Source organism: Martes martes (genome assembly GCF_963455335.1).
Source record: "Martes martes genome assembly, chromosome: 14".
NCBI lineage: Eukaryota > Metazoa > Chordata > Mammalia > Carnivora > Mustelidae > Martes > Martes martes.
Window position 1 is genome coordinate 37,464,859 of NC_137902.1, and position 144,179 is coordinate 37,609,037.

The following is a 144,179-nucleotide window of genomic DNA, read 5'->3' on the forward strand; positions in this document are numbered from 1 at the left end:
GTAACATGTCAATAATAGGAATTCCAGAAGGAGAAAAAGACACAAATGGAGGCAGGAGAACAGATAAAGAATGAAAGGGAGATTTTCCTGGCTTAAGATAAACGTGATCGTGTAGTTCCCAACAGATATTTTTGAAAGACACAACCTAGGCATATGTTGCTAAAACTCCTAAATTTAAAGTATAGAAAAAACAGCTTTGGAGAAAGAACTGGGTACAAAGGATAAAAATACGATAGTTAACCACACGTGCCTACTGAACACTTGAAAGTGGCAAGTACAAATTGAGATGTGCTCTAAGTATAAAATGCACACCAAACTGCAAAGATTAAAACAAGAACATAACATCTCAATGTTAAAATACTGATATGTTGAAATATTATTTTGGATAACAGTCAATCAAAATACATTAAAATATACTAAATTAAAATATTAAAACACATCCCAACTCATTTTCCTAAGGCCACTATTACCCTATTTTATGGGCTGTAGTGCGCGTCCAAAATTTTGATGAAGTCCTAATGCCAGCACCTCAGTATGTGAGATTTGGAGACAGTCTTTTTTACAAAATGAGGTCATTAGAGTGGGTCATATTCCATTATGACTGATGCCCCTCTAAGAAGGGGAAATTTGGAGACAGACAAGATGACACAAACACAGAAGACAGCCATCTAACAAACCAAGGAGAGAGGGCTGGAATGTATAATTTCGTCATGGCTCTTAGAGGAACCAACCCTGCTGATGCCTTGATCTAGGACTTCTGGCCTCCATAACTACAAGGCAATAAATTTCTGTTGGAACCCAGTCTGCAGTATTTTGTTATGGCAGTCCTAGTAAACTAAACAATCTGATACCAAAACCAGACAGACATCACAGGAAGAGATAACTACATACTAATATCCCTTATGAGTACAGGTGCAAAATTCCTCAACAAAATACTACAAACTGAATCCCACAACTTGTAAGAAAGGTTATACACCATGACCAAATGAATTCATCCCAGGAATGCTTAAGGGTATTTCAATCTAAGAAAATGTTCTTGAACTAGGTAGTAGTAGTTAGTGATGGTCTTCACAATGTTGTGAATATACTAAAAACCTCTGATTTGTACCCTTTAAACTGGGTAGTATGTGAATTATATCTCTCAAATACGAAACAAAATAAATCTGTCATTCATTCTATTGGACAGCATATTCTATTGGACTGAACAAATTTTGTGTAAAACAGAACAAAAACCTATAGAGATGCCAATAACGGATCATCTCTGCAATGTAGATACTTATAAGAGAGCAAGGAATTTTTAGTATTCACACTAGGTCAGAATATTTGTAAAAGCAGCATACTGTCAGGAAAACCTAACTGGAATTCAGAATTTTTCATTCCAGTCTTTTCCCCCCTTAATATTATCGCTTTTTGTGCTGTTTAAGAAATCTTTTTCTTAGGCCAAGGCCATATGGGTTGTTGTTGTTGTTGTTTTTTTTAACTTCAAAAGCTCTGTTGTTTTCATCTACATTTTTATGTTTTGATCTATAATCAACCTGGAATTGATTTTCCATTTCCAAGAGTGTTAGAATTAGTTTATTGAGTTTCACAGGCTAATTTTGCTCATGAACTCAGATGAAAAGATCCTAAAGAAATTATCAGCCCACAAAATCCAGCAAAACACAAAGCAATAATCATGACCAAGTTGAATTTGTTCCAGGAATACAACTGCAGCTCACCATTTCAAAGTCAATTCCTGCAATCTGTCACACTGACATATTAATGAAGAATAAATGAGTTAACTAAGATTTTTTCATGTTTTATGAGAAATGCAAAGAAGTATCTTACACAACAGAAGAAAATAAGAGGAAATTGATGAATTCCTCTATAAACTGGGAGTGGGGAAAACTTTCCTGACCAAGACCCAAAACCCAGAACATGGGAAAATACTGAAAAATTTCATTACATAAATACAAACAAACAAACACCCCAAAACAGAAACCTCCAAACCTCTTATGCATAGCTAAGAGGTTAAACTAAGCAAACATATCAATGATAAAATGGGAAAGATATTGCCAATTTTCCCCAAAGCATTAGTATCTTTAATAGAGTATCTAAAAAGAGAAAGTCCATCCACCCAAAAGGAAAATGAGTTAGAAGTATAGTCAACAGAAAAAGAAATGACCTTAAACATGAAAAGATCCTCCACCTTACCCATTTAAGATAAATTAAAATTTAAAATGAAGTAACATTTAAAATACCTACCATATTCGCAAGAAATACATAAATTTGAAAACATCCCCTTGGCAAATAGGCCCTTTCAAATACCATTTGTGGAAATATTAAATGGCCCCCCCAAAAAAGCAAAGACACATACAAAGGATATTCATCTCAGCTCTATTTCTAATAGGAAAAGGCTAGAAACAACCCAATTGCCCACCACTAGAAGTCCAGTTGAATAAACTTTGTTGGACCCACTTAATGAAGGATTACACCTTAAACTAAGGAAGGCATCAAAGATCACGGTGGTTGTATCAAGTCAGGAACCAAACTGAAGGGCTCCCGCTGGCCACAAACTGGATAATTTCTGCACCAAAGAGAATAAAAGCCACAGTGAATTAAATTACATGTTAAAACTCACGACTTCAAAATGATACCAGAAAAAAGTGTCTTTGGCACATGCTAGAGATCACTAATTATGTTGGATATTGATATACAACAGGAACAGATCAAAATTTAAACTACCATTTATAAAGTACAACTTAGAAAAATCAAATGATTAACAAAGAAAGTTTCCTCTCTCTAGAAATATTCCTACTACTAAACAAGAAGGAATATTTAAAGTGTCACTAATTTGGAGATATTAACAAAACAATGGGTTTAGGGAAAGACCATCGATAGCTGCTAACATCACAAAGGGGGAACACAAGTGCCTGCAGCAGGAGTAGGCAAGAGTGCACAGCACCTCCAATGAAGTATTCTCTCCAAAAAGAAAATCTCAGCGGAACCAGAACAGCCCTTACAGGTAATTATCATTTTGCAGGAAAGGCAGAGAGGTCAGAGATTCAAACACCACCACTGAATGTAATCAGAAAAACCCAAAGCCTGAGGAAGGAACTGTGTATGTGACACTCAACCCAATTCATTCAAAAAAAAAAAAGAAGAGAGAACCTCTAGACTGCACTAGTAAGGTAATTACTTGTCCACACTGAAAATGTGGCTAGTAAAAAGTGAGATGTGCTGGGCGCCTGGGTGGCTCAGTTGGTTAAGCTACTGCCTTTGGCTCAGGTCATGGCCACTGGGCTCCCAGCTTTGTGGGGAGTCTGCCTCTCCCTCTGACGTTCTCCCCTCTCATGCTCTCTCTCAAATACGTAAATAAAATCTTAAAAAAAAAAAAAGTGAGATGTGCTGTATATATATAGTACATACTGGATTTTGAAAGCTTAAGTGGAAAAAAATGTAATTTAAAAATCACATGAGAAAATATTCTGAACATTCACTAGGTTAAACTAAATAATTATTAGAATGAACATGTTTCTTTTTACTATTAAAAAAGTGAAATTATGTAAGTGGCTTGCATTTTATTTCCACTGGAAAATGCTGCTCTGATTAACAGAATTTAAAAGAGATGGCCACCAAATTAAGGTGTGACCTTGTTTAGATTACAATTCAAGCCGGCCATAAAAAAAAATTATTCAAGAAATATACAGTCAAGTGCATTTGAACACAGGGTATTTAATGATCTCAAGGAATTACTATTTCTTCAGCTGTGATAATGGTATTGTACTTGTATTTTTTTTTTAATCTATAGAATAGAAGCTAAAATATTTATGGATAAAATCCTCGTTATGTCTGGGATTTGCTGTCAAACAAGCCAGATTGGCCTTAGATGAGCTAGATTCTCCCTCTGATCTGCCTCGTTATCCACAGTAACTCCCAATTCCGGGCGGTAAGATGGGAGCAGGGTCCCTGGCAGAGGAGGGCTGTCCCTGTCAGACAGACCTGAGTCCTATTCCCTCCCTGGGCTAGTGACTTCATTTCCCCCTGGGCCTCCATTTTCTCATCTGTACAACACGGATAACAGCAATTACCACCGCCCCCCTCCCCCCACCTACAGACCGGTCATGAGCATGTGACTTAAAAATACGGTCAAACTCCTAGCTCTGTGGACCCAGTTAAGGGTCAATTCACGTGCTTCTACAAAGAGTCTGCGAGCCAGAGCTCAGATTCAAGAGTCCCCCTTCCCATTTCTGCAGCGCTGCAGGCACTTATCCGGGATGGGCCCCCTATGTCTCCACACTCTCCTTCACAGTTTTGGCCGTATCTGAGGACGTATTTAATCAATCTTTTCACTTAAATCAATTCACATTTTTACTTGAATATTTTGTGTTTACAGAAAGCCTTGTAGCAATATTTTTAAAAGAAAACCAGTCACTCGCCTATTAAAAAAAGATTAAAAGAAAAAAAGCAAATACCACAAAAAGAATGTTAAAATAGAAAAATTAAAAATAGAAAGGAGACCGTAATACAGAACAAGCCTAATAAATTTCCAAAATGCATACGGGCACAAGAGCAATCTCTCCTAAAATTTATTAAAAGTAGAAATTTACTCACTTATTTTAAAATGAAGACTCGTGTCTAGAAATTAACACTAAAAACATCACTTTTCACTGACATATCCTAACGTATTTTTTGTCTAACCGGAGAACCCGAGGTATTTTCATTCTTACTAGAAATTCAGAAACAAATAGTTAACCTTTAAAAACGTAACTATAAGTAATAGAACTACATTAAGATAGGTAATTTCGACAATATTTTTAAATGAAATGGTTATTTAAAGTGTTCACAACTCTTCCAGCTCCACTAGGTTCCAGATACCGGAGGCGCGGCCCTAACCTCCGGCACCTCCGCGCTCCCTCCCCCACCCCCCACCGAGCGGTTCCCCCTTAGCGCGCCGCCGCTCGCGGACCCCTCTCCCGCCACGCATGCGGCCCGCAGTGGCAGAGAGGAGCCCGAAGTACCCCCAATAGTAGAGAGAACTACAGAAGGAAGCGCGTTTGTCCTAGGGCCTCGGGGAAATAAGCTACTGCGAAGAGCTTCCAGCGGGCAGGCGGGCCGGGACCCAAGGGGCGCCTGGCGGGGGCGGGGGTGGAGGTCGTGCAGGAGCTGGGGAGGGGGGCTCTCCCGGGTCTGGGGATTTGTCTGGCAAGAATCTGAGAGCTCCTTAAAGGTACAAATCAACGGGGAGGGGCCTGTGGCCTCCCAACCAGGTCTATAAAAGACCAGGGTCGGTCGAGTCCCCGAGACTCGCTCGGCGTCACCAGGCCGGCCAGCGCCACTTTCAGTGAACCACGCGGGAACGCTGAAGGTAGAGGGCGCAGCGCGAGCACCGGCAGACTCCAGAAGTTTCTCAGGCGCAGTCAAGAATCAGCAAAAAATACATTCAAGGATACAAAGAAAAGATTAAGCTCGCTCGGCAGAAGTGCCGTCACCAGGCAAAGATAACGTGAGCGAGAGTTTCTACCCAAAATGCAGACACTATACCTCTAAAAGCAGGAGACAAAACGCAGACTGGGGCTCAGGAACACACGCCGCACGGAGAGGAAGAAAAGGCCGCAAAGACCGAAAGTGGAGGCTCAGCGAGCGGGAACGTGGGAGGGGGGAGGAGCCAGTTCCCAACCAGTGTGGTGCAATTCAACCACGTGAAAGTACTGCTTTCATTTTTAAATGAAGCCCCCCTCCCACGGTCGCCAGGTGCCTCACGCTATTCCTGGCAGGGGTACTCAAGCTCTGCGACCTCTGGAGTCCGCACCAGGCCTTTCCTCCGTTCCTCGCCGCGGGCCCGGCCTCCCCCCGGTCCTAAATCTCAGCCCAGCGGTCCAGTACCCGAGTGTAAGGCCGTTGACCTCTGATCCCACCTCCTCCCACCCCAATTCTCAGCTCCGCCACCCCTACCCCCAGTGAGCCGAGTCCCTGGTCTGTACCCGAGTAACCGGCTTTTGACCTCATATTCTACCTCTCCCGACCCCAACTCTCAACCTCGTCGTCCCCAGTCCCCATTCGGTTCCCATGTGTGAGGCCCTTGATTTCAGACCTAGCCTCCCCCGACTCCAAATCTCAGTCCCAGTGTCCCCATACTCAAGGGCCCAATTCTCGGTCGGTCCCAGTTGTGCAGCCCTCAGCCTCGGACCCGCCGCCCGTCCCGCCCCTCACCTCGGGATCCGAGTCTCCACGCTCCCGCTCTTCACATCCGGCACCTCGATCGTCCCTCTGAGCACCTAGAGGAGGGTGGAACGCGGGGAGCTTGGCAGTTGTAGCTGAGGCAGTTGAGGCTTGTTTACCATCACCATGGAAACCCCTGGTAGCGCGCCCTGGGCGGGGCCTCCGAGGGGCGGGATCTGGCGCGCGGCAGGCCCGAGTGCACAACTCCCGCCCGATGGGCGCACGCGGCGTTTACCCCGCTGTTCTGGGTTTGCCCGATCCCCGCTTGGCCCTGTACCCCAGCACCTAGGAGCAACAGCCCGGGAGCCCGCGCCCCCACCCCACTTCCGGCTGCCGGCGTAATCGCCGGCCGGTTTCCCCGCGGAACCCCACCTTCTTCTCCAGGAAGACGCGGCGAAGGGCGACTTCCACCACGGAGCCGGAAGGACGCAATGAGCGCGGGGGGGGCGGGGCCTCCGCGGCCGGCGTCCAAGGGCGGGGCTGCGAGGGCGCTATTGTGACGCGCATGGAGCGGAGCCACGGATTGGTCGGCAGGGCGCGAGGCAGGCCGGGGGCTGTGGAAGCGGGCGGTGTTGGGACGGGAGCTGCAAGACCTGTGGGAGCCCTGTGGGGCGGGGGGGGGGAGGGGAGTGTCGATAAGCAGTATAATTGCGCTCCGAAATGTACTGACTGGGAGAGTCCTTCCCAAAACAGAGCTCTAAGGATTCCTGGATTGAAGACCATCGTGAGAAGAAAATGAGTTATTTCCTGCCGAGGAAGAAATAGGGAACCGAAAACACCGAAACAGATAAAGGCGGCTTCGATTGCAGGATTTAGAGAAGGATTAACGGGTTTACTGAGGTGGCTCACATGATTATCACTTGGGCTGAAAATCTCCCAGTCCCTGAAGGTGACCCAGAAGACCCAGGGAGAATGCAAAGTTTTCAGTCACAGAACACCTTAGGCTACAGGGTGGGTGGAAATGGCTACCAGGTGGAGATTTTCTTGATATGTTATGGGGTTAGTAATTATTACCATTTTAATTTTTGGAGACTCTTCATAAATAGGAAAAGATCAAGGCATTCATCACAGGTTTAGCAGACCAAATTATTTTACAATCACTCGTTATATTAGGGGAATGCTTGGAATAGTGGCAGATTATGAGTGGATGACAATAGTAGAGGAAAGAGCGGTTTGTCAAAAGAAGCTGACTCCAGGAAAGAAAAATGGGTAAAGTAAAAGCAAGAGCTGTCAGAGGAGGTGAAAATGTACAAGGAGAAAATTAAGACAAAATTACAGAAAATGGGTCCTACAAAAATCAGGTGTTCTTAAGAAACCCATGATGACTCCATCACAGCTCACACTGTATAAAGTCTGGTTCTGGAGAGAAAATGCAAGCAGCCAATCTGAGGCAAATATTAAAATTATATCAAAAAAATAGTGCTTCAGAATGAAGAGACTGTGAAGCCAGGTCCAAGAAGATATCATCATGTAGTCCGTTAAGAGATACTCAGCCAAACGGGCTCTTAAATCCCTTCAAGTCTGACAGTTCTCCATTATTCATCAACGATGCAATAATCTTTGATGGCTTCCCTGAATGAAAGACTAGGACCTTGGCCTGATTATGAGCCTCCCTCTGGTTTTAGGAGTCATCACAGGTGCCCACTATGCTTTTTTCCAGAGATGGGAACCAGCATGGTCACATGTAGACCCTCTTTCACAGTGAGGGCTGGAATTGCTCATACTGGTACCACAGATCCAGGCCTTTTCCACAAATGTCCATCTCACCAACTGGAAAATGTTTGCCTACACCCGGTCTACTTGGACCACCTCAGCTGTAGGGTCTTAGGGCCTCCATTCTTTTCACCTCTGTGTCCACAAAAGGTGTCTCACCTAAGCTCTGAAATCTAAAGAGACATGTTTTGTTTTTTTTTTAATTGTTGGGAGTACCTACAGAGAGATGCACCTTTAATGTTTGTGGTTTAAAAACAATTGAATTCACCACAAGTGAAGATCGCCCCAAGATGTACCCTCTCACAGAGACTGACCTGCTTTTATATTCCCTGTTATTTATGTGAATAGATTATCACAAATTTAATTCCTTTCAATAAATATTTTTAAGTTTCAGATATAGGCTCCTCTGTGGAAGCCACTCATCCATAACAAACAGTGCCGAAGTTTGTATTGTCTGGAGTCTATTAAAATTATCCAGTTAATACCCCCTTGAAAGAACACTTTACCCATTAAGCTTTGCCCCCCACAGCCCCCGCACCTTCCTCAGGAGAGTGCTGATGGATAGGCAGGATTCCTGAGGCTCAGAGAAGGCTTTTATTCAAAGCCATAGTACCTGTCAGATAGCAATGAGGATTACAGTAGTTTACACGTATTGCACCTTCACTGTGGTTTGCACTGCTTCTGAATACTCAATTTCATTTAACATCATAGCAATCCAGCAGTAGATGTTACTACCATCACCATTTCGTGGAAAGGAACTGAAGTGCAGAGTCACAGACACCTACAGATGGCACACTGAAGCACTCTGGTTCTGTGGTACACACTCTTAACTCTTAGCTGCACTCTTGAACCCAAAAGAGAGAGATCTTCTAGGCTGGTTCACGAGCCCCTTTTCTGGCTTCCTTTCCCATTGAGAGAAGGAAAGAATGAAGTAAAAAAGCAAATTGAACTGTCCAGCAGCAGCATAGAGCCTGTCCAAGTGTAATGTTTCTCCTTGAGGTCAGGTGCTCTAGTAGGCAGAGATTGAGGGATGAGATAACCCAAGTGGAATGAAGGCTGGTTCAGCAGTCACAACCTCATCTGAAGAATTTTCCTGACCAATATAGAAAAATACACCTTTGTGAAAGAGGTCAGTTGTATGGTAGTTAGAAATGTGGTCACTTTGTAGTATATGCAGATATTGAATTATGTCTACACCTGACATGAATACAATGTTATATGCCAATTTTATGTTAATAAAAAAAAGAAAAATGTACTTTGAAGCAGCACCAGTGCTTCAAGAAGTAAGTCATCACCCCAGAAGGCGGGTCCCTTGGGTTATTTGCCCTCATTTCAAGGATTACTTTACAGTTATTTCAAACAGCACTTCATATTAAGAAGTGAAAGAGGAATTATGACATCTCTCTGAGCTTAATAGTTACTTGCTTGAATTGGGTTTGTTTTGTTTTTGTGGGTTTTTTTTTTTTTTTTTGGCCTAGCAAAAGACTGCTGGTGGACTGGGTGATACTGGGCAGTCCCTTTGACTATCTCCTAATCAGGGTGAGCAAGAAAAAGCCCTGGCTTGGACATTAGTGAACTAGGTCTCTCTGTTTTCATTCGGAGTTGTAAGCTTTTAGCTTGATTAGAAACTATGTACAGAAGATGCCTATATACAAAACTATGTACAGTTAGATGCCTTCATTTCTGTGGGGCTCAGGAGAGTCAGAAAACTTCATTTGGACTGCATGTGGTGCTTTTCAACTCTTTAAAAAGCAATTACTATAATACAGTTTTTGAATTATAAAATATTTCATCCCAGGAGAGTCAATGGGAAGCATTAAAGTTTGGGGATCAGAGAAGTAACAAAATGTATGATAATTTACATATATTTTTTGAAAGAATATTGCTTGCTGTGATACAGAATGGGTAGATGTATCTTGATCCAGTTTTGAGGCCCTGGCTAGAAGGTGGTCAGTTCTTCTTGAATGACCCATTAAGTCCACAACACCAAACATCTCCCTTATCTGAATTATATACTCTGGACCACCATACACCACTCTGATTATGCCAGGGTCAAGGATCAGGTATCCTGGGATAGCCCTGGGAACCTAGAGCCTGGTGAAATCATTCCAATTAGCCAATCCTAAACCTGTTTGCCTCGTCTAACCCTTTCCTTCCCGCAAAGACCAGAATAAAGGTGCTTGCCCACAGTTACCCCTCGTTCTGCCTTTTGACCAAACTGGTGCTTCCTCTGAGTGGTGTTGGGTGGCCTGGTGTGTTCTCCTCTGAGAGCTGTTGAGTACAGAAAACTCAAACTATTTTCTTTCTCTTTTTTTTTTTTTTAAGATTTTTATTTATTTGACAGAGATCACAAGTAGGCAGAGAGGCAGGCAGAGAGAGAGGAGGAAGCAGGCTCTCCGCGGAGTGAGAGCCCGATAAGGGGCTCGATCCCAGGACCCCGGGATCATGACCTGAGCCGAAGGCAGAGGCTTTAACCCACTGAGCCACCCAGGCGCCCCTATTTTCTTTCTCTTGATCAGTGCCTGACCTCACCACACCTCAGCCAAGGTGCTATGGTGAAAACGATTCCTTCCCACTTCAACTTCTCTTTCAAAACCATCATGGTTGGGTGTGTGGGAGGGAGCTTGCACTGAGGTCCCTGTGTCAGCCCCACAACTCCCCTGAATACTAACCCCTTATTAGGGAGCAGCCTCTCCTGCCTCCAATTCTTCACAGCAGACTTTGTGCTCCCCAAAGGCAAATGAGAAAGGAGTGAGTGTTGCCAAGTGATTCCTGAGCCGCACTGCATGTGGGGAAGAAGTGATAGGACAGAAGTGTGAGCAGAGGCCATGTGGATTCCAGTCCTCCCTCTGAGAGCTGAATATATGCTAAGCATTTTCATTATCTATGCTTTTCTCAGAAGTTCTTTTTTTTTTTTTCACTTGAGAGTTATTAAGCTGCAATGGTGTCCTGCTAACATGTACATTTTGACTACTTTATTTATAAAAACAAACAAACCCAGATGTTATCCTGCAAAACTGGAAAAACTTTGAGATTTTTATCTTCATAATAGGAGTTAATAATGTTGAATTTCAATATTTTTGACCTATAACAGAAAAAAAAATGGGGGACAGTTAAAGAAGATCAGTTGAGCAAAGTGGTTTGGTATGTGGGTGGCAATGAGAGAGAGAGAGAAAAAAAAAACAGTGGATAAGTCTCACTCTTTGTACAAGAAAGTAAAAAACAAAAATTACCTGTATCACAGTATCAAATCAAGAATCACTAAAATGTGCTAAATAAACTCTTGCTCTTGTCAGGGCATACCAAGAGGGGGGGGCACATGGAGTACTATAAAGAAACCAGGGTCAGTGGCTTCATGCTGTGGCAGCCTGGATAAGCTGAAGGATATTGCCCAGAATTCCCTTCCCTGTGTGTTTACATTTGGGGAGGGGACTCCCAAGAGAGATCCTTGTGTGAGGTTTCAGGGAGCAGAATGGGCTGTTCCTTATCATCATTGGTGGGTGGCAGAAGCCAGCCTTATAGCTGCTATATATACCTTCCTATATTCTCCTTTAACTTCCCCAACTCCTGGGCCAGGTGTGTGTTTAGCTCAGGAAGGTCTTCTGCTAGATGCCCACATTACCAAGGTAGAGGCAAGAACAGGGAGAGCTAAGGCGAATTTTAGCTTCATCTCTGACTTGAGTTCCAGATGTTCTGGCTGTCCCTGGCTTTATATCCATCTTCCCTTCTATTTTTTTTTAAAGATTTTATTTATTCGAATAAATAAACAAAGAGCAGAGAGCCCGTTGCGGGGCTCGATCCCAGGACCCCAAGATCATGACCCAAGCCCAGGGCAGAGGCTTAAACCACTGAGCCACCCAGGTGCCCCTCCATCTTCCCTTTTAGACAGAGACTGCTTAACCAGCTCCCACAGTGGCATAAAGCTCAAATCCCTGTAACAAATTACACATACACATTACCTGGTGGTACTTTTCCTCTCTTTGAACCTTGATAAATACGGAAGGCCACTTAAAATTTTTAGTTGTGCTTATACAATAAATGCTTACTTAATGACATGGCTGAGTTCTCAGCGCCCTCCTGCTTCATATACTGAGAGAAATAAATCACCTGATCAGACAAGCAGTTCACTCTGCTACTTTCCTGACATGCTTTCCCGGCATGCCCAGCACAGTACCTGACACAGAGCTCAGTCTCATGACCCTGCGATCATGACCTGAGCCAAAATCGAGAGTTAGACATTTAACTAACTGAACCACCCAGGAGCCCCTAGCAGAAATCCCCCCCCCCACTTTTTTTTTAAAGAGTGGTCTTGGGGCACTCTTGGTGGCTCAGTGGGTTAAAGCTTCTGCCTTCAGCTCAGGTCAGGATCCCAAGGTCTTAGGATCGAGCCCCACATCGGGCTCTCTGCTCAGCAGGAAGCCTGCTTCCTCCTCTCTCTCTGCCTGCCTCTTTGCCTACTTGTGATCTCTGTCTGTCAAATAAATAAATAAAATCTTAAAAAAAAAAGAGTGGTTTTTGTGTACATTTTCCTAAAATGATGTATTTTGGTATTTACATCAAATGTGTAATATATATCGACATACATGAAGAATTTCTGTAAGAACGTACCTGAAAGTGTTAACAAGGTTTTCTTCATGCTCCCACTCTTCTGAATATTGGGATAAACACCTGTTGCAGTTATTCCTGCCCTTTGTCCTTTCTTCATGGTTTCTCCTGTTAAAAAAACAAAATGCTACTGAGTAAATCTGAAGATTAAATTGGCTTTAAGTGATTCATGAATCAAGCAGTATCTCATCAAGCAAAGAGTTACTCCAAGGAGTTTTACAAAACAGAAGGCTGTTATAAAAAGGAGGGTGAGGGGGGCACCTGGGTGGCTCAGTGGGTTAGAGCCTCTGCCTTCGGCTCAGGTCATGATCCCAGGGTCCTGGGATTGAGCCCCGCGTCGGGCTCTCTGCTTAGCGGGGAGTCTGTTTCCTCCTCTCTCTCTCTCTCTGCCTCCTCTCTGCCTACTTGTGATCTCTGTCTGTCAAATAAATAAATAAAATCTTAAAAAAAAAAAAAGGAGGGTGAGGCAAGGAAGTCATTGGCAAAGGAAAATTGAAGGTTCATTGGAAGAAAATAAGAGTTCAGGGTGACAGTGGCTTTTCATTGGCTGAGCTGCAGCATTTTCCATTGTTTGGCCTTGTTGCTGGGCAGAGGAACATTTTCCTTCTTCTTGGGAGGGTAGTAAAGTAGTGACATCTTCCAGTCGGGATAGGAAGGGATAACTATTTGGGATAACTGTTTGAGATAACTGACTAGTGGTGGTAGGGGATGAGAGCTTTCTCTAGAAGTCTTCCCAACTCCAATTTTAGTTCAGGTTTCCTCTATTAATTTTCACATTTCTCCCTTTTGGGCAAGATTTGTCTCTAAAAGCATCACTGATCAAGAGTTACATTTCCCAAATTCATTAGCCTTTGTTCCTTGGTGCCAGGAAGGTCCTTTCCTGTGGATTGTTTCCTACGTCAGAGGGAAAATTCATGAACCAAAAAAAACCCTCGAGGCCACCTTTCAGTTACCAAAAAAAGTAGTAGGGAGAACTCTAGGGCATTTTTTAATCAAAGTCTATATTTTATCAAGGTCACAAGCACTGGAAATCATCTCAAAATGCTGAGCAAGGATCACACTCCAAACTTAGGAGCTTCATTGTAGTGACTTCACTTGTAGGTCATCTGGGTACCCTTCTGAATCAAGTTGTCTCTTCCTGCTTTTACAGGTCTTAACTGCCCAATATCAGTGTTAATTTCATCGACTACCACCAGAATCTGAGGAACAATCCCTCGTCAGAGAGAAAGTTCTTATGCTTCCTTAATGACCACTTGATAACAACTAGGAATAAAATATTAAAGACTATGAGTCATTTGCCTTTTTATTCTTAATGCCTATGACTAGTCAACCTATATATATATCTGTATATATATATATATATACACACACACACTTGCATATATACGCTCTTAGAAAAGAACAGTAAGTAGTGTCTGGGTGGCTTGGTCATTGAGTATCTGCCTTAGGCTTGGGTCACGGACCCAGGGTCCTGAGCTAGAGTATCGCATCGGGCTCCCTGCTCAGCGGGGAGCCTGTTTCTCCCTCTCCCACTCTCGCTGCTTGTGTTCCCTTTCTCAAAGTCTCTCTCTGTCAAGTAAATAAATAAATCTCTTTTTTTAAAAAAGATTTTATTTATTTATTTGACAGAGAGGGACACAGCGAGAGAGGGAACACAAACAGGGGGAGTGGGAGAGGGAGAAGCAGGCTTCCCCCCTGAGCAGGGAGCCTGATGCGGGGCTCGATCCCATGACCCAGGGATCATGACCTGAGCCAAAGGCAGACGCTTAATGAGCCACCCAGGCACCCCAATAAATAAAATCTTAAAAAAAAAAAAAAAGAACAGTGATAAAGAAAACTAAAATTACAGATGGGGCACCTGTGTGGCTCAGTTGTTAAGCATCTGCCTTTGGCTCAGGTCATGATCCCAGGCTCCCGGGATTGAGGCACACATCAGGCTCCCTGCTCGGCAGGGATCCTGCTTCTCCCACTCCTACTCCCCCTGCTTGTGCTCCCTCTCTTGCTGTGCTCCTCTCTGTCAAATAAATAAATAAAATCTTAAAAAAAAACCTAAAATTACAGATATCAAAAAGATAATATGTTAGTTGTTACTGGAATGTATTTATTCTCTCTCTCCCTTTCTCTTTCTCTAAGTAATCTTTAGACCTAACATGGGGTTAGAACTCACTACTCTGAGATTAAGGGTCCCATGCTCTACTGACTGAGCCAGCCAAGGGCCCTTGGAATGTATTTATTTTTGCATTTGTTTTTTAAAGATATATTTATTTATTTTAGAGAGGGAACACAAGCAGGAGCAGCAGCAGAGGGAGAGGGAGAGAATTCTCAAGCAGATGCTACGCTGAGCATGCAGTCTGATGAGGCCTCAATCCCAGGACGCTGAGATCAGGACCTGAGCTAAAATCAAGAGTCAGATGTTCAACTGACTGAACCACCCAGCTGCCCCTATTCTTGCACTTGTTAACAGACTAGATAATGGGGTGCCTGGGTGGCTTAGTGGGTTAAGCCTCTGCCTTCAGCTCAGGTCATGATCTCAGGGTCCTGGGATTGAGCCCCGCATCAGGCTCCCTGCTCGGCTGGGAACCTGCTCCCCGCCCCCCCCCCCCCCGCCACCGCCTGCCTCTCTGTCTACTTGTGATCTCTCTGTCAAAATTTTAAAAAAAGATTAAAAAAAACAGACTAGATAATGTTCTGGACATTGTTCCAATCCAAATTATAAAGATACCATGTAGATGTGACTCAGAGAAACACAGATCATTGCACAAAACGCCATCCTTTTCCTCACCTAACACCCCAGTTCCACCTTCTCCCTGGTACCTTCCTCTAGATATTAACTTCCTTCCCCACCCCCTCAAAACTGGACATCTTAAGTAGTTCTAGGAGGTTTCAGACTGCAGGAAGGTGAAGAGATATGCTTCCACAAAGTATTTTATCTTCCTACTTAATAACAATAAGAATGTAAAAGTAATTTTGGAATTGCCTATAGAAAATTTTGATTCTATTTCTGCTGCTACTACTACTACTCACAAGCCTGGCAGTTATTTGCCCAGTGCTGTGAAACAAGAACTTGATGTGATCACTACTTCTCATAGTAACCTGAGAGATGGGATAGTTTTATCTTTACAAGTGAGGGACGTGTCTAAGATGTGAAAATGTGTTAAGGAAACCTAACTCAGAATTAGGAAGTCATGAAGGGAGGACTCACACCCACCACTCCTTACAGCTTGCAAAATCCAGCAGGAGGAAAATTTCCTTTCAGCTCAGTAACCAATGAAAGGTCACCACTGCTTTGCAGGCAGCCAATGAACTCCCATTTTCCTCCAATGGACTTTTGTTTAATAAACCTCCTCCCAACTTCCTTCTTTCCTCTACAAAGTATGCTCTTCTCCATTCTTCTCTGTACTTGCCTATGGTTTGCCATAGTGTGCTTGTCCCACATTGCCATTCTTCTTCCATTCCCAAATAAACTTGATTTTACTGGCAAATTGCTTACCTTTCTCTTTTAAAAGATTGACAGTGGTTATCCTGAATTTATTTATTTACTTTTTAAAAAAAAGATTTTATTTACTTATATTACAGTGAGAGACAGAGACAGAGCATGAGCAGGGAGGAGGCGGCAGAGGGAGAAGGAGAAGCAGACTCTGTGCTAAGCAGGGAGCCCAATGCTGGACTCAATCCAGAACCCTGGGATTGTGACCTGAGCCAAAGGCAGAGGCTTGAGTGATTGAGCCACCCACGCACCCATGGTTATCCTGAATTTAAACCATTCTAACAAAACCCAAGTCTATGTTCTTCTTAAACTCTCTAGTAAATCATACCTGGACATAGCCAGATCTCACTTTGAAGGGTTCTCTTATGCACAAATTACACTCACCATAGTTTAGTTGCATAACAGTTCCTCAAAAACATGGTGCAAATTTTAGTTACAACATTGTATCAACTGTAATTGCATAAAATATAAACTCTGCTCCTAGTTCTTCAGGTCACAGATCACTATATAAATAAAGGATGTGTATCGTGGTAAGTGACAAGGCATGTAAACTCTCTGATAGTCTGCCAGTGGTCACTTTGAGTCTGTTGCTTAGCTCACATATGGACAGAAAAGCATGTGATTGGGTCACTTCTTGTCTTCCAAAATAAACCTATGAGACGTTTCAAAAAAAAAAAATGGATGATCAAAAGAGGGAATTGATCAACAAAGACAAAAGTGCAGCAAATAAATAAAAAGTGTTAATGCTGGGAGTGAAATTGGAACTGAGCCTAAGTGGAGTTATATCCAAAAGAGCTGACAGGGAATGTTGATCATTGCTGTTGTCCAAGAGACTGCAGATCTGCAGCCAGAGGAACTTGTCCAAGGAGAATTTAACATAGGGAAAGTGTTTATGATGAAAAGGTTAAAGATGTCTTAAAAGAGATGATGCTGGCAAAACAACTTTATGCTGGGGATTCTTGAAGATATTTCTTAACATTAAAAGTGTGAATGATAAAATGTTGGAAGGGGATCCAAATTTATAAAGGAGTATGACAATTGAGAGAAAAATGGAAAAGATGCTCTTTCTGTCATACGCTATACAATGAAAATAAGAGGCAAGCATTGTTCAGGCTATTCTTGGTAAGGTTATACAAATAAAACACTGTAATTCTCGACGTTTCTAATAAGTTACAGAGTACAAAAATAAATATTAGTTTTAATGTTGCTTTCATTTCCCAATACACTTAGAGCATTTTTAATGTTTTGGCAAAAATTTTAAAGATCACAGAAATAATATAATTTTTCCCCATAGATCCATAAGATCGCTTTGCACAGTTTCAGCTTGCATGGTCACTTTGACCGTTTCACGCTACTGTATGGAGTGAGGGACGCACAAGCACACACACACACACACACACAGAGCAAAGAATCAGTCTGGCTTAAGAGGATCACTAGAATGGGTCCTAAACATTCTGGGTTTCTGTGCAACAATTTACTGTTTGGGTGACTTTGGAAAAGTCATTTAACTTCCTGGGCTGAATCTCCTCGACCCTGAAATAAGGGGTCTTAACAATGACTCTTCTGTCCTGGCCAGTCCGAGTCCTGCTAATTGACAACCAACAAGTTAATATTGCTAAGGACCTTCCTATTATCTTCTAAGTGAGAGGGTAGCCTGAGTCAGTCTACAACGCAATCATGAATGATCAATCTACAAATAAATCTACTGAAATCTGTAAATGCAATGAAAAGCATTTTGGCATTTCCTGAAAATGTGAACTATAAAGTCTTCATTTCCTATTAGGATGTTGGCTGACTTAGAAGTCACAAAGTTGGTTTTCATTCGTCTTCACCATAACTGACAGAGGCCTCCATTTCTGTGGCTGAGCTCCTGTGAGCATGACTCTTCTGGTGCTGAATGTATTCAGGCAACCGTGCCCTTTAAATGTGGCTTTATGTTTATAAAATCTGAGAGGATGTCAACAATCTAACTTTTATATGGAAGTTCTTCTTAAGGATTAAGAAATGCAATTATCTACTCATTTTGTTTTATTTTTATTTTTTTAAAGATTTTATTTTTAAATAATCTCCACACCCAGCGTGGGGCTTGAATTTACAACCCAAGGCCTGGGTTAAGCCTCTGCCTTCGGCTCAGGTCATAGTCTCAAGGTCCTAGGATCTAGCCCCACATTGGGCTCTCTGCTCAGCAGGGAGTCTGCTTCCGCTCCCCCCCCACCCCCTGCCTCTCTGCTTACTTGTGATCTGTCAAATAAATAAGTTCAATCTTTAAAAAAAAAAAGAATTTACAACCCCCAGAGATCGAGAGTCACATGTTCTACCTACTGAGTAAACCAGGCGCCCCATAAAGTACATCTTTATTTTTTGTTTTCTTTTTTTGTTGGTGTGTGTTTGTCTTTTTTTTTTTTTAAGTCATCTCTCTGCCCAATGTGAGATTTGAACTCCTGACCTCAAGATCAAGAGTCACATGCTCTACTGACTTGAGCCAGCCAGGCGCCACCTCTACTCATTTTAAAGCAGTTCACTTAAAAAAAAATAGTTAGCTTTCATTTACTTATCTATTCAATACTACTTGAGTCCGTCCTTCAGGCAGGAGACCATCCCAGCTGTTCTGGATACTCAGAGACTAAGCTAAACTTGGTGCCCGCCCTTGATTACTGGTGAGCAAAAAGACATTTAACCCTTGTTAAATAAAACTGGATAATGTCATTTAAAAACACATTAACACCTATAGAAAAAGCATTTCTGGCCATCAGCAAAAATTTACTGAGAACTTATTTGAGCCCTGTGCTTAATGGTATGGAAGACAAAGAGAATTAAATTGTTACGTCTTTGCATTTAGAGAGCTTACCACCAAGCCAAGGGATTTTCGATCTTTTCTGAAAAGGCAAAATGTGTTTCTTATCAGGCTTATTATATATTATGCCTTTTCAGAAAAGGATAAAAATTCTCAGGAGCCACGTTAACTAAAAAGACTTTGAGAATAGAAAAACTGAATCACATAGTAATAAAATACGATTACTATAAAAACAACTCTAGGGGTGCCTGGGTGGCTCAGTCAGTTAAGTGCCCATTGAGCTCAGCTCATGATCTCAGGGTCATGAGATCGAGCCCCATGTCTAGCTCCACGCTGGGCACAGAGCCTGCTTAAGATTTTTTCCCTCCCTCTCTACATCCCCCACCCCCACCCCAGCTCTGTTCACACTCTCTCTCTCAAAAAACAAATTTAAAATAAAAATGAAAAAACTCTAATCTTTATCTAAAATATATATTGAGCACCTGATAGGAAATGTAAAGTATACTAGGAACTGTGAATAAAAGCAAATCACAGTTAAGCCCTAAAGGCAAAGTCAAGGGCAAACCTTGATGATGCCTCATTTAGCTCCTTCACCTTTCTTTCTGCACCTGAGATGTCAAATCTCTGTGCTATTCACAAATGAGACTTTATAAAAATTGCTTTCAAATCCTATTCATTGGATCACAGTGATTTCAGTGTTAAACAATCCATTTTGGAATAAACTTTCACGGGGTGACAACTGGAGTTAGAGGAAGTCTCTTGGGCCTCCCTTTGAGAAATATTACACCCACAGAGTCAAAGTAGATAGCTAACAATTAGCCTGCCTGCCCTCTGTATTCAAGTGAAACTCCCTAAAGGAAGCCAAAGCTTATTCTGGGTATTTCTTTTTTTTTTTTTTTTTTTTTTTTTTTAAAGATTTTATTTATTTATTTGACAGACAGAGATCACAAGTAGACAGAGAGAGAGAGAGGAGGAAGCAGGCTCCCCGCCAAGCAGAGAGCCCGATGCGGGGCTTGATCCCAGGACCCTGAGATCATGACCTGAGCCGAAGGCAGAGGCTTTAACCCACTGAGCCACCCAGGCGCCCCTATTCTGGGTATTTCTAACTGGCAAGACTTAGGTAACGGGTTCTAGCCCTCCAGGCAGAGTGAAGAAAGCCAGTGACTTAGAGCAGAGACAGAGCCACAACAGATGGCCCTTTCAAAGTGACAGTTGAAGATAGTAGCATTTCAGTTCCTCCTTTCTTAGCCTAAAGCTGCACTGTGTGATAAGGGGGCCATTTACTCACACAGGGCTGTTGAGCACTTGAAATGTGGCTAGTGGGACGGAGGACCTGACTTTTTAATATTCTTTTATTATTTTTTAAAATTTTATTTATTTGACAGACAGAGATCCCAAGTAGGCAGAGAAGCAGGCAGAGAGAGAAGAGGAAGCAGGACTCCCGCTGAGCAGAGAGCCAGATGGGAGGCTCCATCCCAGGACCCCGGGATCATGACCTGAGCTGAAGGCAGAGGCCTTAACCCACTGAGCCACCCAGACGCCCCTGGGTTTTATTTTTTAAAAGTAATCTCTACACCCAATGTGAGGCTCAAACTTATGACCCAAGATCAAGAGTTATATGCTCTACTGACTGAGCCAGCCAGGTGCCCCTGACTTTAAAAAAAATTTAATTTGTTTACTTATGGGGGTTAGGGCAAGGAGCAGAGGGAGAGAGAATCCCAAGCTGACTCCGCACTCAGTGCAGTGCTCAGCACAGAGCCCAATGTGTGGCTCAATCTCAAAACCTTTAATCTCGTGACCCTGAGATCATGATCTAGGCTGAAATTAAGAGTTGGACACTTAACTGAATGAGACATCACCCCGGCACCCCTGACTTTTCATTTTAATTATAAAATACACACCATAAAGTTGACCGTCTTAACCATTCTCTAAAATCAGTAGTATTGGGGCGCCTGGGTGGCTCAGTTGGTTGGCGTTTGCCTTCGGCTCAGGTCATGGTCCCAGGGTCCTGGGATAGAGCCCTGTGTCAGGCTCTCTGCTCAGCAGGAGCCTGCTTCTTCCTCTCCTTGCTGCTCCCCCTGCTTGTACTCTCTCTCAAATAAATAAAATCTTTTTAAAAGTCTTTAAAAGGGGCACCTGGGTGGCTCAGTGGGTTAAAGCCTCTGCCTTCAGCTCAGGTCATGGTCTCGGGGTCCTGGGATTGAGTCCTGCATCAAGCCCTGCATCGGGCTCTCTGCTCAGCGGTGAGCCTGCTTCCCTTCTCTCTCTGCCTGCCTCTCTGCCTACTTGTGATCTCTGTCTGTCAAATAAATAAACAAAATCTTTTAAAAATAAATAAATAAAAAGCCTTAAAAAAATCAGTAGTTGTTAAGTACATTCAGTGTTGTGCAAGCAAGTTCCGTAGTCTTTTTGTCTTGAAAGCCTGAAACTCTATACATAGTAAATAATTCCCCATTTCCTGCCTCCCCACAGTCCCTGGCAACATCACCATCCTTCTTTCTGGTGGTATGAATCTGAGTACTTTTGATACCTCATCTATGTGGAATCATGCTATATTTGTCTTTTTGTGAGTGGCTTATTTCATGCAGCGTGATGTCCTTGTTTCCTCCATGTAGTAGCATGTCTTAAATTTCCTTCTTCTGCTGCTGCTGCTTTTTTTTTTTTTAGAGAGAGCATAGCAGGGAGGGGGCAAAGGGAGGAAGAGAGAGGGAATCTGCTGAGCTCCAGATGTAGGACTCAGTCTCAGGACCGAGATCATGACCTGAGCCAAGTATCAAGAGTTGGACGCTTAACTGACTGAGCCACCCAGGTGCCCCAGAATGTCCTCCCCTTTTAGGGCTGTCATTCATCTATCAATAAATTGGGTTGCTTCCACCTTTTGACTATTGTCAAAAATGCTGCTATGAACATTGGTGTACAAATAGCTTTCAGATCTTATTTTGAGTATATCCAGAAATGTAATTGCTGGATTACATGGTAATTCTTTTTTAATTTTTTTAGTATTTGCCATACTGTTTTCCACACTGGCTGTACCATTTTGCATTCCTGTTGGCAACACACAAGAATTCCAATTTCTTCACACGCTTGCCTTAATTTAAATTTAAATACTGATAATTCAGTTACTGGAAAACTTTTAACTATGTTTGGAACAACATGGATATGTGAATCTACTTTTTTAACTGTAAGTTTTACAAAATATAAATAATATTCCCAATAAAAATTTAACATCTGTATTCAGATGTGTTGTTCAGTAGAAAATACACACCAGGTTTCAAAGATTTAATCCAGTAAAAAATAATAAAAAGTGTCTCATTGATAATTTTATATACTGATTACATGTGAAATAATATTTTGGGTGTGTTGAAACAAATAAAAACATAAAATTAATTTAACCTATTTCTTCCTACTTTTGTAAATGTGGCTCCTAGAAAAATTTTAAATTACGTATAGGGCTTACATTCTATTTCTATAGGATAGCACTACTGTAGAGGTAGCCTCCACTCTAACATAGTGAAAATCACCAGATTCCGGAAGATAAACTCTTCCCGGGGTCCCAATTGTTTAAAAAAAATTTTTTTTAAGATTTTATTTATTTATTTGACAGACAGAGATCACAAGTAGGCAGAGAGGCAGGCAGAGAGAGAAGAAGGGAAGCAGGCTCCCCGTTAAGCAGAGAGCCAGACTTGGGGCTTGATCCCAGCATCCTGGGATCATGACCTGAGCCCAAGGAAGAGGCTTTAACCCACTGAGCCACCCAGGTGCCCTTAAAAAAATTTTTTTTAAAGATTTTATTTGAGAGAGAGAGAGATGGAGAGCACAGAGGGACCGGGAGAGGGAGAAGCAGACTCCCTAATGAGCAGGGAGCCTGACACGGAGGGAGATCATCCCAAGAACTGGGAATCATGATCTGAGCTGAAGACAGACACTTAACCACAACTCCGCCAACCAGGAAGCCCCCCCACCCCCCTCACCCTCGCCAGTTGCTTTATTATTTATATCTTCTGCCCTCAATATCTTAATACATCTATCTTTCTTTTACTGCAGGAGGATTCCCTGAATGAAAGCTCCCCCTCCCTTTTTTAAAAGATTTACTTATGAGAGAGAGAGAGAGAGAGCAATCGAGCATGAGATGGGGAGGGGGTAAAGGGATAGGGGGAGAGGAACTTTAGCAGACTCCGTGCTGAGCAAGGGGCTCAATATCAGGAGCCTGAGATCCAGACATAAGCCAAAACCAAGAGTCTCTTGCTTAACCAACTGTGCTACCCAGGCACACCCTGAATGACACTGTCTATTCACTGTTACCACAAAAAGCCAGGCGTTATACCCATTTCCCTAGCGAGTATCTGGTGTTCAGTTTTGGTATCCTATTTTCTATGTTTTGTTGGTCTATCAGAACCTGTGCCTTCCATTGCAGAGTCAGTAAACTCCTGTGCGTGGTGGGGGGGGAGGTGGGGGGTGAGTGGAGGGGGGGTGGGAGGAGGGGTTTGGGGGGTGGGGGGAGGAGGGGGGTGGGAAGGTGGGCGGTGGTCCTGGCAGATGCATAACACCTCAGCAAGGAGAGCTCAGGGAATATGTTAATGTGTTTACAGAAGAAAAGAGGCAGTTTCTTCCTTTAATTTGACAATGCTGCCTTGACAAAACTTCTGTACGTTTTGCGGTTTTTACCACTTACAGCTTATTTCCAGTCTGAAAGCAGTCATAAATCCTGGACTGACTGACTTCCATGTGACAATAAAGTAGTGGGGCAGTACCTGGATGAGGTGTGGGTCACTTTCAGTGACTGGGGGCTACATGACAGAGGGGTGTGTGGGGAGCCAGGAAGAAACCCTGTCATGCCGGGGTGTGAAGAACCAAAAGCTAGATTTGAGACAGAAGAGCTGTGGTTATGAATGTATTTGCCTCTCATACCAGAGTCACTCAGGATATAATAGCCATCACCACCACTCCAGTGCAAAAAAACCCCCAAAACTCTTCCGTGGAGGATAATTGTTCATAATTTTTTAAAAAGATTTATTTATTTATGTGAGAGAGAGCACGGGCACAGGGGTAGAACAGAGAGGGAAGGAGAGAAAGAATCCCCAAGCCAACTCCAGGCTTGCTCCCAGGACCCTGAAATCATGACCTGAGCTGAAACCAAGAGTTGGACGCTCAACCAGATGCTTAACTGCATGAGCCACCCAGGTGCCCCAATTCATTTTTTTTTTTGAATAAAATTTTTATTTTGGGATCATTTTAAATATACAGAAAAGTTGCAAAGATAGTACGGGGAATACCTGCATACCTTTTACTGTTTTTCCTATATTCAATGTGTGATATAAACATGACACATTTGTCAAAACTAAGAAATTCACACTGGAAGTGTCTGGGTGGCTCAGTCAGTTAAGTGTCTGCCTTGGGCTCAGATTATGATCCCAGGGTCCTGGGAGAAAGTCTTGCACTGGGCTGTTGAGTGGGGAGTCTATTTCTCTCTCTCCCTTTACCCCACCCCTATGCTCATGTGCTCTCTCTTTCTCAAATAAATAAAATGTAAAAAAAAAAAAAAAAAAAAAAGGAGAGAGATTCATATTGGTAGAATACTCTTAAACTATAGACTTCAATTTGATTTTACCACTAATGTCCTTCTACTTTTCTGGAACCCAACCCACAAGCCAAATTGCATTTATAATGCAAGCTTTTTATATACCAAGATCTTGCCCCATTTTACCATTCACATTAATGTTTTTATTTCTTGGTACAGACTGTAAGGTTTTATTTTTGTGTGTATGCTTACTTATAATTCTGAAATTCGTGTTTATTCATACTGGTGGTGCCCACCAAAGACTACCGGACATAGTTGTGGTCAAACAATGAAGGGTTATTAGCCGCTGTAGTGAGGGAAGACCTCACCCCATGGGGAGTCTCAAGATGGGGGTGTTAAAGAGGGTTCATTATAGTATATGGGCTTCTGTTAGGTGATTTGGGGGAAGGTCCAAGGAAACAGGTTTTGTTCTGGTGCAATCAGAAAGCAAGGGCAATTCAGGGACTAGCTTAATTTCTATTAGAAAGCAGGAGGAATGGAGCAGGGCTAGAGTTGTCATTAAAGCAGTAGTCACTCACGTTAGCTGGGGATAGGATGTTTGGTCATCTCTGTGCTTGCACAGTGTCTGTTTTTATCTGTTCAGGCACAATTAAAGTGGTCTTATTTTCTTCTACTCTGTCAGAGAGAGAACTCATTCTAACGTTAATATTCCACGACATTGCTTACGTTCATCAGGGCATTCAGGCCAGCTCCCAGACGTGGCTCTCAGAGCTGCTTTTCTTAGCGCGGCACCTGATCATAATTAAGACAGAAAGCAACAGAAGACTGCTTAGCAGCTTTTGCTACAGAAATGGCAACTCTGGTCCGGGATACTGCTAATTCCAGCTGTGTACATGTGCTTAACGAGCAACTCCCCATCAAGGGCTGACAAGTTCAGTCTGTCTCGTTTAGAGCAAAAACACGGGTGGCCTGGATGAAGTAAGAACTCAAATGACATCGAACTGGAGCGTTTCTCCAGCAACGAACATTCCCGCCCGCACCCCCCCCCCCCCCGCCCTCTTGTCTCTGAGAACCAGGCCAGAGGGCCAAGCCCTGCCCTCCAGGGGAACCGGGTGCCAGGAGAAGCGAACCGATAGTGCGGAGTAGCGACCCAAGAGCCGGGAGCACAGCCCGCGCCCGCTCCTCAAACTCCGCCCTTGGAGCCGCCTTTATGTTTCCGCTCTTCTCGGTTCCTTCTTTCTCCCCCGGCAGGAAATGGCTCCCATTTTCTCCTCTCACGGTGGTCTTCGACCCAGGCGTGTTTGGGGCTCACTGTTTGGGGTGTTTTTCAGTCTGTACTTTCGGGGGCTCAGGAGCGCTCTGCCGGCCGCTGCCCTCCGGCCCCCCTCCGCAGGCCCCGGCTCCCGCACACGCTTGGCAGGCCGATCTCCGCTCCGGGCCGGGCGCGTCACAATGGCGCCCTTGCGGCCTAGCCACCCGAGCCAGCCCCCGCGGTCCCGCCCCGCCGCGCTCCACTTCCAGCCCCATCTTCCCGGAGAGGTGGGGTTCTGCGGGGAAACAGGCCGGCGGCGGCGCGGACTCCCAATCTGGGGCTCCTGGGTGCTGGGTACAGGGCCGAGCGGGGACCCAGCAAGCCCAACACCGCGTGCGCCCGTGGGGCGGGAGTTGTGCACACTGGCCTGCGGTGCGCTACACCCAGCCCCGCGGAGGCCCCGCCCAGGGCGCGCAGCCAGGGGTTTCCATGGTGATGGCAAACAAGCCTCAACTGCCTCAGCTACAACTGCCAAGTTCCCCGCGTTCCACCCTCCTTTAGGTGCTCAGAGGGACGATCGAGGTGCCGGATGTGAAGAGCGGGAGCGTGGAGACTCGGATCTCGAGGTGAGGGGCGGGACCGGCAGCGGGTCCGAGGCTGAGGGCCGCACTACTGGGACCGACCGAGAACTGGGCCCTTGGGTGTGGGGACAGTGGGACTGAGATTTGGACTGTTATGGGGGCGGGGGGAGGATTCATTATAGAGGGAGCCAAGATTCTTGGCTCCAGTGGGGGAATCGCTAGTGCATCTGGGGAGATGGAGATAAGGGGATCTAGGCTTTCTTAGGCCAGGGATGGCGGGGGAGTCCTAGACCCGCAGGTCTGAGACGTCTGCACCAGCCTGCAGGGACACCTTTAAGGGTAGTGAGACGTGGAGGGGTGGGGTGGGGTGGGGAAGCTTTTAATTAAAGGCAGTACATTCACATATTTCAAGAGTGACAAACTTGCACAAGGCTTTATTACTCAAAAACTTTCTTCTCTCTATTGCCCCATTTCCTGCCTCCCTGAGGAAATAATTTCAAACCTTTAAACGTGTCTTTTCCAGAAATTTTACTTCTTCCTTTTATCTGCATCTCTTCTCTGTGCTCTTCTTTTATTTGGTTCACTAAATTTGAACACTTCAGTCTGAAATATTTCCTCATTGATTTCCTTTGTCTCTTGGTCACACTTTGCTGCTGCCTGTGTGTAGTCAGCCGTTTGTTTTTCTTTACCTTTTCCTAGTCATACCCTTGACCACTTTTTGCACTGGTTCCTTTTTGACAGCTCATCTTGGAATGAGCCTAAATTCAGAGGGGTGGGAATGGGTCCAGAGCTTTGTCTCAGGCTCTCAGATACTTTCTGTATGATCAAGATTTTCATGTGTCGTGGTTTTTTCATTTTAAAAATAAGAAATATGACATATAAGGGATATATTGTAAAACATGTCTTGAAGGTGATAAGAATACTACTTAACCTAAAATCTGTGTATGTACCACTAATCTTAATAGAACTCTACCCTGATTTATAACCTTTGGTATAGTATCAATTATTAACCACCCCCCATTACTGTTTTGAATTTTATACTTTTAAATTACTTGTTTTTCATTAGAGTTTAACTAAAATTGTTTTTATTCCTCCCCCCCAAAATGTATTGAATAGTTTTGATGTAGGAAAGATGTTAGGGTTCAAAGCCGAGAGCCAAGAAAGAATTCTTGAGATGTCTTTGGTGCAAAAAGATGATTTTTTTAAAGCAGGGGGACAGGACCTGTGGGCAGAAAGAGCTACCATGGGGTCATGAGGAGTGGCCCATTGTATACTTTCAAGTTGGAAGGGGTTAGGAATAGTGTAAGTCTCTAAGGAATTTTGGAAGCAAGGTTTCCAGAACCTTAAGGGGGGCTGCTATTGTTAGGAAAAAGTCATTTATTACCATCTAATAAAACCTTAGTCATGAGACCCTTCACATGTATGTTGGTGAGCCATATGCTTGGGGGATGATTACCAACACGTATACTGGGGGATTGAGGGGGTTAGAGATAAGGGAAGTTTCTGAAGGAATTTTTATGTGTTAAAGTAGACTTATAGGATTTTGGGGGGAAGGAGTGTCAGGCCAGGATTGACTTTTGACCTTAGCAAAATATTAACATCAAGGCAGTTGAGTCCCTAGAGGACTGTCACTCTGCCTGTTTCAAGGACTTGTCAAGGGTCTGTAGGCAGTAAGAAAATTTAATAATTTTTCTTCTGCCTTTGTTTACCACATCAGTTTTGCATGTCTTTGGATTCTATATACTAATTATTTTCATACTGTTTTCCTCAGTGCCTTTCTTTTGTTAATTATCCTTGTCTGTTGTCTTAACAGGATTATTCTAAGACCAAGTATATAGCTGTAATATTTTTTGCTGCTTTATAATATTCCATTTAATAAGCAGGCAACAACTTATTTCTCCACTATTCTGTTAAAGGACATATAGGTTGTTTCCAGTTTGGGATATTATAAACAGTGGTGTTTTGAACCAGCACATGTCTTCTGGGGGCACCCGTGATGTGGGAAACAAAGGCAGAAGGAAATGTAGATAAAATTAAATGTCCATATAACCTGCAGCCCATTGACAAATACTTGAGGCAAGCAGAATATAATCATCCTCCCAGAAGCTCCTGTCTCCTAACTATCTTAATGTTAATGACTTGCTAAACGGAAATATAATCTCCGTTTGACAATAGCGAGGTCTCTGATATCCTGTGTCTTCTTTAGCTTATGAAGATCTTTTTGAAACTTCTCTTATCTCATGAATTCTTTCTTGGTTGTCAGCTCCCAACCTCACCCCACCAAACCTCACCTATATTCCAAAACTATGCCACATGTGCCAGACTTACTTTAGACTATCCCTACTGCAGAATTCCTGGATTCTAGGATTTGCCCACATTTAACTTCCTCACATAAAGATTCTTTGTAAAACAGTTTTACCAGTTTACCTCCTTTAAGCCAGTGGGACTGCTAGATTATAGAGTGAGTAAATATTTAACTTTGTAAACAATTACCAAACTTTTCCAGAGTTTTTGTACTGTTTTCCCATTAGCAATGCACAAGAGTTGCAGTTCGACATGTTTGCTAGTACTTGATATTGTCAGTTTTAAAAACTTAAAATATTTATTTTAGCCATTCTAATGGAGCATATGGCCATATTTTATTATGGCTTTATTTATTTTTTTAAAAGATTTTTAAAATTTATTTATTTATTTATTTGACAGAGAGAGAGAGAGAGATCACAAGTAGGCAGAGAGGCAGGCAGAGAGAGAGGGGGAAGCAGGCTCCCCGCTGAGCAGAGAGCCCGATGAGGTGCTCGATGTGGGGCTCGATCCCAGGACCCTGAGATCATCCCAAGCCAAGGCAGAGGCTTAACCCACTGAACCACCCAGGTGCCCCTGAATGTTAGATCTTCTGTTATAGTCCCAGAGGTTCCTGAGGTTTGGTTCTGTTTTTCTGCTGCTCTATTTTGTCTGTCATTCAGATTGAGTACTTTCCATTATTTGTATTCAAGTTCACTGATACCCTGCTACTCCCCCTCACCCTTCTTCATTCTGCTTTTGGGCCCATCTAATGAGTTTTTTAGTTTGTAATTATATTTCTCAGTTCTAGAACTTCTGTTCGGTTCTTTAAATCTTCTGTTTCTTTGCTGAATTGTACTTTTTCAGTTGTTTCAAACATGTTCGTAATTGCTCACTGAAACATTTTTGTGATAGTTGCTTTAAAAAATCCTTGTTAGATATTGCAGATATTAGTGTTGATAATGGTTTTCTTTTCTCATTCAAGTGGCATTTTCATGGCTCTTGGTATGACATTTCTTTAAAATTGGATCCTGGACATTGTGAGCAATTTTTTGAGGCTCTGACTCTTATTAAATCTTCTGTGTTGTTGTTGTTTTTAAGATTTATTTATTTTTATTTTTTGTTTTATTATTTTAATTATTTATTATTTATTATTATTTTATTATTTTATTTTTATTTTATTTTACTTGAGAGAGAAAGAGTGAGAGTGAGCGTATGAGCAGGGTAATGGGGTAGAGGGAGAAGCAGGCTCCCCACTGAGCAGGGAGCCCAATGTGGGATTCCATCCCAGGACTCTAAGATCATGACCTGAGCTGAAGGCAGATGCTTAATGACTGAGCCACCCAGGTGTCCAGATTTACTTATTTTAGAGAATGATAGCGAGCAGGGACGAGGGGTAGAGAGAGAGGGAGGGAGAATCTTCAAGTAGATTCCCCGCTGAGCAGAAAGCATGTTGCCTGGCTTGATGCCAGGACCCTGAGATCATGGCTGATCCAAAATCAAGAGCCCTACTACGCTCAACTGAATGAGCCACCCAGGCATCCCCTAAATCTTCTGTTTTTAGGAGTTCTTCTCTGACACCACACTGGCAAGAGAAAGAAAGGTGCTATCTCATTGCTGCCCAATAAGGTAGAAATCCAAGTTCTCTACTTGGCCTCTGTTGACAGTCTGGAGATTGGGAATGGAAGGGATGTTTTATTCTACTGGACTGTAGTGGCTGTCAGGTTCCCCACTGAACCTTCAACGATAGTACCTTCATAGGAGGGTGCACTGTGCTATGTTAAAGCCTAGAAGAGGATGTAAGTCTAGGCTTCCTATTAAGACTTTGCTGATACGGGTAGGGGTGGTGTCACACTTTTTGTTTATGGAGTTTGGCTGGAGCAAGGTGTTTATTATCTCAAAATTTTCTGTCTTGTAAGGCTGCCCCTTTCCTGTCCTTTTGCTGGAAAAAGCACGCTATTCTTAGGCTTTTAAAAATCTGCATCCAGGGGTGCCTGGGTGACTCAGACGGTAAGCGTCTGCTTTCAGCTTGGGTCATGATGCCAGAGTCCTGGGATCAAGCCCCACATTGAGCTCCCTGCTCGGTGGGGATCCTGCTTCTCCCTCTCCCACTCCCCCTGCTTGTGTTCCCTCCCTCACTGTCTCTTTCCATGAATCAATAAATAAAATCTTTGGAAAAAAAATCTGCATTCATTGACATTTTCAGATTGCTGGCTTTTTTTTTTTTCAAGGTTTTTTTTTTTTTTTAAGATTTTATTTATTTATTTGAGAGAGTAAGAATGAGAGAGAAAGAAGCAGCAGGAGGGAGGGAGAAGCAGGCTCCTCGCTGAGCAGGGAGCCTGATGTGGGGCTCTATCCCAGGACTCCAGGATCGTGACCTGAGCCAAAGGGAGACGCTTAACCAACTAAGCCACCCAGGTACCCCATATTGCTGGCTTTTCTAACACATAGTTGATATATACGAGGGAAAAAGAAAACCCAGGGACCCCAACATCATGTCATTTCTTGGGTCCCAAAATCCCTTCTTGATCTGCCATTTTCTCTCTACCTTTTAGTCTTATTTATTTATATAATGTTCAGGATGTTTAGTTGTACTTAGTGGGGGAATATGAAGTGTAGCTACTCTATCTTGTCCTGCACTGAATGTTTTGCCTTTATTTTTGAAAGATATTTTTAGTATCTCTGCATATAAAGTTTTATCTTTTAATACTTTAAAGCCATCATTCTACTGTCCTGTTTTTTACATTGTTTCCATTTTTTAATGTAAGAATTAACAAAACTGTTTTGCACAAAAGATATTCTTTTACAGGTGACTTAGTCTCTCATATTTCTTTGAATATATTAGACACACATCTTTCAGAATCTCATGTTTGGTGTATTGGCTTATTTTCCTTCAGTATTAGTTTTTGTCCTTCCGGTTGCATAATACTCTTTGGGGTGTTGGTGTTTCTCAGATGTCATGTGAGAGTCCTGCTGGTGTGACTCCAAATACTATTGACTTCTACCCTTTACTGGCAACAGGATGGAGCGTTGTGTGGTCTGGGTGCGGGAGACAGTAGTGAGGTGGCATTCCTAAGGTATCTTAGTTGCTGCTAGACACCAAGGGCACTTCTCTGAGTCTCTGGTCGTATTAACTGTGTCCGCCTGGGAGTGGACCCACAGCTGCTTTCCAGCCGTCTGGGCTGGAGGAGGAGGGAGCCCTAGCCCTCAGACTGTCTCTGGTGCTTCTTGCCTCTTTCCATGCTGTCATCTTCTGCTATTCTTAGGCTTTTAAAAATCTGCATCCAGGGACGCAAGGGTCCTGAACTGTGGATCCAACTCTGTGGTCATCCCATCTTTAAATCCCTTAAAATTTCATGTCCACTGAGGGTGGACGCTTCTCATTTTCCAGCAATAATAGCCACTTATGTTTTTAAAATACCTTTTGTCATTTTTATAGTTTTTAGTCCAAAGGCCTACTGAAGTATGTGCTCTGAGTGTCATTTTGATTCCATTCAATTATAGACTCTCTGTAATATCAGATAGTGCTTGTAGGTGGGGTGGGCGTATCTGTACAAGCTTTGGAATCAAGAGTCTTGGGATTAAATCTCAGCACTGAAACCTATTTGATATTCTTAAGGCCGTTTATATTTCACTTTACCTTCCTCATCTATAAAATGGGGAAAATAATGTTTATTATGTATTCTTGTTACATATATTAAATGAAAAATTATTCATTTTTACTTTGTTTTCAGCCACAAAAGATTGCACCCAAACTAGTTTGATGCTCTCCTGTCCAGTGTCCCTTCACTGATGCTTGGTCCTGAAGGCATTGGAGGCCCAGCTCACCTTGGTGCTGTCTGCTGAATTTGTGCAGAATTTCCAACATTGAAGATGGGGTATCAAGTGTTCATTTCCTTTTTTGTTTAACTCTAAACAGAAGATATATCAAATGACCTTAAAAAAAGTGGGGGGAGAGAAACTGTGGAACACAGATATATTAAATTATTCAAGTCCCACAGAATCGAAGCAGCTCAGGGTTGAAGGGCAGTGGCATATATAATATTAGTCAAACAGCTCAAGCTGATATAGCTTGTTTTATAGGAAAACTCCACTGGCTACAATCTAATCTTATACAGGGAGCCCAGGAAAAATGTGCAGCTTGTTATTACAGAAGTGGAAGCTGTGTAACCGATTTGTACCATGAAATTGTGAAATCGGTATTTTTAAAAAATTTCCTTTTCAGTATTTTGTAATGCCTCAAAATGTCTCTTGCATTTTGAGCTTGATTCAGTTTATATTGTAGTAGTGTACCTCAGCAATTAAATGTGCATATTGAAATGATTTCAGTTATGTGAAATAAAAAAATAAATTAAATAAAAAATAAATCAAATAAATAATATAAATAAAATAATATAAATAAATAATAAAAAATAAAAATAAAATATCTAAAAATACCATGTTGCTTAAACACATTTGAAAAATTCAATTAAAGATATTAGATTCATCATTTTTAAAAATTTTGATTTCTCGGGGCACCAGGGTGGCTCAGTGGGTTAAAGCGTCTGCCTTTGGCTCAGGTCATGATCCTAGGATCATCAGATCGAGTCCCACATCGGGTTCTCTGCTTTAGCGGGGAGCCCCGCCCCCCCGCCAGCCGCCTGCCTCTCTGCCTGCTTGTGCTCTCTGTCAAATAAATAAATAAAATCTTAAAAAAAATTTTTTAAATAGTTTCTTTTATCCTAATCTTTTTTTTTTAAGATTTTATTTATTTTAGAGAGAGAGAGCACACATGAACAGGGGGAGGAGCAGAGGCAGATGGAGAGGGAGAGAATCTTCACACTGAGTGCAGAGCCTGATGCAGGGCTCCATTCCATGACCCTGACATCATAACCCAAATGGAAACCAAGAGTCCAACGCTCAACCAACTGAGCCACCCAGGAGCCCCTTTGCATCCTAATCTTTTTGGTTTTTCTTTTTTAAGTTTTATTTTTATTTAAGTAATCTCTGCACCCAATGTGGGGCTCAAACTCACAACCCCAAAATCAAGAATTACATTTTGTTTTTCAAAGATTTTATTTATTTATTTGACAGATAGAGATCACAAGTAGGCAGAGAGGCAGGCAGAGAGAGAGGAGGAAGCAGGCTCCCTATGGAGCAGAGAACCCGATTTGGGGCTCTATCCCAGGACCCTGGAATCATGACCCGAGCCGAAGGCAGAGGCTTTAACCCACTGAGCCACCCAGGTGCCCCACTTTTTTTTTTTTTTTAAAGATTTTATTTATTTATTTGGCAGAGAGAGGTCACAAGTAGGCAGAGGCAGGCAGAGAGAGAGAGAGAGGAGGAAGCAGGCGCCCCACCGAGCAGAGAGCCCGATGCGGGGCTCAATCCCAGGACCCCAGGATCACAACCTGAGCCAAAGGCAGAGACCCCAACTCACTGAGCCACCCAGGCGCCCCCATTTTTTTTTTTTTTTTTAAAGAATCACATGCTTTTATGACTGAGCCAGCCAGGTGCTCCTCTAATCTGTTTTTCTTTATTTATAATCCTTAAGGTAAGTTAAGATTTTACGACATTCAGTTTATAAATTGAAACATGATACTGTAGGTTTTTGGTCTTTGTGATTATATGAAATTGTGAAGCCTCAATTTAAAGCTTTCTTTTTAACGTTAGTTCATTTTATTTTATTTTATCTCATTTATTATAAAGATTTTATTTATTTATGAGAGAGAGATTGAGAACGAGCTGGGTGGGTGGGCAGAGGGAGAGGAAGAAGTAGGCTTCCCACCAAGCAGGGAACCCCAAGCGGAGCTCTTTCCCAGGACCCCCCAGCATCATGACCTGAGCCAGAGGCAAACACTTAACCCACTAAGCCATGCAGGTGCCCCCTGTTCGTTCATTTTAAGTGTTTTGTTAAAGTGAAACATTTAACTAAAATTGCTATTACCAAGTTAAAGTATATTTCAAAGAAAGATTCATAGGACTCAGGCTATAGTTATCCTTGTGGCTAAGATTTATTACATTATAAGGACCCAAAGCAGACTCAACCAGAGGGAAAAAGGCTCATGGGGTAATATCTAAAAGAAACCAGACCTGAGCTTCGCAGACTCCCCTTACAGGAGTCACACTGGATGCCCTGAATTCCCCCAGTAACAAGTCGCAACAACTTTTGTGAAGCGCTGTCTATGAGGGAAGCTCAAATTTGCTGAAATTCTAGATGCTCCAAAGGAAAGCGGGTGTCCGGCATACATTTTGTTTGTCAGTTTAAGTGCCGTGGGCCACTCTTACCATTTAGGGAAAGTTTTATATGAGTGTAGGCAACTGTTTACCAGGCCAGTTCTCAGATGCCAGCCAGGGACCAGCCTTGCAAGCAGGCCTTGATAAGGTTAGCAGGTTCAGGCCTGCTGTGTTAAATTATTTTTGACATGAAATAGAAATAGTATAAACAAACCAATTAAACAACTGAAATTATCAGAATGGATTTAAAAAAGACTCATTGTGTATAAAAAAGTCTAGGTAGTTTTTTTTTTTAAAGATTTTATTCATTTGGTTACCAGATTTAATTTGATGGAGTTCTCTTCATGTTAAATCATTAGTAAAATGTTGCATTGGGCTATCAAAAATCTTTAGTTCTGTTACAAGAGTGTATTATCTCCCTGCTCCTGTTCTAAAATCATGTTCAGAGTCTTATGGTGTATTTTCTATATTCCAGTCACAAGAACCCTCTTTGGTTATTAATAAAATCCAGGGAGGTGCTTTAGCAGCTCAGGTGCTCCTGTGAGAGGTCTGCCTCCCGCCATGATTGTGATCTGTGGCCGTGATACTACTTTTTTCTTAAGGCTGCTATACAAATTGCCACAAATGTGGTAGCTTTAAACAGAAATTCTCTCACAGGTCTAGAGGCCGGAAGGTGTTGGTAAAATTGGCTCTATCTGGCATTTCTGAGAGGGGCTCCATTCCAGTCCCCTCTCCTAGCTTTTCATGGCTTCAGGCAGTCCTTGGTGTTCCTCGGTTGGGGGCTGCCCTACCATTTTTGCTACCATCTTCGCATGGCTTTTTCTTCTATGTTATCTCAGTACAGCTCCTTTTCTGTGTCTTATAAGGACACCTGTCATTGGATTTAGGGCCCATCCTAATCCAGGATGATCTCATCTTGAGATTCTTTAATTATACCTGCAAAGAACCTTATTCCAAATAAGGTCACCTTCACAGGTTCCAGGGATTAGGACTTGGACATAATCCTCTTGGGAGGCCGCAGTTAAACTCACTACAGTACTAGTTTGTTTACTAAATGTAACAACTTGCCGGAGCCCCTGTTTTGGTCAGGAATGGTGCCAGGCCCTGGAAATATAAAGATGCCTAAGAGTGATATCCTTTTTAACATCACAGAGCCTAATTCCAAAAAAAAAGATATAAAACCCATCACACACATAATGAAATCTAAGTATAATGAAGAGATAAATACAAATCTTGTGGAAACACGAATTGGGATACTCACAAAGGAATTCCTTTAAAAGAATGTTTGCCTAAAACTGCCCTGTCTGATACGAAGCCACATGTGGCTGTTGAGCACTTGAAATGTGGCTATTGTGACTAAAGAACTGAATTTTTCCCAATGCCTGGGAGGCTCAGTCGTTAAGTATCTGCCTTTGTCTCAGATCAGGATCCCAAGGTCCTGGATCAGGGCCCTCTTCTGCCTCCCTACTCGGGAGGCCGGCTTCTCCCTTTCCCACTTCCCCTGCTCAGTGTTTCTCTCTGTCAATAAATAAATAAAATCTTAAAAAAAACAAACAAACTGAATTTTTCCTTTTAATTTTCTAAAGATTTATTTTTTTTATTTTTATTTTGAAAGAGAGAGTGAGCATGCTCGGGGGAGGGGCAGAGGGAGAGAATCTTTCAAGCAGACTTTGCAGAGCGTGGAGCCCAAGGATATGGGGCTTGATCCCACCACCCATGAGATCATGACCTGAGCCGAAACCAAGAGTCGAGGGCTTAACCAACTGAGCCACCAGGTATCCCTCCTTTTAATTTTAATGTAAGTTTGTATTAAATATAGATATTTGGGGCAAAAATACAGATATTTAATTTAGTTACTGGTATTACTGGAAAACTTTTAAGTGTGCCTGGAATGATTTGGCATATAAATATTTTTTCAGTAGTAAATTTTAGGGGCTTCTGTGTGGCTCAGTTGGTTGGGCATCTGCCTTCGGCTCAGGTTGTGATCCCAGGGTTCTGGGATTGGATCCCGCATCAGTCTCCATGCTCAGCAGGGAGCCTGCTCCTCCCTCACACTCTGCCTGCTTGTGCTCTCATTCTGTCAAATAAATAAAATCTTTTTAAAAAATAGTAAATTTTATAAAATCTAAATATAGATAAAATATTTCTTTTTATTTTGTTTTATTTATTTGCCAGAGAGAGACAGGGAGAGATCGAATACAAGCTGGGTAATGGGAGAGAGAAGCAGGCTTCTCGCTGAGGAGGCAGCCTGATGCGGGCTTTGATCCCAGAACCCTGGGATCATGACCTGAGCCAAAGGCAGAGGCTCAACGACTGAGCCACCCAGGCACCCCAGATAAAATATTTCTGATGAAAATTTAGCAATTGAATTGAGATGCTCTTAAGTGTGAAACACACAGCAGATATTGAAGACTTAGTACAAAAAAAAAAAGCTTCATTGTATTGTCTCCATTTCCTAATCTGGAAATTGATTGACAACACCTTCACTGTGCTGATCATATTAGCAATCTATTCAGAAGAGCACTGTCAATTTCAAATTTTACATCGTTTTATTATTGGAGAGTTTACAATGCCTACTAATTAGTGGTAGGGTGAAAGAGGAGTGGAGTATTAGAAAAGTGTTCCTGCATCTCAAGTAAAAACTGTACTGGTTCTCAGAGGAGAAGGACAGTAGCATGCTAAGAATAAGGGACTTGTAAAATCCAAAGTGATGAAAGTGTGTGAAATAAATATCAGAGGCATAAAACTCTTTGTAATAAAAAATGTAAAGTACCTTGATAATTTTTGTATTAATTACATGTGGAAATAATATTTTGAATATTTAAAAAAATAAAATGTTACTGAAGTTAATTTCACCTGTTTCTTGTTTTAAATAAAATTTAAAATTACATATATGATTCTCATTATATATTTTTTGTATTTCTTTTTTTTTAATTAAAAACATTTGTAAATTTTATTTTTTTTTATTTTTTTATTTATTTATTTTTTTAAAGATTTTATTTATTTATTTGACAGAGATCACAAGTAGGCAGAGAGGCAGGCAGAGAGAGAGAGAGGGGAGCAGGTTCCCCGCTGAGCAGAGAGCCCGATGCGGGACTCGATCCCAGGATCCTGGGATCATGACCTGAGCCGAAGGCAGCGGCTTAACCCACTGAGCCACCCAGGCGCCCACATTTGTAAATTTTAGACAAAAAGAGAGTATGTGACCAGCAGGGAGGAGCAGAGGGGAAGGGAGAAGAAGGGGGAAAGAACCTCAAGCAGACTCTGAGCTAAGGGCAGACCCCAGTGCTCGACTCCATCCCGCAGCCCTGTGAGCGTGACCTGACTCTGAGATCATGACCTGAGCCAAAACCGAGTCAGATATGAAACCAAGAGTCAGATGCTCAACCAACTGAGCCACCTGGGCACCCCATCTCATTATATTTCTATTGAACTACAGCACTGCCAGGTCTAAAATGGTGAAAGGGAATGAGATTAGGGAAGAAAGAGTATTTCACAGAAGAGAAAGAGGTATTCTGGGTCATGATAATTAGTTACTGAATGAATGTATGGATTTAGTTTTATCCCAATGCCCTATTCTTGCTAGATCCCCCTCCTTCACTTTTTAAAAAAATAACCAGGAATGTGAAAGGGTAAGAAGAAAGAGCATTTGCACACAGTCTCAATGTTAATCTCCACCTTTGCGCATGGGGAGCAGTCAGAACAATAGTAGTCCACCTTTATCTCCAAAGGAATTTACTGAATCTGGGACATTCTTAATGCACTCTGAGTGAAGTATCTGGAAAAGAAAAATCTTGATAATATCTCTGGAAATTTTTGAAACCAGAGATCCCTGTCAGATTAAAAAATCTTTAAATATTATAGTCTCTTAAATTTTTTTGCCTTTTTTTTTTAAAGATTTTATTTATTTATTTGACAGAGATCACAAGAAGGCAGAGAGGCAGGCAGAGAGTGAGGGGGAAGCAGGCTTCCTGCTGAACAGAGAGCCCGATGCAGGGCTCAATTCCAGGACCCTGAGATCACACCTGAGCCAAAGGCAGAGGCTTAACCTACTGAGTCACCCAGGCACCCCCCCTTTTTTACCTTTTTTAAAAGGGATTTTACTTTATTATTATTATTATTATTTTAAAGATTTTACTTATTTATTTGACAGACAGAGATCACAAGTAGGCAGAGAGGCAGGCAGAGAGAGAGGAGGAAGCAGGCTCCCTGCCAAGCAGAGAGCCCGATGTGGGACTCGATCCCAGGACCCTGGTACCATGAACTGAGCCGAAGGCAGAGGCTTTAACCCACTGAGCCACCCAGGCGCCCCTTTATTATTTTTTAAGTAGGTCTCACACCCAGTGTGGGGCTTGAACTCTGGACCATGAGATCAGGAGCCTCACACTCTACCAACTGAGCCAGCCAGGTGCTGATATACACAGCAAAATTTATCTTTTTTATTTTTGTTTTTAAAGATTTTATTTATTTGACAGAGAGAGCACAAGTAGGCAGAGTGGCAGGCAGAGGGAGAGGGAGAAGCAGGCTCTTGACCGAGCAGGGAGCCCGATGCGGGGTTCCATCGTAGGACCTGGGGATCATGACCTGAGCTGAAGGCAGCCTCTTAACCGACTGAGCCACCCAGGTGCCCCACAAAATTTATCATCTTAACCATTTCTTTAAAATATATTTAGAGAGTGCGAGCAGGGAGAGAGAGAATCTCAAGCTGACTCTGAGGTAGGGCCCTATCTCAAAACCCTGAGATCAGGACCCAAGCTGGAATCAAGAGTTGAACACTTACCCAATGGAGTCCCCCAGGCACCCCTGAACCATTTTTTAAGCTACAAAGAGAAAACCAGAATACAAGGGAAGAGTTGAAAAATGAAAGAAAAATGCAGAAGAACATCCAGAAGAGAAATAAGAGAAATACGGTTGGGTGTGAAGAACTTCACGCACACACACACACACACACACACACACACACAGAGCCCTGTTTGCATTCTACGGAGGACATCACACTGTCCTACCTTCTGGGAATCTGTCACTCTCAGTGATCCTGCCCCCAGATTCACCTCTTTGTATAGTCCCCTCCCACATTGTGTGAGGGTTGCCTGTGCCATCAATAGAATGCAGCAGAAGTGGCATGTCACTTCTGGGGCAAGGTTCTAAAGGACACTGTGTCTTCTGTCTTTCGTTCTCTCCCCGCCCCCCTCAGATTGGTTGTCCTGAGGGAAGCCAGTTGCCATGTTGAGACGCTCCCAAGGCCAGGAAGTGAGGCGCCTGCCAATAGCCATGTGGTGTGTCATCCTGGAAGCAGATCCTTCAGCTCTGGCCAAGCCTTTAGGTGGCTGCAGCCTGGCTGAGAGCTGTGGTGCCACCTCGAGAGAAAGCCTGAGACAGAACTATACAGATGAGCTACTCCTGACTCTCAGAAGTGGTGTGAGATAATAAACATTTGTTAATTTAAGCCACCAGATTACGGGTTTTTGTTATGTAACAAATAACTAATAACAAATAACTAGTAAAACAAATAACAAACGCCTGCAAATCTGACTCTAGCAATTTCCCCCTTTTTTTAAAAGCTGTCCCTTTTTTTTTTTAAAGGATTATTTATTTGGTGTGTGAGAGAGAGCACAAGTAGGGACAGCGGCAGGCAGATGGAGAAGCAGGCTCTCCACTGAGCAAGGAGCCTGATGCGGGACTTAATCCCGGGACGCTGGGACCATGATCGAAGGCAGATGTTTAACCGACTGAGCCACCCAGGCGTCCCTATAGCAATTTCCTAAGAACTAAATTGCAAAGGGACACTTGACTCACTATTTTCGTATATGCACAAGCAGTTTGCTGGACATCCCCTGAAATTCTGGACATCAATATATCGAGTTGATAGAAGACTAACACAGTGACTTAGGGAAACAAAACAAAACAAAACAAAACAGAAAAACAGCATCACTTCCTTAGGACTTCATCCCTTTTGTCATTTCCTTCAGTTATGTCGAGTTCCCTTTCTGCAGGTTCCTTGGGCTGTAAACCTAGAGCCTCTTCAATTGGTGACAGTGTTGATACTCCCCTGGCCAGCTATTGCTTCTGGAGCTCTATATTCAACTTGAGTTTCACTTCCAGCATTGTAACTTTCGCTTTCTTTGTTGTAATCTTGTCTTCATTGGCTGATTCCCCCTTAGTTATCTAATTTTTTAAAAATGCCATTTGAGTTTGTATAATAGTCTGACTCCGTATTTAACCTTGGATTGATGACAGCTTCGAGCTCTACCCCTTTCTTCTCCCTCTGCCCTGTGTCACATCAAGCAGATGAGAAAGCCCATGTGCTCCCCTCTGACTCTGGAGGGAAGTTCAGGTCACACAAGCCCCAGCTCCAGCCACCCCTTAATCACAATAAAACCCTTAAGCCAGTCTTTTCCAAGCTCTCACAAGCCATTTTTGGATTGAATGGTAACTATCCTTATTCAATCCAGAAAGCCCCATTATATGAGTAATAAACCTTTTCATACCCTCTTTGTACATGTAGGGTGCCATCAGTTTTAACATCCAAACCTAACTTGGGATGGGGAATCCATCTCATTTCTTCAGGGTATCAAAGATAAACACAGCTGGACATTACTTAAGGTGGTGAAAATAGATTCTATCCAGTAACTACTGACAGTCGGGGGAAGAGTTGAGCTCCATTCCAATTTTGCAGAGGTGATAGGATGTTTTAAAAGGAGAATGTGGTGGGGAGCAAGGAGAGACTCAAATAGAGTCAGAAAAGTGAAATATTAAAAAGTAAAAATGCAGGGCGCCTGGGTGGCTCAGCCAGTCAAACATCCAACTCTTGGTTTTGGCTCAGGTCATGATTTCAGGATCCTGAGATCGAGCCCTGCCTGGGGCTCCACCTTGTGCCCGGAGCCTGCTTAAGATTCTCTCTCCCTCTGCTGCTCCCCCACTTGAGCCTGCTGTCTCTAAAAAAAAATAAAAAGGACAAATGCAATTAGGTCAGCTGCATCTGTAATTATTGAAATTAGAATTCTTTCCTCCCACAGAGACTGAAAGACAGAGGCCCTATCCTTCCTGAGGAATGCATTTCATTTCAAGGATCTGGCTTTCAGGTCCTTGACAGAGCTATGTCTGAGTTGTAGGAGATAGATATACATCTCAAAGGGACAGAGGAAGAAAACACAGTGAACACTCTAAGGGAAGTCAGCAGCCTCACCTCCCTGTTGGCTGGCACAAACAGTAAACTCTGGCAGAGCTGAGTTTTTTGGGATGACATTTTAATGGTGTGTGTGTGCGTCTATTTGTGTCTGTGTTTGTCTGACAGGCAAGGTGTGTGTGTTGGGGGGGGTAGGGTGGGCATGGGAGTGGTTGGGGTAATCGTAAGGACGCAGCCTTATGTTGGTAGAAGCCATGCTAGAATTTTTCTCTCAGCAGAGGTTTAGACAGAATCCTTATGTGCTCACAGTTCTGCAATTCTCAGGAACTAAAACAGTTTACCAATGGGAGACAAAGAGCCCACACAACTACAACTGTTGCTGTCCCTGTGTGAATTGAGGAACAGATTTGCAGTGACTGGTGACCAACAGACTTTGAAAGAAGAGATGGGACCTGTCACTGATCATGATGTGTAGCCATTATTAGTGTAGTGATTTGTAGACCAAAGAGCTAGCAGCTGTTTGTACTTTATGTGATTACTGACAGTTAATATAAAGTGGTAACTGAAGTTTGAATCATGTTGTTGAGGTCCTGGTTTTTTAAAACTAAACCATGGTGACAGAAATTCAGGCATATGTGAACCGTGCAGAGAGAACTGCCTGTTGAATACAGTGCTGTCACGTTTTATGGGAATTTAAATTGTGCAAATTTAAAATAATGTGAATAAATACTTGAAAAGTTGTATGTTATATGCAAAGTTTGAAATAATGCAATTCTCAATATTTTAAAAAATTGTTGGGAGTCATAGAATTTTAAAACTCTCTTAAACAGTAACTTGCGGTCAGTATTTGTTATTACTATACATAAATCCCCTTCACCTTAATCACACAAAATTCGACTATCATGTGTCAGTCTCCTATAAGTGCTGTTTGTGTGCTTTGAAACATTCCTTTTGTGAATGATCTGCAGACTTGTGCTGCCACTCTAATATTCAGTGTTGCTAAAATAAAAATCTTTTTTTTAAACCAACTAACCCAAATATTCACCTTGGAGTGGTATTCATACTTGTGCTGTAAAACATGCCTGAAAATTGATAACTTTGGAATGGAACTTTTATTTTTATTATTTTTAAAAGATTTTATTTATTTATTTGTCAGAGAGAAAGCTATAGCTAACACAAGCAGGGGAAGCAGCAGGCAGAGGGAGAACCAGGCTCTCGACTGAGCAAGGAGCCAGATGTGGGACTTGATCCCAGAAAATAGGAAGCAGAATTAAAACAAAATTTCTCTATCCTATTGGTAGATTTATGCTCTTTGAGAATGCACTTACTACACTTATTCCAGTGCGAAAATTAGTACTCCATTATCTAGAGAGTAAATCTTGCCTTGTTTTCACTTACACATTCCTTACATCACTACTATGTACTATCGTGTGGGTTTTATTGTTTTGGGGTTTGTTGAATCCTGGTTTTTATTTTACTTATTTATTTACTTATTTTTAAAGATTTTATTTATTTTTTGGACAGAGAGAGAAAGGCACACAAGCAGAGGGAGCAGCAGGCAGAAGGAGAGAGAGAAGCAGACTCCCACTGAGCAGGGAGCTCACCACGTGGGACCGGATCCCAGGACCTCAGGATCCCAGGACCCCAGGATCCCAGGATCATGACCTGAGCCAAAGGCAGCTGCTCAACTGACCGAGCCACTCAGGCCTCCCAGAATCCTGGTTTTTAAAAAAAAACTTCAAAAAACTTAACAAAATCTTTGTAATAGACATTTTGGAACAATTGGGGAAATGTGAATATGGAGTTGATACTAGAAGGTTTTTATGGAATTACTGTTCAATTTTATAGGTGTGATAATGTTATTGTGATCACGTAGGACTATGTCCTTAATCTCAGAAGATCAACGATGACATATTCAGAGCTGAAGTGTCATCATAAATGACTACACGTTTAGATAGATAAAATAAACCTGGCAAAATGTAACAGCTGTTGAGTCTAGGTGAGGTGTTTATGCCTGCTCATTGAATTCTTTCAAATTTTCTATTTGAAATTATCAGTAAGAGCTGGGACATATATTGACCGAGAAAATGTTTATATTCGTCACTGAAAACATTCTATAATAGTTATGCCCTTAAAATGCACTTGTATAATGTCAGAAGATTGTGCACAGTCATCCACGGGAGATCGGGCTGCGTGTGGTAGTCGTTTTCTTTTAGTTTGTGTGTATTTTTATTCATCTATAATTTTTATGCATTACAAGCAATTTTGAGAAGCTGGCACTATCATATTTTATCATCATTACGACTACTGCCAGCACCACCAGTTCTGTGGTAGGACAAGCTCTGCCGTCACGGGCTTGTTTTCTTTTTTAATGTTCGCACAGCCTGTATTTTCTCGAGTCTTCCGTCCGGGGCAGTCTGCGAAGCTGAAAGTCGTCCTCACGCCCCCTGGCGGTTCTCCCCGACGCAGCCCCGGCCCCATCGCCCTCTCCGGGGCGAGGCTCCTGCCGCGGGGCCTGACGGGAAACGCCCCTCCTGGTCCCCGGCCTGCGTTGCGCGGGAGCCCGGGGGCGAGCGTTTCGGCGCATGCGCCGCCCACGCAAGGCCCTGCCCTGGGCGAGGCGGGTGCTGTAGCCCCGTTGGGGCGCCGCCCGCGTTGAGAACGAGCTGCCCCTGCGGGAGGGCGGGCCCTAGGCCTCAGGTCCCAACGCGCAAGAGCTGCCCCGGCTGGCCGATCGCGGCGCGACCTTTGTTCGCCTATCCGGGCTTGGGGGTTCTCAGGCTTGACAGTGTAGGCGGCTCCTGTTCGGAGGCCGCCGCGCGCTCAGTGATTATTGCAAGGAGTCTCCATCGTTCTGCTCTAACACATTAGGAAACGGAGAGTCAAGACAGGCCAGCGAGCGCCTCCGACCGCGCAGGCGGCGGAGGCGGCGCTAGGAGGCGCATCCACAGCTGTCGCCTCTCTCAAAAACGGTTGTGCCTAAATCCGGCGTCGTAGCCCACCCAGCACTGAGCCAGGGGGCATCGTCGTTGAGTATAATGTGGAATCCGCTTTGTCGTGGGACACTTGTATTTCTGGGATTCTTGGTGTCTCGGTGGGCTTCTTGGGTCACACTTCATAATGGTGGTTACGGGCCTGGTCTGAACTGTCCAGCCTGTGTGTCCTCAGTGGCCCTGGTTTGGGTTTTTTGAAGGCCCAGCCCAAGATTCCGGGGCACAGGGAGTTCCAAGATTTAAGACCCTTATGGTAGGTTACAACTAAAATGGTTTTGGCCCTTCCTGTCCTGGTTCCTAGGAACAAAGCACCTCCTAAAGTAAAGCGGAATCCCACCTGGCAGATGGCCAGTCTGAATGGTGACCTCCCACCAGGGCTGCAGAGCAGAGGAGGAGGAGGCTGAGAATGAGCAGACGCTAGATTCGCGCGGCTAGTTGTAATAGGGGATCCTTGTGTTCTGCAAGCCACTCTTCAAACTGCTGACAGCCTGAGGTCGGAACCAGGTTTTGGGAGAGGCGAGCTGGGTGAGCTGGGGCTAAGGCAGGCCTGCCAAGGACAAGTCACTTCATTTGAGGGTCTGGGAGAGAATGGTCTGGGGGAAAGAAAGAACCATCTACCACCAGGAAAATTCTCTCTCAGACCTCCCTAACAGCCTTTGGCTTCTTTCAAAGCCTCCGCTGTTTTCAGATCCTGAGGGGGCGCTCATACAACGTGCAGCACTGAGACATGTGGTTGCTTCCGCCTTTCTGACTTTACAGACGCAGAAATTAGTGCCGGAAAGAACTTCTTGAATTACCTGTTTCTGCTTACAATGAAAGATGACAAACACGGAGCTATAGAGGGTAAAGGTCTGGGTTATCCTGTTCATTTGTGGCCTAACCAATAGTCCGATTTTCAGGTACAGTTAAGTCAAAACGGGTTTCTGTCAAAAGACTGAGAAACTACTGCCAAGGTAGTTCACGACCAAAGGATGTTCTCTAACAGGAGGGCGTTTTTTCCAGCTAGTGAGGTGGAGTTTTATAGGCGGGAGAATCCAGGAGGTACAAGGCAGGTCAGATCTCTTGTGATTATTCTTTCTTTCTTCTCCCGCAGCTCCACCTTTGTAGTTCCCTGCATGTATCCTAGTTCCACAGAAAATGAATAGATCTCAGGTGAGTTGTTTATTTTTCTTCTCCCTGTTTTGTTTACTGTGACTGTCTGAGGCTTTCAAGGGTCAATAGGTTAGAATGGAAATACAGAAATAGATGAAAATCAGCTTCAGAGAAAATATCCAGGAGTGCATCAGTATCAGGACAAAGTGGTATGCAGAAATATGCAGGTTTTATGATATTACAGCCAAGTTTGATTTTTCTTTTGTATGGTACCTCCCACCCCCAAGATTTTGTTTATTTACTTTAGAGAAAGAGAGTGCATGTGGTGAGGGGAGGAGCGGGGGTGGGGGTGGGGGGGGGATAAGTGGGGGGAGAATCTCAAGCAGACTCTGTGAGGAGCCTGACTCAGGGCTTACTCCCACCACTGAGGTCATGACTCCAACGGAAATAAGAGACGCTCAACCTACTGAGGCACCCAGGCCCTGCTTTATTCTTATTTTTATTTTTTTGAAAGTAGGCTCCACACCCAGCGTGGGACTTGAACTCACAACCCTGAGATCAAGAATCACATGCTCCAGTGACTGAGCCAACCAGGTGCCCCTAAATTTGTCTGACTTTTCTGAAAGACATTCTTTGTTGCATGATTTGAACTGGCTCTTAAATTGTCATAGTAATTCCTCATGCGAAGTAAGGGTTCTAAAAAATGTTCCTGTTCTGATTTTCCTGTAGGTAACAGTAAATAATCTCTCAGGGACTAGGGGAAATCAATATAGCCTGCTGCCTGTAATTGCTCCTCCAGGGAAGCAGGGCACACTGTGTTGAAGGAGAATTCAGTCGATCCAGGTTTCTACAGGCCCAAGTGCCACCATGGTCCCATAGACTTCTTTCTGACGATCCCACTTGATCCAGGCATAGAACCATGTCTCCAAGGAAGAATGAATAATATATAGATAGATAGATAGATAGATATAATCTCCTTTAATATTATAAATAGATTGTGCAGCAGATGGATTAAAGTTGTGTTTTCTAGCAAATATGTCCCCATTTCCCTTAAATATTTCAAACCAAATCACTTGTTCGATCTGTCTGGTAAGGGGCAATGGAGATCTTATTATGGCAAATGTCATGGATACTTTAGTACTTAAATTACCTTGAGTTCAGTGAATTGAGCATTCTGTCCAGTTCTGGTGCCCATGTCCAGTCTCTCCTAGAAAGTCTTCTTTTTTTTTTTTTTTCTTTTTTTTTTTAAAGATTTTCTTTATTTGACAGACAGCGATCACAAGGAGGCAGGGAGAGAGGAAGGGAAGGAGGCTTCCTGCTGAGCAGAGAGCCCAATGCAGGGCTGGATCCTAGGACCCTGGGATCATGACCTGAGCTGAAGGCAGAAGCTTTAACCCACTGCGCCACTGAGGTGCCCCTCCTAGAAAGTCTTCTTGGTTGGTTTCTAGTCTATTCCTCCTTCTGTGATTATTTCTTTTCTGTCTTTTTCACAGTGTCTTCTTCCTCTTCTTGCCTCTTATTATTGTTTCTTCCACAGTGTCCATTACTGATCTCCTATTGTGCTCACTCTCCTGGTCTTGTTGGCGAATCTCTTTGTTCTGGGGATGTGCTGTTTGCTGGGATGCTTGAATCTGGTCTCTAGACCAGACCTCTCCCTTACCCTGGACCCTAATGGCCAACTCTACTGGACATTTCTTTATAGCTCATCTACAGATCCAAGCTCTACAGATCCAAAAGGAAAGTTGTTATTAACAGCCAGCCCCCCTGTTGCCCTTCTTTATCTCTTACCAGATGTTATCACCAGCCAGCCCATTGTCCGGGTAACAAACACAACATTTTTTTTTTTAAGATTTTATTTATTTATTTGACAGACAGAGATCACAAGTAGGCAGAGCAGCAGGCAGAGAGAGAGAGGAGGAAGCAGGCTCCCTGCTGAGCGGAGACCCCGATGTGGGGCTCGATTCCAGGACCCTGGGATCATGACCTGAGCTGAAGGCAGAGGCTTTAACCCACTGAGCCACCCAGGCACCCCCAACACAGCATGTTTTAAGTGCCATCCTTTACCTGCTACCTAAACATCCAGTTGGTGATTAAATCTTGTTATTTTCAAGTTGTTAATATCTCTTCCTTTTTTTAATAAAGATTTTTTATTTATTCATTTGAGAGAGGAAGTGAGTACATGTGTGAAAGCATGAGCATCGGGGAGGGTCAGAGATAGAGAAGCAGACTCCCCGATGAGCAGGGAGCCCCAAGGAGGGGCGATCCCAGGACCCTGGGATCATGACATGAGCTGAAGGCAGCTGCTTAACTAACTGAGCCACCCAGGTGTCTGTGGTCTGACTTCTTTTATTCAGTGTTATGTCTGTGAGAGCATCCCTGGGTAGCATTAGTTTGTTTTTTCTCCCCTTTGTGACTATACCACAGTTTATCCATCCTGCTCTGGATGGATTTGTGGGCTGTTTCTTTTTCTTTTTTTAAAAGATTTTATTTATTTATTCATGAGAGACAGAGAGAGAGGCCGAGGGAGAAGCAGGCTCAGTGGGGAGCCTGATGCTCTGATCCCAGGACCCTGGGATCATGACCTGAGCAGAAGGCAGACCCTTAACCCTTTCAGCCACCCAGGCACTTGAACTGTTTCTAATTCTGGCTTTTGTACATGTCTTTTGGTGTATATATGCACTTGATTCTGAAGGATGTAAACCTAGAAGTGGAATCGGTGGGTCATAGAAGATGTATATATGTTTGGCTTTGACAGATTCTGCCAAATGGTTTGACAAAGTAGTTACACTACTTGACACTCCCAGCGGCCATACACCAGTCCTGTTGCACCATAGCCTTAATTAACACTTGACACTTGATGGCATTTGGTATTGTTTGTGAGGTTTTCTTTTAGTTTTTTTTTTTTTCCTCTTTCTTTCTTTTTTTTTTTTTTTTTGGTATTTGGTGAGTGTAGTGGTATCTCATTGTGGTTTTATTTTGTACTTCTCTGAAGACCGATGATGTGGAGCATCTTTTCCATGTTAACTGACCATTTTGATATCTTTTTTTAAGTGTGTTTCAGTCATGTCCATTAAAAATTTTGACAGTTTGTCTTTGCTGTATTAACTTATAGAAGTTCTTTGTATGTTCTAGATATGAGTCCTTTGTCAGATATGTGCACTGCAGATATCTTTGAGACTTGTTCTGAATTTAATTAAGTCAGTTCATTAATCTTTTCTTTATGGTTAGTGCTCTGTGTGTCCTGTTTGAAAAAAAAAAATCTTTGCCTATCCAGAAGTCATAAGGGAATTTTCCTGAGTTTTCTTTTAAAAGCTCAAATTGATTTACTTTCACGTTAGGTGTATGATCATTTTGAATTTTTATATATATATCTTTTTTTCTTCTCTTTCTTTTTTGTTTTTGGCATGAGCTATGGCTAACCAGTTCCTCCAGTACCATTTATTTAAGACCTTTCTTTCCCAACAGAATATTGTTGAAAATCAGGTGACCACATATATGAGCAATTATTTTGGAATTTTTTAAAAAATTTATTTACTTATTTATTTTAGAGAAACAGAGACAGGGAGAAGAGAGAGCAGGGGGAGGGGCAAGGGGAGAGAGAATCCTGAAGCAGACCCCCTGCTGAGTACAGAGGCCTGTGCATGTCCCACCACCCTGAGATGGTGACCTGAGTTGAAATCAAGAATTGGTCTTAACTGACTGATCCAGCCAGACACTCCCTTTTTGGATTCTTATTTCTATTGCAGTTGTCTCTTTGTCTAGCCTCCTGCCAGTAGTACCCTGTCCTTATTATTGTAGCTTTATAAGAAGTATTCATTGTCTGTGGGTATAAGTTTTCTACTTTCATTCTTGGAGAATTGCCTTGGCTTAACCCACTGAGCCACCCAGGTACCTGGGTCTGGATTTTCTTTATGGAAGTTTTAAATTATAGGTTTAATTTCTTTACATTAGGAAAATTGTCCTTTAGGACACGATAAAAGTTGCAGTTGTTTCTTCCCAGTTTGTCATTTATCATCCCAGGTAAGGAATAGGTGCTTTTTTCTCCAGGGCAAAGTATGGTTCACCCAGACCAGTTCAGATAACAAGAGTCACACAAAGGGTTTCTCACAGTTGGCTTTGCTTTCTGGCTCTATTTCCCCCTGGGCTGATCTTCTAGGAAGAGAGCCAACAGTGGTGTTAATTTAGCATCCTGATATGAGCTGAAAGCCTTACTCTTATTCCTGTCCCTTAATATTTTTAGTCAAGGTCAGCAGTGACCTCCATTGCTGAATCCAATGGTGAAAGTCTCAGTCTTCTTACTTGCATTTTTTTTTGTTCTTATTTTTTAAAGGATTTATTTATTGGGGCACCTGGGTGGCTCAGTTAAGCATCTGCCTTCCACTCCAGTCATGATCTCAGGGTCCTGGAACCGAGTCCCACATTGGGTTCCTTGCTCAGTGGGGAGCCTGCTTCTCCCTCTCACATTCCCCCTGTTTGTGTTTCCTCTTGCTGTCTCTTAGTCAAATAAATAAATAAAATCTTCAAAAAAAAAAAAAGAAGATTTATTTATTTATTTAAGAGCAGGTGGGAACATGTGAGCAGGGGGAGGGGCAGAGGAAGTGGGAGACAAGTGGGCTCAGGGAGTGTGCTGAGCGGGGAGCCTGAGGATGTGGGATTCAGGGCTCAATCCCAGGACCCTGGGATCATGACCTGAGCTGAAATCCAGAGTCTGATGTGTAGTCAACTGTACCACCCCGGTGCTCCCTGACTTGCTCTTTTAGCACCACTGGTTACTTTTTCCTTCTGATTCACTTCACTCACTTGGCTTTCACAGTCTGTTAATCTTCCTTCCCTCTCTCTTACTTGGTGGTTCCTCCTTTTCCTCCTATCTCTGAATCTTGGCATGCCCTAGAGCACGGTCCTTGGTCCTGTCCTTCCTTTGTCAGAGGCCCCTCCCTTGATGATCTAGTCTGTTCTTATCTGCTGATAATCTGTGATCAGCCTTCTCTTCCGCACTTGAGATGGGTTTATCTTACTGTCCAATCTGTATCCATTTGAATGTTTATAGACTCAAGCTCAGCTTGACTAAAACTGACCTCCTGAGCTTTGCCTCCCAAACCTGCTTCCTCTGGTGCCTTCTCCTTCTTAATAGCGGACACTTTGGGATCATCCTTGACCTGTTTTTTCTTGTGCTCTGTATCTTGTTTGTCAGGAAAACTGTGGGGCCCTATATCTAAAATATATCTAGGGTCTGACCTCTTCTGATCTTCTCTCCTACAATTACCCTCACCAGGCCAGAATAATGGGTCTGGTCTTGTCTGGATTACAGAAATAGTCACAGAGCAGGTCTTGCTGCTTCTCAACCCTGGCCCCTCAACACAGCATCCAGAATGCTCCTTGTAGAATGTGAGTCAGGTTATTTTATGTCACTCCTGTGTTCAACGTCTCCCATTTTTCTTTGAGTAAAAGCCAAAGTTCTTACAGTGGTTTATGTGGCCCATTTTTGATCCGATCTTGCTTCCTTAGCCCCTTGATCCCTCTGTTCCAGCCCTGCTTGCTTTCTTGCTGTTCTAGAAACATACCAGGCCCAGTGCCACCTTTATCCTTACACCAAATGCGTAAATAAATAAAATGTTAAAAAAAATCCTTGGGGGCGCTTGGGTGGCTCAGTGGGTTAAGGCCTCTGCCTTCGGCTCAGGTCATGATCTCAGGGTCCTGGGATCGAGCCCTGCATCCGGCTCTCTGCTCAGCGGGGAGCCTGCTTCCCTTCCTCTCTCTCTGCCTGCCTCTCTGCCTACTTGTGATCTCTGTCTGTCAAATAGATAAATAAAATCTTTTAAAAAATCCTTGATTAATTTTTACCATTTATTATTACATGATATTTGCCTTTGCCCAATTGAAAGTTAAGACTGTAAATTCTATTTTATCTGAGGTAACTAAGGCCATGCTTGCTTCCCTTTTGTTTGCATTTTCTTATAAAATTTTAACTCCTTCATTTTTCACCATTTTTATCACTTTGAGATTTATTTTTATAATAACAAATGTCAGCATTTTGGTTTTTTAGACCATTATGTCAGTCTGTCTTAGATAAGAAATATATCCCTCACATTTTCTGCAATAATCCATGTATTTGGTTTTATATAACCATCTTAGTTTGCTAAATATTATATTTGAGTATAACATAAATATATACCCTAGTTTTAGCTATTAATTATACATTTTTCAGAATCTGAATCCTCCAGCCCCTCTTAGATGACCTTAGAAAGCTTTAGTCCACCCTGCCCTTCACCCAGACTCCTGCATTTTGCTAATTTATCAGTGTATTATTGGTTCTTCCCTGTGGAGAGTCTTTTCCGTTTCAAGAGGCCTTTTTAAACATTATGTTGTACATTTCAAGTAGGCTCCACACCCAACTTGGGGCCCAAAGGGTGGCTTGAACTCACAACCCTGAAATTAAGACCTGAGCTGAGGTCGAGAGTTGGAGGCTTAACTGACAGCCACCAGGAGCCCCTATGTTGTACATTTCAAATTATGTTAATATTATCCATCTGGTTGAAGCTGTATATCCCTAACAAGATCTGTTGTTTCCCACTCCTTCCCTTCCTCTTCAACTTTCCCTTGCTTGAGACTGTTGAGCAGTTTATTTGTACCTACTCGGTGTTTTCTCCGTGGAGGTAACATAGGTGATTTAGCCCTTGAGGCACTGCCCATTTGAACACATCTGGTTTGGGGCCTGTCATATGAAAGGCAGTTTATTTGTGCATATGATTTCTAGATTGAAATTATTTTCTCATAATCACATTGTCTTTTTGTTTTCACCACTGCAGAGGAGAAATCTGAAGTTGGGATACATCTCTTTGTGAGTCAGTTGTTCTTTCATCTGGAAGCTTGTAAGAGTTTATCCTTGTTATTCAGTATTATATAAATGTATGCCTCAGTGCATCTTTTTTCATTAATTCTAGATTGGTGGCTTTCTTCTTTCAACGTTTTAGGTATTTAATTCCCCTCTTGCTTGCATGGATTCTGAGAAGTCTGTTGTAATTCTTATCATTGTTCCTTTGTAGGTAAGAAGCACACCCCTCTAGGCTCCCCCCCCCCTCCCCTTTTCTTTGCTTCTCTCAGGATTTTCCCCGTTGTCTTTGGTTTTCTGGAATTTAAATATGATATGACTAGATGTGGTTTTGTTGGTATTTATCCCACTTGGTATTATCTGAGCTTCCTGGATCTGTCATTAATTTTGGAATTTTTTGGTCATTGTTACTTCAGATATTCCCTCTGCTCTGTTCTTCTGGTATTCTACTTGTGCATATATTATAGCTTTTGATGTCCCACAGCTCTTGGATGGATGTTCTATTTTTTCATTCTTTTTCTCTTCACATTTCAGTTAGTGAAGTTTTGTTGACCTCTCTTCAAGTTCACCGGTTCTTTCCTTGGCTTGTGTAATGTGCCTTTCAAAGGCATTCCTCATTTCTATTACTGTGGTTTTGAATTCTAGCATTTCCTTTTGATTTTTTTCTTGGAATTTCTCTTTCCTTGCTTATGTAACTCATTTATTCTTGAATGTTGTCTATTTTTTTTCATTCAACTGTTTAGCATATTAATCATAGTTATTTAAAAGTCCCTCTCATAATTCCAGCATCTGTATTATATCTGAGTCTTGTCCTGATGATTACTTTGTCTCTTCCAAGCATCTTTTTTTCTTGCTTTTTGATATGCTTTGCAATTTTTTTTTCTTCCAAAGCTGGAAACGTATCTTGTAAAAGAACTGAGATAAATGGGTTTTATGTGATTCTGGCTAGGAGATGGGCTGTGTTTAATGTTGTAGCTGGAGGTCTCAGAGTCTCCAAATTCCTTAAGTGTCCTTGTTTTTGACTCCCATCTTGACTTTGGGCTTCCCTGTGTACTCCTGTGTCTTGAAACTGTTCAGGTTTTTCATCTGTGATCTGCTGTTTGTTATTGCCCTGGATCCTGTTGATGTGGTGGGAAGTTGTCGAGAGGGAAGCATTTCCTAATCTCATGATTAAATTTCAGTCTTTTAATGGTCCTATATCCCAGAATTTTTAATAAGCTGGAAAACTGTTACTATTTCATTTCATTTATTTTATTTTTAAATTTGTTCAGTTTTATTGAGATATAATTGACAAATAAAATTGTAAGATTTAAAGTGTAGGGGATCCTGGCTGGGTTGTGGAATAGCATGTAACTCTTGATCTCAGGGTCATGAGTTTGAGCCCCATGTTGGGTGTAGAAATTACCGGGGGGAAAAAAAACTTTAACAACAATAAAAAGTATACATTGTGGTGATTTGATATACATACACATTATGAAAAGATTCCCCCATCTAGTTAATTATTTATTACATCTGTTACCTCATAAATTTATTTATTTATTTTTTTACTATTTTGTGAGAATGTTTAATTTCTCTTCTCTTAGCAAATTTCAGTATACAGTATAGTGTTATCAACTGTAGTCACCACGTTATACATGAGATCCTCAGACTTCATTTATCTTATAGCTGGAAATTTGTAACTTTTTACCAAACTCTCCCTATTTCCACTACTTGTCAGCCCCTGGCAGTCACCTTTTTACCTTCTGTTTCTGTGAGTTTGCCTTTTTTTTTTTTTTTTTTTTAAGATTCCATATATAAATGATACTGTTAAGTAGTTGTCTTTCTCTGTCTGGCTTATTTCATCCAACATAATAGTGATTTCAGAGTCCATCCATCTTGTCCCATATAGGAGGATTTCCTTCTTTCTCATGGCTGAATCATAGTCTGCAGTGATATATATATGTAACCTTTCAGAATTGGCTTTTTTCACTCAGCATAACTGCCTGAAGATTCATTTAACCCTGTTTCTCTGCATATCAGTAATTTATTCTTTTTTATTGCTCAGTATTACTTTGTGGTCTGGATGTACCACAGTTTGTCTACCTATTAAGCTAGGCTGTTTCCAATATTTTATTTTGAATAAAAGTGTTATGAACTTTCCCCCCATCTTGTTTACTGTAGTGACTAGAACTTCTAGGACTATGCTAAATAAGAGCAGTGAGAGTAGATATCTCCACTTGTTCCTGATCTTAGGGGAAAAGGACTGTCTTTCAACATTAAGTATGATGTTAGCTTTAGATTTCTTAGTAGATTCTCTTTACTAGGCTGAGGTAATTTCCTTCTATACTGGGTGTCCCAGGACCCCTGGGTTTGGTGATTTATTTGGAGAACTCAGCATGTAGTCCTTTTCATGGCTAAGATGTATTACAGTGAAAAGAGACAAGGCAAAATCAGCAAAACGTATAGGCACGGGGGGCAAAGTCCCCCCTTGGAAAGCAGACACAAGCTTCCGCAAGTCCTTTCCCAGTGGAGTCACACAGGATGCATGTGATTCCTCCGACACCAAATTGTGACAGTACATGTGAAGATTGCCTACCAGTGAAACTCGTCAAAGACTCAGTGCCCAGGGTGTTCTCCCTAGCACATATCCAAATTCCAGCTTCCCAGAAGGAAAGCATGTTTTCAGAATAAGGCGTATTGTTTGAAAAGTTTAGGCACAGTAAGACATTCTTATCACGGAAAGATGGGAACACTCCCGAAAATTGAAGTTCCCAGGTGCCAGCAATAGGCCTTGAGAGCAGGCCTTCCTAAGGATATTAATCTCGGGCTTGCTATGTTAACCCTTTTCTGCACACTTTCTATTTTTGACTTTTTCAGCGTTTGTCCAGGTGTTGGATTTTGTGAAATGGTTTTTCTACATTTAGTATGATCACATGAGTCTTCTTCATTAGCCTGTTTATATGGTGGATTACATTATGATTGACTGACTGATTTTTAAGGAAGCTCTAGGCCCAATGTGGGGCTTGAACACAGGACCCCAAGATCAAGAGTGGCATGCTCTACTGACTGAGCCAGCCAGAGCCCCTACATTATGAATTTTTAAATGTTTAACCAGCCTCACTACTTGGAATAAATCCCTCTTGGTCGAGGTGTGTGGTACTTTTTATACATGATTGGATTTGGTTTGTTAGTATTTTGTTGCAGATTTTTGTGTGTAAATTGATGAGAGGTATTGGTCTATTTTTTTTTTTTGCACTGTATGTATGGTTTTGATATCAGACTAATATTAACCTTATTAAATGAGCTGGGAAGTGCCCTTCTTCTGTTTTTTTTTTGGTAAAAGAATGTCTAATTGATGTTAATTATTCTTTTAATGTCTGGTAGATTCTCCAAATCTGGCTTTGGAGGTGTCTTTTTTGAGAGCTTTATAATTATGAATTTTGTCTGAATTTTCTTTGTTCTGAAGTTTACTTTATTGGATATTACACTTTTGTAATTGTCTTACAGTTTTTGGATATTGTTTTGTTTTGTTCTCTTTGCATTTCAGTTTTGCATTTCTTCAAGCTTGCTGATCCTTTCCTCAACCATCTCATCTCTTGATGAACCCATAAAAGACATTCTTCATTCCTTTCACAGTCTTATTGATTTCTAGCATTTGTTTTTGATTCTTAGCGTTTCCATTCTCTGCTTGCATTACTTATCTGTTCTTGCATGTTGTCCATTTTTTCCATTGGTGCTCTTAACACAGTAATCATAATTTATTTTATTTTAAAAATGTATTTATTTAAGAGAGAGCAGTGGGGAGGGACAGAGAGAGAGGGAGAAAGAGTCTCAGCTAGACTCCACACTGAGTGCAGAGTGAGATCAGACCAGAGCTGAAACCAGAAGTTTGATGCCTAACCGACCGCGCCATCCAGGTGCCTCAGTAATCATAATTTCAAATTCTCAAGTCTCATAACACCGACACTTCTGCTATACCTGAATCTGCCTCTGCTGCTTTCTCTTTCTTTTCAAACTGTCTTTTTTTTTTTCTTTTAGTATGACTTCAGTTTTTATTGAAATATGGACAGCAGCGCCTGGGTGGCTCAGTCATTAAGCATCTGCCTTCGGCTCAGGTCACGATCCCAGGGTCCTGGGATCGAGCCCCAAATCAGTCTCCCTGCTCAGCAGGAAGCCTGCTTCTCCCTCTCGCACTCCCCCTGCTTGTGTTCCCTGTCTCGCTGTCTCTCTCTGTGTCAAATAAATAAATAAAATCTTAAAAAAATATATGAACATGATGTACTGGTGTATTAGAATTCTCCCGAGAAAGAGAACCAATAGGATAAATAGGAGATCTATTATAGGAGTTGACTCCCACAATTGTAGAGGTCACAAAGTTCAAGGATCTGCTGTCAGTAAGCTGGAAATCAGAACAGGCAGTGGTGTCATTCGGCCTGAGTCTGAAGGCCTGAGAGCCAGGAGTGCTGATGTCCAAAGGCAGGAAGAAGATGGATGTCCCAGCTCAAGCAAAAAGAGCGTTCTTCCTCCACCTTTTTGTTCTATTCAGGCCTTTAGTGCATTGGGTAATGCCTACCTGCACTGGTGAGGGGGATTTTTACTTAGTCTGCCTATTCAAATGACAATCTCTTCTGAGAACACCGTCACAGAGACACCCAGAAATGTTTTACTAGCTTTGTGGGCATCCTTTAGCACAGTGAAGTTGACACCAGATCATCGCAATTGGGTAAAGGGAACTGAGATAAATAGTCCTTTGGTGTGTGGCCTTAGACTGATCTGTCTGGGGGTTAGGCTGCAGTTACTGTTTGCTGTTGCTGTGTTACCGGGTGAACTGGGGAGATGGCGGGCCTTGGGTCTTTGACCCAGACAATCTAAAAGATGTCCCCAAAGGCTCTTGGTCTCATCATGAGAAAGAATTCAAGGACAAATACAACACAGCAGCTGAGGGTCACAAGTGGGAAAGTTTGTTAAAGTGAAAGTACATTCTCAAGATGTGAGAGCTGGTGAGTTCAAGAGAGAGAGTGCGCCGCGTGCTCTTTTTTTTTTTTTTTTTAAGATTTTATTTATTTATTTGACAGAGATCACAAGTAGGCAGAGAGACAGGCAGGGTGGGGAGGAAGCAGGCTCCCTGCTGAGCAGAGAGCCCGACGTGGGATTGATCCCAGGACCCTGAGATCAGGGCCTGAGCTGAAGGCAGAGGCTTTAACCCACTGAGCCACCCAGGCACCCCGGGTTTCTAACTTTTATTGACAGTCGTTAACAAGGGGAAGAATATTCATTACTTGAGGAGGGGATTTTTCCAAAGTAGGTTTTTGGACTTTTTCTTGCTTATTTGGTCAGGCACCTGTCATCTTGGGCCTGGCTGGTTTGATCCAGCTTTTTACACTTTGTTTTGGAGTGCTGCTAAGACAGGCTTCTGACTTTCCAGATAGGTGGCCACGATTTCCTCTTTACTGGACTCCAGGCCTCCCTTTAGAACTTAACCAACTGCCTCTAACAGCTGTAGGTATCAATATTTGTAGCAGTTGCTCCAGGTATCATAATGTATATGTAACTGAATGTTTATCACAGTTGACTTAACGTCAATATTTTACCACTCAGTGTGAAGCATGGAAACCTTACTTCCATTTAGTTGTTTTTCCTTTCCCTACTTTTAAATATTATTCTGTTGAGTATCACATTGATACAGGCAGGCTGGGTCTGAGGACCTAGATGGGGGGCCTGCAGGAGCAGCCAAGAGAGTCCTTGACTTTGCATAGGACAGAAATCAAACTCAGGTGGAGGGGAAGTGAGAACAGTTTGTTGAAGGTATAGAGAGCAGATAAGAGACTGTTAGGTGTCCTTCGAAGTCATTTATGCTCTGGTGCCAGGGATCTTGCTATGTCATTGGTCTGGAACACTGTATGTGACACTGCCTGGTCACTCTTTAGATGTTATCTATAGTGCTAGAAGACTTCAAAGAATTGTTAACTCCTTGACCTTTATAAGGAGGACATAGTGTGTGTAGGGCAGGGGTGTAGGTCCTAGCAAGAACAGAAGCAGGAAAAGGAGCAAGCAGCAGCCCTTTGTGGGATCTCTTCAGTGTCACTGACTCAACATGGTATTTTAATTTTTGCTTCAACCTTGAAATATGATTTATAAAACTCATTAGGAAAGGATAGTTTCTTCTTTAGCCATTCTTTAATGGTAGATCTCCTTACAACAAATTCTGTTAGTTTTCTTTCATGTGAGAATATCTTAATTTCTTCTTCATTCCTGATGGAGAGTTTCAAACCAGATGAAGAATTTACAATTTAGAGTATTTTCCTATGAGCTTTCAAAAAAATGTGACAATTCCTGGGGTGCCTGGGATCAGGCACCCCAGTTAGGCGTCTGCCTTCAGCTTGGGTCATGATCCTGAGGTCCTGGGATCAAGTCCCACATAGGGCTCCCTGCTTAATGGAGAGCCTGCTTTTTCCTCTCCCACTCCCCCTGCTGTGTTCCCTCTCTTACTGTCTCTCTCTCTCTCTCTGTCAAATAAATAAATAAAATCTTAAAAAGAGGAAAGGAAAAGAAAAATGTGAGAATTCCTTCCAGCCTCCACGATTCCAGATGAGAAATCCACTGTCATTCAAATTGGTGTTCTATGGGTGATGTGTTGTTTCTTTAACGCTGTTTTCAGGGTTTTTTTTCTTTAGCTTTCAGAAGTTTAATTGTGATATGTCTAGGCATAGATTTTTGGGAGGTTTGACTAGTGTCTTCTATTTAGATTTGTCTTTTGTCAGTTTGGGGACATTTCCAGCCATTATTTTTTTAAACATAGAGCTGGCGGCCATGAGGCTTCCCCTCACCCCCAGCCTATTTTCTCTTTGGTTCAGATGGGCCAATCTGTTGTTCTATCCTCAAGTTCAAGGATTCTTGTCATCTGCAATTGTTATGGGCTGAATGAAGTCCTCTTGAAAGATAGGATGAAGTCCGAACCTCTGGTGCCTATTTGCGACCTTGTTCAATTATTCAGTTTTACTCTTAAGAAATTTAAAGTTTTGGGTGCCTGGGTGGCTCAGTCAGTTAAGTGTCCTACTCTTGATTTTGGCTCAGGTCATGAACTCAGGGTTGTGAGGTTGAGCCCCAAATGGGGGTCTGTGCTGGGTGTGGAGCCTGGTTAAGATTCTCTCTCCCTCTCCCTCTGCCTGCCCCTCCTTGCTTTCTCCCTCTCTCTTAAAAAAACCTAAAATTTTTTTAAAAAGCAATTTTAGGGACTCCTGGGTGGCTCAGTTGGTTAAGCAACTGTCTTTAGCTCAGGTCATGATCCTGGAGTCCAGGGATTGAGTCCCATGTCCGGTTCCCTGCTCAGTGGGGAGTCTGCTTCTCCCTCTGACCCTTCCCCCTCTCATGCTCTCTCTCATTCTCTCTCAAATAAATAAATAGAATCTTAAAAAAAAAAGAGAAATTTTAGGTCTTCTCATAGAATTTCAAACCTGGTACTTATCTCGAGACACTTTACATATTCAAAAATTTGCTTTTAACTTCTGCCCTTTTTTAAACAATCTTATTTATTTATTTGTCACAGAGGGAGAGGTAGCCAGCGTGTGTGCACAGGCAGGGAGAGCGGCAGGCAGAGGGAGTAGCATGCTCCCTCCTGAGCAAGGAGCCTGATGTGGGACTGATCCCAGGCCCCAGGATCATGAGAGGAGCTGTAGGTAGACGTTTGACTGAGTGAGCCACCCAGGAGTCCTTCCAGCCTTCTTGAATACTAGACTCTGTCCTCCATACCTGCTCTCTGCAGGGGCTCAAGCCTTATTCTCAGCCCTCATTTGTGCCAGAATTTGTAAGTGGTCCTGGGTTAGAAGTGGGTTTAGATACTGAAGAGCAATTCACTACAATTTCTATGTTTTCATATCTTGCCTGTTTTGTTTTCAGAAGGTCTTTATATTCTAAGTGCTATAAGACTGAGACAGACTTCATTCTGCCTTTTTGGTCTCATCTCATTAGTCTCTTAGGAGACTCTTGAATTTGTCATTCCTGTCATAGCATACCACTGCTCAAAGTGTGCTTGCTTTGTTTTTTCCTCAGCAGAGACATAGTACCTGGGGCAAGACAAGCCCAGAGGCTCTGCTTGCATCCAAAATTGGAAAATGCTATCAGGAGAAGCACACACACATACAAACAAACAGCAGGAATTTGGGAGTTCACCTCCTTGCGATTCTTTCTGTTCTGAAGTTTGGTCTCCTTTATCCTTGTTGCTCCCACAACAGTTGGATGCCTTTAAGTATATTTTTATTATTTATATGGGTTGTACTAGATGTTTTTAGAAGGAATATTGGCCTAAAGCAATGTGATATATCTTACATGAAGGAGGTGTGTGTGTGTGTGTTTATTTTAAAAGAAATATATAGCTGGTCAGGCATATAGGGAGTGCTGAACTTAAAGCAGGTCTCTACTTCTCAGTTGCATGGGTTGGTGTTTTCACTGTGAAGTCTGGGGCATCGTGTGTTTTATTTTTGAGCTTCCCCAGAAAAGGCTGGCTTGGAATCCAGGTTAATGCAGATTCCCTCCTGGTTGCAGAGTTGTCTGGCTGACCCAACTCCAAGATGCAAGCAGCCTTTCTCTTGCTGAAAAGATGACTTTCCCAGATGATATTCCTTTTCTGGTGAAAGTGAATGGGTGACCTAGTTGGCAGATAATTTACAGGAGACATCCTTTTGCATCCATGGGATTTGAGCAATTCTCCATTTTTTAAAAAAATATTTACTGGGGTACCTGGGGGCTCAGTTAGTTGAGCGTCCAAAAGTGTTGATTCCTTTTTTTTTTTAAGATTTTATTTATTTATTTGACAGACAGAGATCACAAGTAGGCAGAGAGGCAGGCAGAAAGAGAGGGAAGCAGGCTCCCCGCAGAGCAGAGAGCCCGATGTGGGGCTTGATCCCAGGACCCCGAGACCATGACCCGAGCCAAAGGCAGAGGTTTTAACCCACTGAGCCACCTAGGTGCCCTAAAACTGTTGATTTCTTTTTTTCCTTTCTTTCTTTCTTTCTTTCTTTTTTTTTTTTTTTTTAAAGATTCTATTTATTTATTTGACAGAGAGAGAGAGATCACAAATAGGCAGAGAGGCAGGCAGAGAGAGAGTGGGAAGCAGAGAGCAGGGAGCCTGATGCGGGGCTCAATCCCAGGACCCTGAGATCATGACCGGAGCCAAAGGCAGAGGCTTAACCGACTGAGCCACCCAGGCGCCCCTGGAATATTGTTGAAGACTGAGTCTTCTTTTTGTGAAAATCATAGGGCTATCTACCTTTTCAAGTCTTTTAATGTTACACACCAAAAAATGTCTTTTTTTCCCCCACAAATTTACTTCTTTTATTAACTCGAATAATTATTTTGCACAATTTTTTTAAAAAAACTTTATTTGGGAAAAAAAAAGATTATTTATTTGAGAGAGAGAGAAAACAAGAGGGGGGTTAGGGCAGAGGGAGAAGCTGACTCCCTACTGAGCAGGAAGCCCTGTGTGCTGCCACATCCCACGACCCCAGATCATGACCTGAACTGAAGGCAGTTGCTTAACTGACTGAACCACCCAGGTGTCCCTATTTTGTACCACTTTTGATGTTATTGTGAATGGATTATTTCTGTTATCATAGGAAAAAAATAGTTTCTTATTTTACAAAAAATTGTTTTCTGCAAGGATAGTGATAAAAATGATGCATATAATCTCATTCCTGCAAACTACAAGAAGGTTGTGTATCTAACGGTTAAGCACATAAATCTCAGGGAGCAGGAGGTGAAGCTCTGTCCATTGTTTTTGTTGTGCGTATTTTCTGATTTTCCTAAAATTTTCGTGTTTCACTGTGTAATCTTTGCAGACTAGCATTGTCAGAAGAATGATGATGAAACATCCTCACTATTGTCCTATCCTGGGAGAAGCCCTGCTGTTCGGATGCAGGTCCCTCCTAGGCTGGCGGGTCTCGGGTCTCCGCTTCCCGTGTTGGGGCCCCGCGTCTCCCAGAGCCTCCGCGGTACACGCTCTCCGCCGGGGCTGCTGGGAAATTGCGCGCGCGGCCCCGCTACGCACGTACGCTCGGCGGCGGGGCCTATAGCTCTGCTGCGTTGGGTAGATGGCCTGTGTCCGTCTGCGTAACGCAGCTGTGAGGACCCCGTAGGGGTGCTTCCCGACCTTGGGGTGGGAAAGGCGGGCCTCCCGCAGGAAAAGCGGGGCCTGGCTCCGGGTGCCTGGGAGGGTTGCAGCCCTGGGCCGGTGCGCCCGGCCTGCGAAGGCGGCTCTGGTCCACTCCCAGCAGCGCCCCCTGGAGGAGGCCCGGCTGTTCAGCTCGCTTCTCTGCGCAGAGAACCAAGGCATGTTTGAGCCCAGTAGTGCGTGGTGGTTAATGATAAAGCCGCTGGCATTTCGTTGAATTTTCACAACCATTTGTTGTAGCAGATAAGAACTAGTCTTGGAGAGATGATGATTCACCCGAGTTCACATAGCCCACAGATGAGGGGGTTGGGTTAAAGGCCAGATCTGTTTTCCAAATCTCTTGTTGCTGCTAAAAGGGCACTCTACCTGGAAAGTACCTTGGGTTCCTTCACAGCCGCCAAGTGGCAAGGTGCCTTGCTGGCTCTCAGGAGCCCTGGGGTCAGAGTCCATAATCGGGACTGTGGGCCCCTTCTGACTCTCCCAGCTTGTGTGTCCAGCAGCTCTGATTTGAGCCTACAGAAGGTCTAGTCCTGGGAGCAGCCTTCGGGAGAGTCAGATTGGGGGTCTTGTGTGAAGATTCTAGTTAAATGATTTTGTTCCGTAGGCCCAAGTTCCATTTCTTTATGAACAAAGCAATTCTAGAAGGATAAAAGTGAAGGAACGGCACAAATCAGAAACCCACCTGGAAGAAAACACCCCTGCGACCTTCCTCAGACCTTTCACCAGAGTTTTGAACAGAAGTGGAAGTAACCCCCCAAAGAAACAGACTCTAGATTTCCAAGGCCAGAAGCAATTTTTGATCCCCCGCCCTAAATGAGCATGCTTTCAGATGTCACATCTGAAACTTCCACATCTCTGTGACAGTGGACGATCAAGACCAGGTTTCAGCAAGAGAGGCGTGCTGCGGTAAGTGGTGAGTGGGGCAAGATGCGCAGAAGTGTCAGGCTCTTGGGGTGGTTGGCTTGAGGAAAGGATCACCAAGGAGGAAGCTTAATTCAACTCTCTACACAACCTGTTTCTTTTGTTCTCTTTTTTCCAAATCCTGAACTTGTATATGGTGTATATCCATGTATTTAGTATCTAGATATTTTTTATTCTTTATTCTGAACTTAGAATCACATTGTCGTAGCACAGTATCTATTTCTGCCTCATTTGAAAGAAAACATGTGGAGCCTGAGAAGATAAACGAATGTTACAGATCACTCCTTTCTTACTGATCAAGACAGAAGAGTTTCTTGGCTTCTTGATTTCCAAGCTGTCTCCTTTGCACAGCAAAAACAAATTTCTTATCAAAAGGTTATGAAATTGCAACTAATTTGGACAGACTAAACAAATATTAAAGCGCTGATTCTCTTTTTCAGAGTTTCTGTGAATTGTTCTTTTTTTCTTTTTTAAAGATTTTATTTATTTGATAGAGAGAGAGATCACAAGTAGGCAGAGAGGCAGGCAGAGAGAGAGGGGGAAGCAGGCTCTCTGCCTAGCAGAGAGCCCGATTCAGGGCTCAATCCCAGGACCCCGAGACCATGACCTGAGCCAAAGGCAGAGGCTTAACCCACTGAGCCAACCAGGTGCCCCTCTGTGAATTGTTCAGCAATGTTTTCAGTATCACATTCATAGGAAAACAGTGCAATCTTGGTATTATGGGAAAACAGTGCAATCTTGGTATTTCTAACCACATCAGTTTAAAGAAAACACTTTTTATATTAGTTTCCTGAATGTATATATTATCCTGAATAAATTCAGATATATTGGTTCTATTTTAAGGTTTTTTTGTGTGTGTGCTTAAGTCATAGGCAAAATATTAATATAATCAATGGGATGTGTATGTTTACTTTCTCCTACTCAAAGATTACATGTCTAAGCTCAATATGATCTAGTCATTCATATGTCTTATGTTGTTTAAACTGCTTCTTCTGTGGAAAATTTTTGAAAGGTGAATCCAGGAGCTGCAAGGCAGGCCATATTTTTCTTGACTTCATTCTTACTTCCTTCTTCCCAGCTCTACCTTTATACTTCTCCATACTCTTCCAAAACCAGCAGAAAATGAACAGATCCCAGGTGAATTGTTTATTTCTTATTCCCAGTTTATTTATAAGGCCTTGTATGAGACTTTTAAGAGTTAGATTAGAATGGAAATGTAGAAATTACAAATCAACAACAGGGAAAATATACAGTAGCAGATCAAGAACAAGATGAAGTAATATATAGGTATGGACAGGTTTTGTGATATTACAGAGTTATCAAAGATGGGCTGCAGATTTATTTCTGATCTTTCTGATAGTCATGGAACAATACACACATGTTATATGACTCACATTTTCCATAAAGAGAAACCACATTGATTGTTAATGGGGCATGAAGACTTCCTAGCATTAAAGTCTAAAAAAAAAGTTCCTTTCTTGCACTCTATATGGATGATGAAGTGTGCAGCCTTTCAACAACTTCCCTAAAAGAAATGTAGCCTCTTTCATTGAGCAGTTCTTCAGTGGGAACAGAAGTCTCTAGAGCTAAGGGAAAACTCAGTGAATATATAGATTTTCAGAGAATCAAAATATTATGTCTGGTACTGTATGATGTCCAGTACAGTAACCACTAGCCACAGGTAGATATTTCATTTAGAACAATTAAAATTTAGTTCTTAAGTCACATTTCAACATTTTAAGTGCTTAGTTGCCACATGTGACTAGTGCCTACCAAATTGGCAGCAGTGCTCTAGACCATTTTCTGATGTTCCTGTATGATCCAGGGATAAAATGTAGAGTATCTGGAGGAAGCAATCAAGTGTATCTCCTTTAATGATATTTAAGTAAATGATCCCCCCCCCCGCAATAGGCTGTATTTATTGGTGTCACAGATAGTTCAGTGTTCTACTCTTTGGCTTTTTTTTTTTTTTTAAGATTTATTTTTTAAATTTATTTGACAAAGAAGAGAAAGAGCGCGCACACAAACGGGGAGCAGCAGGCAGGGGGAAAGGGAGAGGGAGAAACAGACTCCCTGCAGAGCAGAGAGCCTGCTGTGAGGCTAGATCACAGAACCTCAGGATCAAGAGTCACACGCTCTTCTTCTTCTTCTTCTTCCTTCTTCTTCTTCCTTCTTCCTTCTTCTTCTTCTTCCTACTTCTTTCTTCTTCTTCTTCTTTTTCTTTCTTTCTTTTCTTTTCTTTTTTTTTTTTTTTTTTAAGATTTTATCCATCCATTTGACAGGGACACAAGGAAGAGGGAACACAAGCCGGGGGAGTGGGAAAGGGAGAAGCAGACCTCCCACCAAGCAGGGAGCCCGATGTAGGGCTCCATCCCAGGACCCTGGGACCATGCCCTGAGCTGAAGGCAGATGTCCAATGACATCTAGATGTCCAATGCCACCCAGGCACCCTACTCTTTGGCTTTTATGTCCATAATTCTGTTTGACATTTAAGACCATTCTTGCTTCTTCCTTTCCAGTTGTCTTAATCTCCTTTGGTAAGATCACAATGACGTAATTATAAAATTAAATATAAAATGATGGCTGTTACCAGTGCATGCTGCCTAATGGACACTGTTGACTGTTCTCTTCTGAGAGTCTCTTGTTGGTTTCTATGACATCACCCCAAATGGCTTGTGCCTTTGTCTAGATTTTCTATTTTGTCGTGCTTTCTTTTATCCTTTTGCCCTTAAACATTATCCTCATCTCAGGGGCCTGTCCCAGTCTCTCTGCTTCTTGTTATTCTCATCTTCCCTCCTGGGTTCCATCCTCTCTGTGCTTATAGCTGAGGAGCACCTGTGGGACTCCAGATTTTGTCTTTCCAGTGTACCTAGCTGCTGGTCCCCTGTGTATAACTTGTTCAGAAGCAACATCCATAATTAGGAAGTACTCGTGTTTCATTAATCTCTGTCAGATGTTAACACTGCTTAGCCAGTCATCCAAGTGATAAGAAGCAGGTCCTAAACCACTCTGTATCTCAGTTCTCCTATCCATCTTGTTAGTCATCCCATTCTTGTTTCGTTTAAATTGTTAATATTTCTTAAATTTGTTTTTTCTGTCTTATCCTTGTAGCCTACCATAGCTTCATTTTCTCTTTGTTCCAGTCTTTATGCTTCTCTTCTACATCTCCAGCTTGTTTTCAGTAACTTGTCTAAAATGTTCATCAGGGACACCTGGGTGGCTCAGTTGGTTGGGCAGCTGCCTTCGGCTCAGGTCATGATCCCAGCGTCCTGGGATCGAGTCCCACATCGGGCTCCTTGCTCCTCGGGGAGCCTGCTTCTCCCTCTGCCTCTGCCTACCACTCTGTCTGCCTGTGCTCGCTCGCTCTCTCTCTGACAAATAAATAAATTAAAAAAAAATTAAAAAAAAATGTTCATCAGTTAGTGTTTCTTCCACTTTATGGACTGCCGGCCGTTCACGGGGTAGAGTTCAAAGATCCTGTGACACAGGAGGCTCCTGCTGATACCAAGACTTCCTATTTCCCATCACTGAATACCTACCATGGTTGGTTTACTATTTACTAGTGAATTATTGAGTAACAGTGATATGTTTCTTCTGTGGAATGCCTTGTTTATATATTTGCTCACTTTCCTCTATTTTTTATGACCTTGTAAAAATCCCTTATGTAATTTGGACAGTAATCCTTTTTCTCTTATTTATTACTTACCAATACTTTTTCTCACTTCTTTCTTTCTTTGAAAGAAATATTTAATAATAAAATTTAATAACTTTATTAATAAAATTTTAAATTTTATTTAAATTTAAATTTAAATTTAGTGGTGACTCCCAGGCTCTTTAAATGTCAGAGCTGAAACCAAAGTTTTGTTTTATTTTGATGCTGAATCTTTTTAGCATGTCTCTTTCAGTGTGAAAACTCAAAGGCTTTCAACTCTGAAAGTATCTTATTTACATCATGATTAATTCTCTTCCGTCTGTTCCTTTAATTTACTGGAATCCTTGTTATTTACATGTTAGCTCTTCTGGGTATGTGAGCCAATACCATTGTCTTTGTATACTAATTATGTTGCTTGGACTTGTTTTCTCAGGATTCTGGTTCCTCTTATATCGGGTAGTTATTGACCTTTACTTGATCTAGGTTGTGTATTTCCTGAGTAATTTGATAGACAGGTTGTTAGGATCTCTTGAGCAGATGTTGCCCAGCAGATAAGAGAGGGCAAGTGAGTTTCTACTTTTGTGATGGCTGATAAGCTGGAAAACTGTTACTTTTCTATATTATCAGGAGAGAAGGCTTTACCTCCCATGTGCATTTGGCAGTCTGTCTTCCATTCTACATTCTAGGAAATTTGCAGAGTTGGTCATTTATGTCCATCCATTCTATTTCAGGTCTTCTCTAAAGAGTTTTGAGTTTGTTCTTCACAATTTGGTAATCAAGTTTTTCAATTTTTGAGAATTATCTCTTGATCTCTGATGGTTCCTTATTATTAAAAATCAGTCCTTAAGCAGTTTTCTACTCTAATCTGTAAAAGCACCATGGGGAACTCAAAGCAGATTTTCTTTCATTTCTTGCTGTGATTTTATTTTAGCCACATTCAGTTGTTTTGATTATCTTAGTTCTTACCATTATGCCCTTGGTTTTTAGAAATCATCCCTGCTTCTTCATTTTCTGTTCATTTTCTGTAAGTGAAGAACTATGTGTTTAATGTAAATTGCTAGTTTTGTTTTTACCTTTTGTATATTTTTTCCTCATTTTTCATGGCCTATTCTTCCAGGCTCCTGTGTGGAGTTGTGTCTTTCCCTGTGAGCCATCTCATTCACTGCTGGTTTCAGTTACCACCAAAATGCCAGTTACTCTGCTATTCTCACCTTCATCTTGGGCTTCCTCCCTTCTGAGCTCAGAACCACACATCCAACTGCCTCCTGGAGATTTCCATCTGCCTGTTCCACAGATGCTTCAGACACAACATGCCCAAGACCTTTCTAACTCTTATTTCCCTCCAATATCTTTGTCTCTGCTTCCCAGTCTTTGCAAATGGCACCTGGCTCACCTTGGATAAAGATACCCTGGGAGGCAATTTCCCTGTCTTTCTGTCTATACCAAGAATCAAGGACATGATCTTCTTTGAGCTTTTTCTGCTGGATCAAGTCTTTGTTCCACCTCTCCGTTATTAGCCCCTGGGTTAGGTGATGAAAGGCAAAGACCAGAATGAGAGTTGACCACCTAATTAACCCTGGATTATTAACTAATCCAGGGTTAATAATAGAGAGGTGGAACAGAGACTTGATCCAACAGAAAAAGCCATATATGTAATTTAAATTTCTCTAATAGCTGTATTAAAAAAGATAAACAAATGGAATTAGTTTTCATCTTGGGTTTCCCTCCTAAGTTCAGAACCATATGTCCAGCTGCCTCGTGGAGCTGTTTGCCTGTTCCATAGATACGTCAGGTACAACATGCCTAAGACCTCTCTAACTCCTAATTCTGCCCAACCTTTTTCTGCTCTATATTTTCATTATAACCAGTTATAACACAGATTCTACTTCAGGTTGTACTGAATTAGTGTTTTTTCAACCTGTTTGAAAATATTCTCTCCTGTATTTATACATAGACTGTTTATAAGAACTAGTTCTCCAATCATTTGAAACTTACTGTTTTTTAAAAATTTTATTAAAAAAATTTTAATTTGAGTATAGTTGGCATGCAATGTTACATTAGTTTTGGGTGTACAACATAGTATTGGAGAAGTTTATACATAATGCTATGCTCACCGCAAGTGTAGCTCTTCTTTGTCATCATATAGTGCTATCACTGACAATATCATTGGCTATATTCCTTATGCTATGTTTTTTATTCCCGTGACATATTCATTCCATAACTGCAAGTCAGTATTTCCCACTCCCCTTCACCCATTTTGCCTACTCCCCACCACCCTCCCCTCTGGCAGCCATCAGCCATAAGGTTGTTCTCTTTATTTATAGGTCTAATTTTGCTTTTTGTCAAACTTTTTGTTGACATTCTAAATAAACAATAATAATTGACTAGGGGTGCCTGGGTGGCTCAGTGGGTTAAAGCCTCTGCCTTGGGCTCAGGTCATGATCCCCGGATCCTGGGATTGAGCCCCCAATCATGGCTCTCTGCTCAGCAGGGAGCCTGCTTCCTCCTCTCTCTCTGCCTGCCTCTCTGCCTCCTTGTGATCTCTTTCTGTCAAATAAATAAATAAAATCTTAAAAAAAGAAATAAGTGACTAGTAACGTTTTTTGACTTATCAAGAGCAAGGAAAACCACTTGATTATTTGCCTTGTGTTTTTTTTTTATTTTAAAAATTTATTTGACAGAGATCACAAGCAGGCAGAGAGGTGGGCAGAGACAGAGAGGAAGGGAAGTAGGCTCCCCGCTAAGCAGAGAGCCCCACATGGGGTTCGATCCTAGGACCCCGGGATCATGACCTGAGCCGAAGGCAGAGGCCTCAACCCACTGAGCCACCCAGGTGCCCCTGCCTTGTGTTTTAGTTGACAATTGATGTTGCTTCCAGTATTCTCAACTCTGTGAGCAACTCTCCTCATTAAGAGGCTAATAGGCATAAACAAGCTTATTTTTGGGGCGCCTGGGTGGCTCAGTGGGTTGAGCCGCTGCCTTCAGCTCAGGTCATGATCTCAGAGTCTTGGGATCGAGTCCCGCATTGGGCTCTCTGCTCAGCAGGGAGCCTGCTTCCCTCTCTCTTTCTCTCTGCCTGCCTTTCTGTCTACTGTGATCTCTCTCTGTAAAACAAATAAATAAAAATCTTAAAAAAAAAAAAGCTTATTTTCTCTGGATACATTTCTTTAGCTATTTAATAAAATGTTTATTTTTTATGTAAAAATTCATCATAATATCATCATCATCATTATTATTAGGCTCTGCCATTAACTGTCTCCTCGCAAATCACTTTCTTTCTCTGGGAATTACTTTTTTTAATCCATAAAATGAGGTGATAAACTAGAGACCTCTAAGCATGTGATTGATGAGGTGAGTGAATCTGTGGCTTATTACATTGATGTCTCAAAACAATGAAACCTGGGGTGTCTGGGTGGCTCAGTTGTTAAGGGGCTGCCTTCAGCTCAAGTTGTGATCCCAGGGTCCTGGGATCCAGCCCCACATCAGGCTCCCTGCTCAGTAGGAAGCCTGCTTTTCCCTCTCCCCTCCCCCTGCTTGTGTTCCCCCTCTCACTGTGTCTCTCTCTGTCAAATAAATAAAACCTTAAAACAGAAACAAACAAACAAAAACGGGAAACCTGAGTAGAGAATGAATCTGAGCTCCTTATCTTCCCTGAACCTAAGTTTCCTCATTTATAAAGTGGATGTAGTGATACCTCACCGAATTGTCATGGTGGTTAAGTAATATTAGGCATATAAAACCCTAGCATAATGCTTTTCATGTGCTACATATTAGAAATTGATAGTTATGATCATCACTATGTATGTGATGTTTTAAATACTTTATCCCAGTGGTTCACAAACTTGAGCATGATGCATCCAAGTCCCCACTTGGAGGTGAGGCTAAATAATTTGCATTTCTATCAAGTACCAAGTGATCCTGATGCTGCTGGTCCAGAGACCAGCACTTTGAGAATTGCTGTATCATTTAATTTAATCTTCTCCAAAATTATAGATAATATTATTTCAACAGAGAGGTTAAGTAACTTATCACAGTTTCTCCAGCTGGTGAGTATTTTCATTTACGATTGAAAAATCTTTAAACATAACTTTTTAAATGGCTGAATGAGGGGCACCTGGCTGGCTCAGTCAGTGGAGCATTCAACTCTTGATCTTGGGGTTGTGAGTTTGAACCCCGCATTGGGTATATACATTATCTAAAAATAAAATCTTAAAAAATAAATGGCTGGGGCACCTGGGTGGCTCAGTTGGTAAAGCGTCTGCCTTCAGCTCAGGTCATGATACCAGGGTCCTGGGATCGAGTCCAGCCATCAGGCTCCCTGCTCAGTGGGGAGTCTGCCTCTCCCTCCCTCTGCCCCTCCCTTGTTCTCGTTCCCTCTCTTTCTCTCTCAAATAAAAAAAAAAATAAATGGCTGAATGAGATTCTATTACTGATAGTTTTATTTTCAGATTTTTTTTTAAAGCTTATTTATTTGACAGCCAGAGATCACAAGTAGGCAGAGAGGCAGGCAGAGAGAGAGGGAGAAGCAGGCTCCCCGCCGAGCAGAGAGCCCGATGCGGGGCTCTATCCCAGGACACTGGGATCACGACCGGAGCCAAAGGCAGAGGCTTAACCCACTGAGCCACCCAGGCGCCCCAAGATATTTTTATTTTCTAAAAAATTTCTAAAACATGTTACTGCTTTTGGAAGTGATGATTGTCAAAGGAACATGCAGGTGGCCAGGCAGAAGAGTATATTATAAAATAGTTGTCATTAGACATGAGTGGAATCATATATATATGCTACTGTGTAAGCATTTTTCACTTAGCATAATATTTGATATTTATCTATGTTGTATGTTTCTTTCCTTCTTTCCATCCTTCCTTCAACTGAGTATTACTCTGTTGGATGAATATACCATAGTATATTACCCACTATGGTAGGCAGAATTTTGGCCTCTGTGATTTTTACTTCTGGTGTTACATCCATGAATGTTACATTACTTGGTAAAAAGGACTTTGCAGATGTAATTAAGATGACTAATCAGTTGACCTTAAAATAAGGAGGTTATGCTGAATTATCCATGAGGGTCCAATATAAAAACATGAACTCTTAAAAGCAGAAGAGGGAGGCAGAGAGACTCAAAGTATGAGAAAGACTTGACCTACCATTGCTGGCTTGAGGATGGAGAGAGGCCACCTGCAAATCATGAAAAGGAAAAGAATTATGCAAAAACCCAGTTAGGTTGGAAGAGGGTCCTCATCTCACCACGTGAGACCCGATGATCAGCCAGCAGCTTGAGTTCATCCTTGTGAGATCCAAAGAGGAGAACCCATATGAGCCATGTAGTATTTCTTTTTCTCTCCCTCTCCCTCCCTTCCTTCCTTTTTTCTTCCTTTCTTTTTTGATTCCACATACAAATACAAGTGAGATCATATGTTAAAATACAGATTGTGGTGCCTGACTGGCTCAGTTGATAGGGCATGTGACTCTTGATCTCAGGATCATGAGTTCAAGCCTCATGTTGGGAATGGAGCCTACTTAATAATAAAAGAAAAAAATACAAGTGAGATCATGTCTTTCTTTCTCTGACTTATTTTACTTAGCAAAATGCTCTCAAGGTCCATTTATGTTGCAAATGTCATGTTCCTCCCTTTTTATGGCTTTATAATCCATTATGTGTGGAATCCCACACTAATTTGTGATTAAAAAAAAATTTCAGTAAACTAGGAATAGAGTGGAAGTTTCTCAGCTTGGTAAAGACTACAAAAAGGCCTACAGCTAACATATTTAATGATGAGAAACTCAAAGCTTTTGCATTAAGATCTATTATAAAGCAAGGATGTCCCCTCTTACCACTCTTTTTCAAAATTGTACCAGAAACCCTTATTGTTGCAAGTAAGGCAAAAGGGGAAATAAAATGTATACAGATTAGGAACGAAGATATAAAGTCTTTGTTTGCAGGCGACATGCAGAAAATCTGGGAGAATTCACAGAAAACTCCAGTGTATTCCATTAAGTAGATTATAGTATCTATAGATATTACAGAGAAGAGGATATTATGAAAAACATTATGCTAGTAAATTTCATAACTTAGAGGAGGGGGACAAATATTTTGAAAAATAGGGTATACTAAATCCAACACAAAATTAAATAGAAAAGGCAGAACAGCTTTGTATCTGTTAAGTAAATTGAATCTGTACACATGGCATACTCACTGAGACCATATTCTGGGCCATAAAACAAGTCTAAATGTGTTTAAAAGGATTGATCTGGCATAAGTAAGAATCATTGAATTTGAAGATAGATCAGTAAAGGTTTTCCATTCTAAATAACAGTCAATAGAAACTATCTCCCAGGGTTTCCAGATTCTGGACTTAACAGGAAAATTGTTCAAAGAAGCTATTATAAATATGTTCAAAGAACTAAAAGGAAAAACAATGCTTAAAGATTAAAAGAAAAATATGATGACACTGGCTCATCAAATAGAGATCATCAATAAAAAGAAATTATTAAAAAACATGGGAGATGTGGACTTGCAAAGTACAATGAGTGAAGTGAAAAAAAATCAGTAGATTTTTTTTTTTAATTTTTAAATCACATTTAAGCTGGCAATGGAAAGAATCAGTGAATTTGAGAATAGCTCAGTAGGGATTTTACAGTCTAGACACTCAGAAAGCACAGGGGGAATGAGGAAAAGTGAACAGTCTCAGAGACCCATGGTATACCACCAGACATATCAACAAAACAATGAGAGTCCCAGAAGGAGAGGAGAGAAAGGCATATATAATATCCAAAAACTTCTCAAATTTGATGAAAAATGTTAATCTACATATTTATGAACCTCATGTGTGAGACATGCTGGAGAGTAACCAGTTTCTTTGAGGTGTGGGGAGGGAGATTAGGAAAGAGGCATATAAGATTATCAAAGACATTAAAGGGACACAGTTCCCAATGACTACCCTCAGATTTCTGCAGGAAGTCTGCCCGTGAGCTTGTGTCAGAGCTTCACCCAAGGATCTCCCACTGGGATTGTCTGCCCTGAACACCCTGAGTACCAAACCCACATCTTTTCCCACTCTTCCTCCACTGTGGTTGGCTCCTTGTGTACATTCCTGAGTGTGGCCACAAGAGTGAGTCTAGTCATAAGAGACTCTTAATTTCAAGAAACAAACTGAGGGTTGCTGGGGGGTGGTGGGGGAGGGATAGTGTGACTGGATTATGGATACTGGGGAGGGTATGTGCTATGGTGAATGCTGTGAATTGTGTAAGACTGATGATTCACAGACCTGTACCCCTGAAGCAAATAATACATTATATGTTAATTAAAAAAAAAAAAAAGAGTGAGTCTAGTAATCAGTAAATGGAGTGTTATCAGAAAATCAGACCAAGATCTGTGGGCATGGGAGAATCTTCAAACTTGAGCTTGAGTGCCATCTTCTGGAAAACAAAGGAGAGAGGTTTGAGCAATCCGGTTGGTGAATTACAAAAACCAGGAAGGACATAAAAGTTTAAGAATTCTGCCACAAGAGGGAGCAAGAAGTGTGTCACCAGAGTTTCTATACAAAGGTGGAGAAGCCCCAGACAGAACAGGACCAATGAGTAATATACCACATTTGAAGGCAACTAGTAATGATTTGAGGAGGTGTCTGCTACTTCAAATGTGAAAACAGCAATGCAAAACCACAAGGAAGATGAATAAAGAAAACGTGTCATCACTAAAAGATAACAATTCTCTAATACTTGAGCTCAAAGGCATGGACTTCAGTGATCTAGCTAGCAAAGAATTCAAAATAGCTGTTTTGAAGAAACTCAAATCAGCTGCAAGGAAACTCAGTCCAGTGAAATGAGGAAAAACACACGAACGAAATGGAGTATTTAACAAAGAGATAGAAATCATAATAGTCAAACAGAGTCCCTAGAGCTGAAGAATTCTGTGAGTGAAATGGGGAAAAAAAGCAGTAGAGAGCATCTGCATCAGAGTAGAGCAAATGGAAAGCAGAAGAGATAAACTAGAGGGCAGGAATTTTGAAACAACCCCGTTAGAGCAGAACAAAGGGGATAGAAAGAGTAAAGAAAGCCTACACTATGGTGGTAATCATATTGTAATATATAAATATGTCATATCAAGATATTGTACACTTTAACTTACACTATGGTATATGTCAGTTATACCTCAAGAAGAAAAAGAAAAAATAAAGAGCTGAAAGGAAAAATAAAAACTACTCTGTAAACCAAGAATTCTATATCTAGCAAAATTACCATATTAAAAAACGAAGGTGACAGAATAATGGCATTTCACTTGCACACCTATTAGAATGGTGCAGATCCAAAACACTGACACCACCAAATGCTGGTGAAAGTGTGGAGCAACAGGAATGCTCACTGATTGTAGGTAGAAATGCAAAATGGTACAGGCAGTTTTGAACACATTTTGGCAGTTTCTTATAAAACTAAACATACTAGGAGCACCTGGGTGGCTCAGTTGGTTAAACATCTGCCTTCAGCTAAGGTCATGATCTCCAGGTCCTGGGATGGAGTCCCTCGTCAGGCTCCCTGCTCAGTGGGAAGTCTGCTTCTCCCTCTCCCTCTGCCCCTCCTCCTGCTCATGCTCTCTCTTAAGTAAATAAATAAAATCTTAAAAAATATTTAAAAAACTAAACATACTAATTTAAAAAATGAGGAAATCTTGCCATTTGCAACAACACAGATGGACTTTGAGGGCATTATGCTAAGTGAAATAGGTTAGAGAAAGCAAATACTGGATGACCTCACATCCATGTGGAATGTAAACAACAACAAAACTACTAGAAAAAAGAGATCAGATTTGTGGTTTCCGGAGGCAGGGGTGGGAGGAAGGGGAATTGGAGAAAGGTGGTCAAAAGCTACCAACTTTTAAGTTACAAGATAAATAGGTATTAAGGACATAATGTACAACATGATGAGTATGGTTTCCAACTGCTGAATGATACATATGAAGAGAGTTATTGTTATGTTGTTGAGAGAATAAATCCTAAGAGTTCTCATTACCAAGAGAATTTAGTTATTTTTCTTCCCATTTCTTTTTATTGTATCTATATTAGATGGCAGTTGTTAACTGAACTTATTGTGGTAATCATTTCACAATACGTAAATCAAACCTTGATGCTGTAAACTGGAAACTCATTCAGTGATACATGTTAATTATATCTCAATGAAACTGGGTTTGTGTGTGTGTACGTGACTAAATATATTCTTACAATGCAATATAGCAGTCACATTGGTATTTACCCAAAGGAGTTTGAAAGTTATGTCCACAAAAAAAGTATGGATGCACATGGATGTTTATAGCAGCTTTATCCATAACTGAAAACTTGGCAGCAATCACAATGTCTTTTGTTAGAATAAACAAACTGTGGTACATACAGACAATGGAATATTAGTGCTAAAAAGAAATGGCATGGCCTTTTCATACTGTGAAAAGACACCAAGGGACCTTAAGTGTTTATTACACTAAGTAAAAGAAGCTAATCTGACAAGGTTTAATATTGTGTGGTTTCAACTACATGACATTCTAGAAAAGGCAAAATTATGGATACAGTAATAAGATCAGTGGTTGCCAGGGGCTGGAGGGGAGGAAGGGATAAATAGATACAGAGGATTTTTAGAGCAGAGAAACTATGTCGCATGGTACTATAGTGGTGGATATATGTCATTATACATTTGTCAAAATCCATAGAATTTAAAACACAAAGAATGAACCCTAATAAAAACTGTGGACTTTTGGTGATAATGATGTATCATGTAGATTCAACTGTAGCAAATGCACTCTGCTACTACAGAATGTTGATAGTGGGGGAGGCCATGCATATGCTGGACCAAGGGGTATTTGGGAACTTTCTGTACTTTTGTTCAATTTTGCTGTGAACCTAAAACTTATCTAAAAAGTAAAGTAAAAGTGTATTAAAAAGACAATAAAATTGGGATGCCTGGGTGGCTCAGATGGTTGAACATCTGCCTTCGGTTCGGGTTGTGATCCCAGTGTTCTGGGATCGAGTTCCGCCTCGGGCTCCCTGCTCAGTGGGGAACCTGCTTCTCCCTCTGCCTGCTGTTCCCCCTGCTTGTGCTCTCTCTCTCCCTGACAAATAAATAGATAAAATCTTAAAAAAAATAAAAGACAATAAGGGCGCCTGGGTGGCTCAGTGGGTTAATCCTCTGCCTTCGGCTCAGGTCCTGATCCAGGGTCTTGGGTTCGAGCCCCGCATCGGGCTCTCTGCTCAGCAGGGAGCCTGCTTCCCCCACACTCTCTGCCTGCCTCTCTGCCTACTTGTGATCACTCTTGCTGTCAAATAAATAAATAAAATCTTAAAAAAAAGAGCTGGAGGGGCTATACTAATCTTAGACAGAATAGACTTTTAAGACAAAAATGTTACTAGAGACAAAGAGGGATATTTTATAATAATAAAAATTTCACTCTAGAAAATGATGTGTGTCAAATAAGTACATAGATTTTCTGTTTCAAAAGTTTATATAATGGGGTGCCTGGGTGGCATAGTCAGTTAAGGTCAGGTCATAATCCCAGGGTCCTGGGATCGAGTCCCGAATTGGACTCCCTGTTCTCCCTCTCCCCCTGATGCCGCATCCCTTACTTATGCTCTTTCTGTCAAATAAATAAAATCTTTAAAAAAGTTTATATAAATGTTGTCAAACTGTGTCTATCTTTATGCAGTTTGCTTTTTTAAAGTTAAATTTGTTTTATATGATTTATTCACATTGAAACATGCAGATATGGTTTATTTGTGATATTTTGATGTATGCATAAATCAGAATGTTTTGTCCAGTTCAAGACTGACGAAAATTTATATTGTTTCCAGTGTTCCTCAATTTCAGAAATCGTTGCAATGTACATTCTTATACATGTCTCTGTTTGCATATGGTGGACAATTTTTCCAGGGAGCACACTAGAATGGAATAACTAGCTGGCAGGATAATGCCAAAATGCTTTCTAACTGGGTTGTCCAAATTTTACATTTTTACCAGCAGTATATGAGAGAATTCATGTTTCCATGCATGATGGCCAAAACTTGAAATTACTGGGCTTATTTTTGTAAACTGATGTTCATGAAACTCATTTTTGCTGGTTTTTTTTTTTAAAGATTTTTATTTATTTATTTGACAGAGATCACAAGTAGGTAGAGAGAGAGAGAGGAAGAAGCAGGCTCCCCGCTGAGCAGAGAGCCCGATGCGGGGCTCGATCCCAGGACCCTGAGATCACGACCTGAGCCAAAGGCAGAGGATCCAACCCACTGAGCCACCCAGGCGCCCTCATTTTTGCTGGTTTAAAAAGATTTTATTTGTTTATTTTTTGGAGAGAGAGGGAGAGAGATCTTGCACTAGAAGGGAAAAGGGACAGAAGAAGCAGGCTTCCCACTGAGTAGGGAGCCTGATGCAGGGCTCCATCCCAGAACCCTGAGAGTATGACCCGAACCAAAGGCAGACATTTAACCGACTGACCCACCTAGGTGCCCCATTTTTGCTGTTTTAATTGCATTTTTCTGAGTAGTATTAATGCGGTGCATCTTTCATGTTAATAGGTCACTCTGCTTTTTTCTTCCATTAATTGCTTTCTCTTTAAGAATTATGAAAAAAAAGTTGCAAAAGTCTTCATAGACGTTCTGGATAAAAATCTTTCGTTTGCTATATGCTTTGCAAATATGCTTTTCCAATCTGTTCCTAATACATTCAATTTCACTTATGGGTTATTTTGTCAATGAGAAAATTTTAGTTGTAAAGTATTAAAATTTATATTTTTTCTTAGTCTTTGCCTCTTAAATTTTTTTAAAATAAAAATTCTTGGGGCGCCTGGGTGGCTCAGTGGGTTGAAGCCTCTGCCGTCGGCTCAGGTCATGATCCCAGGGTCCCGGGATCGAGCCCCACATCGGGCTCTCTGCTCGGCAGGGAGCCTGCTTCATCCCCTCTCTCTCTGCCTGCCTCTCTGCCTACTTGTGATCTCTGTCTGTCAAATAAATAAAATCTAAAAAAAAAAAAAAAATTAAAAAATTCTTTCCAACCCTCATTATAAAACAAGTACATATTTCCCTCTAAAAGGATATTTTACATTTTCATATTTAGGTCCTAAATTCATGTAAAATTTATTTTTCTGTTTCACTTATGGTAGGAAATGTTAGTTTTCTTCCAAATGGAGAGTCGGTTGCCCCAACATCATTTGTTAAATTACTTATGCTTTCTCTGGTTATTTTAATGCTTTCTTTGTTGTGTTCCAAATTACCATTTATTTGATGATCTGCTTTTAGTTTCTGTATATTCTTCTGCTGGTTTATTTGTCTAGCCGTATGCTAATAATAGACACTTTAATAACTTTTAAATAAATCTCAATATAATATTTTAAATATAAATCTTAATAAATTTTTAAAAAGATTTTATTTGACAGACAGATCACAAGTAGGCAGAGAAGCAGGCAGAGAGAGAGGGGGAAGCAGGCTCCTTGCCAAGCAGAGAGCCCGACACGGGGCTCGATCCCACGACCCTGAGATCATGACCTGAGCCGAAGGCAGAGGCTTAACCCACTGAGCCACCCAGGCACCCCTAAATCTTAATAATTTTTTAACAAATTTATTTTTTTAAGTAGGAGCCCAATGTGGGGCTTGAACTCACAACCCTGAGACCAAGACCTGAGCCAAAATCAAGAGTCAGACGCTTAACCAATTGAGCCACCCATGTATCCTTCAATATAATGTAGCTATCTTTATTCTTAGTTTTCAAATTCAACTAACTACTCTTGTCCCTTTTCTCTTATACATGAATTTTAGAATCAGCTTGTCAAATTTCATAAAAATCTCCTGCAGACATGGACTCTGGACAAGGTTCTAGGCCTATGCCTGTTCTGGGATGGTACTAGAAATGGACCTTCATTTTAATTAATTTTGCAATAAATGTTGGAAATAAATTGCTTTACACTTATTTGGTCCTGATATGATACCTGTAGCCAAACTACAAAACAGTCAGGAGTGGGCTGGAAGGACAGGATGGTATAAAACCAAATGAGCATGTCAAAGGGAGCTTCTGCAGTGGAAAGAATCCTTACTTCATATGGGTGGTATAATTCATAGCTTCATACCCCTTTTCTTCTGGAACCCTGGGGGTTTTAGGAAATTCTTCTTAAGGAATACTTTGTTGTTTCTTGATTTGTGTAACAGCCTTCGTAAGTTACCATAAACATTGCCAATAAAGAATCTTTACATTCTGTTAATTGGTATATTTCTGTAAATCCTATGACCTTCCTGACAACATCTTTGCACTGAGACAAAAATGCAAATTAGAGTCAGAAGTTATATTGAAGGAAAGTCCCTAGATCTTAGTGGCCCTGGTTATTTGAGGGAGGGAAAGGAAGTCAAAGTGAAGGAGAGTATTCCAAAAATTCCAAGATGGTTGACAGGCTACCTTTGACATAGGATCATGAACTTTTGCAACTGGAAAATGAGAAAAGATTTATTTCAACAGGGGATTTCTTTTTCTTTTCTTTTTTTTTCAACAGGGGATTTCTACTTTCTGTCTCCTTCCATGTAGTTTGGCTTAACTGAGAAACAGTTTTAGTTCAAAATGGCCAAGTTTTAGAATTTCTTGTTGATTCACTAAGATATACCCAAGAATGGCCTAAGAAGCAAAGTCATCTGGAAAAAAAAAAAGAAAAAAAAAGAAAAGAAAAGAAGAAGCAAACTCATCTGAGACTTTGGAAACCATATTTTGGTCTAAGAGAACATTGTATTGTATCCTGCTTTATGTGACATTATTTGTTAAATTTTCATACCCTTTTCCATTTATTTGATTTCATGACATACTTTAAAAAAAAAGATTTATTTATTTATTTTAGAGAAAGGAGAGAGGGGCAGATGGAGGGGGAGAGAGAAAATTTCAAGCTGACTGGGGGTTTGATCTCACAACCCTGGGATCATGACCTGGGCCAAAATCAAGAGTCAGACAACCCACCAACTGAGTCACCCAGGCGACCCTGGGCAGAATTTATTAGAACTACAAAAACTAAGATAATTATTGCCTAAATAAAATAACCTTATGTGTTTATTACATTATTAGGCTCTGAAATGATCTGAGAAATGAAATTTCCTCCCATGTAACTCGGGATCTTTGATCTTAAAGTGGGTTAGTGCTGCTGACATAACCCTTTTAAATGTTCATTTAACTGGATTCTACCAATCTGCCTCTGTTAGTTTGTTCTTTGAAAGCAGTCAAGAAGTTGCCTGTTTTGATAACAGTTTGTGGGGTTTACAGGTATCAAGATATAGCTTAAAGGCAGTTAGTGGTTATGTGTAAGAATTTGAAACAGAATGGTCAATATACATTTTCCAGAAGGTTAAATAAATAATCTCTATCTCTGTCCTGCTCTCAATCTGTCCCTCTTTCCTTACTCTTCTCCCACTCTCCTGGGTCTGAAAGACACTCCATCTTGATTCAGGGGTTCTTACTTTATCAAATGATTGCTCTTTATATTTTCTTTTCTTTTTAAAGATTTTTAATTCATATATTTGATCCATGAGGGTAGGTGGAATTGAGAGGCATTACTCTAGAGGTGCTGAAACAGAGTAACATCATTTGTGATACTGCCTTAAGGTATCCAATCAACTGAAGGATATTATGGAATGCTAAAGGACAGGTGCTCAGTCACCGCCCTAATCTTTCCATATAGAATGCTTACCCAGGGATGGAGTCAAGTATTCTGGAATGCTCTCTTAAAGAAAGGCATATGTCTTAATCTCTCTCCTTTATGCCTTAATAGAAATTAGTTGTTCCCCCAAAGTTAATGTATACTTCCCTGTTTTCTATGTCCAGTTAATGGCCTCAGGTTAAATTGGTCAAGATGTATCAGTTACAACCCCACTTTCCCAAGCTAATAAATAAGGCATCCATATTTTCCCTACCATTTTTTTATATATGGATAGTTGTTATTGGTGAAAAACTGGAATACTGAACACTGGGTAGCCTCCTAAGAAATGCCTGAGGAATCATTAGCCATCAGTTAGAAAGTGAGGGCTGCTGTCAGCTCCTCATTGTGTCGTAAATTTCAATTTGTTACGTACATAATCACTTTTCTACTCTCAACTATTGCTTGAGCTTCTAGTATTAACTTCTAGGGGATGAATGTCTAACATAGTGAGGTGTCCCAGCTTCACACCCCAAGTGAATTATATGTGATACAGTGCATATTTTAAGCCTGATCATCCCAAACATATTCTCCAAATGTTTTAAAATGTTTTTATATAGCTATTTTTATATAAACTTTCAGCCAAATACAAAAATAATTTTATAAATAAGTTATATGTCTATAGTGAGGCCTGAAGAGGCTGGGAGTGCTGTGAAAACAAGCAGGTTTTGGGGGTACATCAAATATTAAAACAAGAGATAAGGCCAAGGAGAAAAATGTTAGAAACTTTCTCTCCTGACTTGTTTTATATAGTATAAAATGAGTGAAGAAAATAAAGGAAATGAGGTACTGAGGAATTAAATGCATTTAAATATATTTCAACTTCATTTGCTATGTTTCAACATGGTGTATGTACCCTACTTGGCTTTAGCTTGGCAGGAAGGGGTCATCTGAAGTGGTAAAATCTGGAAATACTCCAACAGACCAGCGGCACCCAGGAAAAAGAACTCCTTATGTTCCTGAGCAGCTGCCTTGAGGGGAAAAGGGTAGGGGATTCAACATCCTATAGTGTATGGGGGTATACCACACAAATAGCTCTTCTCCACCTTCTTGTTGTGTGGCTACAGACTATTGTATATTTTGCAATAAACACAACAAATTTCATGCCCATAATATCTCCAACCACTCCTCGACCTAAAATTAGCATGTGCAGTCATAGTTTAGTGAGGGCTAATCAGGGCTGGAAGGAAATATGAAAAACACAAGGCACAAGATTTGAAGAGAAACCAGAGTTTCAATTTCTCAGAGAATATGAACAAAGGGAAACATGTCCTACTTACACAAATAAAAAGTTCTTCCACTTAAAAAAGCTGGATAGGACATGTTCTGACAACGCTGGTTGAACTGCAAAGTATAGACATTTCATTGTACCCACATGAGGAACCAGAACAGTCAGTTAATTGTATAGCATACCAAAGAGCTTGGTACTTAAACACTTTAAATGAATGATTTTCAGTGAGGGAAACAGAAATGAGTAACTTTTACTATCTCTCTCCAGAGAATAGAAAAGAATGATGTTAAAAATATTTAAGTCTTTACTCTATGAGCATACTGAAGATCTTATTTAATGGGATCTTTCCTATGAACCCGCTGGTGGATATGGAGGTTGGAGCTCTGGCTGAAGCCTTTCCCACACTTGCTGCACTCATAGGGCTTCTCTCCAGTATGCACTCTCTGATGGATGAGGAGTTTTGAACTCTGGCTAAATCCCTTCCCACATTTGCCACAGTGATAGGGCTTCTCTCCAGTGTGGACTCTGAGATGGATGCGGAGATCAGAGCTCTGGCTGAAGCCCTTCCCACACTCATAGCACTGGAAAGGCTTCTCACCTGTGTGTATGCAGCGGTGAATGTGAAGGTTTGAACTCTGACTGAAGCCCTTCCCGCACTCCCCACACTTGTAGGGCCTCTCCCCAGTGTGGACTCGCTGGTGGATGTGCAGGTTGGAGCGCTGACTGAAACTCATACCACACTCCCCGCACTCATAGGGCTTCTCTCCAGTGTGTACTCGCTGGTGGATATGCAGTTTGGAGCTCTGACTAAAGCCCTTGCCACACTTGTCACATTTATAAGGCTTCTCGCCTGTATGGACTGCATGATGAATGAGCAGACTTGAACTTCTTGTGAAGCCTTTCCCACACTTGTCACACTTATAGGGTTTCTCATCGGTGTGGACTGCTCGATGGATGAGGAGACTGGAGCTCCTCGTGAAGCCCTTCCCACACAGTTCACATTTGTAGGGCTTTTCCTCTGTGTGGTGTCTTTGATGAAGCAGTAGTTCTGAGTGCTCACTGAAGTCCTTACCACACTGACTACACCTGTGTAATTTCTCTGCAGTGTGGATTTTCTCACACGGATGACCATCTGAGCTGTTGTTACGTCTCTTCCCAAGGTTGTAATGGTTACAGGGTTTCTCCGCTGTATGAGCTCTCTGATGACTACGACTGACCACTCGTGATTTCCAACCACAAACATCTTTGCAGTTACAGTCAAAGAGATCCAAAGACTCTTTCAATCGGCCATTCCGGCAATTTGCCTCACCAGTGACCAGTGGTGAGACCAGTTCTGTTACATCAGACATAAATTTGATTTGAAGGTTCTCTGAACAATGATCCATGGGAGGACTTTCTCCCCGCAAGGCTTTTCTATCAGTGCTTTCTTCAGTTACAAATAGACTTTTGCTTTTCTGAAGATCCTGGGGCTCATTTTTACAGAACGTCACTGAGGAGTCCTGTGTGGTCATTTGGCTTGGGACTTTCAAAGACAAATATTCTTCATTCGCCATGTTTTTGTAATCATTACTTTGAAGAGTTACCACACTGCTCTTGTTTCTGGAAATATAGAAGATGCCTCTCCCTACTTCTGATAAGGGGAAAAAATCTAGTTCAGGATTCCTGCATACTTCTCCTGGAAGATTCACAATATAATCCCGACTCTGTTATTGTACTGGCCATATCTTCTAAAATTAGCCAGCAGAAAAGCCCCTATGTAATATATCCCTAAGTCCTTTCTCTTGAAGACTCTCCACAGAATTTTCATTCAAGTCTCCTAGGGAACAAAGAGAAGATTTCAAGATTTAATTTTTTTTCAAGATTTTCTTTATTTGTCAGAGAGAGAGAGAGAGAGAGAGAGCACGCACGCAAGCACAAGCAGGGGGAGGGGCAGAGGCAGTGAGAGAAGCAGGCTCCCCACTGAGCATGGAGCCTGATGCTGGCTGAACTCAATCCCAGAACTCTCGGATCACGACCTGAACTGAAGGCAGACGCTTAACTGACTTAACTGACACCACCAAGGTGTCCCAGATTTCAAGATATTAGAACTGGATTGCCTAATGCCTGAAGAGTTAATAACTGGAAAATGTTCAGTCTTGTCCTTATAGTCATGTCCTTTGGGTTAGTGTCAGAAAGAGAAAACTTAGCTGTACAAGACATCTTAGCTTGTACAAGAAATCTTGTCTTGGCTTTTAAGCATAGTCAATAAAAGTGTGTTCCCCTACCCTGCAGAGGCTTTGAATTCCACGTCCTTGTCACAAATAACATTTCACTTCACTTCACTATACTTTAACTAAATTTGTATTTAATTAGTAACCCACTTGTATTTAATTAGTAACCCACTTTCTTATACAAGGAAGAAAAGAGATATTCTTTTGCTATTCAAGCTAGAGCCTACTGGGAAGAAAAAAAAAATCAACAGTGGTCACACTCTAAGTGCAAAAACAGATGCATGCACAACCAGTCATGGGAGCACAGAGTACGGACTCGACCTGAATCTTGGGGAAGATTTCTGGGAGCAAATATAAGGGAGAGAAAAAAAAAAGTGAAAATGTAGAGAAAATCTGACATGCCCAGGAAAACTGTATGTAACTTCTTATGGAGGATATAAAACAGGTGATAGTGGTAAAGAACGTGCCCTGGAAAAGAAGGTTGGAGCCAGAACAAAGGGCTTTGTGTGTACTACTAAGGATTTAGGGCTACAGCTCTCAGGGATTTAAAATTTAAGGACTTCAGTGGGGAGTGAAATGCCTGACTTTGTGATTATAAACACCATCAGAAATAAGCAAGACTTTAAGTAGTGAAACAACTGCTGCAGCAAATCAGAAGCAAAATGATAAGGATGGTTACGGAGAGAAAGGGAGAGATTCATTCTAAATCATGCGATGACTAATAAAACTTGGAAGGAGGCGCCAAGCATGATCCTCAAGTGCTTTGCTTGACTGACAGTATGAGGGTATAAATGGTAAGACAGGCTGGAGCTGGGAAGAGGGAACTAATAAACACAGACTTTGACTTGTTTAATTTGTGGTGCTGGTAGAACATTCTTGAACTGTTCAGTAATATGGGTCTAGAACTCAGAGAGAGCTGGGCTAGGAATGCAGATTTTAGACTTACTAGTATGTATGTCAGTCAAAATAATTAGAGTGAATATCTTAATATGACACTGAGATGACAAAAAAGAAATCCACAATAGTCTTGGAAAAAAAGAAAGTTTGCAATTAGCAGAATAAAAATGTTGAGGAACTTCGAGATGAAGAGTAGGTGGATGACAAATGATGGAGTAATTAGAAAAAAATCCAAATGCACAGCCCAAATCACATACAGAAGGCTTCCAAAAGACTAAGAGATCTTCTCAACAAGTCCTAGAAATGCAAATTCCAAACTCAGAACCAACAACTATAAAAAGAGGTTGATCTTGGAAACAGGTTTATTAATTCACATTAGGCCTTTCTTTCTCTCTCCTTCCTTCCCTCCCTTTCCTTTCTTTCTTTTCTATTCACTCACTCATTCATTCATTCTATTCAAGTATCTCTTGAACACCCACACTCAATGTGGGACTTAAACTCATGATCCCAAGGTCAAGAGTCACATGCTCCTCCAAATGAGCCACCCAGGCGCCCCTCACGTTAGGCATTTCTAACTGCTTAACTAGTTGTTGCCATTAGCAGCACCACTCCCCTAAATACCTTCCCTGCAAAAAATGAAATCCTGGATGGCTAAGGGTAGTGGCCCACACAAAGCCTCAAGAATAGAATAAACAGCCAGCCAAAGAAAGACTTCTAATGGTATTATTTGGGCTGGAGAGAGTAGCAGAAGTTGAGGTAATACTGAACCTAAACAATGACAGGGTTGATTAAAGTACAAAAAGAAGCAAGTGACTCCACATTTGCCCAGAATAAAAGCTCAAGGTAACCCCTGAAATGGGATTTCTGACAAGGGAGATACCTCAGAGCTAGAGCTTGAGAAGCGTAGGATGTCCCAGGTAACTCACTGGACTGAAAAGGCAACATCAAATAGGTGGTTGTAGAATCACCCTCCGTGTGGATTTTTATAGTCACCTCAAGCCCAATCAGCAGAAGCCTCCTCTGTAAGGACAGCATGCATGCACCAGAGAGGGTCAAGCATCAGCTGAGGAGGTATAGTCCAGTATCATACAGTGAACATAAGACTTTTTTTTTTTTAAAGATTTAAAAAAAAAGATTTTATTTAGGGGTGCCTGGGTGGCTCAGTGGGTTAAAGCCTCTGCCTTTGGCTCGGGTCGTCATCCCGGGGTGCTGGGATCGAGCCCTGCATCAGGTTCTCTGCTCAGCAAGGAGCCTGCTTCCTCCTCTCTCTGTCTGCCTCTCTGCCTACTTGTGACCTCTGTCTGTCAAATAAATAAATAAAATCTTTAACAACAACAAAAAAAGATTTTATTTATTTATTTGAGAGAGAGAAAGAGAGAAAAAACACAAGTAGGGAGGAGGGGCAGAGGGAGAAGCAGGCTCCCCACGGAGCGGGAAGCCCAAAGCAGAGCCTTGATCCCAGGATCCTGGGACCATGACCTCAGCCAAAGGCAGACACTGAACCGACTGAGCTACCCCGGTGCCCCTGAACATAAGACTTCTGAAAAGAAATATGAGATCAACATAATAAAAACAATATAAGCAGACCAAAAAAAAGTAGAAAACAAACATAAACATGAAGATTGGCTTCAAGAAATAATGAACAGAGGAAACAAAATTTAAGCAGTACATAATTAAAATCCCAAAGAAATCTGAGAGGATATCACATTTAGAAAAACAACATAATCTAATAAAATATAAACACATTGCTATAAAAAATAATCAGAATTCTTTTAAATTAACCCAAGGATTGAAAAAGCGACAACTGTAATAACTAAGACCCACCATGCCCATGTGAAGCACTCAGGCTCTAGCTGCATTATCACGTAAAAGAACTCCTAGGACATCCATTCTACCCATGAGGAAACCCAAGGTTGAAGACGTTAAATAACTTGTGTCATAACTACTGTCAGGGAGACTGCTCTTAAGGTCTGCAATCTAGATGGGTCGAGTAGCAAAATTAACACATGGTTAATAAGTTTTAAGACTGAGGGATCCTCCTAGAATGTGGAGTAAAAGGACAGAAAGATGGAAAGATAAAAGTAAAAGCCCATATTGTAGGAGTTCCATGAATACAGTGAAGACAAAATGAGGGAGAGAAATGATCAAAGCACTAATAGATAAAAATATCTCTTAGAATCCACAATTCATGGCTCACTGAATGAGCAAAGAAGTCAATAAAACAATGAAGTTCCATCAGTTGTTGCTATACAAAACAATAATTAACCAAATTAACCCAAATGTTATATAATAGTCTGGGATGAAATCACCCCGAAGTTAAAAAGCAAGCATTAGCTTTAGGAAAGAAAAAAAAAAAAGGAACTATAATCAATAGTGCAGTACTTGACCCTGCAAGGAACAAGAGTTACGAGGTCAAAGCAATGTAAGCATTAGTCACTGATGTGACCCTGACATAAAATCTTGGGAGGATGGGCATGTTGAGGAAATAATGTAAAGGAGCTAAATCCTCATGTGTGATGTAAGAAAGTCAATACAGAATATAAAATATTGATAAACTGAAAATAGCAGTATATTATAATAAACTCTAACTGTACTGAGATACCATTTTCCACCTGTTACCCAAAACCTGAAGACACAATGCTTGTTAGTGTAAATTTGTATCACCCCCCAAGAAGGACATTTTGACAGTTATCTATCAAAATCATAAATGTATGCACTCAGCATTCCAGCTTGGGGGTTTTATTCTTCAGATTTCTGGGCAAATTTGTGAAATGATACCTGCATAAGATTTACTCACTGCAGATGGCTTGTGATAGCAAATGACCATAACCTGGAAGAGAGGAGTTAGGGACATGAAGGAAGGCTTACACTGTGCACCTTTTTATTTTTGCAGTATAACTTTAATAATTTAAAAACAGTACATTTGGGAATGTTCAAAATTTCCATTGTACATTTTTTCAGCTTTATTTAGGTATAGCTGACAAGTAACACTGTGTACTTTATGCTTTTTTTTTTTTTTTAAACCATGTGAATGTATTTGTTCCTTTAAAAAAAAAAAGTAATGGGACACCTGGGTGGCTCAGTTGGTTAAGCATTTGACTTCAGCTTAGGTCATGATCTCAGGGTCCTGGGGTCTGGGCTCTGTGCTCATCAGGGAGTCTGCCTCTCCCTCTGGGCCCCCTGCCCCCGCTTGTGTTCTCTCCTCCCCTCCAGCTCTCAAATAAAATCTTAAAAAAAAAAATTAGTAGCTGCATATTTTCAAGAATTAAAACCAAGTGACTATGAGAAGCCACCCTATGGCATAAGGAGCAGCAGAACAGGGAGAATGGCTTTTATAATAAGACTTTTGATAGAATTTGCTTTACCGGGGCGCCTGGGTGGCTCAGTAGGTTAAAGCCACTGCCTTCGGCTCAGGTCATGATCCCAGCGTCCTGGGATCGAGCCCCACATCGGGCTCTCTGCTCAGCAGGGAGCCTGCTTCCTCCCTTCTCTCTCTGCCTGCCTCTCTGCCTACTTGTTATCTATCTGTCAAATAAATAAATAAAATCTTTAAAAAAAAAAAGAATTTGCTTTACCTAGGTGAATGTATTATTTGTTCACAAAGTTTAAAAGTAATGGCAAAAAGAAAAAGGAAAAAGAAAAATAGTGCAGTTTGGATTCCCACAGTTAAGTCACGTGCTGGGCCAAAGTTATTAAATGGTCAAAGGACACTGCCTCAACGTTCTTGCTGTACAATACCTGGGAATGACTGCAGAACTGGCAGGTCTATGAAAATCAGTGGGGGAGATATTGTATTAATGGTAGGTTCTATAAATAGTTATGAAACTTTGTGATATTAGTTTTTAAAAATATTTAAAATATTATGAAGAATGAATATTTAATATTAGAAGAAAATGCTGATGTAATGAGAAAAGGGGTCCTTTTACAGGGAGTATTTATGTCATAACAGAGATCTCTCAGACATACTGCATAAGATTGCCAGTTGAAAAATATATGCAGTATAATCTTGTAAAATTTTTATTTGTTTTTTTTTTTTTTTTTTTTTTTTAAAGATTTTATTTATTTATTTGTCAGAGAGAGAGAGAGTGAGCACAGGCAGACAGAGTGGCAGAGGGAGAAGCAGGCTCCCTGCAGAGCAAGGAGCCCGATGTGGGACTCGATCCCAGGACGCTGGGATCATGACCTGAGCCGAAGGCAGCCGCTTAACCAACTGAGCCACCCAGGCGTCCCTAATCTTGTAAAATTTTAACACAAATATTTGTAATATACACACCTATGTATGGAGTACATAAAAAGAAGGATACACTAACTATCATTAGTGATATCATTTCATAATGATTCTGTGTTCATTCTTTGAGATTTTTATATCTTACTTGCATTAAAAATGTTGGACCACTACTCAATTTTTTATCAATTAAAAATGAAAACCTAGCACCAAGCTTGAAACTAGAAACACATATCCTACTTCGTTTTTGTTCCATTGCAAAACCACTTTCTACACAGCAGTCCCACTGATACTGGGTAAATTGGATCATACCACTATGTTGTCCACTGGCTTCCCACCGAACTTAGCATGAATCCACACTTTTTACCCGTGCCTTCAATGCCACAAATGAGCCAGGCCCTGCCCACCATACCTTCCCCACTCTGTTCTTCTCAAGTGCTCCCTGAATTCTTGCCACACTCCTTCCAGGTCTTGGGTTTTCCCTTGTACTATTCTCTCTGCTTGGAATATCCTTACCCTAACCAGTCACCTGTGTCATGCCTATGAAGCCATTAGATCTCAGTTGAAATGTCATGTCAGAGGCTTTCCCTGAAACTTTCAACAATCACTCTTGTCTTGTCCCATGCCTTCATTCTCTCAGGGCACACTATTCTATCCTTCATAGGACTTAGCAATTTATAATAATATATTGTGTTTACTTAATATTTCTTCTTTGCTAAACCCACAGTAGTCAAATTTTAAATCTTGACTATTACTACCCAGCATAGGAAGTATTAAATACACTGCTTTCCCTCCAGAAACTTGGCTAGAAACAAGGAAAATAAATCAGACTTGCAGATCCAATGGTTAATATAAAAGCATACAAAAAATATCCAATCAGGTCTGATGAGATTGTGAGATATAAATCGAAAGCTCTGAGAAGGGAGTCAAATGGAAGTAGTCAAAGGTTTCACACTAGACTTCGAATGACATCTTAAAGGACCAAATTAATCAGGAAGCAGAGCATGATAATCATCAAAGTTTCTAGATAAATCCAGGTAGGGAGTTTTGAGGCTCTAAACCAGCAACTAAGGGTAATTCAAGGTTTTTATGCGAAGAGTGACATGATAAATTATATGTTAAGGGAGATAAGCCTACTTGCAACATCCAACTTGAGCCTGAAGAGTGATGTCAACAATCTGTCTCATTGTTACCACTGTTAGCATTAAGTGGACCTTTTTAGAGGGCAATCTGTGAGACTTGAATGTTAATAAATTTAAAAGAACTTCAAGTAAAAAAAGAATTGATGAGAGAATTACAGATGCTGGGGATGGCGAGGGATAAACTTTATGGCTTATTTCTAATCTAGGCAGCTGGTAGAATGTTAATACTAAAAAAGTGGGAATATGAGAAGTTAAAAAAGGAAAATAACTTAGAAAATTCTCAATACACTGAATGTGAAGTGACACTGCATATTCAAGTGTAGATCGCCCATAGCCAAGAAAGTACATGGGAAGAGAGTTTCATATGAGGATAGGAAATAAAAGACATTAAGGCTATCACAGTAGAAAGGATCATTGAGGCCATTTTTGTGTGTGCTAGCTCTTCGAGGAAGGCAGACAAATGTACAGATACAGTGTACATTCTCAACAGGGGCAACATTGACCCCAAGGGGGTGATAACAAAAAAAAAGGTTGAGAAACACTGATAAATGGTGATCTAGAAGCAAAGGACCTTTTAAGATTTCCAAAGCTGGAGGGAAGACAGAGAAGCCAGTGAACATGCAGAGAAAAGTAACAGGAGAAAGGCCAGAGGAAACAAGAAAACAATGACTTCATACATACCCCAAAATTTGAAGGTTAAGGTGAACACTATCAAAGCCATCAGAAGAACTGGTAAATCTCAAAAAAAAAAAAAAAAAATTAAAAAAGGAAAAGCTCTGAAAGAGACAAAAGTTTAATAATGACCTCCAGGTAAGCAATTCTGGTACAAAGATAGAGCACAGGCATTAGGTTTACATAAAGGAAATGGAAACATGGGACTCTGACTACTTACAGGGACCAATGCATTCTGTGGTGCTTGCCTTACTTCCCAGGTGTAGCTGAAAATAATGGTTTGAGAGCCATGGTTATGAGGACAAAGGCAGGAAAAAGCCCTGAAAGCCACCATTTGTCCATGTGGACACACGCAGGAAAAAGCCCTGAAAGCCACCATTATAGGCTACTTCTTTTCAGTGGTTTTTGTACAATGTCCATTTTTACTACAAAATGGCAATTTCACATGGTTTAATCTAGTATGTATATACGTATCTTACAGTCTAAATGTTTTTGAGAAAAACTGTGTCAATTATACTCATATCATTCTCTATGGTATGCAATTTTGTCCCATCGCAAGTTTTGTCTGCTATTCAGAAGGGGAGATGGATGAACCCCTGAATGGGAAGAAAAGAAGCAATGGAAATGGATACTGTAGGGTGGGGATATTTAATGAAAATAAAGTCCAAGCCAAGATGGTACAAGGCCAATGTGGGGAAAGTGTGGGAAAAGATAAGAGTACCAATAAGAAGGTGTAAATGGGAAAGACAACAACTGTCTGAAAAGGAAGAGGGGGAATAAGTGAATAGACAAAGGTATGTCAGTATGTGGAAAGTATCTTTATGAGGCCCTGGCTTTCTTCACAGACCAGAGAACTTCAGAGAGAACTCAGAATATTTCAAAAGGGACTCCTCTTCCATGTATTAGTCTGGGCTTGTAATCTGCCACAGTGCCTAGCTGATTTCTTTGGAGTTCATTCTCCCTTATATAATGATCTTCACCCTGCTCTGAGAGATTACATCTGGGAAATAGAGGGATGAGATAACTATGTAGAAAGCAAAATCATTCCCAAGAGATGGTTTTATAATGGACATGGTTTCTAAGACAACTCAGTAAAGCTACATTCTCTGATTTTTAACAAGACAAATTCTTTGGCTGCTTACAATAATCAGAAACATACTTTGTGCCAAAAGGAAACTTTGATTCCTAAACCACAATTCCTGGGGTCCCAACACTATTTAAAATTGAAGAAACAAAGAGTCCAGTGGGCAGGTGTCCAGGCTCTTGTTCTTACCTACGGAGACTATAGGTAACTGGCTGTAGTTCTCCAGCATCACAGCTCGGTGCAGCTTCCTCTGAGTGGGGTCCTGGCAGCCCCACTCTGCCTCAGTGAAGCCCCCAGAGACATCCCTGAATGTTACTAGTTCCTAAAACATTAAGCACATTCCTCCTCAACTGACAACTGTTTGCACAAATGTCCTGGAAGAAATGTGGGGCTGGTAACACTGGACAAGGTGAGAAGGGGACAGAAGAAGAGTATAGTTCAGGCAGCTGAGTCATCTAAGTCAAGTTTTATTAGATCAGCTTTCCTTTCTCAACTACTTTGCTACTTCTATCCAAATCCTTCCCCTCCTGCCCGCAACTCACTCAAGCTCAAGCTGTCCAGTTACTGAATCTTTTCTTGTCACTGTCATCTCATGGTCATTGCTGAGTTGTCCTTTCCACCCCAGTCCTACCATTCTGACAACCTCAACACTCAAGAGAACAATTTGTTGAATGCTCTAACCTTACATTTCTTAATTTCTTCATAGTGCTAGTCATCTCTGTCTCATTTCTTTACACTCAAAAACCATGACCAGGGCCATTTCACTATGTAGACCACTCTGCTTTTGAAATACTAATCTCTTAATAACCTACTCCCTAAAAACATCTTCCTGACCTTTTTGTTCTTCCTCTTCCATCACACCTGGTTTGTCAAGATCACCACCGTCAACTCTTCTGCTTTTTTTCTTCCCAAAGTATACTTTTGATCTTAAGTCTTTCTCTGGTCCTATCAAACATATGTTCTTTCTTGTTCTAAACTAAGTACTTGAACATTTCTGGAAAAAAGAAAATAGCACACATACACAAACCATAAGATACTCTCCTTAGGTATTCCCAAATATTTACTTCCAGCTGTGTTTCTCCTCACCTCCAGGCTCTGTATCTTTACCCAACATCTGCACTTGAATGTCTAGGAGGCACTTAAAATTTAATAGGCCCCCATGGAACTCTTGCTCCCAACAATCTCCATCAATATCTGCTTTTCCCTAGGGGTCCCCACTTTAGTAAATGATCACACAACGCACCCAATTGCTGAAGCCAGTCTCAGAAGTCATTTTGATTCTCTCCTCTCTTCCTCACATTTTATCATCACCAAGTCCTACCTCTAAAATGTATTAGAATCTACCCACTTCTCTCCAGCTTGCACAGGTATGGTTATAAGCCCCAGCCATCATGAAGTTCCAACTGTACCAACCTCCCAATTTGTCTCTCTGCTTCCACACTTGCTCATCAACAGAATGAATTTTCTACATAGTAGCCAGGGTGATCTTTTAAAACATATACCACCTCAGGGATGAAACCCTCCAAAGGCTTTGCAATGGACGTCAAGTAAAATCCAGACCCTTCATCTTGGCCTACAGGGTTTTACAGACTGGGGTCCTGTCATTTCTCCAACCTCAATCTGAATCACTCCTTCCTATCTGTCACACTGAGCCCCAGTGACCTTGCAGGTCCTTGACAACATCAAACCCATCTCAACTTAGGGCCTTTGCACTGGCTGTCCCCTCTGCCCAGAACGTTCTTTTCCCACATCTTCACACGCCTGGTTCCTTATCATTCAGGTTTCAACCAAACTGCGACTCCTTAAAGAAGCATTTCCTTGACTCTCTAATTCACAGTGGAACCCAGAAACCATCACTTCTTGTTTTAATTTCTTTGTACTACTTATATCTTATCCCATTTTCTTATTTATTCATTTGGTTTCTTATTTAACTGTCTCTCCCCACTAAGATATACATTCCTTAAGAACAGAGAGAGGTTTGATCCTTATATCCTCAAGGCCTCAAGCAATGCCTGGCACCTGATCGGAATCCAGCCGTTTAGTTAACTTCACAGTAACACTGGTTCCTTCCAGTGTTCTCTTGATGGAGCAACACTTCTCAAACTACCTCTGGTGAAGGACCAGTTTATTTTAAAAATTTTCTTTTTTTCTTTTTTATTTTTTTAAGATTTTATTTATTTATTTGTCAGAGAGAGAGAGAGAGAGAGAGAGAGAGAGCACTGGCAGACGGAGGCAGAGGGGGAAGCAGGCTCCCTGCCGAGCAAGGAGCCCGATGTGGGACTTGATCCCAGGACACTGGGATCATGATCTGAGCTGAAGGCAGCTGCTTAACCAACTGAGCCACCCAGGCGTCCTATTTTTAAAATTTTCTAACGTGTCACACTTTTGTCAGATATTTTTGCAAAATACAATAAAAAAGAGTTACTAGAAATAAAAATCCAGATGTATAAAATATCCATGCCATTTTAAAAATATTAGATTAAACAGACATAACATTTTTAAACACTTTTAGTTTCTCTCCTTATGTGTTTGCAGACTGGTAAGCAGTCTGTGGACTGGCACCAGCCTTCGGGCCACACCCTGAAAAGGAGAATGACAGAATATGACTGAGAACCAAGCGAAGCCAAAGAAGCAGCTCAACTTGGGCCAGGGAAGTACCCGATAATCTTCAAACGCCGAGACCTCAGGCCTGAGGCTGGAGGGGCACTACCACATGCTTCTCAGGAAACTGAAGAAAACCAGGCTCTTTGCAGGAGTGACAGGACTACCCTACTTATCACCAGCGGAGAAGGTAATGATGAGGGAAGGTGGCAGTTTCCTCCCAAGTTCTCCTCTCAAGGTCATGGGTCTCCACTGTGTCTGAGGAGAAAGAGATGAGACTGGGCTCAAGAAGCCTGCAAGACCGGTGGCACCCGGATGTTGGTTGAGCATCCAACAGGCTCAGGTCATGCTCTCAGCGTCCTGGGATTGAGCCCCGTGTTGGGGGTCCACACTCAGTGGGGAGTCTGCTGGAGGATTCCCCTCTTCCTCTGCTCCTACTCCCACATGTGCTCTCTCTCTCCCCTTCTCTAAAATAAATAAATGAATATTAAAAAGAAAATAAAAGAAAAATCCTGCAAGTGCCTGTGCAAAGGTGGGACAGAGAAGGGGTAGAAGTGGAGGTTGCTGCCTCAGGGAGCCATACAGACACCCATTAAGACCACAGCACCTAGGGAACATGGAGCTGTAGAATTAGCCCCTCTCAGACTTTCTTCTCAACCTCAGAGAACAAGGCTGCTTTCTGTCCAAGGTTAATCTGTCCTGATGCATTCTAGCTCCAATCCATTTCTTCCTTCTGAATTTAAGTCCATCAGTTATCTTTTTTCCTTTCATTTCTTATCCATTTTTTCACTCAGACATCTGGATGGTTCTAAGACTCCTACCAACCTCAATAATATTCAAACCACTTCAGATCTTGTCAATTCATCTTCCAAATTTCTCTCCAAAGTGTTACCTCTTCTTTATTTTCACTGCCACTGTCCTAGGTAAGGCCCTCATCTTACCTAGACCACAATAACTCCTTACCAAGTCTTTAAAATACAAGTTTTGTCATCTTTTAATCCACAGGCTGAAAGAATCATTAATTTTTTAAGATCTCACAGACAAAGTGGTGGGGAGAATTCCATGCCAGGAATGGAAAGGGTAAATATATATACGTATATGTCTATATAATATATAAATACAAATAAATATAAATATGCTTATATTTGTATTTATTTTTTCTTTTTGAAAGGATATATTGATAGACTATTAACTCTGCAGTAGATTGAAGGTTCTTGGATAAGAAATGGTAGGACAGGGGGTGCCTGGGTAGGCTCAGTGGGTTAAGCCTCTGCCTTCGGTTCAGGTCATGATCTCAGGGTCCTAGGATTGAGACCTGCATGGGGCTCTCTGCTCAGCGGGGAGCCTCTCCCCCCCACCCCCCGCACCTGCCTCTCTGCCTACTTTTGATCTCTCTCTTTCTGTCAAATAAATAAATAAAATCTTTAAGGAAAAAAAAAAAAAAAGAGGGGTGCCTGGGTGGCTCCGGGCCACCCAGAGGGAGGCCACCCAAGAGGGAGCCTGCTTCCTTCTCTCTCCCTGCCTGCCTCTCTGCCTACTTGTGATTTCTGTCAAATAAATAAAATCTTAAAAAAAAAAAAAAAGAAATGTTAGACAGTGGGCCAAATGAAAGGAATCAGCGTGACAAAGGAAAAGGGAAAGAAAATAGTGGTTCTGCTAAAGACAAGCTGGGAATGAAGGAATCTGAATAATTAAGAGGGCCTCCCCGTCCCCCACCCCGTCCCCCACTATCAGTGGAGCTAATAATTTACACCCAAGGTGGACTCAGTATCCTGAAGGCCAACCAAAGGGGAAGGTCATGGGACTAGCTGTTTCCTGTTTCTACCTGACAAATGTCAAACTCTTTAAAACTACATGTATCATATGGCTTTCCACTTCTTTTCCAGAGCTCATCTCCCTGAATCCGACAATTTACTTGGAAGTAGGAAATGGTAATGCTGAAGTCAGGAGATGGACAAGAGCTGTCATCGCACTGGATTACCTGTAGTCAACCAAATGTCATGCTATAATCTAGAATAGCCCTTTACATGCTGCTTCTGCCTTGAGTTGTATTTCTCCCATCCATTTTGCAACTCCTAGTTTCAGGACAATCAACAACTACCTTTCTCAATCATGATCTCTTCCAAGATCTCATAGTATTTTTCACATTTCTCTACCAAAGCTATAAAATCTGTCTTCCAAATTGGCTACAAGATTTTAAAGGTTAATGGCCATGTTCTGCTAATCCTGAAATCCCCAGCAACTAGCTCAACTGACTAGGAATCTAAATGATATTTATAAATTCATATTCAACTTGAATAATGAAAAGATACAAGTAAAACTGAACTTCAAGATCATCAAGGAAACTCATAATTTTACAGATGAGAAAACCAAGGTTCATGACAGTGAAGTGACCTACTCAAGGTCACAAAAGGAGGGGTTAAATTGGGACTTGTCCCTTTCAACAGAGTCAAGGACAATGTCTGGTACATAAGAGAACACTCAATAAGTATTCGCGGAATGAAGTCCTTTCTTTAAATTCAAGTTATTGGGGCGCCTGGGTGGCTCAGTGGGTTAAAGCCTCTGCCTTCGGCTCAGGTCATGATCCCAGGGTCCTGGGATTGAGCCCCGTATGGGGCTCTCTGCTCAGCAGGGAGCCTGCTTCCACCTCTCTCTCTGCCTGCTTCTCTGCCTATTTGTGATCTCTGTCTGTCAAATAAATTAAAAAAAATAAAAAATAAAAAAATTTCAAGTTATTAACATATACCAGAATCCCAAAATTTCATTGTATTAGCAATTCCCAACTTCATGATAAATAATCTTCATCGAGGACCAGGTAGAGGAAAAGGAAGGAAAATATAGAGAGCGCAGGGTCTTATTCACATTTATTTCCCTTGAAGTTCTCAACTCCCTTTCTAGGCACAGAGATGGCATTCTCAGGACCTTGAGGCAGCTTGCTGCCTTCTAAACTGATTTCTATAAGAGCTCATGTTCTCTTCCTATGTATGCAAGAACTGTATTTGCCAAGCAAAAAGATGGTCTTGCTGGTAGTGGTATTAAGAAACAATTATTTCTTCCTTAAAATCCAGCCTGATATTTCACTCAAGTAACTTCTGGTGTAATTGATTTGTTTAGTTATGGAGAGGGAATAGCATGGAGATAGAAGACATGGGGTTTCCTTGACTCTGCCGCTCTGCAACAAAGGACACTGTGTTTCCCTTCAGCTTTCTCAGAATTAGAGCTCTTCTTGGTAAAATGCCAGCACCAAGGCAGAGAGGGGGCTGGCTGATCCCTTCCATTTCAAACATTCTGTGTCTAAGTGTCAATCTTGAGGTAACTTCCTAGGAATGGTTTTATAGAGACAAATGAGTAATCAGTTTCTTAAAAAGTGCTATTCGGTAATTTAACAATTTATTGTACCAATTAAACATGTAGATATTTTGGTAAAGGGAACAAAGCAATCAGAGCATAAAAGATGAATAACCCATCTTACGTACCTTAATGATGCTCACATCAAGTATGTAGAGAAATATCTCACAATAAATCCAACATTTGTACATCTTTGGATGTACAAAGGCCAATGGGAGTAAAAAAAAAGTGAAATTCTCCTTTTAGTAGGTTTGGGGTTGGAGGGAGTGCCTACGACTTTTAATTCTTAAAAACACACACAAATAACTCTGATGAACATCCTGGTTAGAAGCGTTTCTGGGAGTGATTTGGTAACTACTGTGCTGGCATTTAACAAATTTTTTAATGTTTAGTAAATGGTTATTGTTAATATGTGTATTTCATTTTTTTTTCATATATGGAATCTGCTCATGGAAGAAAAGCACAATTTATAATTCTATTTGTTTTCCTGAGACCACTGAACACCGGCCAGAGCATGTGATAACTGATTAACTTTCATTGTAAGTGAAAAGTCTTGGCAGGAAAAGGGTGACTTTGAGAGAGGACCAGGCAAAGATGCTGTGTGGAGTCTTTCAATAGAATAGATGAGTGCTCTGGGGAGTGGGCCAAGTTCATGGAGGGAGGGTGGTTCAGTGAAAAATGATGTGTAATTTAAAGTAAGCAGCCACCTGTGCAGGCTCTGGCAACATCATTTGATAGCTACATGTCCTCAGTATATTCATGTCCTAACACCCACATTTATAAAGTGTATGTCTCAAACTGAAGTCTGACAATAAAAGGAATGTACAGAACAAACACAGGACCTGGCCCCAGACAGGCACTCAATTAATTCTGATGTTCTTCCTTTGCTCCAAGCAAGAAAGATTATGTTCATTCTCAGAGACAAGGCATTTTCAGAGAAGAAACCCCAACTCACCTGGAACTTGGTCATTTCCTCCTCTCTGGAAGGACAGAGTCCTGGAAAGGAAGAGTTAGAGAAACAGAGAAAGCCATGAAAATCAGGTCCACCTTGCAGGATACAGACCTGCCAGTCCAGCAAGACTGTAGGAAAAAAGTGCTCCTGCTACTAACCCCTTTTCAGTCAGCCCCTCACATGCCCTCTCCTGAGACGCCTCCCTCGCCTCTCTCCACAGGGCTCTGAATTAAACAAGCCAAGCCTCCCTAACGAAGCCACGAGGGTGAATAAATTCCACCGCCCCCAGTCACACTAAGATGTGTCCATTTGCTCAGGGTTTCTGATTTCTGCCCTGAAGTTCGAGAAAGACTAGTAGGGGCTCTTGGCTTGGATGCTTTGCCTCAGAATGGATTTCGACTCCCTGAGGCGCTTTCCCCGACCTGTCTCATTTCTGGGGTGGTAGGACGGTGCTGTGGGGACAGAAACCTGGGTCCCTCAAAGAAGCCCCTCTCGGTCGCCTAACGTCCATCGAAAACCGTGGAATAAGGCCAGTCACCCGCACAGAAATGGCCGGTGCGGCCAAATACGGAGCCTCCAGGCCAGCCAAAGCCAAAGCTCAACCGGGCGAAAGACTGGCCCCTCGGAGCCGCACCCACTTCAGCGCTGGGGGCCTCAAATTCAGATGCTCACAGCCAGGTCTGACGGACAGAGCGGCGGTCGCGACGCCTGGACACACGTGCGACCCCGGGCCGCACCTCCTCCAGGTCGCGCGCCCTCCCACAGCAACCCAACTAGGCTTCCGGGTGTCAGCGGCCCTGCGCCTCCCCCGAGGCACTCCCATATCCCACCCACCGGACGCCTCGCTGTCCGCGGCGCTGGTTGTCCTGTCCTGAGCTTCTCACCTCCCACGTGGAATCCGATACCTGGAAGAGCAAGGACCCCCAACACTGACCCGCTCCCGCGCCTAAGGGCTCGGAACTACAAGTCCCAGAAAGCTGGGGCATGACCACGCCCACTTCCGGCGCTCCCTTCCGGCGAAGGTCCGAGCTTCGTGGGCCTTGGCGCCGAGGGCGGGTTCCCGTCCCTGGCGTCTGCGTGTACTTTGCTGTTCTTTGAGGTTAGAGACATTTGTTCAAGTTACCTTACTTTTTTTGTTTTGTTTTGTTGTTACAAACTCTGAAGAATTATTTTAGGAATACCTATTTAAGGGTTTTTTATTTTGCTGAAGGGCTTCTGGCATGAAAAAAATGTAAATATCACCTGTAATTTTGTCTTTACCTTTAAAAATATTCTGACACGAATATATGCTATTCGGCATCACCATCTTGACTCCAAAGTTCATGCATTTGGCAAACATGAGGGCCTACAATGTTCCAGGAACTTGAAAATCACTGTGGATATTACGCTTTAGTGGGGCAAACAAGCAATACTTATTTATACATAAATGGTATAGTGTGTTATAAAGTGATAGTGTGTTACGGAAAAAATAGAGCTGAGTTGGAGGGTTAAGGGGTGCAGTGTGTGTTGGAGTGGGTGTGTGGTGGGGTATGCTTTGCAGTTTTAAATGGGGGTTATTGGAGCAAAGATACTGACGTGAGGTGATCAGTCTTGCGGCATTCAGAACTCTTTCCTAAATGTACACACACAACTATGCACAAACATACTTTTTAAAAAGCATGGGATGATGCCATATGTATGGGCCTATGGTGTGCTTTTAAAAATTCGATAGTACTTAATACTGTGTATCATAAATTTACCAGAGAAACAAACCCTGCCCTCTTGAGACCCTTCTAATTGTTTTTTTTTAAAGATTCTGTTTATTTATTTTTTTAAATTTTAATAAACATATAATGTATTTTTATCCCCAGGGGTACAGGTCTGTGAATCGCCAGGTTTACACATTTCACAGCACTCATCATAGCACATACCCTCCCCAATGTCCATTTCCCCACCACCCTCTCCCGTTCCCCCCTCCCCCCAGCAACCCTCAGTCTGTTTTTTGAGATTGAGTCTTTTATGGTTTGTCTCCCTCTGAATCCCATCTTTTCATTTTTTCTTTTCCTACCTCCCCCCAACCCCCCTGCATTGCATCTCCACTTCCTCATATCAAAGAGATCATATGATAGTTGTCTTTCTTGGATTGACTTATTTCGCTAAGCATGATACCCTCTAGTTCCATCCACGTCGTCGCAAATGGCAAGATTTCATGTCTTTTGATGGCAGCATAGTATTCCAAGAGACCCTTCTAATTGTTAAACAGCCTTCAAGGGGAGGAGGCCAAAATCCTCCCAGGCTGCACCTTCATTACCTTCACCCCTTGCTGAGGGGGACAGGGCCACTTCCAACTCTCCCAGGACATTCCCTTCAGATTTATTCTGGGAGTTAACTGTTGCCTGGATCTCTCCTCTGTATCTTCCCCCTTCCTTGGTGTATTAACGTCCAATTGCTGCTATAATAAATTACCACAAACCTAGTGACAAACAACAAACACATTTATTTTCCTACAGTTGTGGCGGTCAGAAGTCTGAAATCAATTTCACTGGCCTAAAGTCAAGGTATCAGCACAGCTGGTTCCTTCTGGAGGCTTAGAGGAGGATTTGATTGTCTTTTTCAAAGTACATTTGATAGCCTCTATTCCTTGGCTGTGGCTTCTATTTCCATCTTCAAAGTGCTTATCTCCAATCTCTGCTTCTGTCATCACATTACCTTCTCTTGCTCTGACTTTTCTTGTGTTCTTCTATGAACTCATGTGAGGCCTTACATCAGGCCCACCTGGATAATCCAGGATAATTTCCCTACATAATGATCTTTAATCACATTCACAAAGTCCCTTTTGCTATATAAGGTAACATCCAGTTTCTTCGGATTAGGACAGGGACACATTTGGGTGACCTACCGTGTTTGGAGAGGCTCCTCCTGAGTTGCTTTCCTACCTTTTGTCTGGAGAAGTATCTCCCTAGGACCTTATTGCCCTCCTAAATATTCCCTGATCCATTGATTCTGTCACCCTTGCGGTGACACTCACTCTCTGATGTTCTCAGTTACCTCCTCAACCAATTTAGAGGCCATGGCTCATCACTATTATTAGTCCTTTGCATGTCCTGTCAACTCTCTTGCCCATGTCTCCCTTGGTTATACCTCTGGATAAAACACCAAACCTGGTTGAATCCAATTTTCTGCCTGTTCTGTGCTTGCACTTGTGTAGTAGATGTGGCCTTAGAAAAACACAGGGCCAAGGGGACTGGTGTCACTTTCAATTTATGACCACTAAGGTCAAGTGGGCCCTTAATGCTGCCCAGCTATCCTACTACATTTGCTTAGTCCATTCATTCTCTTAACAATTTCATAGCTTCTCCTCACTCTTTAAGCCTCTGACAACTCCTCCCATTTCACTCACAGCTGATGACTTTGCTTTCTATGAGAAAAGAAAACTATACTGTCCTACAAGTCCATCTGCCCACCTTTCTCCACTGGAATTTGTACGCTCCACTTTCCATTTTGAATGAACAGCCTCAGTTCCCATTTAAGAAAACTCTCCATTTGCACCCTGAATTGTATGGCATTCCCCTCACTCTTCTGTATTACCAGTTTTTCATTCCAGACTGAATCAGCAACATGCAAATGAATATGCTGTATTATCTTCTATAAAATACTCCTTTATCCTTCATCCCATTTCTCTCAAGCTATTACCCCAGTTCTCTGATCCTCTTTATTGCAAAACCCCTCAAAAATTGTCTTTAAGAGATGTTTCCGATTCCCATTCTATTGAATCCACTGCAATTAGTTATTACCCCCTAACAATCCAATGGAAAAGTCACCATTAGATTTCAATATCCTATGTTCAAAAATCTATACATCAGGGTGCCTGAGTGGCTCAGAGGGTTAAGCCTCTGCCTTCAGCTCAGTTCATGGTCTCCGGGTCCCCACATTGGGCTCTCTGCTCAGCAGGGAGCCTGCTTCCCCCTTTCTCTCTGCCTACTTGTGATCTCTGTGTGTTAAAGAAAGAAAAATTAAAAAAAAAATCTATACATCAAAGACTTTTAGGATAGGAGAAATTGACAAATTACTATCAAACTTGGGTATTTTGACATACCTCTTACAGATAAAAAATGAAGTCAACAAAAATCTGCTTGGGATGTACAAGATCAGAAAAACACTGTTAAGACTGATTTAGTAGGTAAATATAGAATAGTGGACCCCCGAAGCAGAAAGTAACTTTTTTAAAAAACGTGAAAAAGGGGCGCCTGGGTGGCTCAGTGGGTTAAGCCTCTGCCTTTGGCTCAGGTCGTGATCTTGGGGTCCTGGGATTGAGCCCTGTGTCAGGCTCTCTGCTCGGTGGGGAGCCTGCTTCCCCCTCTCTCTCTGCCTGCCTCTCTGCCTACTTGTGATCTCTCTCTCAAATAAATAAATAAATAAATTTTTAAAAGAAAATGTGAAAAAGTCACAAAAATCCTATTAAAAATGGTAAAAATCAACAAATTTCAAGGAGTTTATATTACATAGTCAACTTGCAGTTATGAAAATGGACTTTAGATGGATCCTCTCTATAGATGCTAGCCCATGAATCTGCTGCCCACAGGGTTTCTGACATCATCTGCCAGAGTGCTGAACTTTTTTCTGCCCATCTAAGGGCTCCAAATATTACTTCAACAGCAAAAGCTGACCACCAGTCCTGTAAAGATGGCAGCCGTCTGAGAAAGGCCTGCAGTTGGAGGCAATGCTCTTTGGAATATGTAAACCATATATTGTACTTTCATATAAAAACCAATTAGAGCATTAGAACGTATCATTTATGGCTCTTCCCACTTTACAAGAATCTAAGACTGTGTCACCTGGATTATTTTAACTTCTATAATGTGCAACCAAGAACCTTATCTTTCCAACGCTATCACCATTTTATAGATGTAGAAAACTAAGACAAAATGGAATTTTCCTGAGGTCATTCAACTTGTTACTGCAAACCCTGCTAAGCCAAGATACTGCCTCTTGTCAGGGCAGTGCTTTTTTTCCCCCTCTAAAAATCTGCCCCTGGGGTAGGGTGGGGGTTGATGGGACCATCTAAAAGTCCAGCCTAAAGTTCTGGGGAGGGAGATAGGGTCAGATGATTAACAAAGGGATATAGGGACAGACCTGAGACTTAATCCTGACTAACAGGGCAACAGCTCTTCTCAGACTCTCCTGTTTGGAACAGGAAAAGGCCCACTTGGAAGAACATGTTCTTGAGGTAGTGAGGAAGAAGAAAGACCAGAATGGCAGCCTATCCAGATACCATTGAAAATCCCAGTTCTATGTCTTTTAACAAATTAAGCAAATAATTAGCATATATATGCCAAATACCTTACCTTTATCTTACGTAATTTTTCCATACACTTTAGGGTGTTAGTAGGGTAGGTAGTGTGATGCCATTTTGCAGCTTTTACATTTTAAAAGTTTCAAGAAGCATATTCAGTGTCTCATAAAAAGTTTTCTAATTTCATAATAAAGGTAGAGTATGGATTCAAATCCACTTTAAAAAAAAAATATTCCAAAGCACATGTTCTCCACAGTTGACTCCCTTTATGGTGGTCCTGCGTTTCCATGTAATTTTCCCCTTAAAGACTTGTTTTTCTCAATTATGAAAGGGACCCAGTAACCACAACCCTTTTCAAGGAAACCCCCCCAGAGGGGATTAAACTGTTTCAGGAACTTTCCAGGGTTCTGTATGGTTGAAGATAATTATCACTGAAATGTGGTGCATTGTACTTAGAAAATATCAGGAGATGTTTGTAGGGATGAGTTGAGGGGCCTCAGAAGGGGTTGTTATGGGGACAAAAATAATCACACCATGTTCTGCACAGTTTAGAATCCCTGGAGAATGATCCCTGGAGAATTTCTTCCCAGGGTGGTGCTGGGACTTTAGGATGTATACTGAATGGCATTCTGCTGACAGTGATCAACCTGCTTACAAACATATACCTTGTACTCATTCACACAAACTATAACATAAATACAGTCTGTACCCCTTCGCAGCATGTTCCCATACAACCATATTCATACACAGCATGTGCTTACATTCTCACCCATTATTGTCTGTGAGAGAATACATTATTATTCCCAATTTTTTTCAGTTCATATATTTTTAAAACTTTTTATTTTGAAATGATTGTAGAGTCACAGGAAGTCAGAAAAAAATGTACAGGTAGGTCCCTGTGTCCCTCACCTAGTTTCTTCTAATGGCAGTATCTTATATAACTGAATTTCATAATTTTCAGGATATAGATTCTGTACATGTTTTGTTAAGTTTACACTTAAGTATTTAATTTTCTTAGGAAAGATCATAAATGATATTGCATTTTTATTTATTTTATTTTATTTTATTTTTTTTTAAGATTTTATTTATTTGACAGACAGATCACAAGTAGGCAGAGAGGTAGGCAGAGAGAGAAGGGAGGAAGCAGGCTCCCCACTGAGCCCGATGCGGGGCTCGATCCCAGGAGACTGGGATCATGACCTGAGCCGAAGGCAGCGGCTTTAACCCACTGAGCCACCCAGGCGCCCCGATATTGCATTTTTAATTTCAGTTTTCACATGTTTATTGTTTAGTATATAGAAAATTGATTAATTTTTATGTTGCTTTTGGACCCAGTGACCTTTTAAAAAAATATTTTATTTATTTATTTGACACAGAGAGAGATCAAGTAGGCAGAGCGGGGGCGGGGAGGGGGGGGAAGCAGGCCCCCTGCTGAGCAGAGAGCCCAATGCAGGGCTCGGTCCCAGGACCCGGAGATCATGACCTGAGCTGAAGGCAGAGGCTTAATCTACTGAGCTGCCCAGGTGCCCCTGGACCCAGTGATCTTGCTGAAGGTAGTGGTTATCAGAGGGTTTTCTTTTTTCTTTCTTTTTTTTTTTTAAGATTATTTTTATTTTTTTGAGTGAGAGAGAGCATGAGAGGGGAGGTCAGAGGGAGAAGCAGACTCCCCATGGAGCTGGAAGTCCCATGTGGGACTCAATCCCAGGACTCCAGGATAATGACCTAAGCCGAAGGCAGTCGCCTATCCAACTGAGCCACCCAGGCACCCCAGAAGGTTTTCTTTTTTAAATGCTTTTTTTGACATTGTTCACATCGAGAATTATGTCATCAATAGAGATAATTTTCCTTCTTTATTTCTAATCTGTATCCCCTTTATGTTTTTTCTGACCTATTGCACTAGCTAGAATTTCCTGCACCATGATCCTTAAGGTGATAAAAGCAGACATCCTTGTTTGTTACTGTTTTAGGGAGAAGGCATTTGATTTTAACATTAAGTTTGGTGTTACTCTAAGTCTTTATCAATTTGAGGAATTTCCTTTCTATTCATAGTTTGCTGAGTGTTGTTATCATGAGTAGTTGTTGGATTTTATGAAATGCCTTTTCTTTTTCTTTCTTAAAAAAAAAAAGATTTTCTTTTGTTTTTTGAGAGAGAGAGAGTGCGCATACTAGCATGAATTGGGGGAGGGGTAGAGGGAGAAGGAAAAGCAGACTCCCTGCTGACCAGGGAGTTGAAGGAATGAGGAGCTCAATCCCAGGACTCTGGGATCATGACCTGAGCCAAAACCAGAGGCTTAACCGACTGAGCCACCTAGGTGCCCCTGAAATGCTTTTTCTTACATCATTTGAATGATCTTAATATTTCTCTTCTTTAGTATCGATATGGTAGATTATAATAATGGGTTTCATATACTGAACCAATCTTGCATATGTGGAATAAATTCCACTTGGCTGAGGTGTATAATCCTTTTTATACATTGCTGGATTTGGTTTGATAATATTTTGTTGAGGCTTATTACATCTAAATTAATGAGATATTGGTCTGTAGTTTTGTTTTGTTTTGATACACTCTGGTTTGGGTTATCAGGGTAATAATGGCCTCATAAAATGAGCTGGGAAATATTTCCTCTTATTTTTTGGAATAGATAGCATAAAATTTATGTTAGTTCTTCTTTAAATATTTGATACAATTCTCCTGTGAAACAATATAAGCCTGGAGATTTCTTTTTATTTTTTACAAGTTCAGTTTCTTTAATAGTTATATGACTATTTGAACTATCTTTTTGGGAGGGGGTAGTCTGTGGTTTTTAGGGAATAGGTTCATTGCTTTCAAGTCACTTTTATGAATGTAGAGTTGTTAGTAGTGTTCCTTCTTGAGCCCTGTTTGGGGGGCTCACAATATGTTAAGGAGCCCTTTGCCTAAATAGTGGCACAGAGGCTCATAGGAATGTTTGTATCTGTTTTCCAAGGCAAACGATCCGCTGTGTGGAGGATCTAATGGTGCTTTTTTTTTTCCCCTCTATCTTATTTTAGTCTTGTCCCACCCCTATCCAGTACCCTTTTTCCATCTCTCCTTAGTTTATTCCAATCCTGACCCCAGAGAAAGCCAGTAGTGGTGTGGCCCCCAAGGCCATTGAGGCCTTGCTAAGCCCTCCTTTCCAGGATCCTCTCCATGTTGCCAGGTCCAGGTGCTCTGGGAGGAAGCTGGCAAGGTCTTCATTTGGGGTCTACATCTTCTGCCTTTTGTGGGGTTGGGACCTGGAGGAGCACCAGGCAGGGAGCATCTCAGTCTGTAGGCCTCAGCTGGAGAGCCATTGGTAGACAAAGAAAGAGAGGTGGAGGGACTTCCATTTACTGATTTCCTCCTGGATGCCCTGCATTGGGCTCAGGGCCCAACGTTCATCCTTGCCTGTTAACACTGTGGAATAGGGGTTATTCCTTACTTGTCTTAAACTGAAGGCACAGAGGATGAGAGATAAAGGGCCATGACTTATGCAAGATCCTGCTGTTGGTAAATGGCAGAGCCAGAATTGAAACTCAGCGCCTTGGATATTAAATTGGAAGCACTATCACTATAGCACATTTGTCTGTCACCTCCTCTTTTCAGGGGATCACAGATGCAATAGGCCAGAAAAGAGATGAAGAAAGGAACTTTTGATGGACCCGTTGGGCTCTGCCTCCCAATCCAGCCTGCTGGGGGATCAATCCAACATAGAAATACCAGGCCAACTAGGATGATGGCAGATGCAGGCCCAGTCACTGTGGACTCCTAGGAAAGCAGAGAAATCAGTACTGGAGCTGGAAAAGGGAGGTTAGGACTCTTACGTGGATTTGAGCCCTTCTCCTAGCCAGGTTGGCTGAAGCAGGGGATCACAGAGCTCCCTCTGTCCAGGTCCCTGCAGAGTTCTAAGAATGTCTCCAGGTCTGTTTCCCAAATTGTCCCCAGGGTGCGCTCAAATGCTGTATAACCATAGCAATGAAGAGGGTGCTAAGGAGGGTCTCATACAGCCTTCTTCACTTTTCAGACTGGGAATTGAAGCCCAGAGAAAAGAAGAGAATTGGTTGAGTGCCTCCAGGCAAGCAAGGAGGGGAGAGGAGGGAAGTTAGTCCTTCCCAGTAATAAATGGCTCTTGGTGCTGCTTGCTAAGGGTGGAGACTTGGGGGTGGGGGGTAGATGGTGCCAGGGCTATGGAGACTCTTGTTACAGTGTTCACCCTGCTAGATGCACCTCAGCCTGATTCCTGCACTTACTCATTCAGAAGCAGTCAGCGAGTATATTCTGTGTACCTCACTGCATAAAATGCCGTTTCTCCCCAGGGCTCCACCAGCACTGGGGCAGGTGAGGGTTTTAGCGATTTTCAGCATTATGTATCCTCTCTTCTCCCCCATCAGCCTCTTCATCCCGATTGTTGTTGCTGCACTTCCCGCCTTCCTTCAGACTGTAGCTGTTGACTTTCTCCAAGATACCAGGCACAGCCAACTAAGGGATACTAAGGAGTACATAACAACCTAAGGAGCATACCCCCAATCCATGGCTAAATGTATCCTAGAGTATCCCTAAAGATTTAGAATCTTTAAACCAAAAAATTGTGGCTTTTTAGATGTATTAGGATGATAGAAATGGGAAAGAGAAAAGAGCTTTGTGGAGTGGGCAGAGTTGGGTTGCCAGATTTAGCAAATGAAAATGCCCAGCTCAATTAGAATTTCAGATACCCAAAGAATGACTTTTTAAAAAAAATTTTTTTTAGAAGATGTGTGTCCCTTGTAATGTTTGTCTGAAATTTAAGTGTTGCTGGGCATCCTGTATTTTATCTGGAAACCCTAGATGAGCAACAGGTTTCCAAGAAGGCATCAAAAGACTCTTAAGCAGGTAACTGCAATCTGGTAAACCATCCCAAAAGATGTGCTAGTCCAGCCTTCAGCTTAGCCACCTACCTCAGAGAAAGAGGATATTGAGAATAGATGCACAGAGCTTCTCAGTAGCTCAATTACTAGCTCCTCCTGGCTCATCTTCTCCTCTGTCCTCTGTCTTTCCTTCATCTTCTGTGAAAACCCACACCTTCTCCGCTTCAGATGCCAAGAGCAGCTAAAGGCAGGGGCTGTGGCGTGAGATTGCTTGGGTGTAAATACAGGCTCTGCCACCAGAAAACTGACACTATGGGCAGGTTTATCAGTGTCACTAAGTGCTGATTTCCAGTGAGGTTTGTGAAAGCTGCCCCTCTCAGGCTGTTGTGAGAATTGCAGGAAATAAGGCATAGAAGGGGCGCATCGCAGTGCCCGCACTAAAAGTTAATTTACCTGTTTTGACCTTCAGGGGGCAGGCGTTGCTAGAGGCGTGCCTCTGGAGACAGAAGAGCTGTGGAAGGATGTTTGGACCTGCTCCAGGATTGTATGGCTTTACTCCCTGCTGCACCCTCTCCTTGTATCTCTGACTTTTCATTTCTTTTATCTCGTTTAATTCTCAGAACAGTCCTGGGAAGTGGGCGAGCAGAGATTATTAACTTTTTGCATATGAACAGACTGAGGCCACATTATTTGGTTCTCTCTAAACCTTCCTCATCTGTTAAAAAAAATGAGGAGCAGGGTGAGATCCTTACAGCAGCAGAGTTTTTGAATTTCTCCAAGTCACTCATAAAAATGGACTGAGTCACTAGGATAGCAGAAGAAACATCCACTCTCCCTCTCCCCCCCCTCCAAAAAAGGATGCCTGGGGGGCTCAGTTGGTCGAGCATCTGACTTCAGCTCTGGGCATGGTCCCAGGGTCCTGGGATTGAGTCCCACATCTGGCTCCTTGCTCGGGCGGGGAGCCTGCTTCTCCCTCTGCCTGCTGCTTCCCCTGCTTGTTCTCTCTCTCTCTGACAAATAAATAAAATCTTAAAAAAAAGAAACATTCCCACTAGACAATATCTTCAATAAAACCAAAGTCAGGGTACCCCCACAAATCCCAGAAGAGGTGGGGTCAAAGCACCATGGGGCTTTAGCAGCTGTTCCAAGATAGTGAGAGTTCTGGAACTAGAACACAAACTGCCACCACAGAACGAAGTCCGCAAAGAAGAGAACTCCACTCTGAGTGGACTCCAGCAGGATGCTGAGAACACCAGTGAAACGGCTAAGTTTCCACATGCTCCTTCACAAGCTCTAATTTGTAGGTGAATCCAAAAGACTGCAGGAAACTGAAACAGCCAGGGCTTTTTGGAGAAGTGGCTGGTTCGTAGCAAAGCATAGTGTAAGCCTGGGACAACTTGTCTGCCAAAGAGCAAGAAAGTTCCAAAGACTACTACCATCATGTCATAAGGGCCCAGGCCTGCCTTGATGGGTTCCCCTTTGAGTCAAACAAATCAAGTATAAAAGAAATCTATGGGACACCTAGAGATATTCAGATTTGGACTGGATATTAGATATAAAAGAATTTGTGGAAAAAATGAAGACCAACCAAATGAGAATAGCAAAGGCTATTTATTCAAAGCATGCCATGGCAAAGTAGTCAGCTACTATCACTTGCATTTTGGCAGAGACTCAGAGTGGAAAAAAGGGAAGGCTTTGGGTATGCCCTGATTGCAGGCGGTTGGCGAGGGGAAACTGTAGGTAGCTAAGTAGAAGAGGGCATCCTATATGATTGGTTAGGGGAGTATATTTGGCATTCTCTGATTGATCCTAAATTGTAATTGGGGGCAAAACTAAGGGATACTGTCAGTTATTAAGGTCTAACTGTTCAGGGGTGATTAGTAGTTTGGCTGCCTGGGCTGATGGCTAGGGATGATATTTTGATTTCTTATAAGTCAGTCTACAAGCAGGCTGGCTTCCTGGGCTAGTTAATGTAGGTTGTGGGTTGGTTTCCTGGGCTAGTTGCTACAGCTTGTTTTTATTTATGGTCTTGCCATTGTCCATTTGGACCTTCAGTCTCTCAAATTATTATTTATTTTTTAAGTGTGACAATCATACAATGTAAAAAATAAAATAATGCCCTTAGGTAAGATATATGCCTGATTACTTATAGATTAAATAGTTCAGTAAGATGGGAGAGGAGATTGACAGATAAAATAAAACAGGCAATCTTGATATTTATGAACCTGGGTTATGGATACAGGGAGGCTAGTTATATTCTTCTATGTTGTGCATATTTTGAAATTTCTATAACAAAAGTTATGGATACAGGGAGGCTAGTTATATTCTTCTATGTTGTGCATATTTTGAAATTTCTATAACAAATTAAATGAGATAATTCAAGTAGCAAATTTAGCATGGGACTTGGAATAAGGTGAGTCATACCTTGCTATAGGCCCTTGCTAGCACGTTTCTGGCATTATCTCATTATTATATGAGATACCCCATGGGATTGTACTATACAAGCTGTTTTAGAACCTGATTTTTTTTTCACTCAATATTTTGTTAATAAGTCATGAGGATAAAAGGTACAGCAAAGAGAATACAGTCAGTGGTATTGTAATAGTTGTATGGTGAAAGATGGTAGCTACACTTGTGAGCATAGCATAGTATATAGACTTGTTGAATCACTATATTGTATACCTAAAACTAACCTAACATTGTGTGCTGAGCCCTGTGCTTCTGAAAAACAGCACGGGTTAAGAAATCTCTCAAACTTTTGTTTGGGAGGCAGTGTAGTGTGGCATAAGATAATGATGGCGTTTCATTTACTGGAGGAAAGAAGAGACTTTTCAATGGTGCTGGAAAGATTATCCAATCATTTGAGACAAATTTAAATTTGATCCTTTCTCTTATAAGATGTGAACCTCATTAAAAATAAATTAGAGAGCATTAAAGGCAAAACATTAAGGAACAAACCATAAAACACAAAACTAAATGTTATGGGTGAAATTGTGTCCTACCCTCCCCCTTCATACTTGAGGTCCTAAGGCCCAGTATTCCAGAAGGTAACCTTATTTGGAAATAAGGTTGTTGTAGATATAATCAAGCTAAGATGAGGTCATTAGAGTGGGCTCTAATCCAATATATTTAGCTGTCCTTGTAAGAGGAAAATACTATATGAAGACAGAGACACACAGGAGAATTCAAGCCAAGAAATTGGATTGACAGTAGTCACAGGAAACTGAAACTGGGGAGAGTCAAGGAAGGAAGGATTCTACCCAAAGACTCAGAGGAACCAGCCTCACTTGATAATGAACTTCTAGCCTCCAGATTGAGAAAATTAATTTCTATTGCTTAAGTTTGTGATACTTTGTTATGATAACCCTAGGAAAGGAATATAATTACTATTTTAAACATTTCATCATCTCCCATCACTTCATACCCATTAACAGTCACTCCCCATTCCTCCATCCCTCCAAACCTGCTTTAAATTTCCTGTTTCTATGAAGTTTCCTTTTTTGGACATTTCATTTAAATGGAATCATATTGTATTTTGTGACCATCTTTTATTACTTAGTATTGTTTTCTTTTCTTTCTTTTTTTTTTTTTTAAGATTTTACTTATTTATTTGACAGAGAGAGATCACAAGTAGGCAGAGAGGTAGGCAGAGAGAGAGGAAGGGAAGCAGGCTCCCCAGTGAGCAGAGAACCCCATGCGGGGCTCAATCCCAGGACCCTGGAATCATGACCTGAGCTGAAGGCGGAGGCTTTAAGCCACTGAGCCACCCAGGCGCCCTCTTAGTATTGTTTTCAAAGTTTATCAGTTATGTAGCATATATAAATACTTCGTTCCTTTTATTACCAAATATTCCACTGCTTGGATATACCATACTTTTTAGTCCATTTGCCTGTTGATGGACATTTGTGCCTTTCCCACTTTTGACTCTTATGAATGACACTGCTATGGACACTTGTGTACAAACTTTTGTGTAGATATATATTAGATAAATATTTTCATTTCTGTTTGGTAGATATCTGGGAATTGTATCACTGCGTGATATGGTGACTCCATGTTTAAAGTTTTGAGGAACTGCCACCTGTTTTCCAAAGTGGCCACGCCATTTTATCAACAATGAATGAGGATTCCAGTTCCCCACATTCTGATGGCTTCTTACTTCATTCAAAATAAGAGCCAGTGTCCTTGCAATGGACTAAATGGACCAATATTGTATTAGTCAGGGTCTTCCAGAGAAACAGAATGATAGTATATGCATAATTAATTAATTAGTTAATTAGTTGGCTTATTTAGTTACAGAGGCTAAGTGCCATGATCTGCCATCTACAGGCTGGAGAACCAGGAAAGCTGGTAGTATAATTCAGTCTGTGTCCGAAGGCCCAAGAACCAGGGGGCCAATGGCTGAAGGCCTGAGAAGCAAAGGGTGGTGTGTGGAGGAAGTCCCAGAATCTGAAGGCCTAAGAACCAGAAGCTCCGATGTCTGAGGACAAGAGAAGATGGATGTCTCAGCTCGGGAAGAAAGAGAGAATTCATCCTTCCTCCACGTTTTTGTTCAATTGGCCTCTCAATGGATTGGATGATGCCAGTCCATATTGGTAAAGGTAGATCTTCTTTACTCAGTCTACTGATTCAAATGGTAAATCTTTTCTGGAAACACTCTCACAGACACACCCAGAATTAATGTTTTACCAGCTGTCTGAGCATCCCTTAGCCCAATAAACTTGACACAAAACTAATCATGGCAAACATGATCTAGCCTTTACCTGTCTTTAGTGTTCTTACCACATTGACTTTTTGTTGTTTCTCAAATAAACTAAGTACACTCTGTAGGGGCTTTGCATTTGCTGTTTTATCAGCCTGAAACTAACTTCCCACAGATACACTCCTCTTTTTGTTACCTCAATTCCTAAAGACTTCTGCATATATGATCTCTTATCAAAGGGGCCAGTCCTTACAGCTCTATATTAAATAAGAATAATCTTCTCACCTCTTTACCTTGATTTTGTTGAATCTCTCTCTTCTAGATGTCCATTTGAATGTAAGCTCTTTGAGGGGATGGACATTATTTGTTTTGTTCACTGTCATTATACTGACAACTTTTAAAAAACTTGCAAAGAAGAGTTTATTCAAGACTTTATTGCATTGCTATATGGAAGAGAGCCTGAACTTAACTCCCAATATAACAGAGACAAGTTGGGATTTATAGCCAACTGACAGGGTGAGGGAGTAATGGAAAATGACTACTGAAGAAATTGATTAGGTATGAAGATGGAGGGAGGGCAGAATAGAATTTGGTTAGATATCAAGGGTGGGGGAATTTTTTTTTTTTTTAAAGACTTTATTTATTTGAGATGGAGAGTGAGCATGAGCCCAGGGACAGAGGGAGAGGGAGAAGGAGAAGCAGGCTCCCCATGCTTAATCAACTGAACCACCCAGGTGCCCAGTTGGGGGAATTCTTGATGAACTGGCTTAGTAGGATTCTTCCCTAAAATTGGGCTCATTAGTCCAAAGACAAGGTCTTTCAGAAGAGGATTCAGAGGATTCTGAGCAAAGTTTGGTTAAGGAGGAAGTCCTTATCAAGTGCTCTGTCCTTGGCATCTAGAATAGTGAGTGGCATTTAGCAGGGCACTGGTTAATCACTGTTAATTTGGTGAATAAATGCCCCATTCTGAGAAATAGTCTTCCAAATAAAAAGTCCTAATTGAACAAAAGAGATACATTTTCCTTCCTAAGCTGTCAAATTCCTGGAGTTTGTAAGTAGGACTTTTTTTTTTTCCTAGAAAATAACACATTTTTAAAAAAATGGATTCAATCTTGTTCCACCTTCTATGTCAGCAAATAGTGAGGAAGTTTTTAGTGTATCAATCTTGGCTGCACATTAGAATCACGCGGGAGCTTTAAAAAGCCCCTATGCCAGGGCTACCCAGGAACTAAGGCCCCATTGCTTTTTATTTATTTATGCTAGGGAGAGGGCACAAGCAGGGGGAGCTGCAGGCAGAGGGAGAAGCAGGATCCCTGCTCAGCAAGGTGCCCCAGGCGGGACTCTATCCCAGAACCCAGGGATGGGGATTATGACCTGAGCGGAAGGCAGCGGGTTAACCCGTTGAGCCACCCAGCCGTTCCGTCCTGTAGCTTTTTAAAGCTCTTAAAGCTATGCAGACAAAGGTATAGGAAGGAGCCTCTGAGAGCCTAGACTGCATCCCAGACTACATTTCCCAGGGGCCCCCACGGACGCTTCTGTTTCCGGCCCTGCCCGGCTCCGCGTGAGTAGAGCCGGGCTCCTGTAAGCTTGCAGGTCTCTGTGGCAAGTACCCTTCCGGATGGTCGATGGTTTTCCGCGCCCTCGGCCTCGCAGCGCAGACCGCCCACCCTCGTATCCCAGCCCGCCGAGCTTGGTCCTGGAACGCCGTCGCTGGGCTGGGGCACTGAGACCCGGTGCGCCTCTCTTTTCCTCGGGGGCCGGCCTTGGAAGGAGCTGGCTGAGGAGGGGACGGGCACGTGTGGCCGCGGCCCCACCCTGAGGAGCGGTGCCCTGCCGAGTGAGCGCCCTAATCTGGCGCCTGACCGAAAGTTTAAAGGCTTGCACTAAGGCCCAGGGATTGAGTCACCTGTGAGACCTTCCACCCTGGTTGGCGAAGCTGCCTAACTCCCTCACACCCGGAGCTTGGCCTGAAGCTTGCTGCGGGGCCAGACTCCAGGCAGCCGGCCCTGACCTTAACCACCTTCATGTATTCACTCACCTGGGAGTAGGGAGGGAGGAGGACTGGTCTTGTCCAGCTTGCAGAAAGTTCTAGCTAGTTTAGGACACGGAGGGACTCCTCGTATTTCCTTTCTTCTTTCCCAGATTGGCTTATTGAGGATTCTTTGCCCTTGCCTGGGAGAACAGTTCAGGAGGCAGATGGCCCCAAGACTACCAAGAGTCCAAATCCAGGCAAGTTTGTTTTAAACTTTTCCTGAGAAATCGCCACCGTTTCGAAGTGAAGTTGGGTTTATGCTTCTTTCCTGGAAGATACACTCTCAGTACATGAACCAAATTAGGTTGCCTGAGCCAATCCTGGATTGGTGCAGCTTTACAGAGAAAGGACCCCTCTCCCTGCTGTTGTCCTCTCATTTCCTCTCTACTCATTACAGAGTTGTTCACTAAGCAGATCTTTGCTTCCCATGCTTTGTTGAGTGCTAGAAGCTGAAGAATACTTTGTACATAAAGTATAGCTCTTGCCCCAGAGGGGTTGCCAACTCACAGAAGAGGAAAAACACTCATTTATCCTAGAACAGCAGAGGCCGAAGTGTCAGTGAATGATACAAATGACACAGTGATGGTAGTGCTCTTGATGTTCAGGGGTCAGAGGAATCTAAAGGGTGGGTGGTGGTGGTGGTGGGGTGGTAATAATCCTTTTAGTTCTTCCTGAAGATTAAATGAAGCTTGCATAATTGTAGAAGTTGGGGTGACTAGGGGAAGGCTAAGACATGAGTGAAGCCATTACATCTGAATGGTCCCAGAGAAATTTGGAAACATTTGTGGCCTAGAATGCCAGGCTGGAGTTTGCCCTTATCCTGGAGAAAACTGGGTTTTGAAGGATTTTCAGAAGTTGACAGGGAGGAATATGTATTTGAGTATTGTACAAATTAAGAGTAACAGAAAATTTAAAAAATTAAAGATTACCTGTATTCCTAACACACTAACAATTCAAATTATTTCATTTGAAACCGTTTTGCATATGTGTTTTTTAGGTTTACCCATTTTTTTCCCTTTTAATATGTCATAGCCATTTCTTCCAATTTGCCCCATAGTCTGCCATTTTTTATAGCTCCTTTTTATATTGTGGTCAACCAGCCTAGTGACCTTGAACAAATTCTTTCAACTTTCTGAGCCTTACCGTTCTTAGCTATAAAATAGATTTACTTTATGGATAGTCAATGTAGAAATTCAGAGATATGATGTATATCCTGGGACTTAGCATTGTGCCTGGTACATATTAAGTTGCTGTTGCTATATATATATCTATAGATAGATATCTATAGATATATGTCTATATATACCTATATATATTATGTTATATATACATATTTATATTATTTATCAGTAAATTCTAGGATAAAGCCAGTTTTACTCTGAATGTCTTTTGGAGTTTCAATTCATTTGTTGATTGACAAATCCTTGGACACTTCCGAAATGTGCCAGCCAGTATTTTAGGCTGGTGAGACAGCAGTGACCCAAGTGGTCCCTAACCTCCCGGAGCTCATGTTATAGATGATACTGACAATAAATCTAATCCTGCCAGGGAGGGAGAAATCCTGTGAAGAAAGTGAAGTGGTTCATGGGATAGAAGGTGGTAGAGGATGGGAGAAGAGAAAAGAACTCTCTGATGAGGTGACATTGAAGTAAAGATCTACAAAGTGAGGGATGAGCAAATGCCAGGCCCAGAGGAAGGAGCATGATAGGTGTGTTGGAAGAGCAGGAGGAGCCCAGTGTGGTTCATATGAGGGGCCATGACCTCCCTTTATCTCTGTCTGGATTTTCCAGCTTCTTATCTTCTAATTTGTTGTTCGTGTGTAGCAAGTCTGCTTTCTGAGCCCCCTTGATCCTTTTATTAACTGTGTTCCACTTCCCTCTGCATAAACAATCTGGAATATCAGAAGCTGGCCTTGAACGTGTAGCTTTCCTTTTCCGGTGAGGACTCCCTGGTTCCCTACTTTGGGGTCAAGGGTGTAAACAGTTCCTGGATGAGCAGAATTGGGTTTGATTTTGCAGGGATCACTGACATTTGGGGATGTTGCTGTAGCCTTTACCCAGTTTGAATGGAAACACCTGGATACCACTCAGCAGGCCCTGTATAGGGATGTGATGCTGGAAAACTATGGGAATCTGGTGTCTGTGGGTAAGAGTGTCTTTTTTTTTTTTTTTTTAAAGATTTTATTTATTTGACAGACAGAGATCACAAGTAGGCAGAGAGGCAGGTAGAGAGAGAGGAAGGGAAGCAGGCTCCCCGCTGAGCAGAGAGCCTGATGCGGGGCTCGATCCCGATCATGACCCGAGCCGAAGGCAGAGGCTTTAACCCACTGAGCCACCCAGGCGCCCAAGTGTCTTTTTTTTTTTTTTTAAAGACTTTATTTATTTGAGAGAGAGAACATGAGCATGCATGCATGTGAGCAAGGGGTAGAGGGGCAGAAGGAGAGGGAGAAGCAGACTCCCCACTGAACAGGGAGCCCCAGGCATCCCAGGACCCCAGGATTATGACCTGAGCTGAAGGCAGATACTTAACCAACTGAACCACCCAGGTGCCCTATAAGGATGTCTTTTTAACTCAAAATTGAGTTCCTGGGCAACTGTGGGTTTTCACAAGGTGTATAGGTATTTAAAGATCTTAAATAGGAGGTTTTGTTTGTTTTTAGCATGGGCTTTGAGACTGGAGTTAATGCTCATTGTGTCCCTCAGAAAGTCAGAGGCATAGAGTTTAAGATGGCAGCATTGTGGGCAGTCTAGGCCAGTTCTCTAAATTTTTCCATGTTTGTGTCTATAACTACATGATTTGGACATCCTCATACCACAGAGGGTGGTATCCTTCCTGACATGGAGACCTCCGTGAGATTGAGGTCTGGAGTAACTGCTTTTGCTCATTACCTCAGTAGCATTCCTTTTCTTTCTCTATGAACAGGCCTTCTCTCTTCCAAACCCAACTCATCACCCAGCTGGAGCAAGGGGCAGAGCCGTGGATGGAAGTACAACAGATTCCATCAGATACTTGTTCTGGTGAGTGAGGTGGGAACCATTTCAAGCAGTAGCCGAACACACTGAATGGTGAGGAAGGGTTCTTGGTCAGAAGGCTCATCTTAGAGGGCCCATGTCTGGGCAGCAAGGCTGGGGTACTTGACACAAGTTTCCTCTTTTAAATGTCACTGTCATATCAAATGACTTCCCGATTTTCTCTTCATTCCTATGGAGAGGAGCTCCCTTCTTGAGGGCTTCAGGCCCACGACCTCTTGCTCTGAAATCCTGTTTCTTTATGTGTTTTTTTCCCTCCCCATTTTCAGGCACTTGTCAGGCTATATTTTGTTTCTATCTTCTGTTCATTCTCAATTCCTTTCAATTTCTGTCATGATTAACTTAATAAATGACTCTATATCCCTTTCTAGTTTTAACATCCATTATCTCTAATCATATTGTGGCAGTGGCAGATTCCGAGTGTAAGCATAGTTTCCTAGTATCAGATAATTACTGTTTTTGGCAAACAAACTGATGGGGAAGCATTTTCTTCCCTTGTGGTCTTTTTCTCTGTTACCCTTTGCTCTTGACTCTCATTTTTTTTTTTACATGTACTCTGCATAAATTTCTGTATGTCACTTTCTTCATGTCATAATTCATTTCAAAATCTTTAAACATGGATGTTTCTTTCACCTAAAATATTTATCCTGCCAATATTCCTTTTTAAAAAAACTCTGTTATTTTGTCTATATCATCCTTAGAGAAACTTTTATAACTGTATTTCATGGAACATACCAAGGATGCACAGTTTGTTTAATCTACGTTTTTGGTTTTGTTTTTTAATGCTTTTCAGTAATTCTTTTTGTTCTTACTACGTTTAATGTCTTTTCCCTAAGTTTTTGTGTAGATTCTTTTTTTCAAAAAGATTTTATTTATTCATTTGAGAGAGAGAGAGAGAGAGTGCATGAGCAAGGGGGAAGGGCAGAGGGAGAGGGAGAAGCAGACTCCCCGTTGAGCAGGAAGACTGACTCAGGGCTGATTCCAGGACCGTGAGATCACGACCTGAGCAGATACTTAACTGAGTGACTCAGGCACCCCTGTGTAGATTCTTTATAGGGTAACAGTAGTAACTCAGTCTTCCTTCTTTGTTCTTTCTGTTTTGATTTTGGTATTTTTTGGTATAAGATGTTTAGAATTTAGATATGTAGTAAAAGCTAGCAGTGTTTCCTTTGACATTTCTTCCATCCATTTGGCAGACTAATAAATCTTTATACAAAGATTCCACAACCATTCCATGTTTCACAGTTTCCCCTCCTTTTTTGCATATTCCATTCTACTGGTTTTAGAAATGCATATGGTATAAAATTCAGGTGGTTCAAATGGCATGCAGCTTTCTTCACATACCTTTCTTAATCATCTAGTTCCTCTTCCCAGAGGCATCTTTGTATAAACTTCTTGTGGAAATTTCCAAACATAATGTAAGCTTTGCAAGAATATACATGTATTCCTTTTTTTTTTTTTTAGGTACGTGGTTGTACACTATTCTGTGTCTTGCTTTTGTCATATCTTGGAAATCATTTCACATAGCTACATTGTTTAGAGTGTTTTATTTTTAATGGCTGTACAGTTTTCCATTTTACAGATTATACTGTAACTTATATACTCAGTTTCCTATTGGACATAGTAACTATGAACAGTGGTGCAGTGATTATTGATACACATATCAATTCTCTCAAGTACAAGTAAATCTATACGATAAATTCTAGAACAAGAATTTGCAGGTAAAAGTGTAAGTATATTTTTAAATTGGTGTACAATACTAGTATCCATACATTTATACTCCTCTTGACAACGTACGAGTGCCAATCTGATCATACCTCGTCAAGAGTGTCTTATACTTTTTGATAATTGCTAATCTGATAGTTAAAACCTTTTATTTTATTGTAATTTTAATATGCATTTCTCTTATCAGGAGTGTGGTTGAGTGTAGATTTTTTTAACGTTTGTTTTATATTGACTTTTTTGTATTGTCAACTATAATGGTAATGAAGGACATGCTTCTCTTTTAGTGTTTTTAATGGGATTGTGTCTAGGATTCTCCCATTTAACTGGTTATTAGGTTGGGATACATAAATGTTACATAAAGGAAGTATTTAATTCACTTCTTTCATTAAGAAATTATTGTTTTTTAAGTAAGCATGGACATTGAATTTTTTTTTTAAAGATTTTATTTATTTATTTGACAGACAAAGATCACAAGTAGGCAGAGAGAGAGGTGGGGAAGCAGGCTCCTTGCTGAGCAGGGAGCCCAATGCGGGGCTAGATCCCAGGACCCTGAGATCATGACCTGAGCCGAAGCCAGAGGCTTTAACAACTGAGCCACCCAGGTGCCCCATGGACATTGAATTTTATCAAGTGCCTTTCAGCCTGTGTGAAGATAATATCTTTCTTTTCCCTTTTGATCTGTTAATATGGTAAACTTTACCTTCAATTATCTTAACAACTTTGCATTCTTAATAGAACCATCTTGGTTATGACATCATTACATTATTTTTTAAATATGATAGTAGATGATTCTGTTTGCTAATCTTTTATGTAAGTTTTTGCATTGATATTTATAAATTTATTTACATTTTTCTTTCTTGTCAGGACATTTTCTTTTTTTTTTTTAAAGATTTTATTTATTTATTTGACAGAGAGAGAGATCACAAGTAGGCAGAGAGGCAGGCAGAGAGAGAGGAGGAAGCAGGCTCCTCGCCGAGCAGAGAGCCCGACGCGGGGCTCGATCCCAGGATCCTGGGATCATGACCTGAGCCGAAGGCAGAGGCTTTAACCCACTGAGCCACCCAGGTGCCCCTGTCAGGCCATTTTCATTAGGTCTTGATTTCAGTTTTGTAATCTCTCTCTCGCTCTTTTTTAAAAAAGATTTATTTATTTATTTATTAGAGAGAGAGAGAGTGTGTTAGTTCACAAGTAGGCAGAGAGGCAGACAGAGAGAAGGAGGAGCAAGCTCCCTGCTGAACAGAGAGCCCGATGTGGGGCTTGATCCCAGGACCCTGGGATCATGACCCGAGCCAAAGGCAGAGGCCCAACCCACTGAGCCACCCAGGTGCCCCAGTTTTGTATTACCTCTTAAAAATTTTTTTTGAACCTTTCCTATTTTCATCCTCTGGTATAGTTTAATTCACATGATAGCTGGTTCCCTGAAAGTTTGGCTGTTGTTTTGTTTTTACTTATTTTTAATGGCAGGTTCAGGGGAGAGGAATTGGGGGGTATTTATTTGATGATATTCTTTCTTTTATAGTAGCTTGTCCAAGTAGATTTTTGCTCTCTCTCAAAACGGTTTTGGTAATTTATAATGTCCTAAAAATATCCAGTAATTCAAGTTCTCAAATTTGTCTGTAAGGTTTTGAACAAAGTACCTTTCTGATTTTTTAAAAATTGTATTTATTTGAGATGGGTTGGGAGGGGACCTGCTGAGGGGAGGGGCAGAGGAAGAGGGAGAAGCAGATTCTCTGATGACCAGGGAGACCAACATGGGGCTTGATCCCAGAACCCTGGGATCATGGCCTGAGCTGAAGGTAGACACTTAACTCACTGAGCCACCCAGGTGCCCTGCCTTTATGAATCTTTTTGATTTTTATTTATTTATTTTTTAAAAGTTTATTTATTTTTTAAAGTAATCTCTATATCCAACGTGGGGCTCAAACTCATGACCCTGAGATCAAGAGTCATGTGTTCTTCCAACTGAGCCAGCCAGGCACCCCTCTGATTCTTTTTGTAATATCCTCTACATTTATGGTTACTTTCTACTGATTTCTTACATTATTTATTTGCCTTTTTAAGATTTATTAACTCTTTTGCTTTTTTAAAGAGCTCTTAGATGTATTAATCTATTATTATTTTCCATTTTTAAATATTTAATTCCTTTTCCTTTTAGTTTTCTTAGGTTTATTTACTTTTTCTAACCTTCTTAATTGTTTACTTAAATTCATTGATTTTCATTCTTGTTTATGTAATATATATATTTAAAGCTTTCAACTTTTGTTTGTGCAGTGTTTTGGTTGTATTCAATAGATTCTGATATGGTTTTCATGATTTTTAGGTATTTTGCACTTTGTGTTTTGATTACTCTGACAAAGTATTAAGAGACTCATAAGCTAGCCTTTTTTTTTTCTTAAAGAAAAAAATTTTTAAAAATTTAATACATAATATAGAAAAGTTGATAAAAAAATATATATACGCAGTCTGACTTAGTATTTTTAAAGCCACTACTATGTAACCAGCACTCACGTCAAGGAAAAGAACATTGGCAACACTACTAAATCACATGTTGATCCCTCCCAATAATTAGCCATCCTCTCTCCACCGCCCCAAACTAACACTAAAGTTTATTTGGCCACTTTAATTCATTGTCCTTGCTGCTGGAACCAAGTTCCCAGGTGATGCTGCTGCTGATGCTGTTGGGCTGGGAACCATACTTTGAAAACCATTGCTGGAGTATTTTATTCATTGTATGGCTATTCCATAGCTTATCTCATATATGTGGATGGAAATTTTGGATATTTCCAGCTTTTGGCTGTTAAGAGTTACTATGAACATTCTTATAGGTAGGTTATCTTTTGGTTCATGTGTGGATATGTTTCTTTTGGGCGTATACCTAAGGAGTGGAATTTCTATTTTATGGGATATGCATATATTCAGCTTTAGTACCTAATGTCAAATAGGGTTTCAAAGGTTTGTTCCATTTATAGTTCTGCCATCAGTGTGAGAGAATACTCATTTTTTTTGTATCTACCAACACTTGATAATGCTAATCTTTTGAAGTTAGGCATTCTTTGGGTGTATTGTTTATCTCACTGTGGTTTTAATATCCTTATCCATTATATTTAATGAGGAGAAGGACATTTTCAAATGTTTATAGGCCATTATATATCATCTTTTTTGAAGTATCTATTCAGAGAATCCTTTCTTGATTACATATGCAGTATCACCCTTCTCTCTGTGGTTTGATTTTCACTATTAATGGTCTTTTGATGAATACAAGTTCTTAATTTTGATGACCTCTAGTTTATCACTTTCCCTTTCTTGTCAGTGCTTTTTGTGTCCTTTTAAATAAATCTTTCATTTCCCCACGTTCATGAGAATATTCTTTTGTGTTAACTCCTAGAACTAGAAGTTTTATTGTTTGTCTTTTACTTTTAGATTTATCATCCTCTTAGAATTGATTTTTGTGCATGGCAAAAGGTAGGGGTTTATGTTTAACCAACCCCCATACCTCACACGTGCCAGCGTTCTCTCCTTTTCCTCACTGCTCTGCAAGCTACCTTTGTCATAGAACAAGTGTCCATATGCTTCTCTTTCTCTTCATATGACTAATTTGCCTCCACCTACCTTTACAATCAGTGTCTTAAAAATTTTCCGTGGTTTAACCATTACACATTAAATGTGTATCCCATCAAAGGCCATTTGAAGGATCTGGACTGTTTCTCACCAGGCTTCCTTTTCAACTTGAGTTTTCCTAAAAAAATAAGTCTTAGCTCTAGTATCTGATATATGGAATCTCTCCCTAGGCTAATAAATATAAATAGTAAAAGATATAAATATAGATATGTATGTATGTATATAAGAAAAAATTCATTCAGTAAAAGAATTGATCAATGACTGTTTTATCATAAATTTGGCTCCGTTAGTTTTTCAGAATCTACTTTTCAGAATCGTCTTACCTATTTTCTCTTGGGTAATAGGTGTATACTTTGTAAAAAAAAAAAAAATCCCAACTTGGTGTGTTGTTTTTAAGATATATTAAAAAACATAGATTACCGTAAAATTTTTGTCTTGAGAACTGTTTTTGTTCCTTAAATATTTTGTCTGTTTTTTTTTTCCTCTGAGACATTAAGTATTGGTTCTCTGTTAAATTCTCAGAGAAATGTTATTCTTAAGTTTTTGGAGACATTAAAGTGTTCTCAAATGTACCACCCTATAGCTATATGCCCTAGCAATCATGGTTTGCTTTGGGATATTTGGTTTTCTCTCCAAGTATAGGTTTATTCTCACATCCTCATCTATTTTTGGGGGTATGTGTTTTCTATATGACCTTTCTAACTTGCCAACTTCTCAGATGCTTCTTGCATTATTTAAATACAATATTTATTATATAACTTCCTTCCACTTCTTTAGACTCTTAACTTTTATCTTTAGTCTTGCCATCTTTTCTTAGCAAGAATCATCAGTGGGATGAATTAATTTTATGTAACCCTTAATTGTGTAAAATAGAACGTTATTTTTATGCAGTGCAGCTCTCACTTTCAGTATTTCAACATAGCAAATGTTTGAATTAAAAAAAAATTTCAGTCCAGGAGTACTGCTTTGAAACAAAGATGTCCACCCTAAAGCAACATACTTCTGAAGGATCTGATCTGGGAGAGCAAACAAAAAGTGATGTGATGGAAAGAGGCCTGGACTGGGAAGGCAGAATTTCCACAGAGAAGGCACATTATAAATGTGAGGAATGTGGGAAAGTCTTCAAATATAATTCCTCCCTTATTAGCCACCAGAGAAATCATACTGGTGAGAAACCCCATAAATGTAATGAATGTGGGATTGCCTTTATAAGCAATTCTTCTCTTTTAAATCATTATAAAATTCACACAGATAAGCAGCCTTATAGATGTATTTAATGTGGGAAATTCCTTAAGAAGCACTCAACATTTGTTAATCATCAAAAAATTCATTCTAGAGAGAAACCTCATAAATGTAATGAATGTGGAAAAGCTTTTGGAAAGAACTCTATCCTTTTACATCATCAGAGAATTCATACTGGTCAGAAACCTTACAAATGTAATGACTGTGGGAAAGCCTTTGCTCAGAATGTAGCCCTTGCTTGTCATGAGAGAATACATAGCGGAGAGAAGCCTTTTAAATGTAATGTATGTGGGAGAGCTTTTAGGGATAACTCAACTGTGTTGGAACATCTGAAAATCCATACTGGTGAAAAACCGTATCGGTGTAATGAATGTGGAAAAACCTTTAGGAAAAGCTCCACTCTTGTTAGTCATCAAAGAATGCATACAGGAGAGAAACCCTATCACTGCAGTAAATGTGGAAAATCTTTCAGGTATAGCTCATCCTTTGCTGGACATCAGAAAACTCATAGTGGAAATAAACCCTATCAATGTGAGAGCTCAACCCTTATTGGACATCAGAGAATTCATACTGGAGAAAAGCCCTATTACTGTAAGAAATGTGGGAAATCCTTTAGGCATAGCTCTGGCCTTGTTAAACACCAGAGAATCCATACTGGAGAAGAACGTTACGAATGTAATGTATGTGGGAAGGCTTTCCCCAGAGTTCAGCCCTTAAACAACATAAGAAAATGCATAACAAAGAAAGAGCCATCAAATGTAGTTAATGTGGTAAATGAAGAAGTAGTTTATTCCTTTTGACCATCAAAGAGGAGACTTCCAACAAATCACACATTTAAGAAAAATAGTCTGTGTGCCTCTATCCTGGAGAACTTCTCATTTGTGAGGATGTTCACTGTAATATAGTTGGTACTACTGAAATATTTGAAGACTATGGATGTCTATCAATATGGAAATAGTTACTATAGAACACTATGAAGGAAGCAAAAAGAATGAGGTAGAGCTCTGAATAGAGCCATAGAAATACATGATATCTTGTTCAAGTTAAGAGAGCAAGTTGAAAAAAATCTACATATTGTGGTCTAATTTATATTTTAAACAGTGAATCTATTTTTATTTATACATATATTTCCTGTGTATTCAAAAAGATCTGATAAATAAAATCCAAAGGTTGCTTTCTTTGAGAAGAATGTTTTTATTGGTATGATGAAGTGAAATTTTGACTTTGGCTTTGTTTTTTGAAATATTTAATCATATATATATACATATATATATATTTATTTATTTCATGCATCCTCTATAATTTAACATAGTTGTCTTTCTAAACAAGAGAATTCAGAAACCATAAAAACTTAAAAAAAACCATAAAAACTAAAAACTTTTGTATGACCAGAGGCTTCATGATGTTAAAATACAAAGAACCAGACTTGGGGGAGAATATTATTACCATCATATTGTAACAAATAATACTTAGAATATCTAAAGAGCTCATAAAGATGCATAAGAATAATATAAAATCCCAGGGGCACCAGGGTGGCTGTTGGTTCAATGTACTACTCTTTTTTTTTTATTTATTTATTTATTTATTTATTTATTTATTTTTTATTAAATTTTTTTATTTTAATAAACATATAATGTATTTTTATCCCCAGGGGTACAGGTCTGTGAATCGTCTGGTTTACACATTTCACAGCACTCATCATAGCACATACCCTCCCCAATGTCCATTTCCCCACCACCCTCTCCCATCCCCCTTCCCCCCCGCAACCCTCAGTCTGTTTCTTGAGATTGAGTCTTTTATGGTTTGTCTCCCTCCCAATCCCATCTTTTCATTTTTTCTTTTCCTACCTCCCCCCAAACCCCCCCACCTTGCATCTCCACTTCCTCATATCAAAGAGATCATATGATAGTTGTCTTTCTCCGATTGACTTATTTCGCTAAGCATGATACCCTCTAGTTCCATCCACGTCGTCGCAAATGGCAAGATTTCATGTCTTTTGATGGCTGCATAGTATTCCATTGTGTATATATACCACATCTTCTTTATCCATTCATCTGTTGATGGACATCTAGGCGCTTTCCACAGTTTGGCTATTGTGGACATTGCTGCTATAAACATTCGGGTGCACGTGCCCCTTCGGAGCACCACGTTTGTATCTTTAGGATATATACCCAGGAGTGCAATTGCTGGGTCGTAGGGTAGCTCTATTTTCAGTTTTTTGAGGAACCTCCACACTGTTTTCCAGAGTGGTTGCACCAGCTTGCATTCCCACCAACAGTGTAGGAGGGTTCCCCTCTCTCCGCATCCTCGCCAGCATCTGTCATTTCTTGACTTGTTAATTTTAGCCATTCTGACTGGTGTGAGGTGGTATCTCATTGTGGTTTTGATTTGTATTTCCCTGATGCCGAGTGATGTGGAGCATTTTTTCATGTGTCTGTTGGCCATCTGGATGTCTTCCTTGCAGAAATGTCTGTTCATGTCCTCTGCCCATTTCTTGACTGGATTATTTGTTCTTTGGGTATTGAGTTTGATAAGCTCTTTATAGATTTTGGATACGAGCCCTTTATCTGATATGTCGTTTGCAAATATCTTCTCCCATTCTGTCAGTTGTCTTTTGGTTTTGTTAACTGTTTCCTTTGCTGTGCAAAAGCTTTTGATCTTGATGAAATCCCAATAGTTCATTTTTGCCCTTGCTTCTGTTGCCTTTGGCGATGTTCCTAGGAAGAAGTTGCTGCGGTGGAGGTCAAAGAGGTTGCTGCCTGCATTGTCCTCAAGGATTTTGATAGATTCCTTTCGCACATTGAGGTCCTTCATCCACTTTGAGTCTATTTTCGTGTGTGGTGTAAGGAAATAGTCCAATTTCATTTTTCTGCATGTGGCTGTCCAATTTTCCCAGCACCATTTGTTGAAGAGGCTGTCTTTTTTCCTTGGATATTCTTTCCTGCTTTGTCGAAGATTAGTTGACCATAGAGTTGAGGGTCTATTTCTGGGCTCTCTATTCTGTTCCATTGATCTATATGTCTGTTTTTGTGCCAGTACCATACTATCTTGATGATGATAGCTTTGTAATAGAGCTTGAAGTCTGGAATTGTGATGCCACCGACTTTGGCTTTCTTTTTCAATATTCCTTTGGCTATTCAAGGTCTTTTCTGGTTCCATATAAATTTTAGGATTATTTGTTCTATTTCTTTAAAAAAAGTGGATGGGATTTTGATAGGGATTGCATTAAATGTGTAGATTGTTTTAGGTAGAATAGACATTTTCACAATATTTGTTCTTCCAATCCATGAGCATGGAATATTTTTCCATTTCTTTGTGTCTTCCTCAATTTCTTTCATGAGTACTTTATAGTTTTCTGAGTACAGTTTCTTTGCCTCTTTGGTTAGATTTATTCCTAGGTATCTTATGGTTTTGGGTGCGATTGTAAATGGGACTGACTCCTCAATTTCTCTTTCTTCTGTCTTGTTGTTAGTGTAAAGAAATGCGACTGATTTCTGTGCATTGACTTTATATGCTGACACTTTACTGAATTCCTGTACAAGTTCTAGCAGTTTTGGAGTGGAGCCTTTTGGGTTTTCCACATACAGTATCATATCATCTGCAAAGAGTGATAGTTTGACTTCTTCTCTGCCAATTTGGATGCCTTTAATTTCTTTTTGTTGTCTGATTGCTGAGGCTAGGACTTCTAGTACAATGTTGAACAGCAGAGGTGATAACGGACATCCCTGCCGTGTTCCTGACCTTAGCAGAAAAGCTTTCAGTTTTTCTCCATTGAGAATGATATTTGCAGTGGGTTTTTCATAGATGGCTTTGATAATATTGAGGTATGTGCCCTCTATCCCTACACTTTGAAGAGTTTTGATCAGGAAGGAATACTGTACTTTGTCAAATGCTTTTTCAGCATCTATTGAGAGTATCATATGGTTCTTATTCTTTCTTTTATTAATGTATTGTATCACATTGATGGATTTGCGGATGTTGAACCAACCTTGCAGCCCTGGAATAAATCCCACTTGGTCGTGGTGAATAATCCTTTTAATGTACTGTTGGATCCTATTGGCCAGTATTTTGGTGAGAATTTTCGCATCTGTGTTCATCAAAGATATTGGTCTGTAATTCTCTTTTTTGGTGGGATCCTTGTCTGGTTTTGGGATCAAGGTGATGCTGGCCTCATAAAATGAGTTTGGAAGTTTTCCTTCCATTTCTATTTTTTGGAACAGTTTCAGGAGAATAGGAATTAATTCTTCTTTAAATGTTTGGTAGAATTCCCCTGGGAAGCCGTCTGGTCCTGGACTTTTGTTTGTTTGGAGATTTTTGATGACTGTTTCAATCTCCTTACTGGTTATGGGTCTGTTCAGGTTATCTATTTCTTCCTGGTTCAGTTGTGGTAGTTTATATGTCTCTAGAAATGTATCCGTTTCTTCCAGGTTGTCAAATTTGTTGGCGTAGAGTTGCTCGTAGTATGTTCTTATTATTGTTTGTATTTCTTTGGTGTTTGTTGTGATCTCTCCTCTTTCGTTCATGATTTTATTTATTTGCGTCCTTTCTCTTTTCTTTTTGATAAGTCTGGCCAGGGGTTTGTCAATCTTATTAATTCTTTCAAAGAACCAGCTCCTAGTTTTGTTGATTTGTTCTATTTTTTTTTTTTTTTTTAGTTTCTATTTCATTGATTTCTGCTCTGATCTTTATGATTTCTCTTCTCCTGCTGGGTTTAGGCTTTCTTTGTTGTTCTCTCTCCAGCTCTTTTAGGTGTAGGGTTAGGTTGTGTATTTGAGACCTTTCTTGTTTCTTGAGAAAGGCTTGTACCGCTATATATTTTCCTCTCAGGACTGCCTTTGTTGTGTCCCACAGATTTTGAACCATTGTGTTTTCATTATCATTTGTTTCCATGAATTTTTTCAATTCTTCTTTAATTTCCTGGTTGACCCATTCATTTTTTAGAAGGATGCTGTTTAGTCTCCATGTATTTGCGTTCTCTCCAAATTTCCTCTTGTGTGAGTTCTAGCTTCAGAGCATTGTGCTCTGAAAATATGCAGGGAATGATCCCAATCTTTTGATACCGGTTGAGAGCTGATTTATGACCCAGGATGTGGTCTATTCTGGAGAATGTTCCATGTGCACTAGAGAAGAATGTATATTCTGTTGCTTTGGGATGGAATGTTCTGAATATATCTGTGATGTCCATCTGGTCCAGTGTGTCATTTAAGGCCTTTATTTCCTTGTTGATCTTTTGCTTAGATGATCTGTCCATTTCAGTGAGGGGAGTGTTAAAGTCCCCTGCTATTATTGTATTACTGTCGATGTATTTCCTTGATTTTGTTATTAATTGGTTTATATAGTTGGCTGCTCCCATGTTAGGGGCATTGATATTTAAGATTGTTAGGTCTTCTTGTTGGACAGACCCTTTGAGTATGATATAGTATCCTTCCTCATCTCTTATTATACTCTTTGGCTTAAAATCTAATTGATCTGATATAAGGATTGCCACCCCAGCTTTCTTCTGATGTCCATTAGCATGGTACATTGTTTTCCACCCCCTCACTTTAAATCTGGAGGTGTCTTTGGGTCTGAAATGAGTTTCTTGTAGGCAGCATATTGATGGGTTTCTTTTTTTATCCATTCTGATACCCTGTGTCTTTTGATTGGAGCATTTAGCCCATTAACATTAAGGGTAACTATTGAGAGATATGAATTTAGTGCCATTGTATTGCCTGTAAGGTGACTGTTACTGTATATTGTCTCTGTTTCTTTCTGATCTACTACTTTTAGGGTCTCTCTTTGCTTAGAGGACCCCTTTCAATATTTCCTGTAGAGCTGGTTTGGTGTTTGCAAATTCTTTCAGCTTTTGTTTGTCCTGGAAGCTTTTTATCTCTCCTTCTATTTTCAATGATAGCCTAGCCGGATATAGTATTCTTGGCTGCATGTTTTTCTTGTTTAGTGCTCTGAATATATCATGCCAGTTCTTTCTGGCCTGCCAGGTCTCTGTGGATAGGTCCGCTGCCAATCTAATGTTTTTACCCTTGTATGTTACAGACTTCTTTTCCCGGGCTGCTTTCAGGATTTTCTCTTTGTCGCTCAGACTTGTAAATTTTACTATCAGATGACGAGGTGTGGACCTATTTTTATTGATTTTGAGGGGCGTTCTTAGCATTTCCTGGATTTTGATGTTTGTTCCCTTTGCCATATTAGGGAAATTCTCTCCAATAATTGTCTCCAATATACCTTCTGCTCCCTTCTCTCTTTCTTCTTCTTCTGGAATCCCAATTATTCTAATGTTGTGTCGTCTTATAGTGTCTCTTATCTCTCGAATTATCTCCTCATGGTCCAGTATTTGTTTGTCTCTCTTCTGCTCAGCTTCTTTATTCGCTGTCATTTGGTCTTCTATGTCACTAATTCTTTCTTCTGCCCATTTATCCTAGCAGTAAGAGCTTCCATTTTTGATTGCACCTCATTAATAGCTTTTTTGATTTCAACTTGGTTAGATTTTAGTTCTTTTATTTCTCCAGAAAGGGCTTTTATCTCTCCGGAGAGGGTTTCTCTAATATCTTCTATGCCTTTTTCGAGCCTGGCTAGAACCTTGAGAATTGTCATTCTGAACTCTAGATCTGTCATGTTACCAATGTCCATATTGATTAGGTCTCCAGTCTTCGGTACTGCCTCTTGTTCTTTTTTTTGTGGTGTTTTTTCGCCTTGTCATTTTGTCCAGATAAGATTTGCTTTCTCCTCCTACAGAATTCTGATGTTCTTGGTGAGTGAAGTTGGTCTTGACTGGGTTTCTTGTTGATCTTCTGGGGGAGGGGCCTGTTGTAGTGATTCTCAAGTGTCTTTGCCACAGGTGGAATTGCCCCGCCCTTGCCAGGGGCCGGGCTAAGTAATCCGTTCAGGTTTGCTTTTGGGAGCTTTTCTTCCCTGAGCACTTTCCGTAGAGTTCCAGAGGATGGGAATGAAGATGGCGGCCTCCCAATCTCTCCGCCTGGAGGAGCAGAGAGCTTGGGGTTCCGCTCCTCAGTGCGCCCTTAGAGAAATGCACCCAACCGCCCCGCCTCCCTGGCCTGCAGTCGCGCCGGTAGGAAAGCGGTCAATTGCTGGCACTTGGAGAAATGTGCCCGGTCGCTTCCGTCTCTGTGGCCTCTGGCCGCGCTCCGAGCCCACCCAGCCTGCGACCGGCACAAGGTAACCCCGGGCTTAGAGCTCACTCCTCGGCTTTGTCGCTGTAGCCGGCTTCCCCGCTCTAATACCTGCGAGCTCTGCGGCACTCAGACGCCCCCGGTCCTTCTGTGACCCCGCAGGACCTGGGGTTACGCTGACCCCGCCTGGGTTTCCCCCTGGTTTAGCCTCTGGAGCGATGTCCCTCTGTGGAGCAGACTTTTAAAAGTCCCGATTTTGTGCTCCGTTGCTCTGCCGCTTGCTGGGAGCCGGCCCCTTCCCCCGCGGTCTATCTTCCCGTCGCTTTGGATTCACTTCTCTGCAGGTCCTACCTTTCAGAAAGTGGTCGATTTTCTGTTTCTAGAATTGTTGCTCTTCTTCTCTTCGATTTCCCATTGGATTTGTAGGTGTTCACAATGGTTAGATAAGCTGTCTAGCTGATCTCCTGCTACCTGATGTCATCTCAGCCTGCTACTTCTCCGCCATCTTGACTCCTCCCCCTCTTCTCTTTCATTTCTGATTTTGAATCCCCTCATCCTTTTTTCTTGGTGAGCCTTGATAAAGGTTTGTCAGTTTTGGTTATCTTTTTTTTTTTTTAATATTTTACTTATTTATTTGTCAGAGCGAGAGCATGGAGAGCTACGGGCCGAACAGGCAGAGCTGGCAGAGGAAGAAGCAGGCTCCTGGCTGAGCAAAGAGCCCAATGTGGGGCTCGATCCCAGGACTCTGGGATCATGACCTGAGCTGAAGGCAGATGCTTAACCGACTGAGCCACCCAGGCGTCCCTTGTTTATCTTTTTAAAGAACAAACTTTTAGTTTCATTGATCTTTCCTTTTTTTTTTTTTTAAGATTTTATTTATTTATTTGACAGAGAGATAGCGAGAGAGGCAATATAAGCAGGGGGAGTGGGAGAGGGAGAAGCAGGCTTCCCAGCGAGCAGGGAGCCCATTATGGGGCTTGATCCCAGGACCCCAGGATTATGACCTGTGCCAGAGGCAGATGCTTAACAACTGAGCCACCTAGGCACCCCTCAGTGATCTTTTCTATTGTCTTTTTAGTCTCTATGTTATTTATTTCTCTCTATGTTATTTATTCAGTCTCTATGTTATTTATGACATTTGTTATGTTCTTTCTTCTACTAACTTTGGTTTATTTTTTAAGATTTTATTTATTTACTTGAGAAGGAGAGAGAGAGAGCAAGAATGCAAGAGCAGGGGGAGGGAGAAGCAGACTCCTCACTGAGCAGGGAGCCTGACATGGGGCTCAATCCCAGGACCCTGGGATCATGACCTGAGCTGAAGGCAGATGCTTAACTGACTGAGCCATCCAGGTTCCCCTAACTTTGGGCTTTGCTTTGTTCTTTTTCTGGTTCCTTTAGGTGTAATGTTAGATTGTTTGAGATCTGTTTTTTCCTTGATGTAGACATTACATGTTATGAGCTTCCCTCATAGAACTGCCTTAGCTGCATCCCATAGGTTTTGGTATGCCATATTTTCATTTATATTTGCTTTAAGTATTTTTTAATTTCCCTTTTGATTTCTTCTTTGACCAATTGGTTGTTCAATACCATGTTTCATCTCCACATATTTGTGAGTTTTCCAGTTTTCTTTTTGTAATTGATTTCTACTTTCATACCACTGTGGTTAAAAAAGATGCCTGATAGGCATTTCTGTGGTATCAGTTGTAATGTCTGATATAAGACTGAAATAAATTTCAGCCTTCTGAAATTTATTAAGGTTTGTTTTGTAGCCTCATATCTGATCTATTCTAGAGGATGTTCCATGTGTGAAAAGAATGTATTCTTTTGGTTTAGGATGGATTGTTCTATATATATCTGTTATAGTCTTATATATATGTTATATATCTGTTAATTCCATCTGGTCTAACTTGTTGTTTAAAGCCATGTTTCCTTACTGATTTTATGTCTGTATGATCTCAGTGGTGTATTGAAGTCCTTTGGTATTATTGCATTATTGTCTGTTTCTCCCTTTATTTCTGTTGACATTGCTTTATATATTTAGGCATTCCTATACTGGGTGCATAAATATTTACAGACGTTTTACCTCTTGTTGGATTGACCCCTTTATCATTATATAATGGCCTTCTTTGTTTCTAACTGTAGTCTTTGTTTTAAGTTCTATTTTGTCTATTATAGATATAGCTACCCTGGCTTTCTTTTTGTTCTCATTTGCATGGAATATATTTTTCCGTCTTTTCATTTTCAGTCTGTGTGTGTCCTTACATCTGAAGTGTGTCTTGTAGGCAGTATAGAGATGGCCTTGTTGTTGTTTTAAAGATTTATTTATTTATTTGAGAGAGAGCACATACATGTGTGTATGAGCCAAGGGGAAGTGCAGAGGGAGAGAATTTCAAGCAGGCTCCCCACTGAGCATGGAGCCTGATCCAGGGCTTGGTCCCACAACCCATGAGATCATGACCTGAGCTGAAACCATGAGTCAGATGCTCAACTGACTGAGCCACCCAGCTTCCCTGGGTCTTGTTTTTTATCCATTCAGCCACTCTGTATCTTTTGATTAGATAATTTAAGTCCACATTCACTTAAAGTAATTTTCTAGGGATGTACTTAATGCCATTTTGTTAATTGTTTTCTGGCTGTTTTGTAGTTTCTCTGTTCCTAGCTTCTTCTCTTGCTTTCTTTATGATTTGATTATTTTCTTTGGTGGTATGTTTAGATTCCTTTCTCTGAAGCTTACATGTTACAACTTACAGTAGTCTATTTTAAGTTGATAACCTAAATTTGAATGTATTCTAAAGCTCTGAATTTTACTCACTCCCCCAAAATTTTGCTTTTGATGTCACATTTTATACAATTTTATTTTGTGTATCCCTTAACTAATTGTTATAGTTACAGTTATTCTTACTACTTTTGTCTATTAACCTTCATCTGTGCTTTATAATTGATTAATCTACCACATTTACGTTAGATTTTTCTAAACTATCTATGTATTTTTTTACCTTATTGATGAGATTTATACTTTCAAGTTTTCCTGTTACTAATTAGTGTCCATTTCTTTTTCAGCTTAAAGTAGTCCCTTTAACATTTCTTGTAAGGCTGGTCTAGTGGTAATGAACTCCTTTTAGCTTTTGCTTGTCTGGAAAACTTTTTTTGTTTGTTTGTTTAAAAAACTCTTTATCCTAGGGCACCTGGGTGGCTCAGTGGGTTAAAACCTCTGCCTTCGGCTCAGGTCATGATCCCAGGGTCCTGGGATCGAGCCCTGCATCGGGCTCTCTGCTCAGCGGGGAGCCGGCTTCCTTCTCTCTCTCTCTCTGCCTGCCTCTCTGCCTGCTTGTGATCTCTGTCTGTCCAATAAATAAATAAAATCTAAAACAAAACAAAACAAAACAAAACAAAACAAAAAAACCTCTTTATCCTGCTTTCAGTTATGAAGGACTTTTTTTTCTTTTGCTGGGTAGGATAGTCTTGGTTGGCAGTTTTTCTTTCAGCACTTTGAATATACCAAGCTACCTCCTTCTGGTATACAAAGTTTTTATGGGTGGTTTCCTTGCATGTAATAAGTTGTTTTTGTCATGTTGTTTTTTTTTTTTTTTTTTTTTTTAGATTTTATTTATTTATTTGACAGACAGAGATCACAAGTAGGCAGAGAGGCAGGCAGAGAGAGAGGAGGAAGCAGACTCCCTGCTGAGCAGAGAGCCCAATGTGGGGCTCGATCCCAGGACCCTGGGATCATGACCCGAGCTGAAGGCAGAGGCCTTAACCCACTGAGCCACCCAGGTGCCCCTGTCATGTTGTTTTTATGACTCTCTCCTTGTCTTTTCCTTTTGACCCTTTAATTATAATGTGTCTTGGTGTGAGTCTTTTTGGGTTCATTTTATTTGGAACTCTGGGATTCCTGGTTCTGGATATTGGTTTCCTTCCCTAGATTAGGGAAGTTTCTAGACATTATTTCTTCCAGTAAATTGTCTGCCTCTTTTTGTTCTTGTTCTGGAATCCCTATAATGTGAATGTTGGTCCACCTGATGTTGTCCCATAAGTTCTTTAAGGTAGCTTCACTGTTTTTCGTTCTTTTTTCTTTTTGCTACTTTGATTGGGTGAGTTCTACTGCTTTGTTTTCAAGTTTACTGAGTCTTTCTTCTGCTTTGTCTAGTCTGCTATTTAACCCCTCTACAATATTTTTCAATTCACTTATTGTATTCTTCACCCTGGTGGCTTCTGTTTGGTTCCTTCTTATATTTTCTGTACCTTTTTTGGAAGTTCTCACTGTGTTCATGCATTCTTCTCCCAAGTTTAGTGAGCATCTTTATGACCATTATTTTGAACTCTTTTTCAGGTAGATCACTTATTTTCTCCCACTCATTAAGAACTTTTTTTCTGAGGTTTTATCTTGTTCTTTCATTTGGAACATATTCCTCTGTTTCTTCATTTTCATCTCTCTGTGTTGGTTCATATGCACTGGATAAAATAGCCACCTTTCCCAGTCCTGATGAAATGGACTTGTATAGTAGATGAACCTTATCATTCAACCCTGCCCCAACTCTTGGTTTCTCTCAAACCTTCATGATTGTCCAAGCAGCCCATTTTATTTTAGAGACTCCTAGTAGCTGAGGGTGCATTAAGACCGGTCAGTGTCCCAAAGAGTAGGGTATTAATCAGCACTTAGGTTCAGCTCAAGCAGTAGCTTCTAACTTATGCAAATATATATTGTCTTGTGGGGCCACAAGTGCAAGTCCCACTGGCCATCATAGCTAGATGCTCTACAAGAGTCCCCTGGGTGGCAGTCTATGTTTAAGTGCCAGGAGAGTATACAAGTTTCCTTCTGGGAGATACCAATGACTTGGAGTGAGGCAGAGAGAAAGTGTGGCATCCACTGGGCCATCTGTTAGTGTATCTCAGTAGGCACCTAGTTGTGTGCCAAATCAGAAGCCTGCCCCTCAGGCTGATATTCCAGGACAAGCAAATAGGTCTCTTTCCCAGAAAGACTGGGGGTGTGTTTCAGTCTCCTCTGTGCACAATGTCTTAGGGTTGGTAGCCAGCCAAGAATTGTCTCTTTGTTACAGTGCCGTGGGATACAGGAACACAAGCCCTGTTGGCCACCAGAGAAAGGGGGTGCCCTTTGGGTTTCACCCATAAAAACCAGCATACCAGAGACATGTGCAAGCATGTCTCTGGGAAATATTGGCGCTGTGGAGCACAGCAGAGGGAGAATGAAGATAATGACTGCCCTCCGAGATATCTGGAGAGATTTATAGTGTGCCCTTGTATGTTTAATTAGAATTCTGCCCTTCAGGCCACAGCTATGAAGATAAGCTAATAGGCCTCTTTCATGGAAAGACTGAGTGCCTTGTTCTGTTGTCTCTCGTTGTGCTTTGAGATTGGTAGCTAGTTAAGAACTAATTCTCCATTGGTAACAGTTCTGTGGGCCCCTGAACATAAGCCCCACTGGCTGGCTACCAGAGCCAGGTGACCAGAGTTGTTCCCCTGGGCCACAGCTGCTAGAACTGGTGTGCCAGAGGAAGGTATAAGCTGTTTTCTGGGAGTTACGCATGAGCTGAAGTGAGACAGAGGAAGAGTGAGCTGAAGTGAGGCAGAGGGAGCCAGCCATCTTCCATCCCTGGAGATGCAAGGCCCCTAGATGTGTGTTAAATTAAGATGCCTGTGCCTCGGGGCGCCTGGGTGGCTCAGTGGGTTAAGCCTCTGCCTTCAGCTCAGGTCATGATCTCAAGGTCCTGGGATAGAGCCCTGCATCATCCGGCTCTCTGCCCAGCGGGGAGCCTGCTTCCCCCTCTCTCTCTGCCTGCCTCTCTACCAACTTGTGATCTCTGTCAAATAAATAAATAAAATCTTAAAAAAAAAAAAAGATGTCTGTGCCTCAGGCCATCACTTTAAGAAAATAAGTTTCTTTCATATGAAGTCTGAGTACCTCTCAATTGGCTGCTTCTGAGCTGGTCCCTGGGGTGAGTCCAAGCGTGAGAGCTCTTTAAGAGCTATTTTTCAGTTCACTCTTGTGGGTCTCATGAATGTGAGTCCTCTTGGTTTTCAAAGCTAGTTGTTTTGGGACTCATGTCTCAAGTCTTAAAAGTTGAAGTACCCAATGTGGGGCTCAAACTCTACTCCTCAGAAAGAAGCTCCAGGTTGTGGGTTCCCTCCTGATTGTGGGTTGGCTGCACCAGGGGTAGGATTTATGGCAGTTGTCTCAGCTTCTCCTACCAGCTTCAATATGAGTTTTTTATTTGTGTTATCTGTAGGAGTGACTCAACAAGTGTTTAGGTTTTTTGTTTTTTAAGAGGAAATTGTTCCATAGGTAGCTGTAGAGTAGGTTGTCTGTGTGAGGAGGTGAACCCAGGATCTTCCTACATTGTCCTCTTAAACTAGAACACTCTTTTGTTGTTACTTTAATGGAAGCAGCCAACAATCTTTGGAGAAAGTTAATAATATACGTATAAAAAATAGGAAGAATATTTATTTTTAAGATTTTATTTGTGATAGAGCGAGAGAGGGAACACAAGCACAGGGGAGCTCAAAAGGGAGAAGCAGGCTCCCCGCTGAGCAGGGAGCCTGATGTGGGTCTCTGTCCCAGGATGCTGGGATCATGACCTGAGCTGAAGGCAGATGCTTAACCACTGAGCCACCCAGAAGCCCCAGGAAGAATATTTTTAAAGATCTTTTATATTTTCTGACCTATTTACTCTTTATTATAAGTACTCATTTCTTTTCTGCAGAACAAGGATTCTAAGATACCTATATATAGATTATTTATGTATGTATGTATCTGTCTAATCATGCAGAAACTTTTCACACTTTAAAGAACTCTTCAGACCTATTCTTGGAAGTCATGTCCCATCAGTTCTGTTTTTTGTGTCTGAAGCAGTTACAAGCCTACCCAGATTCAAGTGGAGGTGAAACCAATCTCCATCTCTTCATGAGATTAGTGTTAACAGAACTTGTGGGAAGCGTTTTTAAACTGCCTCATTGTTACTGAATTTTCTATCTGATAAATTTCTTACAGAGCAGGACTGCTGGAGACCAGCATTTACTTCTTCACGTAACTTGTATCAGGGTTAACTAATCTATACCTTGCCTTCTGTTTTGTCAAAAGAAATGTTTACTTTTAAATCTCAAGCTTTCTCATGAATCATGAATCATAATTTCGTGTTTTGGTTTAGTCAGTAAGTAAATCTCGAGCCATTCTCCCAGATTTTTCCTTTTCTTTTCACAGTATCTTATCTTTTTAGAAAATATGTTATGTTCTATTATTGCTGTATAGTAAATAACCTAAGTATTTAGTGGTAGAAAACCATAGCTTTTGATTTCTCTAATGACTTTTTGTGTTAGGAATTTGAGAAGTCTGTTCTTACTTGGGGCTCTCTCATATAGTTTTTGTCAGATGTCATATGGGGCTCCAGTCATCTTAAGGTTGCACTTGCCTGGACATCTACAGTAACTCACTCACATGGCTGGTAGTTGATGCTGGCTGTCTGTTGGAGCTCAGCTGAAGCTGTCAACTAGAGCACTTACATGCAGCTTGTTCATTATGTGGCCTCAAGATAGACTTTTTACATGGCAGCTGATTTTCTCCAGAGTAAGTGTCTCAAGAGAATCAGGCAGAAACTTTTCACACCTTTAAAGGGCTCTTCAGACCTATTCTTGGAAATCATATAGTATCAGTTCTGTTTTTTGTGTTTGAAGCAGTCACAAGCCTACCCAAACTCAAGTGGAGGTGACAGACCCTCACCTCTTCATGAGATAAGTGCTAAAGAACTTGTGTGCAGTATTTTTAAACTGCCTCATTGTTTCTGAAGTATACCTTACAGATAAGAAAATGCATAGACTCCTGTTAAGTTCAATGAATTTTGACAATTGCACAGACCCATGCATCCACCACCCGAAATAAGGATAGAGCATGTTTTCACTCTATAAGGTTGCCTTGTGCCCTTTTAAAGTCAGTCCTTACTCAATTCCCTCCACCCATAGTTAGCAACTATCTGAATTCCATTAGTTCTATTCTATTAGATGAGTTTTCCTAGCATGTGTGTTTTCACTCAACATAAAGTTTTGAGATTCTTCTATATTATTGCATATATTAGTTGTATGTTATTTTTTATTGCTGAGTCACATTTCATTATATGAACATACCAGCATATATTACCTTACCTATCGTTGGATATTTTGGGTTTTGTCCAGTTTATGACTATTATGAATTGGGATGATATCAACATTTTTGTATACATCTTCAAATGGTATCAGGGTATCTTTGGGAGCAGTATTATATTACTATTCAAACCCATAGTATTTCTAAAGTATTTCTATGCCCAAAGAACTTTGATATAATTTACCTCTCTAGATGATAAAGATTTGCTACCAAGCTCTTTGGGATGAATTCTTCCCTTCTTGAATCCTGATACAAGATTGATTTGAATATGTAAAGAAAAGACCGTGGGACTCATAAAGGGTTGATTTAAACAAAAACTAACGATGTCAACTACAGATTGAAAATCTGTGTCTGTTATACATAGAACAATCTCCCATGTATGCACTAGATTAATGGAGGTACTTGGGGGAACTTAGGTCAAAATAAACTGACAAATTATGAAACATATGTGATAATGATAATAAACAAGACATTTATTTTTCATACTTATTTGGGGGAAAGGAGAAAAGTCAGTTTGCCCTACCCAGTGATGGTCTTTCTGAAAGTCTCCATTCATTCCATAGCATTGGATAGGTTGCTTGATCTGAGTTTTTTAAAAACTTTTAATTCATAAAGAGAACTTCCTTTGAAGAGGGTGGTCAAAGGGTGAGTCTTTGTGAGCAGCTTCGCTGGTGCACAGCCAGACTCCCTCTCTGAGTGAAGCTTTTCCCACACTGGCCACACAGATAGGGTGTCTCTCCTGTGTGGATTTTGCCATGCAGGATACAATTGCCCCTGGTGTGGAAACTCTTCCTGCACTGTGTGCAGGCATAGGGTTTCAGGCCTGTGTGGACTCTGATGTGAACAATTAAGCTTCCTTTCTGACTGAAGGCTTTTCCACACTGATCACATCTATAGGGCTTTTCTCCACTGTGAACTCTTCTATGAACAGCAAGGTTACTTTGATTCCTGAAGCTTCTCTGACAAATAGCACACTCATAGGGTTTCTGTCCAGTATGAAGTCTTTCATGAACGGCCAGACTACCTCGTTGACTAAAGCTTTTCCCACACTCCTTGCACTGATAGGGCTTCTCTCCTGTGTGTATTCGCTGATGTGTAACAAGATTGCCTTTGGCCCTAAAGCTTTTTCCACAATGGGTACACTCAAAGGGCTTTTGACCAGTGTGGATTCTCTCATGCAAGGTTAGACTGCCTTTTTGCCTGAAGGATTTTCCACATTCCTGACACTCATAGACCCTCTGTCTCACTCCAGGTGAATCTTCCTGTAGTGTCTTAGAATCTGGGGATTTTTGTTCCAGCTTCTCTCTTCTGAAAGAATTCTGGAAATCCCAGCTTGAGGATCCTGTGGCCTCAGAGTGATCATATTTGTGGTGGGCTTCTGTCATCACATCTGGTAAAATGAGAGGGAAGTCATGTAAGATGCACCAATATGCTGAGTGAGAAGAATAGGGAAAAAAGAAACAATGCTTTGAATGCTTATTATGTGCCAGACATTATACTGTGAACTTTGCATAGATAACTTAATCATGAAAACCCTCTGAAATTGCTACAGATAAGGAAATGAGAGCACAGGGAGGTTATCACAGATCTTGCAGTTAGCTAGGTGTAGAGTTGGGATTCAAACACAGGCATGCTCCACAGAAGTATACTGTCTCTAAATTTAGTTTAATTTAGCCTCCCAAAGAACCTGTAAGGTAGACGTGATTATCTCCTTTTTATAGACAAGAATATAGGCTCAGAAAAATGAAGAAAACTATATAAGATCAAATAGAGTCCCATAACCAAGTTTTCTCTGACTCCAAGATAGGTATGGATCCAGGTTGTACACGGCCTAAAACTTGAAGATTCTGGAGGCACTCCATTAAGAAAAAGTATAATATAAAAGTAGGTACAGGGTTCTGAGAGACCAATACATGAGAAATCATCTCTGCACCAATCTATCTTCCTGATAGTGGAGTAAGCTCTAGGACATCAGAAAATATG

General features: G+C 41.3%; 3 protein-coding genes and 2 long non-coding RNA genes across 15 annotated transcripts in view; 2 read left to right on the forward strand and 3 right to left on the reverse strand.

Moving 5' to 3' along the window:
- Nucleotides 1–6,631, reverse strand: part of HNRNPF (heterogeneous nuclear ribonucleoprotein F) — a 20,326-nt gene extending 13,695 nt beyond the window's left edge. For 2 of the 5 annotated variants that reach the window (XM_080823410.1, XM_080823408.1), the window contains exons 1-2: nt 6,574–6,631; nt 6,193–6,257 (exon numbers count right to left, since the gene is read on the reverse strand). The gene's annotated coding sequence lies outside the window, so the exon portion shown is untranslated. Of the gene's footprint in view, nt 1–5,523; nt 5,601–6,192 lie in introns of those variants that run through there. The other 3 variants (XM_080823414.1, XM_080823409.1, XM_080823413.1) reach the window with 3 other exon arrangements.
- A 19,228-nt stretch (nt 6,632–25,859) lies between these two features.
- LOC308355095 lies at nt 25,860–43,754 on the forward strand. The gene is made up of 3 exons (XR_013967926.1): nt 25,860–26,196; nt 32,166–32,309; nt 43,298–43,754. It is a non-coding gene; the product is annotated as an uncharacterized lncRNA (long non-coding RNA).
- A 1,761-nt stretch (nt 43,755–45,515) lies between these two features.
- LOC308354972 lies at nt 45,516–98,870 on the forward strand. The gene is made up of 6 exons (XR_013967920.1): nt 45,516–45,609; nt 45,860–45,918; nt 46,376–46,452; nt 63,436–63,737; nt 96,096–96,351; nt 98,048–98,870. It is a non-coding gene; the product is annotated as an uncharacterized lncRNA (long non-coding RNA).
- Nucleotides 83,322–101,432, reverse strand: ZNF239 (zinc finger protein 239). 4 transcript variants are annotated; one of them, XM_080822868.1, is made up of 3 exons: nt 101,346–101,432; nt 100,465–100,505; nt 83,322–85,146 (listed from the first exon to the last, which is right to left on the reverse strand). In XM_080822868.1, exon 3 carries the CDS (start codon nt 84,881–84,883, stop codon nt 83,660–83,662), a length of 1,224 nt encoding a protein of 407 aa, XP_080678994.1. In that variant the 5' UTR covers nt 84,884–85,146; nt 100,465–100,505; nt 101,346–101,432; the 3' UTR covers nt 83,322–83,659. The 4 variants fall into 4 exon arrangements, 3 of the variants coding, with proteins under 3 accessions (XP_080678994.1, XP_080678993.1, XP_080678995.1); XM_080822867.1 differs by lacking the exon at nt 101,346–101,432 and adding an exon at nt 101,134–101,227; XM_080822869.1 differs by lacking the exons at nt 100,465–100,505; nt 101,346–101,432 and adding an exon at nt 92,486–94,489.
- A 41,213-nt stretch (nt 101,433–142,645) lies between these two features.
- The window catches only part of ZNF32 (zinc finger protein 32), a 4,752-nt gene continuing 3,218 nt past the window's right edge, over nt 142,646–144,179 (reverse strand). For 3 of the 4 annotated variants that reach the window (XM_080823208.1, XM_080823209.1, XM_080823210.1), the window contains one exon: nt 142,646–143,586. In XM_080823208.1, the coding sequence (XP_080679334.1) occupies nt 142,835–143,586 (752 nt within the window). In that variant the 3' untranslated portion in view covers nt 142,646–142,834. Of the gene's footprint in view, nt 143,629–144,179 lie in introns of all 4 variants that reach the window. The other variant, XM_080823207.1, reaches the window with a different exon arrangement.

What these genes read in the sequence shown, in the direction of transcription:
- ZNF239 (XM_080822868.1), bottom strand. Translation starts at nt 84,883, where the DNA reads ATGGCGAATGAAGAATATTTGTCTTTGAAAGTCCCAAGCCAAATGACC.